Genomic DNA, 144,179 nt, shown 5'->3' with positions numbered 1-144,179 from the left:
TTGGAAGTGCAGCAAATCTTTGTCTAGAGCTAGGTTGCCTTGCTCGTCCCTTTGGTTCTCTAATTCATGCACAATTAAAGGTTCGATGGTATCTTCCAACAAGGGGTCAATTATATCATCGCCTAATATTCCTGCCCAAATATTCAGTTTTTCATGATATTGAGTGTGACCTGTACCGACAGTTTCGTTTATTTACATTACCATTCAGCATAAAAGTACATTCATCAGTGAAACAAATATTTTTTAATATTCTCGGTTCAACGTGAATTAGTCATGAGAGAGAGAGAGAGAGAGAGAGAGAGAGAGAGAGAGAGAGAGAGAGAGAGAAATTTATTGTTTTTAAAATGAGTTTACATTTATAAAACACAACACGGTATATTACAAACAGGGCACAAGATACATTAAAATACTAATTATAAAAAAAAAGAGTTCACATGTGTTCACAAAACTCAATTCGTCAGTCTGGATCATCATCAACTGGTTCTTAAAGAATTTGTGTTTTGTACGGGTGAAACTTATGTAATTTCAACATCTTTCTAACTGACTCATGTGAAAGTCCTGTCATCTATTGTAAAATTTCCAAGGACCTCAATTTGGGATGCTTAATTCAGTAATCTAGGGGCATCTCTTTTTTTATTTTGCACTGATCCCGTCTCTCTAAACTTTTCAATTAAATCGCAGACATACAGGTGACTTACATTTTTGTCCGGATGCCTTTCATGAAATATTTGAACTGTTCGTAAATAACACACTGGTTCGGTTCTGGGAGGCAAATATGAAAATGATCTCCACACGTTTAGGTATACTGTAAACCATCGTGACAACTACAGCTGAATGACAGTACCGATCGTACAAATGATGAAAACTAATGACATTTAAAAAATTCTCAAATAAACCAAAAATGATTGAATCTGACAGAACCAAAACAGATGTTTTCAACTTGTTTTGCAAAAACGGCAAATTAAGTTTTTATTTAACAAAAAAAAATTCCGACGGGCACTTATCATTAAAAATAATAGTCCGGGAGATAGCGTTACAAATACAAAAGTCAAAGTAAGCCGGCTGATATTAACACCCTATATAATTATTAAACAATAATTATACAGGGTCATCAAAAGAATCAACAAAAACTTCATTACATTTTCCATTTAAGCCAAAGTTTCATAATTATTGCTTCATCCTATATAATTATTATTTATACCAATGGATAGCACTTTTTATAGTCTTTTCAATGATGTATCACAAGTAGGGGTTTGCAATTTAAATTTTTTGGTTATGGTGGATGGGGCCTAGGGGGTTGATGGGGGTAAGTTCTCTTTCATTTCATTTTAGTTCCCCCTTACTATCCTAGAAAAGGTTTCAAGCGTTTTTCGATATCAGCATTGTAAGTTTTAAAATTGACACACTGTACATTGGAATCAACAACACTTGAGCTGATTTTTGGCTGAACTAATACAACTAAAAAAATCTAATAAAGATTTATGTCCGAATTCCTGGAACATAGGGAGAAATGTGCTATTCTTAAAATCAGAAACATTTAAAGTACTTCGGATAGTGGAATGGGATATAAATAGACTGCTGCAACACAAGAATGAGTAACAAATAGTCCCAGATATTGAAAAAAGTCACATACATTTCACTAAACCATCTTATATAAAGTTTAATTAGAGAGTCCTTACCAAGAGGAAGATTTAAATATATTTGTCTAAATTTGTTTATGTTTAATAAACAAAGACAAATTCAGCGATTTGACTCAAGATATAGATCCTCAGATTTGAAATTTTTTTTGTATTCAGCCTTTGTCAAATTAAATTGACACTTAAGTCTTCTTTAATCTAGTTTATTAGATTAGTTTATTAATATGGTTTATTAAATATTTGGGTTCAGCCTTTGTCAAATTAAATTTACATTTTAGAGATCTTTTAATATGGTTTAACAGATAAATTTGTTTGGTTATAGCCTTTTTTGTCAATTCAGTTGACGTTTCGGAATCTGCCGATATAGTTCATCAGATTAACAGTATGTTAGTTACATACAATATGTAACAAGTTTTTTTTACAGGAGTTTGGACAATTTTGTTTTCCGAAAAAGAAAATATTTTCGGTATTCATTTTTACAGTCTGTGGTGCTTCTCTTGTTTTATTGGTAGAGGAATCCAATAATAAACATCGTTTCTCTCTGGTTCTAATTACCGAGTTGTTACCTATATAGAGCGGTAGTATTGTTATGATTTTTCTGTGAAGTAAATTCCTATTTTTGTATGGTCAGATGTATTGGAGTAGGTGTATGTTTTTGGTAATGGAACATTTAATGTAGTTTTGTATATTGGGATATATGTTTTTTCATGATTCGATATAAGCCTCTGGTGAGTATTTGATTGTGATGTGTTTTGAGTTGACATTTTAGTAGTCTTTTAATATAGTTTATTTAACCGAGTATTCAGGTTGAGCCTTTTCATGATGCGGTATAAGACTCTGGCAAAGCCAGAGCATTGGATTGTGATGTATTTGTGTCCATGATATGGTGTAAGTCAGAGGTGAAAGAACCTGCTGTCACCTATTGTGAGTTATTTTTATATGTTAGTTTTTAAGATCTCTGAAATTTTGGGAAAATGTTTTGTATGTTGACAACAATGTCCCACCAGAGCTCAATCCTTTTGATACCGTCGGTATCTGGGATGAGTGAATATTCCCCTTAGGGGGAGTGTGAGCAGTATGGCTAAATCTGGATTCACATACAATAATCGACATTACGTCACTACTTTTTAATTTCATTTAAGCTTTAATATACAAAACCAAGGGTTTCTAAAGCTTCTTACAGTCGGTCCGCCGGATCTTTGCACAAGTATGACATTATTCACGAATTATTTTTTATGTTACGTCTCTTTCCTACTCACAGAAACTAAAACTATTAACTTAAACCGCCTGTCCATACACAACACCATGCATTGAACAAAGACAGCCATAGAACAATGATCGCTGATTGATTCGTCTACTGACAATTGACATGACAATTGGAAATTTTGTTTTGACAGAGTGTAATATTTTTATAAATTATTTTCGTTTGATTTAAATAATCAATCCTTTTTCATACTTTAAATATACATATTTTTAACAAACAGTTGTTATACCGACTACCCCTTACCTTCGTGTTCAATTTATTAAGGTAAGAATTCATGTATTAGCTAATAACGAATAATAAATTTTTTTAACCTCTAAATTGACATTAATTATTTAAATATAGCTAAAACTACGTCAACGGACAATATGAAATATTTTTAAAGGTTTTTATTTTTAGAGTATGCCTGGCAAGCCTTTAACTTCTCAAGCTTAGCAACTTGTGTTGAATGTGTTGGAGTATTTCGAATTAGAAAAAGTAAATGGAGGGCCTTTGGAGCCATTTTCGTCTGTTCAACAGGTAACATATTGAAATGTATGTTCGTTTATGAAAATCATTAAACAATTCTTTATTTAAGAGAGTAGCTGCTGCATTAAAAATATAACGACGAACAGTATGTAAAATTATTAAAAGGAAAGAAAATAATCACATTCTTTCAAAGCCAGGCAAAAGTAGACCTCGTCCGAAAAACAAAACAACTGATCTGTCTGAGGGATCAAAAATGGCAGTGCGTAATACAGTATACGACATGTACCAACAAAGTAAGTAGTTAAAAATTTCTTCAATCTGAATTTGATATACCATAAGATAATGGTATCATGTACCATGATAACCAGAAGGTACTTTTTAATCAATACTTTATATAAATGTATGTTGTAAAAAAGATTGTTGAGAGTAGTTTAAGAAAATTTCTGCTGAATACATTAATGGATATTAAGTCAATTTTCTTGTGAGTTTTTTAATTTGAAATAATTTATAGTTTTATAAAATCAAAGTATTACTTCTTTTTCATTGAACTAGTTATAACAGTGTGGTTTATTCTGTACTTATCTGTTCTTTTTTTTTTAGAGAAACATGTTACTCTGCAAAGTATAAGTAATGAATTAAGGGATAAAGAAGTTGCATTTATTGGCAAAACATCTGTTAGCATGAACTACTAAAAGAACACGGCCATGAAGTGTTGAGACTACCTCCTTATCACTGTGAATTCAACGCTATTGAATTAATTTGGGCAAACTGCAAGTCATATTACAATAAGAATCTTGGTAGAGATGGACATTCTGATAATGCTGTTATAAATATGTGGAAAGAGGCACTAAACCAATGTAACACAGAAATTTGGGAAAAATGTGTAAAACATACTCATGAAATTATTACAAAGTGGTATATCCGAGAAAAAAATATGGTTGACACTAACATTAAACCAATCATAATAGACACTGGTAATATGAGTGGCTCAGATTCTGACAGTGAAGAATTCTTAAATTTATGATTGGCTACATGGCTGTATAGTGTATGAGGCTTCAATAAATATTTAAATTATATTATTGTTATAATAAATTCTTTTTTACCCAGCTCAAGTATTCTATTTTTTAATTTATTATGCATAGATTTCTTTATTTGAAGTTCGTTGTGTTAATTTTTGTATGACCATTTTTTAAAACAAAGTGATTACTTAAGTCTGAAAACCATATTTAACACTGAATAAACAACATTATCAAGATGATGGAGCACTGGAGTAGATTTATATTCAGTTTTTTAGATCTTCTTGTAGTGTCTACCCGTTTCGGATATTGGCGACTATCATGACAATTTGTACTTTGCACACTGCTGGTCTGAAAATATTTGTTGTGTTGAACCACATACATACATTCTTCAGCCAGGAAATCCTTCGCCTTCCTGAGCCTCGTTTTCCATCTACTTTTTCCTGTAAAATTAGTTGCAGCAATTCATATATTTCGTTGTTGCTAATGATGTGACCAAGGTATTCTATTTTGGCTGTTTTTATTGTGGTTATCAGCTGTTTTTCTTTTTCCATTCTTAATAAAACGTCCTGATTAGTAACGTGACAGGTATAAGATATCTTCAGGATTCGACGATAAAGCCACATTTCGAAAGCCTCAATGTTCCTGCAGGTAGTGTCTGTGAAAGTCCACGACTCAACTCCGTACAATAGTATACGAAAGATATAACATGGTAGTAACCTGATTTTTATGGGTGTGAATAAATCATGACATTTGAATAGCTTAGCCATTTTTGAAATGTAGATTTGGCTTTCTCTATCCTACATTTAATTTCTAAGGAATGGTCCCAATTTTTACTCTTTCTGTTCATTAACCTGAATGCTTTATGGTAATCAATGAAGCATGCATATGTATTGCAGTTCACATCTCTACATCGTTGAAATAGCCTTTTTATGCTAAAGAGAGCCTCTCTCGTACCCACTGCATTCCGAAAACTAAACTTTGTACTACGGCTGAATTTTTCTTCGCACAGTCTATATATTCTTTGATGTATGATTTTTAGAAATAACTTTAAAAGATGGTTCATTAAGCTGATGGTCGGCAAATCACTGCAGGATACGGATTTTGTTTTCTTTGGTACAGCAATAAACGTCGGCGTGACTTCAGCCATGTTCTTGGTTCATTAAATATTTTTATTAGGAGTTGAGTACCGTTGGGGTTAAATAGTTTTATGATCAGCATGTGCATTGTCAGGTCCAGGAGCTTTGCCATCTTTTGGTTGTAATATTGCCTTTTCCACTTCATTTGATGTGATTTGTAAGTGGTCATTACATATGTGGGATGGAGGTTGTTGGGATCTACTATCATCAGAGTTCTTTGATAAACTTGGTCCATATGCAAATTTCTTGATTTTTATCTGTGATGATGTTTCTCTGTTGATCTCGCAGTTTGTTAGCTGTATTTAATTTCTAAAGACCAGCTGCTTGTTTATGCATTTTAAACGTATCATGTTTTTCTTTCAATAAATATATTTCTTCACACTGTGATTTTAACCAATTTTCTTGGGCCTTTCGTATTTGTGTTCTTATTTGTCTGTGAATATTGTTGTACATTCTTGTGTTGTTCTTTGATTTTTTTCTTTTTTCCATGAGTTGCAGTATCTTGTCATTCATCTGACTGTTCTTTTTCTCTTTTTTCTATTAGATGTTCTTATTTTTTGTATCTAATCTTTAAAAACGTCTCTTTTGTTTACTCACATTTTAGTCTTCTCATATCACATTTTTGTTACTATTCTTTTTTGTAACCTTCTTAAATCTAAACCGATATTTACCAACAACAGGAACATCATCTGACGATATGTCAGTACCATATATTTGCTTATATTCAATAAAAATACTTTAATTTCTTATTACTATGGTTTAAATATTTATTTACTGTAGATGTTATTGGACAACCTATAGGTTTCCAAAAATTGAAAAATCACGTTCATAAATGTATACGTATCCAGTTTTCTAAATGCAATAAATGAAATAAAAGAGAAGTATAAAAACGTCAATTGTAATATTAGCCATTTTCTAATTTTTATAATAATTCTTATAGCCGACATACGTTTGACTCACATGTTTTGATTTATTTCCTATAATAAGAATGATGACGATGTGCAAAGATCCGGCGGATCGACTGTATGTCGACACGCACGAGATATTCAAGTAAGTAATAACCACATATTTTTTATTAGCCATCAAAATCTAACCCATTCACATTAAATAAAGTGGAATTACTCTCTTTTTATTACTCATTGATGTATTTTGAGTCGAGGTTATTCTTTTCAATGATAAATCTTTCAATTAATTTTAGTTAAAATATAATCCTCAATGTTTTTTCTTTCTGGGGTTTACTTCTAAGCCTGTACTTCGATTGTTCTTTATATTTTTGGCGCTCGTTTAGATATTTACATCATTTACATTTCATACGTCATTTAAGAAAAGTAGGTTTAAACCCAAAACAATTGGTATGCCAATAAATCTTTTAGAGAATAAGTGATGGATTCGACCGTTACTGGATGGAAATTCATTTTATCTAACAATAAAGCACTGAAAACTTTTGTTTTCAACACTTCCACAAGATATATTTTAAATTATTAACACTACAGCTGTTTCGAGCAAAGAAACACACACACACACACACACACACACACACACACACACACACACACACACACACACACACACACACACACACACACACACAAAACACAGCCGTTTTGAGAAAGGCACTCTGCCTGAAACAGCTGTAGTGATAATAATTTAAAATAAATTATGTGGAAGTGTTGAAAACAAAAGTTTTCAGTGTTTTACTTTTAGAGAATGTTTAAAAACAATAATTTTTAATATCTTACTTATTCAACAGGAATTTTGTTGGTTACGAAATGTGATCTATTTTTAGTTATGTTATTTCTAATTTCTTACCTTGAGAGGACCAAGATTACTATCAACTTTGTTAACAGAAGGCGGTGGTGAATCCAAATCAGCAGCAAGCGATGCCACTCCTTGCTTGCGGTTGTCCTGTAAAGCACAAGTTAGTTCACAGCAGTTTTTTACCGCTTGGTCTTGATGGCATTTATTTTCATTAACATCTTCTACAGGTCCTGTTTCCGCGACACCTAAATAAAAATATTGTTCATATCACTTAAAAATGAAATTTAAGTCACTATTGGGCAAATTATGTGTATCTTTACAGTCTAAAATACATTCAAAATCTAGTAAGATAAAATTCAACTAAAAACAAGCTTCCTGTAAAATCTTAAGTTTAACACTTTCACTGCCCATAGCGTTTTGTAATGCCATTTGTAAATTAATGTTACGGTGGATATACGTCAGAATGAAGCTAATTGTCTTTAGAACTTCATGAGCATGTGAATGTGGTATTAAATAAGTTGATTAGGAACTTGGTTATATATAGTACTGTATTTCTGAAAGTAACATAACAGGCAGTTATCCAAGGTTCTAGTTAACTGATAAATTTGTAATTATATAATTATTTTTGACCACACGATTTAAAATTATGATTACATATTTACCACTTACTAGGTAGTAAAATTCAAAAAATCTGCTCGATTGGTCACATTTTCGGAAATTTTTTATACGCATATCCACAAAAGTTAATAAGTCAATGAATTTTTGAGATGAATACTTCGTTTATGAAAATCATGATATAATCAAAAACCTTAGTACAAAAGGTAACTTCACTTACTTCGTTTCTACCCTCACCAACGCGCATCCCAAAATCAGAGACAAAAATTAAATTTGCGAAGTAGTAATTTAATTTTTACTTGATAGTTGTGCGGTGTAGATATCTTACAATCGATCAACCAAGCACATCAAAATGTACCTTACATTCTAGTCATGGAAGCTTTTTTTAAGGTAAGTCATATCCCTATAAACATTATAATGATGTAATAAAACTACGTTGAAGTATTATAATGCATAGTTTAAACATGATTTTCCATCAAAGAAACCATCAGTAGATAAATATTTTATTTTTTAATTGCAAAATACTCTATTCATTAACTTTGTAAATAGTTGAATTTTCAGTATTCTAATTAGGTATATTTCAATTGTGTATGTATAAAAATTTTAATATTCACATATATTATCAATACCTTCCACTATCCTATCACTATCCCCATTCAACCCTTCCATCTTAGCGAGTTGCGCCTCAATGTCCAGCATGTTAGGCACTTGGGTCTTTGGAGGTAAAATGTCGGCATGCGGACTTTGACTCGCTTGATTAGGGGATTTTTCGCTGAGGGCGTCCATGCTTTCTATCCCACTATCTTCACCCTGATTGGCTCCTGAATTTGGTGACCGACTACCACCTACAACTCCTACTACGACAGGCTTTTCCCCCAACTCAACTGACTTCCTGTTAGGCGTGTTACATTTGTCCGGTTCTGGAGATTTGTCTTTAATGGGATTGGATTCACGTATCATCTTCACTGCCTGTAAATAGTAAAACGAATTATTTCGCAATTTAAACATGATGTAGAGATAAAAAATGGGCGTAACAATGTAAATTATTTACCTGACAGAGAAATGGATAAAGCTTTTTCTGTATCATTTAGGGAAATGAATCCAAGAATAAGTAAATAATAGACCTTAACCAATAAGAATAACACCTAACACGCAGTTAAAAAATGAAATAGTTTCAGTAAGACTCAGACAGGTTTGAAAATATACAAATTATTTACAAAAACAAAAAGGATAAAGACTTTGATAACAATACTCTCTGGGTTGCGCTACTTGGGTAGGGCGACTCGAACCTAAAGATAGTTTAAATTGGACATTCACATGTGAGTACTAGCCATGTGTGAACATCCAATTTAAACTATATTGATAATTGGTTCGCCAAACCTAGATAGTGCTACTCACGAAGCCTAGTTTGTCATAGTCCTAAAAGCAACGTAAAAAATTACATGCCTATCCTGTTTAATATAATCATCGCGTTAAGAATACAATTGATAGTAACTATATTAAATATCATTTAAGAATCCAAATGAATTAAAAGTACAGTATTGAATTTTGTAATACACGACTAATTTAAACAAATACTATTGTTATGAACAAAGCAAGTGTGAAAAGTTTCATCATAAAGATTGTTCCTGAATGGTATTAAATATCAGATCGAATTCAGTCAAATATTATTGTTATGCAGATTAAAAGGTCTTACGCTAACATCGAATTACTAATATATACTCCATATTTAAAATTACCTACACTTAAAATTTTACAAATAAAAATTCTTACCTCAGCTGCTTCTCTTCTATTTGGTTCAGTACAGAGATGATTCACAATCTCTGTTCGGTGTGGCGGCCTTGAAATACCTTTCTCTCCCGTTCCTTCAAGTAAACCTTGTTTGAACTTCGCTTCCATGTTCATTTCTCCGGCAGTGGGTAAGGTCACCGGTTTTGTCTGTAATTTTTCTCCGAAATTTTTGTGAAAGAGCTTGTTATTTTTGCTAGCGTCTTTTTTAAACACATCTTTGATTTTTACTTTGTCTTTTCTCACTTTCTGCGGCAGGCTCGTGATGGTTCCTACATTAGTGGAACCCAATACAGGCTGGTCTTCCTCAGGCTGCTCAGACTGGCTTAACCTCCTTTTCTTGTCATCAGGTATTACGTGACCATCAAGAAATTTCTTGGATTTTACAAGTTCCGAATCGCTACCTCGTCTTTCTTTCTGTTTATCTTTGTAGTGATTGTGTATCACAAATTTTGACTTCAGATCACTCTCTTGCGTCAGACTAGTAATTATATCCTGCAAGAAAAACAAAAACTAATATAAAAAATACCTTTATATTTAATCAGATAAAGAATCGTCACTAAAAAAGTCTATAAAAACGACTTTCCTATAGATTCTTGGTTACTGTTTATCAAATTACAAGAAACTGACAGATTTGCATTTACCATAAATAAAAGGAGCACGGGGAAAAACAATCTCACTGCAATGAGGTTGGTTATTGGTCAAGGAGAATAACATTTCCTTGACCGATAACCTCATAGCAGTGAGATTTAAAAAAAAAAATACAATTTAATATATTGTACCGAACTTGTTGTATTTCGACGTAGCCCATATAACGGTTGCATCTCGAGACGACGATGATCTGTGTTCGAGAATCTTCCGGTTGTATCGATCGGGATGGAATCGAAGCGCTAATGCAAATGACTAGAGGTGGACTATTAAAGAATATTCTAGTCTAGTACATAATAACTTGTATATATAAGTAGCGCTGATATTAGCTAAGTCAGTTGTTAAGATACTATCGTACTGTAAACTTATAAATAAATATATCTACATAAATTAGAATCACTCGTTTTATTTAAAAACGGTACAATATTTACCTTATGTTCGTGATTTGTTTTTATCTTCTTTTTCTTTTGGTCTAAATTGGCAAGCCTCGCTTTAATCTCATCAGATATAATTGAAGATGGCACATCCATCACTAGAGAATTAATACTACCATTGTCTTCTATGGAGTTCATAAAGGTACCACTATCACTTTTCTTTATCTTTACATGGTCCTGATTTTTTCTGAACTGAAAAATTCAAAACTTATTAATAACCAGAAATATTTCATAAGGTAGTACACATTGATTTATTAATATTCTGCAAAATTTTACTTTGCTTGATTTATCCTTTTTTATTTCAACATTCGACCCGGATCAACTAATGAGTTATTAGAGAGAGATTTATTATTCAACACAATTAAAATTTTCGAAAGAAATTTTTTTTTGTATATTTTATGCTTTAATTTTGACTCAAGTTAAACGTCTGTGTTTTTATAGGCCTCTCTTACTTTTCTTTTAGTGGTATCTTTGGAATTTATAAATTAGAAGTAGAAGTTTTAATTTTTATTTAGTTTTTTCATTTAATTTATACAACGAATATACCAGAAATAATAAGTTTATAATTTTTGTTCCCTGTATCTCCTTTTTATACTTCCTTCCCGAAACTATTTGCTTGTTGCATGTTTAGGAGATATCTTGTATATGGGATTAAATCACAATTAATTGTAATTAAAATTAATTTTCTGAATTTTTCGACACTTTCGAAATTTTTTAAAATCGAAACGTCCATACAAAATAAACAATATTTAATATTTTTAATGGAGATTAAAACGTTCACAAATTAAAACATCGGATCGAAAAACTGAAAAACATGTGTTCAATGTTTCAAAAATCTATCGAATGACACCAAACATATATAGTGTGTTAATACGTTAATAGGTGGCGTTAGGAGCAAATTCTAATTTGGTGTTTATTGAGAGTAAACTAATCATATACTATTTCTTCTGACGGATATTTTCAAGTTGTTGATTGGAAATTAAATTAGAAGAATTTTTTTGTATTACCAAGTAATAAAATACAATCATTTGTTTGATTTAATTTTGGAAATAGTTTATGAGGTGGTGGAAATCGAAACGTCAAAATAAATAATGTATTTTTAACTGAGATTGTGGTTAATTCCCATTAAAGATAGAAAATAATATTAAAATGTCACAAGAAAATAGCTTCGGAATAATATTAAAATCAAAATGTAATTTTAATTTCAATTACTTGTGTTTCAATCCCACAAAAAAATATCTGATTCCTTCTTAATAACTTATTTGCTATTAGGCATTGTAAGATTATTTTACTTAGCTCCACCCAGTCTATCCCTCCTCATTCTTTGAGCCCTTGGTAGGGCGTGGTGATACTAAATATTATTGGCTTGCTGCCTTTATTTGCTGCGATCCTCTGCCATATGAACGGCTTCATGTAGGGATTTTCCCATCAGAGTCTTCATTTGATCTGCCCATAGTGTTGCAGATCTTCCTCTTGGTCTTCGGCCTTTTACCTTTCCTTCTACTACCAATAGATCTATGGTCCCGCTCTTCTAGCTATGTGGCCGAAGTAAATTAGATACGCTCGGTTTACTTTTTTTAATAGCCTGTCTTCTACAAAGAGCTCTTCCAGAATTGACAGGCTGGTTCTATGTTCTTCGGCTTTCTCTGGGGGTAGAAAGTTCTTTAGCCGATCATTATTATATTTAGCAGAACTTTGCTTGCATGAGGAATAAGTGTAATAGTTCTGTAATTGCTGCATATGGTTAGTAATCCTTTTTTATAGAGAGGGATAAAGGTTGATTCGCACCACTCATCCGGCCATTCATTACCAGTCTATAACCTGATCTACATCATAATTGGTTCTGAATATATATACTGAAGAATAATAGCCATAAGAGATACGCAACATATGAAAATTGTTACGGGTTTGGGAAGCTTTTTTGTATTTCTTGCGTATTTGAATAAACTTTGTGACTAATGAGAACAAATGCACTTCCGTAACTGATATACCAAGCATATGCTTTTTTATTGTTCTACATTTTTAAATGTAGTGTTGTAAATGGTAACAAATTTAACTTATCAATCATATTAGTCTAGCTTCCATTTATTCTTTAAAAACTTACCCCCATTTCGCGTGTCTTGCTAAATTACTTTTGTCAAAATAAATTAGTACTTGACTAGTTTGTTAATTAGTGTTTCGATACTATTAATTGAGTTTTTAGTCACGATAAGTTGATGATAACTATATTTTAGAAATTTCTTCTAACTACAAATTGTCTCTATGAATCCATTAGTTACTTTACAGAGTAGGGCAAAATGCATTTAAATTCTTGATGCTCACCAAACAAATTATTGCTAAGTAACCTCAAATAAAGAATAAAATTCTATATTACCTTTACTTTCATAGGAGTACCATCAGGATTCAATTTATTCTTGTTTTTTATCACTGCCGAATTCCTACCCCTAAGTGAAATGTGAAGTGGTGGCACTCGAAGTTCCTCCCCAGCTGTAATTAATGATGAAGATGCCTTCTTTGGTTGTTGGTTAATAAAACTAACATCCACTTTGTATGCCTGATTAATTGGTTCAGACTTCTCCAATTTTAATCTAAAAAAAAAAAAAAAGATATTTATTTAAAATACCCATTTAATTTACATTTTTATTTATATTTTATTTATATTATATATATATATATATATATATATATATATATATATATATATATATATTAGTGATGTAACGAATGCCATTTTTTGAATAATCGCAATGCGAATATTCGTTACATCACTTCATATATATATATATATATATATATATATATATATATATATATATATATATATATATATATATATATATATATATATATATATATATATTTATGATTTTGCCAAAAATTTGGGCCATTTAAGCATTTAAGCCTAAAATAAAATATCCATTGCACCGTGCGGAAACGATAAGAAAATTATGCTTCCCCTCCTCGGTCAGAGCCCGTTTTTTTCTTCATATAAATATACAGAGCTCTAACATTACAATTTAACAATATTGTGAATTATTCAGGCTGCTCCAAAAAATATTGGTATATCAAATTATATTTTTCTTATAGACCACCTTATATTTGATAAGCTATACTTTTATAAGGGTTCCTTATATCTAAATACGTCTTGATTTATTTCGATTTTTATAACATTTTAGGGTTTTAGAAAAAATTAAATACCTACGACCCTAAGACTCAGGAACAAATTTGTTCTTGATAATTAGTTAATTAATAAGTGTAAGAAAAAACGATTTTTAAATCTATTAGCTTATACTAAAGAAGAAAGACTTAATATGATTTTTGTTTTTGGTCAGTACAATGAAAACTGTTTATTTGCATCTAGAGTTTATGGCCAAAAAAACCCAAATCAGAAGAACTACTTTGAAAAATTACTACAACAGTTTAGAGCTAACGGAATTGTAGAATATTGAAAATTGTCCAACCTCAACCTGTTACAGATAATTATATTAACCAATTTAAGGTTATTGGCTCACTAATAAAAAACAATACAAGACATCGGGTCATTAGTAGATAAACTGGAATTAGTAAAAGCAGTACTTGACAAATAATACAAAAACACACATTTCATCCCTATAAAGAACAGATGCATCAAGACCTATATCAAATTGATTGTCAACAACGAAACAATTTTTGATTATGATGCTCAATTTATGTTTACTTCATTTAAAAACTGTTGAGCGATTCTCGCACTGTGAGGCTTGGCATTATGATTGCATCAGGACAAAATCTTGGACAATTTCATCAATCTACCTGGCAGCTGCTACAGAGCCTCTAGGAACGATGTACAATTATGTACGCGCCTCAAGAGAAATTCCAGTCCACACCATAATTGAGCCCCCTTGATAGCCTACCCTAGGACTGAAGGTATATTCTGCAAAACGCTCATGTGGTTTTCGCCATACTCTCTCACGGCCACCTGGAGACCACAAGGGAAACCTGGGCTCATCGGTAAATAAAACGTGCCTCCAATTATTTACAGTAAAATGAGCATTGTTTCTGACAAACTGAAACCGCGCAACTCGATGGCGTCTGAGAAGTTGTAGACCTTTTTTGCAGGTCTGCGACTGCTTAAATTTGCTTCTTCAAGCCTTCGTCTAATTGTTCGTTCACTTACGTTAGTATTCCGGACGTACTGAAGTTGATTTCGGATTTGTACAGCACTGGCACGACGATCTCGTAGACTTTGTAAGAGGATGAAGCGATCATCATGGGCACTAGTTCTTAGTTGGGGACCGGTTCCAGGTCGTCTAGTGTAACCTCCGGTTGCCAAGAAACGTGTACATTTGATACTTTTGAGCAAAATATAGCTCACTTATTCCGACTTAAACCAACGCAACAATAGCAGCCGATGTTTCGGGGTTTACAACCATAATTCTTGAGATTAAATCAACGCAATTCAACTTCAAATTGTGTTTGACATTTGATTCGACTTGAAAGTTTACTCACATCAACAAGAACAAAAGAATAACAATAGAATACCAACAGCTACCTTTGCACTTTTAAAAGTGATAAGAATAGTGTATTCTTTATTTCTGATTTTTATGCATTTTTTTTTCGGATAAACAATTGTCTATCGTACTCTCGATCATCAGCACAAGTGGTCCGTAAACGTATGGGAAGGAATAATAGGATCGCATGTTATAGGTCTTTATTTTTTTATGGTAATCTTATGGCAGAAATTTTTAAATTTTTTTCGCGGGAAATTATCTGACCTTGATGATGTAATTCTAAATATTAGGCAGAAAGTGTGGATGCAGTTGGATGGACTCCAGCACGTTTTCAACTTCGGGTACAATACTTAAACCGGCGTTTTGGTAATAAAATGGATCCGAAGAGGTGATCGATAATATGTCCTCAAAGATCTCCGAGCTTAACGCCGATGGACGTTTTAGGGGACACCTTCAAAGTATGGTGAATAACACACCATCGATTACTCAAGAAGATTTGAAAATTAGAATAAGAGCTGTTTTTCAAACAGTAACAGGAGAAAGAGTTTTAAAGCCGAAACGATGCTTTTAAAAACGAATTCAATTATGTTTAGAACTAGATGTGCGCCACTTTGAACAATTTCTTTAATTTATTTCTTTATTATTCAATTTTATTTGTTTTTTGCTTTTTCATTTTTCCATTTTTTATTGGGTTATTTTCAATTGTGTATTTTGGCCATCTACATACAAGTGTTTTGATATCAGTCATTTTTGTAAATTTCAGCCTGTTTTACCTGAAAAAAAGGCACAACGATTCAAAGAAAAAAAAATTGTTTTAAATTTACTTATTACCCGTTGGGTTTATGTACAGAAAACACCTTCATTGAACGAAAGATAATTATGACTCCAGTACAAGGTATAGCATATGGGGTCTGCCATTTAAAATAAGAATAATATTCAATGTCACATGTAGACCAAATTCAACTAAAATAATAAAACACCCTGTGTGATGAAACGATAAAAATTTAAATTTTATTAAGGCCCAAAAACAAATTTAGTTCCGATTCTTAGATATTTAATTTGTTTCTAAAACATTCAGTAATGTTATCAAATATAGGGTATTCCATTAGAAAAAATATAAGATTGATGTACCACTCTTTTTTGGAGCACTCTGTATAATTCACTGTTGCGTTCTGCACATACGATGACCTCAATATAACAATTTTGGTCATCCTGAAGGGGGAGAGAAGATATTCTGTTCAATCTAGAACTCGCTGGTTTCCCCCTTTCGGATTGGGTATGTATATTCAAATAAAGAAAAGAAATGAAAACCAGTGGACTGTATAAAACTCTATTTTAAACAAGAAGGTGAAATTAAACATAAATACACATAACCCAATATACAACTATAAATAAGGAAGAATATATTACTTAAAAGAAGAAGAATATATGTAGTACAAACTTAAATATTAATCAATACGTAACGACACACAAAAAGAGAACCATAAACAAACCATAGATAGAAATAATATTATACAAAAAAGAAATAAAAATATGAATATATATGTCATATAAAAAAATTGATATTAAACGTGAAAGAGTGAAAAATATACGCACATATTATAATATACTTAATTCGTAATAAAATGAATAAACCTCGTTAATACAGTTACACAAAATGCAATCAAAAATATCATATATGAATTATATCAAACTCAACTCAAATTATATATTCAAATACAAATATTTAAACTCAATTCAAATTATAATCGGGAATGACATATTACAAAAAATAAGAATAGAGTAAATACTACACAAAACAAAAGCAAAATGTCCAATTGACAACGTTTAATGTTCTGAATAAAGTTCAAAAGTTCAAATTCGCGACACAATATGTAATAATTGGGCACCAAATAAACGTACTTAGCCCATGCAGCAACAAAATTATGGTATTGTTCCTTACCCAATGAGAAGATGGCACTCCGGCCACCGCAAAAAATATGTCTTCACCGACGAATAACAGGAACCACAAAATTCCTAATGTAACTTTTCTGCATCAAAACGACTTCCTCGGTCAAAGGACCGATGCTAAGTGTCTTAAGGTACTCTTAACCCAAACGCACACACATGTGTGTGGTTTGAGAGATAAAACTCGACTCTGTTACATGACCGCAATGAAGTGTCTCGACGCGCTGATCTTAACTTCAAAAACACATATCCTTATCTGGCATATGGAACTCGCCCTTGTTATCTCGCAGATGGCTCGTCTTGGAATGTTTAGCCCTTAAAACTGCTGTGCCCTTGTACACGCAAATCTCGTTTAAATATACGGGGAGAATCGAAACTATTAAAAAGTCTGTTAATTTATTACAAATGTTTATATATCGTTGCGAAACTGCAACATTCACATTATTTTTAAATTGTAGTGTTCATGGTACTGTCTTTTTCGATAAAGAAAAAACTTTGGTTTTAACTTTAAAAAAAGATTAAGTGGTTTTCCGTACAGAGACTGACGCGTATACTTTTTATAATTTTGTTTAAGTACATAATTATGTTTAATTTTATTCAATTTTATTTAATTTTATATAATCTTATTTAATTTTTATATGTTTTTATAACTTTATTAAAGTTTATATAATTTCATTTAATTTTTATGTTTTTAAATTTATTATAATTTTTTTAATATTTTATAATTTTATTTAATTTTATATAGTTTTATTTAATTTTATTAAATTTAATTTAATTTTACTTAATTTTATTTAATTATGTTTAATTTTTATATACTAGATACACCTGTCCCGATTTTCGAGTCTCGCTAAATATGACTTCGAGCCTGTGTAAAACATCGTACCGAGCGCTAAGAAGTATTCACTTCAACATAAACTAATTTTTATTAGAAGCCAATAAAAATGAATTCCCATAACTTTTTGTAGCTCATTCATACATACTTGCAATTATGAGAATACTAACTACCAGTGGCCTATTACAGAACGGGCCAAAATTCAAAAATATAAAGATATAAAACAATTTCATGAATATTTCCATATTAAGAATAATCTTAATGATAATAATTATATACAAGTAAAATTTTGAAATTTGGGTGTTAAAATGGGTTAAAAGGTATGACAGAAAGAAAAATATCGTTTTGCATCAAATATATTCACAAAGAGGAAATATGTATCACGATTATTATAATAAGACAATAGCCACATTTAGTAACTTGATAAATATGTTTTTGACATTAATGGTATTAAATGCTCTGAAATATTTAGAAGAGATCAAATTAGTAATACAAATATACGTAAAATCATGATAAATACATATAAGTAATAAATAATAAACACATAACATTAAGACAATTTTGATGGTTGGATGTTTTTATAAAATATTTTCAGAATAATATATTGTCAGATATAAGTACTAAAAAAGACTACATTTTTCATAAATGGGGCTAATAGTTGACAGTTAACATATAGGTTGACTTATAAACCGCCGGACATAGCTAAGGCAAAAATTAATTATAAATGTATTGAGTTACATATTATCTAAGAAATAGATTTTTGTTTAGCATTAATCTTTTGATTTTGCCGGTATACAAATATGGGTGAGTTTTTATTTAGTCTGTAATTATATTTAATACATTATAAAAATAAAAATGTTTATGTATAATAAATCATTTTTTTTATTTCCACTGCTATAAAAACAAAAAAATAGATATTAAAAATGCATGGGAAAAATTACAACAAAAACCTATTTAACTGGGGTATGCCAATACACATTTTAAGAAATTTTACTGCAATATTTAATGCATTTTGTACAAATGTCTATGTACTTTTATATACTATATTATCGGTATATGCGCACAGTGATGGGTATGGTAAACACGACAATGATCTGTAGGACAGTCTAAAGTGAGAACGATCGTCCGCTAAGGGTAAAAAATGATGACAGGAGACTTTTATAATAATGTAATAGCTCTGATGTAGCTATATTTTCCTTAAAAAGTTAGTTTTTAATAAAAAGAAAACTGAAATTTTGACTAACCTTAATTTGATTTTTTCCGGTTTCAAAGCGGGAGAATCTCTTCCTCTCTCGCGAGGTTTGGGGTTTTTTAACCTGACAGTTTTGGCGGTGGTGTCACTGGAACGCGTTTCACTATCACTCTGATCGGTTGTCGTATCGGGTCGAGTTGTTGAACACGTATCTTCGTCAGAAAGATTTGCAGGCGATGGTAAACCCGTAAAAACGTCTTTCAATTCTTCCGTGTCGCTCTCTCCGCTCGACTGAGGTTCCAATTCGCCCGTCAGAGGATTGATGAGAAATTTCCGATTATCATTGAGTTGCAGGTCTTCTGTAGTAGATATAATATTCGAATGTACAGCAAGAAAATCTTCCGGTAAGTCCGGCAGAGGACTGTGAGTCAACTCCCTTTCCAAAGTAGGTAACAATTCATCTAGATCGTCTGGTTTTAAATCTGTTAACGTTGGTGTTAGATCCAAAAGGGAGTTACCGTTATTTACCAGTGAATCCCATGGTCTAGATATGGCTACAGAGTAAGGAGGCGGTGAAGGCATATTTCTTAAACCAATATTGTTGAATGTTTGACTGGAAGTTGGCAATTCTAAAGTACTAGGTATAGGAGTTGTTGCTATAGATGCCGACTGGGGTAATGAACTTGATAAAACATTTCCAATATTATGAGGAAAGTTATTTTTTATTGGCTGAGGTATGTAAACAGGAGTTTTGGGTAATGGTACATTAGGTTGTGCCATTTTTGGGTGAGTATTGTTTATGGGATGATTTAAAATATTAGGTAGAATATTACCTCTTTGAGGGATAGTTTTTGTGATTGGCAAAGTGTTAAGTAAAGGAGACGCCTTCGCAATATTGGATGAGGTAACCAGTTTATGAGATAAAGAGTGTTTAATAGTAGATGCAATATTTGGTTGAACCAAAGGATTAACATTATTATTACTTGGGCTTTTAAGATGTGCAGATGAGGCTGTTATTTGCTGTTGATAAACATTAGTTTGTTGTAGAGGCACAGTTACTGATTGTGTACCCTGAGATACTATAGTGTTTTGTGAAAGTGAGTTGTTTGGTAGTGGCGAAGATATAGTGTTCAAGTTCTGGTGGCCAACAACAGGACTTTGTTTTACCTGAAATAATAAAAAGAAGATTAAATATTAAATCTTGGTTCTTGACTTCAAAATGTTACAATAAATTGTGTTGTTCAATAGCTTATAGAATTTTAGAAACAAAATATATCTTTACACTTCTGTAATCAGCAAGTCTTTATCAGACTTTATTTGTATCGTTTCTGTCTCAAAAACAAAAATAAATTAATCGTCCAATCGTCAAGAGACGAAAATGTCACTAAACCTCTAAAAATCATACGAACAAACTGAATTTAGCTGAGATTGTCAATTTTTGAAACTCCAAAAAGATGCAAAAAAGTTCGGGCTTCCCCTTAAAACCACCCACCTGGGGAGGAAAACAAGAATCTGTACCCTGCAGAAAAAAATGTTTCAAACAAGAAATGTAGCTGAGATAATTTTGAACACAAACGTTTATTAGCAATTATTGTGTAAAATGAACAGTTCTCTCAGAAACAATGCTTGTAGCGACCGGCGATTTTGAATGTCATTCACGATTGAAATCATTTTTTTAAATAAAATTTGTATTAAATTTAGGGTAAAATTTCGATATTTTGATCAGAGTGTCCTATCGACAAAAATCAAAATGGGTTTTAAAGGAGAAGAATACAGCTTTCGTAACGCAATTTTTGCATTTTGCCGGACATGAAGTCAGTTTTTATAAAGCTGTTAAATAAATAAACGTTGCGTGATTTTTGCCATTTTTTTCAATTCTCATGAGGTCAATAAAATGTATCACTTCCATTGAACGGTCACTATGGAATTCCATTGTTAGAACGTAATCTTCAAAATCTATAACATGAAATTTCGATTTTGAGTTTTGGCAACAAATGTAAGGCATTTGAAATATGCCTAAAAAACGCTGAATTTAAACTTTTACATTACAAAACGTTTAAAACTGCTTCATTTCTATTGCACAAATACATCGCTACAGAGAAGAAACATACCACAATGCACTAGGTGCCAAAGACACAGACATACAAAGAAATATTGCAATCACATGCCACGCTGCGTCAAGTGCTCCGGAGACCACGCGACAGACAAATGCCCAAGAAAATAAATGTCAAATAATGTGAAATGCATACTATGCGAAGGCCGACCGAAGAATTACAGCAGAAAAAATATCAGGCACTTCGTCCAAAGCAAGTTAACTCTACCAATATTAAATCTGAGCAATATATACAACCCAACATCATATATCCTCAGGTAACATCTAACAAACAAATGAAACACCCTAGCACAAATGTGCAGCAACACCAAAACCACATAAATCCAAAGGCAATATGTTCGAACTGAAATAAATGATGAATGGACTCATTGAACAAATTAGTATGATGTTAAACCTTTTGACTACAGTAACTACACTGTCCAAATGGTCAAGTTTCTCAAAGTAGCACTCTGGAATGCCAACGGGCTAACCCAACATGACCACGAGCCAGCCACACTTATTTCAACTGTCCAATATACAGCACCAATCATCCAGACGGTACGGCACACGGCGGATCTGCAGTCATAATCAAGAAATCAATTAAGCATAACGAACATAGCAAAACCACTAAAGATTATTTGCAAACCACCATCATATCCATTGAAGATTGGGAAGGGCCATTAACAATAACAACCATTTACTGCCCACCACGACATAATATAAACAAAAAACAATTCACACTAAAAATAAAATCAAACAAAAAATTATTGAGAAACGAATATTAAAAAGTAGATGGCAGCTGAAGAGAGCTACAGCATAGTTAAAACGTTATTAAATAACCACAAAGACAATGGTATACATTATTATCTCAGACATATTTCGCCTACAGAAGCTACCGAGTATTCACTCTGTAAAGAGTGAATCCGGAATCTTCCAGGCAAAATCCCTTCCCAACAATTACCTCCAAATCCTAAGATCCTACCTGCAAGACCGCCATTACCTCGTAAAACATCACGATGAGTATACCAGACTTTACCCAATTATGGATGTAGTCCCTCAAGGCAGTCTTCTCGGACCAGTGCTGTACCTGATATTCACTGCGGACTCAGCAAGCTATATTGGTTAATAGACCGAAAACCGAAAATCGAAACTGTCAATCGACAATAAAATTTTAACATAACATTATTTTAAAACCCAATTGGAGCTATGGAATTCAGTTATTCAAAATGACAACTGTCAATGAAGAAGTCACCAAACTCTGCCAACAATATAATCAGAGGCTAATAGAACACCCCAATAATCTAGCCCAAAATTGAATGACAACCAATAGTTTTATAGAAACTGACTTCTTGCGGCAAAATGCAAAAATTTTAAAACGCATTTTGATTTTTGTCGATAAGACACTCTGATCAAAAGATATTACTATTACAAAAGAATTTTTACTGTTGAGTTGATACAAATTTTATCGACGCGTAACTGACGTTCAAAATCGCCGGTTTCAGCTACATTTTTTTGGTAAATATGTTTTCCGTTTCCTTCTACGAGGGGGATTTTAGGGGGAAGCCCGGGGGTAGGAGAAGCAAACTTTTTTGCATCTTTTTGTAGTCCCAACATTGACATTCTCAGCAAAATTCAGCTTGTTCGATATTTTTTATAGATATGTATGTCAGAATCTCTGACGACTTGACTGTAATAATAATTTTCAAAAAGAATTGAACAACATATTTCAAGTTATCCCAGAAAATTTAAAAGTTGTTATTATTATAAAAAAAATTTACAATTTTTTCAATTCTCTTCATCGAAACACTAATGGCGACCTCGGTGTGAAATAAATACTATAAGTAAACTAATAAATGTGAAATATCAAATATTTGTAAAATTCAGATATTATAATATTACTTTTTGTCTAAATGAGTAAAAAATCAATTATTCAGTTCAAAGTATTTAGTGACTTTTCAGAAACTTCTAGTGTGTCTATATTAGAGCATCTGTTATTCTTATGTTTGTATTATGTAAATAATTGGATTAAATGTTTACATTTTCAGCAACACTCTACACGAACAGATTATGTGTTTGAGAATTATTGTATTGTAATGAGTATTCCCACATTAGTGTAAAATAAAACAGAGGTATTTAACTATGTTCAAAATTTTTATCCTCTATAGTATTGCTCTTATAAAACTTCATGAATCCGACTCGCTTATTTGGTGACGTTAATCTACGAGCGAAACTATGAAATCTGACAGTACTGAAAACATTTAATTATCAGCAGTGCGTTTTCATGGCAACAAGACAGAGTCAAACTCTGCATTTGGTTTTTGCATTAGTAAAATAGTTGGAATATTTATTGTTTTTCTTCAACAGTCGTTTTTAATACTTTATATTGAATGTAGTATGAAATTAAAATAGTTAATGTTTTTAGAATTCATTTTGTTTTTTTGGCCATGTGTATTTCGAAGGTTTAAAACATTCATAATTTTATCTTGTTCTTTTTGAAAAACATTTCTTCACGGTTCTTGTTTATGTGATCTTTCTAGAGCACTGATCATTACCTGCATCACTCTATACAATTAGTTTGCATATCAATCTAGGACACGGCTATGACACTAATTTTAATGGCCAGCATAAGTGTGCTATTTATTTTCTTCATTATTTCCATTTCTAAGTACATGAATCTATTCAAATGTTCTACATCATCTATAGAGGATTGTTGTTGCGATTGTCTATTTGATCTGACAAGTAATTTTTGTCTTATTTATATTTACTCCTAGCCCTAAAAGCTTCTGCCCTGAAATATTATATTCTAGTTTATTCTGAAGTACTGAGAGATATTATTGTACCCTTGGATCTTTCTATGCTTGTAAGACTATTACATGTGTATAGTATTGTTGTTCTCTTCAAATTTTTTCTTGTGAGCATTTCTGGATCTTTTTTGATAAGTCGTTATTTTGATGTGTCCTTTCTTCACCTTGTGGAATTTTTTGTTTATAAATAACAATGGACAATCCTTTTTGGTTAAAAACGTTGTTAGCAGGTTTTTCCTCCCTAAAATGCATTTTTGTTGGATCGGGTGTTTTTTGGGCTCCATCATATAGTGATTTCATGATTTCCTTTTTGATATTTATGTTGTGGTTTGAATGATAATTTAAATATCTGTTGGTGAGGGTTGGTTTTCTATAGACTTTAGTTACATATTATATATCCTACTTTGTGATTAACACATGCAGCAATGATGGTGAGTTGTTTTCCTTTTCCATGGTGAATTTGATTCTTTTTTACAGTTGATGTCCATCAAAAATTTGTTCAATGCTTCTGGTTCATGAGGCCACATGGAGAACACATATTCTCATTACAATCAATTGTGGTTTAATCCAAAATAAAATAATATTTAAGTTAAACATGCTGAACGGTTTCAGAATTTTTTTGGAAGCATAGCTTGCTTATCGCTGCCTACAGATTAAATGCATTAATTGGTGCAGTAGATCGCGCAGAGGTATGAAAAATTAAAAACGACAGAAATGCAATGTAAGACAGAAACGCAATGAAATGACAGATCGCACGGTCACACACTACGTGAAATAGTAAACGCAGTCCCATGCGTGTTTACCAATAAAATAAAATACAATACAATAAAATAACAAAATAAAATCAAATTGAATAAGATACATTAAAATAAAATGCATCGCTCCGTTTATAGACGATAAGAAAGCTATGCTTCCCCTCCTCGGTCACTCCCGGATGACAACACATTTGTGACAATTAAATGTGAAATATTAATAAAATGAGTCTTACCATTGGAGAAGAGAGTGACCTATGGTATTGTGGTGGTGGTGTCTTATTCACCATACCAGTTGTACTTGTCATAATGGTGCTATTCTGCCTAATGGAAGTGTTTGTTGATAAGGCGCTTGGTGATATAGTAGAATTATTAACTAGCACATTGGCCTGAGTAGTATTCATAGTAGAAGTTGAAGATGTAGAAGAAATGTTGCTACTAGGTTTAGATGCAAAATTTGATGGTCCTGAAGAGGAGTTTACTGTAGTAGTTGACACATCAGAGGAAGCAGCTATTGTCCTTGCAGGCAATGGTTTTTGAACACCTGATGTAGATGATGAATCCTTAGCTCCATCATTCTGCAGAAGATTAACCAGAAGTGGACTGGATATTGTTACAGGCGGATGTTTTGCAGGGTAAGGAGGGGGTAGTGAATTGAATGGAGTTTCTCGGTTACTATGAATGGCCTGAAAAATATTTAAATTATATTGTATACACATATAAATTAAGTCTGACTAATTTAATAGGAAACTGAATATATAGGAACAATAGGTCAGCATGGTCTCCATGATATAACAAATGAAAATGGAAGCTTACTATTAGACTTCTCTGCTAGTAAGGGAATGATCACAAGCTTAACCTTTTTCCATAAACGAGACACCCGAAAGGCCACATGGCTTTAACCATACTGTCAAACAACCAACCAGCTAGGTCATATATTAAAATACAGAAGAGCAGCAATAAATGTAATGGATGTTAGACCTAGGCGGGGAACAGTATGCGGTTCGAATCAGTTCCTACTACGAATCAAATTTAGATGTTACATACACAGACAGGGGAAGAAAAAATTAACCTTGAAAATCGTGAAAAATCCAGAAATAGAAAAGCGATTGCGAGAAGAATTAAATGGAGAACTCTTACAACAGAAAGAGGAAATAATAGAAAAATAGAATAAGATTAAGAGGTTAATATGTAAAATATATAGCAAAAAAAGAGTGTTAGGAATTAAAAAACATCAAAGAAAAGAGCTTTGGTTTGTGTAAGAATGTAAGCAAGCAGTAGACAAAAGAAATGAACAGATGATACATGCAGTACATCCAAAGAAGAACACAGAAAAGGCATGAAATATTTAAAGAAGAAAAAAGAAAGGCAGAGTGAGTCAATCTTTGTAGGAATAGTGAATTATCAGTGACAATAAGAGCAGGCTAAAAACATACTTTGAGGATCTGCGAACAGACCAAATACAAACAGACAAATCACATGCAGTATACAAGTACACTACAATTTAATAAACCCATTCACAATACAAGAAATAGTGGATGTCATTAAAGTACTGAAGAATCATAAGGTCACAGGTATTGATAAGACTTCATAAACTAATTATACAGAGATAGAGATAGAGAGAGAGAAAGAGAGATACATTTTTATTAAAAATACTATTCCAACTTTATACACATAAATTAAACAGAATTGTTTATTGTGTCATCAACTAGGTCTAATGTTACTAATCTGAAACCTAGAACTATAGAAACTATAGGTATTTATTAGAAATACTGAAGAATAGGTATATTTTTAAAAAATTAGTCTGCATTTAGTAATACGGATTAATAAAAAATTGCGTTTTATAGAATTTTGCCACAATCAGCGGTTATATTGAGGAAAAATTAATCTGAATATTAGCAAAATATTAATTTTAATGTTAGAAATTATGAAACCAAAGACTATTAAGAAAAAGGAATGATTTTGGGTTGGTGAGTGGTTCAGTAATAAAGTAATAAAAATGTAATTTCAGAAATATGTTTATGTAAATAAGGATATCTTTCGATATAATATTAAATAGTATAATACATTTAAATATAATCTTACCTGGTTCATGCTGGTAAAAGGAAATGGTCCAGCAAAGGCCTTATTACTACCTGAGACATTATTAGGGGGTACTGTGTTGGCACCAACTTTGGGTACCACAGTATCAGGGGGACATACCACATTGGGGGATTTGAATTGCACTTGTACATTGTTGCTACTGACAGCAGTCGATGTAGCATTGGTCTGTAGAAAATTGCCCAATTCTGACTCATGGTTAGCTGAACTATTACTGCTGCCATCTGAAACAATAATTGTTATGAGATAAATTTTATATTGGTTATATATATATATATATATATATATATATATATATATATATATATATATATATATATATATATATATATATATATATATATATATATATATATAAACAATTTTGAAATCATGTAAAGTATACCATTTAACAAATAGATCCTTTTGACCTCAAATCTTTCAAGGCCGCTTATCAATTATTTATTTATACAAAAAAAATAAATGTAAAAAAGTTATGTGAGGTGGTTATAACGGTTCTCATAAATTATGTTTTTCAATTTTTGTTTGAAAGCATTGATGTTCATCGCCTTCACTGTGCCAGGGATAAGGTTTTAGTACATTCTTCCTTCTACCACAATGTCTTATCCTGCAGTTGAGTTCATTGCTATAGCTCTAAGGTGGAATATATTTCTTATGTTATAGTTGTAAAATTTATGAGTGGTAGTTGTTTCCATATTAGAGTTAAATTTCTCCATGTGACACTATTGATGATGACACAAATTCCATTGTTCTACACATGTTTTGAGTTATTCAACTCATCATCAGAAACAGTTGTCACTATCAAAATTTGCTATCAAAAAGAGGTCTCCCGACTTCTTGTTACTGTGTATATATATATATATATATATATATATATATATATATATATATATGTGTGTGTATGAATGTTGATAATCTTATTGGGTAGAATAGTTCTTTTGTCGGTTTGTTCGGAAGAGTCTTGGTAGTCTAAAGACTTTTTTTACAGCTGTATTTTGAAGCACACAAAGAGCATGAAGATCGTTATGTGTGGCTTTTCCCCAAACTAGAGTTAAATGGGCGTCATGGCCATGTATTAAATTGTAATATATATTTCTCCTATATTTAATTCCTACATAATTTCTCTACATAAATCCCAAGTAAGTCTATGATCAATGTACAGTCCCAGATATTTAATACATTCCACTTTTTGCAAAGGTTTGTTATCACCATATAACTTGATTGATCTGCATTAAGGGTAAGTTTATAATGATCTAACCATCCCTTCACCATCTGCAAGTCAAATTCACCATCATTTTTTGCCTCGTTGGGGTTATTGCTAAATATTAGTATTATTTAGATATATATATATATATATATATATATATATATATATATATATATATATATATATATATATATATATATATATTAGATATAGAAAATAGAGAATTAGTATAAATAATAAGAAACAACATTTTACTCATATCGACTCTTGAGGAACTCTACAATCAATATTGGACAATTGACTATTCACCCTGTTAACAAAGGTAAGTTGTGTTCTTCGTGATAAGTAATCATTAAACCACTTCAACACTATGCCTCTTATGAATAAAGTTTCTAATACAGATAACAACATGTGATCAACTGTATCAAAGGCTTTCTTTTAAGTCAAGTGATACAAATATACAAGGTTGGCCTTTATCAACATTATCAATAATATTTGTTATAAGATCAGTTGTTGCTGTTGTTGTGCTGCTACCCTGTCTAAATTCGTATTGGCCTTTATATAAGAAATTTTCATTTTCTAAATGGTGCAAATTCTATTATTTACACATGTTTCCAGAATCTTGGATAAGGCCGGTAAAAGTGACATGAGTCCATAATTGACCCATGTCAAGTACTTAAAATAGTTGATATCGCACTCTTTAACTCTTTAATATTATTAACTGATAACTTGTGTAGTACACATGCAGTTTTATCCTTTGATTTATATAGTATATCTTCAATTTCCTAATTTGTTATAAAGCTCCAAGAAAATATGTTGTTTATTAATGGTGGTCCTGGCGGAACATATCCAGAGGGTTGAATGGCCTGTGCAAGTTATGAACCAACTGTAGCAAAGTAGTAATTGAGCTTGTTAGAAATAAGGTTAGGATCATCAATAGCTAAATTGTGTGTTATGTTTGGAAATAGTTGTTGGATTTTTTGTTAGTTTCTTATTACATATTATGGTGTTTAGTATAATACAATTTTTTTTGCATCATTTTTAGCTGCTGTTATCTCCATTTGATAAAATTCTTTTTTTTTTTCTGTTCAATGTTTTCTGTGTGTCTTTAGGAGATATTTTATAAAGTTAAAGGAAATAGTTACTATTGAGGTACATCTTACGACTGTTTGTAGTGATAGTTTTTATCTTGTACTAATTTTACTATGTCAACATTAAACCAGTGGGCACTATTTTTTAGTTTATCTTGTACAAGGTTTCCTTGGAAGGTTCTAATTATTTCATGGCATAAAACGTTGTGGTCGTATCAGATTTTGTCCAGTAATTGAAGAAACTCACACTTAAATCTGCATTTATTTAGCATATTAAACATACAGTACTGTTACGATTGATTGGACTGTATTTGACTGTACACGATTGGAATTTAGTGATCACTGGCAACTAGTGAGCACAAGCTTCTACAACTGCAAATTCATGATTTGATTTAGTATTGGTGAATGTATAGTATATAAGTGTTTTTGTATTACTTGTGACTCTAGTATGTTTATTTTGATTTACAGAGAAAAAAGCATTAATATTTAGAAGCATTTCAAGGTCATTTCTTGGTTTGCAACTTAATAGATAGTCCACATTAATATCACCCATAATCCAACATTTCTTGTTCAGCTCATTCAACATGTCAAGTTTGTCTTCTAGAATAGAATAAAAGTCATTTGCGCTAAAATCCCATGGTCTATATATTGTACCAACAATTATATTGACGTTTTCAATATAAAAAAATAACATTGACATGTATCATCATATCAAGTAATTTCACAAACTATGTAGAGATCTTTTACTAAAATACCAACACCACCTCCTCGCTTTTCTATGCCCATATAAAATGACTGATAACCAATTATGTTAAAGAACTTTTCTTCTTCCGGATATACAACCATGACTCCGTTATTATCATAATATCAGGTACAATTTGGTTACCTAAGATTTCAATCTTACTAAATTTGTTTCACAGTGAGCGACTATTCATATACAGGATTTTAAATTTAGCAATTAGTGCACCTGTGTTATAAAACTCTTCTAAACAATCAAATAAACAAGCTTGAATATTCTTATTCACAGCTATGTTGTTTCATATTTTATTGTAATCCAACTATTGTTTCCTCACATGTTATTCATATTGGAGGACTTTCATCCTCTTTTCTCATATAGAGTTTCCCATTTCTAACACATACATATTTATTACTTTTTTGTTTTTTATTTTTGTACGCGTCACAATGAGTCTCTTACACAAGATGGCAATTTTTGCCATCTTGTGTAAGAGACTCATTGACATATACTTGAGTTTTTGTTTTATTGTTTTTGTTACAGCTGAGCATATCAAGCCCAACTTTTCCCTTGTCGATATTTCATTATTTTGTTTTTTATTTCTTGGGTTGCAAATCTTCCAACTATAACAGGGTCTCTTTTTGTGTTTTTACCCATACATTATTTAATGTCTGTTTCTTGAATATTACACTGTAGCAGATCGTTAGCAATCTCGCAACCAACAGAATCAGCACTAACCTCTTCCTGTAATTGTGTACACATAAATTCAATATTGCATTTGATTCTGTCACACTCTAAATCATTTATTTTTTCTTTAAGTATTTTCACTTTGGATTTTAGCTGCTTATTTTCATTTTTTAATGCTTTTATTTCAGCGAGGGAACTTCGATTTTCAGAAATTAGTTTATTGAATTTTTCAGACATAACGTCAACAGATTCCTGCAATTTTTCCACAGATCGCGTATATATATATATATATATATATATATATATATATATATATATATATATATATATATATATATATCACGTATACAGTATAGGTAAAAGTTTATGGTCGGTATGGACCTTACGTGAGATGGAGTGAGAAACACCTGTTTAAAAAGAGAGAGGTATATTAGGTCCGCCCTTTATATCGTCGAAAATGCATTAGTGGAAATTAATAAAAGAGAAGAAGTTCAACGTTGCCAAACTTATTGGTTTTATTTGACTTGTTGTCTTTTTAGCATTTGAACAATGTTCTTAGATAATCAAATTTGGGCGAATTGTTTTAAATGGCGGCTTACTGTTTTTTATTGGGAATATGCCACAATTTTACTTTACAATAAGTGTAATTTAACATTTCCACTTCGGAAATAGTTTTATATAAATAAAATTTATTCATGTTTCGTATTTTAAGTACGATTTCCGAATTGGAAATCGAAGCATCAAAATAAGCTTATTTTAAAGTCACATTGTGCCTTATTCCCAATATAAATAATAAACTGCATTATGAGGCCACAATAAAAAAGCTTCATACAAAATTATTTGGCAACGACGTGATGTCAGAGTAAGGACACTTCTGTGGTAACGAGTAGAGGTGGGTCGTTGACGTTTTTATCGTTAACGCAACTGAACCGTTTTTCGTAAACAAGTAACGTTAAATTATTCAACTAGTTTATTGTTTAACAGTAGTTTCAACTAAGAGAGTACATAAACAAACATATTGGCTATTATCGTTTTCGTGTATATGTATTGAAGTGAAAGAAACTAATGAAGGATATATTTATTATAACTTGAAAAGTAAATTAAACAATACAAATAGTAAATCGTACTTACATTTACATTACACAATATTATTAAATCGCGAATCGTCTAAATTGACATATATATTTTTATACAAGTTTTTCCACTTTACTTGTTGTTAACCGTGTTCTTCTTTTATTTAAAATTAAACCAGATTTTGAACATGTGTTCACAAGGAACAGATGGATACAATATTACAATCAGATCTATTCTGTAACTTGTAACAAATCGAATAGAAATGACCAAGTCGAATCGTAATTACCTGAAATCGGAATGTTGGATATCTATCGCGTCGTTTTTGTGTTTGGATTGGCATTCTGTAACTCACATCGTAATCGGTGTAAATCGAAAACGTCAACTTCTACTTGACGCGCTCAGAAGTTGGTGGCAACCCCGCATTAAAAAGAGAAATAAGTGTTCTGTGACGTTATGTTACTGGAAAGGCTAGTGCGCGCGAAAAATTTATCAAAAAAGATTATATTTCAAGCTTGTCGTCAAGTAGTTTTGATTTGTTTTGGTTAAGTTTAAAAAGTTCGTTACAAGAATACAAAATGGCAAGCGGAACACCAAAGAAAAAGACATCGGCTGAACAGTTAAATTATTTAGTAAACTTTATCTAAATAAATAACACCACAGACTAAAAAATATCAGACTAAAAAAGTCAACAAATAAATGTCAAAACAAACGTCAAGACCAATTTCGATGTCGAAATTTGATCTCGACAGAGCTTGTCTAGTCGAAATCAATTTCTACACAACATTCCGATAGTAGAGGTCAAGATGAGTTACAGAATACCGATTCCTACAATTTCGATCCGACTTGCTGACCTCTATTCGATTTGACTCATTTCTATTCGATTTGTAGTTACAGAATAGGGCTGAATATTTTATGAATATAGTGGTTAAGTTAGGATATACATAGCGATGGTTTTTCCACTACTGTAATGGACAGTTCCAATCTCCGTTCGAATTTTTTCTGGGTAATATATCATCAGTCAAATACATGTCGACTTCTTATATAGCTCTCGATACAGGTGTACGTTTAGGTAAGTCATGCTCAATTAATTTATCAAAAATACACCACGTAAGTCATCTTTATCGGTTTCTTTTTCTTGTACTGGTTGATTTTCAATAGTACAATCTTCTTTTTCTTTAATTATAGAAGTAACCGGTTTCTTAACTCTTTCTTTTGTTTTTTTTTAGCTTCATTTTTATCAGAAAATTCCTGCATTTTAAATCGTGAATCCATAAATGTACATAATGCCAATGTACAGGAAGGCAAAGGAGAACCACTGCATTAACGGCTCATAGAGCACCCCCAGGAAAATCACCATAGAATTGACACTGCAATTGCAAACCGTTATTAATCATGGAAAGCGGAGGCCAAGATTCGGCAGGATTGGCCGTTTGGGAACTTTGTTATGTTGTAATTGATACTTTATAAGCCTTCCTGAAGATAAGCTACTTTTTTTGAAATGTATTTTTTGTCGAAATGAACTTTTTTCGAACTTTTCGACTTTTTTAATTTTATCTATTTGTACACGATAGCATTTAAGTGCGTCCTTCACCAATAAATTTAACGTATGAGCAAAACAATTTAAATGTTTTCATCCCAAAACATCTTTAATAGCTTTGACCACATCTGAGGCATTATGAGTTACTGCAAAATTTACTTTTCCTTTTAGACTCCACTGATAATTTCAGTAATTTCAAAAGCGATGTTTTCTGAATTATGGTTTCCAGAAAAATGACAGCAGCCTAATAAAACCGTTTTAAATTTTCGGTTAAATAATGTCCTGTTAATGCGATGTAACTCTCAGCTACTCCAGATGTCCAGAGGTCAGTAGTACAGATATTTTCTACTTCTTTAACAACTTGTGCTCTAAGAATTTGCTCAGTTTTGATATAACATTCCTGAAGTAATGAACCTGACAGTTTTTCTTGTTTTCAGTTTTATCCAGGAATCCACCTTGCAAACTTTTTAAAAATTCTTTTTTCAACTATGGAAAACGGATGAAACGAGTCTTTGCATAGGTTTAGTAAATCCATATCTATTTATATCTTCCAAACTAATCTTTTTATTAATGGAAGTATCCATTACCTTTTGACGCTTGACCAACGGACAGAAATGCATCAGGAGAAGTTTCAATCATTGCAATATTCAGAAAGTGGAGCATAAAAGCTGCATCTTCTACAAATGTGCATTTTTTGAAAATAAAATTATTATTCTTATACTATTTTAGGTAAATAGTTTTGACTAAGAAAAATACTTCTTAATTGAATATTTACAATAAATAAATCCTTTGACAAACTATCAATAAAGATTTGAAATCGAATATGCAGATTAATCGAAAATCGAAAATCATTCATTAATCAGAATACCTAGTTATTTTATTTTCAACGTCAACCGATCGCCCGACTGTCCACCGTCCCGAAAGAGTCGCATGTTATTTATAGTTTTGTGGCAGGCGAGCATTCTACCACTGAACCACCGATGTTTTAGTTTTGTAGTAGTCTCTCAGATCATCTAATCGTCCTCGTCGACGTAAAGTGTTCGTTGCTCCTGTGTTAAGTCCAGTGAGAAAGATTTTCTGAAAAAAATAAAGCTAAAAAACAAAAGAAAGAGTTAAGAAGTTGGTTACTTCTATAATTAAAGAAGAAGATTGTACTATTGAAAATCAACCAGTACAAGAAAAAGAAACCGATAAAGATGACTTAAGTCTATGTTGTATTTTTGATGAATTAATTGGACATGACTCATCTAAACGTACACCTGTATCGAGAGCTATTAGAGAAGTCGACATGTATTTGTCTGATGATATATTACCCAGAAAAAATTCGAACGGAGATTGGAACTGTCCATTACAGTGGTGGAAAAACCATCGCCATGTATATCCTAACCTAACCACTATATTCATAAAATATTGTAATATTGTAGCAACATCTGTTCCTTTTGAAGACATATTCAAAATCTCGTTTAATTTTAAATAAAAGAAGAACACGGTTAACAACAAGTAAAGTGGAAAAACTTATGTTTGTAAATGTCAATTGAGACGATTTGCGATTTAATATTAATGTGTAATGTAAATGTAAGTACTATTTACTATTTGTATTGTTTAATTTATTTTTCAAATTATAATAAATATATCCTTCTTTAGTTACTTTCACTTCAATACATATACACATTAACGATAATAGCCAATATGTTGGTTTATGTACTCGCTTATTTGAAACTACTGTTAAACAATTAACTAGTTACTTGTTCATGAAAAACGGTTCAGTTTCGTTAACGATAAAAACGTACATGACCCACCTCTAAAATACATAGCATAGCCTTCAACGTATCTGCTATCCATCCATCCTAATGAAGAGGATGGATGAATGGCGATGTTGCCAAATTTATCTTGTTTTATTGGAAATTAGGTTACTATTTCGTCAAATAATAATACCAATCTGTAAATTTCTCATAGATGTAAGAAATTTTGTACCAGTATTTGTGTCATTTTGTTTTTAATATCATCATCCAGTTTTGAATGGCAATATAACCGCGCCACTGATCGCCAATTTTTTTAATCAATTCAATGTTTTAATTAAAATATGTAATAAGGCAACCTTGCCGCTATTTCTTAGGTGTAAACTGAATCGGAAATAATCGTCTCACTAATGGGCGTCTATTAGAAATGTGGATGGGAGACCCAGGGGAAATATGATTGTTGTCTTTGTCTATTCGCTGAAAATATGATTTTATATCTGTGTTAGATATCCTGTTAAATTCTACAATACCGACCATAAACTTTTACCTACACTGTATATTAACATAGACCGAGCATACTGGCCGCGCGTGCTGACGACAAGATCTCTTGTGCTTGTTCGTTCTGTCTCTTTCTAGCACATTGTATCGAGAAGCTAAGTGGGGATATAAGCACAGTAGGTGAGGAGAAGTGCCTTAATATGACATTTTGGTAAATGATTAGGTTAGGGTAATGAACCGCAACAGTGTTGCCATATTTTTTTGTATAATGTAAATTTATGTTTATAATTTTACGTAATTATTTTTTTTTAATATGAGAAGCTAGAATTTTTGAATTCATATAAAACAGCATTCATTATCAAATTATTTTTTTATACATTAACTAAACGTTAAACTAAACAATATCGTTAAGAATTGTGGCTTATTCTAATATAAATATTAAACAAAAGTAGTTTTATCTTATTTTTTTTTTAAGTTTATGAGACTTCTGTAAAAAGTATGAGAATGTATCTTCTTTTGCGCTTTTTGTATCCATTATTTATACTGATATTTTACTATTTATTTTACTTTTTAAAACTGTTTACTTTTTTGGTGTTTCTAAACTATTAATTTTTATATAATTTTAATGCTTTCTAATATATATGTATCTTCTTTAAATGCAAATTTATGCAGTTTTTACGGTATTTTTTTTTATTTTTAATTGATATATTATGTGCTCTTGCCCGATTTTGAAAGTTAGATGTGATAGTAAAAAATAATTGACACTATGGCAACACACATATGGAATAATAAAGTTTGGGACTTACTTGATTTATCAAACTGAACTTGTAAGTAAGTAAAACGATTTGTTTTATGTCAAAACAGTTACAAAAAATATACCTATCACGCAGGTTTAATATTACATTTAAGTCTAAATGTGTTGGATGCCTTTTAGAAACATTTCTTCTCTATTTTCTCTGTTAAATGAAAGTTTTCACACACATGATTGAGACCTGAATTCAAAACTCAGCAATGATAAAAAAAAAAGAATCGTTGATTATTACATTTGAAACCCATTTTCATCAAGATAACGCAAACTAATTTTCACGCGTTTGAAAATTAGCAGAATAATACACACTGCAATGCAACCTGCAACTGCAAACCATCACCTAACTTCATATGTCTACTTCTCCCCTCCTAAAAGATGCTTAAAAGATACTGTCACGGCTTTACTATTTGTAAGACTGAGATAGATCAAACAATGAAAAAAAAAAAATGTCGTGTAATCACTTTGCTCTACAGACTGCTCAGTCTATGTATACATACTTATATGGTTTTATAGTGTTTTCAGGTACCATAACCTTGCTTTGTTTACAATTTGAACATCGGACAATATTATTGGTTACTTGACATGCCCTTTCAGAACAGCTTCTATGGAAAGCGCTTTTCTTGCAAATACTGCATAATATAGCTTTTAATACTGATTTATTGCAATATTCACACACTAGAGTTCTTATTAATGGTTTTCTCCATTTCAGAAGTAAAAGCCACCTCAAGAAACAATCGTTTAAAATAACTGTTTCCAATTGCTAATACCTTGGCTTCTATGTAATTCATTATGTGATCGTTTTGGTTAACATGCACCTATCTCGATATTTCTTCGAATCACTCTTGTGGCAGGTAATACAGTCCTTCAATCGCATTGATGAATGGCCAATGTATTGCAAATTAAAATTTGTGTAGACTATGTCTATAGACTATGTTACACATATTGTTTTTTATTGTATTATCTTTGAGTTTAGAGAAGACCAAATTTATCGTTTAAACTGTTTTATTTGCAAGAGTCACCAACAGAGTTGAATATTCATGTCTGTATTGGTGTGACCTTTTGTATTTATGGTAATGTGTAAATTTTTTTTCTTTAATAGGTGTGATATCTGTAGTATCACTTTCCTGATTCACAGCAGCAGTGTTAATAGAGGGACGATTTTGTGTAGTGTTATATGTTTCAGATGGTTGGAACAGTTCTTAATAGTGTATATGAGTCACTGTTATCTAAGAGCTCATTAGATAATCTTGCATAATCGATTTTATTCATGACTATAGTGATGTTCCCTTTATCTGGTTTTGTAACTATTATATCAAGGTGTTCTTTCAGAAACATCTCTGTTTTATAAAATAGGTTCTGGAAGGAATTATTAGAACTTATATCTTTTATAAGATTATACAAGATTAAAAATCTTAAAAGTACATTTCATAAATACTAAGCCTAACTGAATAAAAAATATTAGTAGTGTTGACATCACACATGGCATTAAACAATTTCTGGCATTAGGACTTAAATTTTCTGTAGAACCAAAAGTAAATTATGACATATCAATAAAAAGTCTCTTAGCAGATGTGGATCTTGTGAGTTCCTCAATACTAGATGAAAATATATGAGCCATCACTAGAGCAAGAACTATCAACATTTTAACTAACTATGGTGTAAAAGATATTACAAGTTTTAATAATTACTTCCGGGCCTACATAATAACACAAAAAAGAAAACAAAGAAAGAACACCCTGATATAATAGTTACAAAATCAGATAAAGAAAATATCACTGTAGTCATCAGTCATGATCCAACGAATACAATACAAACACAAAGCAAATAATTAGTAGCCTTCTAATAATATGGGCAATTGATTTACTAAAAAATCTTCATCTCCAAATAGTATATTATCAAAGAAATCTCTCTGTTCATTGATTTTATCTAAGGCCCATTCACAAAATACGATTTTCAAAATCTTCCGGAATTAATTTATGGTACAATTGAATACAGTATGGGCGCATTATATTTTTGCAAGAATTCTTTACAGAGTAGTAAATTAGGTCTGTTCTTTGGAAATACTTTTTGTATGTTGTGTTTTTCATACATAACTGAACCAGTGAGGTTAAACCAATCCTTCAGTATAATACGATTTTCAAAATCTTTTTGGATTTTAAGTGACTGTCCCAGCAAAACATTTATTTTGTTTTCCTCTGTCAATGTACTTTTTGTATGTTGTGTTTTTCATACATAACTGAACCAGTGAGGGTAAACCAATCCTTCAGTATTTCAAAGTTTGTTGTTGCAGGTTGCTGCCTCAGATGAAAACATTCATGATAAATTCTTACTGATAATAACGCATTTTTATGGCATTCTCCCAATATCCAGATCATATCTACCATTTCATCAACAGCAAAATTCATCTTAACTATTTAATAAGTTTATACACAAACAATTATGGTGAGCTGTCAGCTTTAGACAATTTAGTTAAGATTTACTTAAAATTTAAACACCTAATTAATAATTTGCTTTGAAAATTGAAAATATCACAAAATCCAATAAATTTAGACATATGGGAATATTACATAAAAATTGAAGCATGGTAATGGAACATTTCGATAGTGACAACAGAGTGTTCTCTTTAAAATTACCGAGAAAATAATGTACTTGCGTTTTGACTCACCAGGTATTCAATATAAATAAAATTAGCAATATCGATCATTTTTGAAAATTTTGACAATCAATACAAAAATATGGAGTTGAACTTGTTATTACGATTTTCATAGGAAATTTGTTTATAAGCTTTTAACAAATATATAATCAAATAAAGTGTATCTATTAAACAAAACGTAAGTTAGGCCTTCCACTATATGTATAATCAAACAACCTTCTAACACTAACATTCTAACTAATTTTTATTGATATCTATTATAGCGGATCTACTGAGCTTTATCACACTAATCACCCTCTATATATACATATATATATATATATATATATATATATATATATATATATATATATATATATATATATATATTATATATATATATATATATATGTATAAATATGTATATATATAATCAAAAGGACCTCTCAAAACAGCAAATATAAATGAAATAGACATCACAGACAAAAACACATTCAGAGCGGACAGTTGGGGATGAAGGGATTGTCAAATTTTAATTTTACTTGTCAGTTAGGTAGTTAGTGATCAACGTGTTTGAAGAAAACCCACGGTGCAAATTGGTGTCCAAAGTGGGATTTCTTAGTGGCCGAGCTCAGACGATCAATAGTTGAAATTGTCGAGAACTAGAGGTCAAAGCGCTCTGCCGATGGTTATTCAAGATAAGAAAGCCAAACTGCATTGCAACAAAGCCAGACTGCATGTTTGCAAGAAAATCTGAATTCGATGAAAGAAAACCAAGCTACAATCACCGGAACAGCTAGGTGGTCTTAAAGAAGACAGATTCGTCAAATTGGCAGGGCTCTAGACGAAGATACAGGAAACTAATTCAGAATTTCGTGCCGAAGTGCGTGATACCACCACACAAATGTGTACAGAGATACAAGAAGCCGCTATTGAGACAACAACGTAACTTAGCATAGAAATACAAGAGGCTGTGAATGGGAATGAAAACACCTCGCAACTGCACACAGAGATACAACAGACCAACACTCCAATACGAACAGAGATGCAAGAATTGGAACGCAAATTGAGAGATGACGTAGCCGAAATAATGATCCAGACAGTGTTGCAACTATTCCCCAATTCGCACGTCACTTACACCAGCTAAAATTAAATAACCAACATTCGATGGTACAACTAGATGGTCAGTTTATCTGAAACAGTTTCTGGCTACACGAGCCAATTTGTGGTCCAACGAAGACAAGACCACTTCACTTGTAGTTTCCCTCCGATGAGAAGTCCTGAATATTTTGCAGACATCTGAAAAACAGCAAAACCACTTTTCCAGCTTGATGACTCAATTAGAAAGGCCATATGGTGGCAAACATCTACAGCAAGTGTACCAAACTGCAAGGTCCAGACAGCATAATCCGATGAATCTATACAATAATTTAAAGCAGATGACGGTCTGGCACAACTTGCCGAGTTTTGTAGATGGACTACGCGATGTCAAAATCCAGCAGGTTATGTGAATGGCTAAAAATAAAACACTAGGAGACGTCTTGGCTCATGCATTATAGTATGAGACAGCCAAAACCTCATCAAAACTCCACATAAGAATTCGCCACCAACGATAATTAAAAATTCTAGAAAGATTTGAAGGTTTTCTCAAGCGAACAGAAAATAGGGCCCGCAACAGTTGTCCAAGAACACTTAGATGTTGTAAGTGTGGAGAACGAGAGAATCATAGAAAAATCAATGTCAATCTACAGTGCCTCACGAAAAAGAACAGGAAAACAATCAGTTACCAGCCGGAAGGGGCCACAGCTGGTTGATTCCTACAATGCCCCAGTAATTCGAGTTTCGCAACTTCAGCACAACGAGAAAAGTCTTATGATCTTTGGTAAGCTTACTGGAAAAAGTTGTCAAAAAACCATTGAACTGGCGCAACTCACCCAACCAAGTTCATCAAACGATGATATCTGTTTCGAAGAAGTTGTTTTGATGTCAGCAGAATGTAGTGAAACAATATGCCACATCTGTGTTGAAGAAGATGTTCTATTACCAGCCCGCTCCGAGATCATAGTATCTGTTGTTGCAAAACTAGAACCAGACCTACCTACTACTGTTCTGAGAATCTTCTAACCAGCTGTCCAATAACTCCCTAAAGGCATCCTTCCAGCAAAAAATCTAGTAGAATACTCAACAACTTCCCAAATAATGAATCTCAACGACTACGATGTTCGATCAAAGAAAGGAATTTCAATGGATTATCAGGGCGTCACTAGTATCAGAAATAGTATTGGGCAACCACAAAAAACCCTGATGGCTTCAAAATTAGGAGCACTGCTTCAACTCATATACCAGAAATCTAGTGAGCATCTAGACAAACATCAGAAGGACAGACTTTACAAGTTTTTGCAAACTTCTGAAGAAGTGTTCTCCTTGATATCAGTGTGAAAAAGTGTCAGAAAAAGTGTTTACAGAAAGTGCAAGTGTCAACGAAACCTGTAACAAATGGAAAAGTGAATTGCAAGACTTGTTAGATGATTACAAACCTGACAATATCTTCAATGCTGACTAAACAGATTGTTTTTAATGTTTTCCTGATAAGACTTTGAACTTTTAAAAATAAAAATGCCATGGTGGAAAGCATAGCAAGGAACATTTGACTATTCTGCAGCAAACATATAGCGCACAGAAAAACTCTCACCATTAGTCATCAGTAAATCTAAAAAACCTTGAATGACTTCTGCAATTTTCAAAAACTAGTTCATAAATATTGATAGGAAAATGGTCAAAAAAAAAAGAAAAATTTTGTTATTCATTGATAATTGTACAACCCAAATATAATATTTCACAAATGAAAGCAGTTAAAATCCAATATCTATCTGCCAATACCACATCAAAATTAAAGCCTATGGATCAAGGTATCATTAAAAACTTCAATAATTTTTCAGGAACATGTTGAATAATATGGAAGAAAAAAAAAAAAGAATTCTACTATAGATGTATTGCAAGCCATAAGAATGGTTGATACAGCTTGGCAAAATGTAACTAAGATTACTATAAGAAACTATTATGTACACTATGGTTTTCCATTGTCATCAACAGAAAAAGCTGAAACTGAAGGAATTTCTATTTCACCTTTTATAGAATGGAATACAGTGGTGTCTGAATCAGGAATATCTCTTTAAAGACTTTGTTAAGTGCGGTGATGGAGCTACAACTGTTGAAACATTGTCTGATGAAGAAATTATGGATTAGTCATTTTGTAGTTCAGAAAACTGATACTACTCAGCACTGAATACTTTACGGAATTTCATAGAGCAAACCTTAGACAATGCACTAGATAGAGAATAGGTATACTATCTAAAGCACAAAAAAATTACTGACTTTTTAATGCCATATGTTTATATTGTAGTGATTTTATATATGATAAATAAAAATATGTTTGTTACCTGTGTAACTTCAATTTTTATTTATTTAACATCTCTAATTCAAAATTAGTAAGAATGAATCTCAACCTCTTTATGTCGAATCAAAATCAACCTCAAAGTTGAAATCCTGCATAAGTTGAAAACTCTATAACTAAAATTTTTGAAGCAAATTTTATACAGTCTATTCCATGAATATGACTGTTTTGGATTATCGCGATAACGAATATTTTACTGTGCAACATAAGAAGTAAGTAAATAAATCGCTCTAATAATTATTCCAATAAAAAGGATCTACTATCAGTTTGACATAATTTAGTACTGATTCTAATTTCAAAGAGTGTGTTTGTGTATTGAAGAAAAAAATGCTAAGTTTTAATAACTAATTTATATTTGCATACTTATTTTACCGCTGAGAAAATGAATGGGGACCCTTTGCTACCAGTTTTATCTGTTGATAAGCTTGTATGTGTTGCACTCTGTATTAGTGAAACAAAACTAAAGTCAGTTTAACAAAAAGCGGACAAAGAACAAAATTTTGCACAATACAAACCTCACTGACACCCAAAGACTATAGATTTTCCAGAAGGTTGCAAATTTGAAATTCGTGAGACTATACATAAAATGCGTGACAAAAAAGAACATGTCTCTTTAGATTCAGTGTTACAGGAATTAAAAGAAAGAAATGTATTTGAAATTTCCCGAACAAGTCTCTGAAGAATTATGACATAGATTGGGTTTAAGTTCAAAAAGGAAGACAATACAAAGGCTTTGTGTGAAAGCTAGTGTTGTTCACAAAGAATAGAATTTTTAAGAAATTATTTAAAAATAAAAAGAATGTTCTTCCTTTGTTTATTTAGATGAAACATTGATTTTTGTTAAAGACAATATAAAACGAATTTAACAGAGTAGTAAACAGTAGTACATACAGGTGGAAATCATAGTTTTATTGATGGAACAGCTCTTGTGTTTTCATCAAAATCGAAATCGGCTGATTATCATGACAATATGAATATGACATGTTTGTGATACGGTTGAAATATAAACTGTTACCAAGTTTACATGGACCATCTGTTATAGTACTGGATAATCCTCCGTACCATTCGGAAATTTTGAATAAGCAACCAACAAACGCCTGAAGCGTAGAGAAAATAAAAGAATGGCGAAACAAGTGCAAATATTACTGAGATTCCCTGATTTGCAATTAATCAATGTAAATTTCAATACAACGTCGCGATATTTTATAATTAACATGTTTGTTCCACTGGATTGCTGTTCTTTTGCGATTCGTAGCCGTAGCAGCATATTTGGCACGCGAACGCCGACAGTGTTGTTTCGTCTACCGATTTTTCCTGAAGCTCCGTATGGGATATTCGTAATTCTAAATTTTTATGCAGATAATAATAATGTTTTATTAACAACAATTTTGTTTGTGTTCATTAGGTATTATTTGAATTGGTTAATTTATACTTTAATACATTTATTATTCCAAATATTGTTTATAATTTAAAATTTAAAAGGGTGTATATGATATATCAAAATCTACTGATTTTTACCGAAGGTATCTACCAATTTGGAAACAGTCTGAAGGAACATCACTGTCCGAGCAAATAAATGAAGAAAAAGTACAAATTTTAAAATGGTATTTTGGGGACAACTCATACAGTGACATTATAAATTTATTTACTTGTGCCTATGAAGATATGCCAATACCGACACAATCAACTATTAATCATATTATTAAAAAAAATTAATCATTTGGTTGTATACAAAACTGTCGAAAATGTACGGATCTACCACGAGAGAATACATACAACGAATTTTAGCAAAATAGGGAAACTGATGTTTGTAGTGTTGCTGAAACTAGTGATCCTTGTTCAAGCAAAACCATTGTTTTAAAGTTTCAACTACTTGAATTACTACCTAAGTTATTAGCCGAGGACAATTTCAAAAAGCATAGAATTTTGTGACTCATGATTGATAAACAAAATGAAAATTAATATTTTTTAAAGAACATTTTGTTTATTGATGAATGGACATTTTCGTTACATCGGAAACATAATCCATCCGTCGTAAGATATTGGTCTCGGCATAATAAACACTTGAATATTCCAGTACGAACACAATATCCCCAAAAACCTAATGTTTGGAAGGTACTTTGGGGGACTATATCGTCGGTCCATTTTTTATTGATGGAAATTTAACGGGCAATAAATATTTCGAACTGTTGCAAAATCAAATTATTCCGGCAGTTCAATTACTTCTTGTCAACTTTGACGATTTGGTTTCAGCAAGACAGCTGTCCTGATAACAATACACGAGCAGTTCAAAATTATTTAGAAACCATTTTTGGAAATAAATTAATTTCTTCTCAAGGTACGATCAAGTGGCCGTTCAGATCACCAGACTTATCCCCAAATGATTTTTTTCTTTTGATGGGATATTCTAAAGCAAGTGTTTATCGACATGGTTTTAAAAGAGCCCAAAATTTAGCGGAATTGAGGGAGAAAATAATTCATCTTTGTGGGAGCATTAGACCGGAACTGCCTAGGGATATGAGAAGAGTATCTCTGTAAAACAGATTCCATTTTTGCTCTGCAGAAAATATGGTGGAAGGATACGGATAAGGATAAGAACAGAGGTGGAATATTTCAACCTCTATTACGTTAAATTTTTATTATTAATATTGTTACTTGTAGAATTCCTTTTTATTTTTAGAAATCTACTTTTTCAAGCCATTTTGGCAATAAAATAACATTTTTTTTAGTTGAATAATATTTTTAATTACATATCTATGTAAAAATGTACGTTTTGGCGAATGACATGCATTATACCTGTATTCCGTTTTTACACTGGTGGCTAGATTTACAATATGATGATCTTGATAACTTTACCATACGATGATCGCTTCGAAGAAATGAATTAATTATAAAACATCGTGACATTGTATTGAAATTTACACTGGCTAATTGCAAATCAGAGTATTAAAAATTCTATATTCTGTTAAAAAAATTTAAATATTTATATATATATATATATATATATATATATATATATATATATATATATATATATATATATATACAGTAGAAGAAATTATACATAACTTTGGACATCATGTGTTAAGACTACCTTATTATCATTGCCAATTTAATTACATTGAATATATTTGGGGGATATGCAAAACATATTACAATAACCATATAGGTGCAAGGGTTACAGTGACAAGGCAGTCTTGGAAACATTGGCTTGGAAGCTTGGGATATTGTCACTTCTCAAATTGGGGAAAAAGTGTAAAAAAATGTGAAGACTTAATGGCAAAATGGTGGATTTGCGAAGGTTGCATCGAAGCAGTTAATCCTGTTATAATTTACTATCGGAATGAGGATATTATTTTGTTTTTGTACTACTAATTAAATATTCTATTAAATACATGTATACAATTTCATCACTTACAATATTTTAAAAATTGGGAGAATTTACTATTGTATAATTCAGCACATTGGACTATTTAAATCAATACTTTCATACTGAATTCAAAACAATTATATATTCATGGAATAGACTGTATTTTTTTATAATAGTTTCCTTATAATCTTTGCTATTTTAAAATATAATATTAGTTAAAAATTTAAATTTTTTCTATTATTTCTATTGTCCTAGGGTATTATGATAAAATATTTTTGTCTCTGAAAGAGTTAAATAGAATATTATTAAAGAAATAATTATTGAAATATAACAATTTTTTATCTCTAGCACTAAGATGAGCAAATATTCACCCAGATCTAGATTTTTTGTACCAAAGGCCGAATTTATTTCTAGTCTCAAGACATGTGTTTATTTGAGTGGCTGCGGATAAATTAGTCATCATTTTGATATGTAAAACTAAATTACGTGATTAAGTTTGTAATGTTTATATTTTATTTTGTTATATTGTATTTTTAATTAACACACATTGAAGTTTAAGAAACAACCCTAAAGGTCTCCCTAAAACATTTATTACAAACAAAATTAAATCTAATGAAGTGGTAGGTATGTGCAACAAAAAAAGGAATAAAAATTATTAAGTGGCAAGATAAGCAGCCTGTTTTAATGATAACAAGTAAATGGAAGCACAACACTGCTCTTCTTAAGACAGGCCGAAAAAATAGAAAACAAGAAAATATTTTAAAGCCTCTGTGTTAATAATTAATAATAATTAATATATTAATATATAATAATAATTAATTACAAGGCCAAAAATGGGTTGATTATAGTGATCAAATGCAAATCTAAAAAAAGCGAAATTGAACAGAATTGTATAAAAAGCTGAGAGAAACAATGAAACATAAAGATACAGATGCAAAAGTAACTAAAGTCACTACCCATTGTGATACCTGCAAGGAAAAACCTGGCTTATGTTTATCATGTTTTAATGTTAAACACAATACATAGATTTTAATATTTATATTAATATTCCCATAAATTTTTGTATAATCTTTTATATAAACATGTATTTTACAATATTTTTCACAATAAAGTTTCAGTTTTGCTTCATTTGAAAATGAAATATATTGAAAATGAAAAATATTATATGCAGTTCTTAAGAATTTCAATTTGTTTTAACAGACACAGTAGCCTGGTGCTAATATAGTTTTCCACAAGTTTTTGTGTCCCTTCATATATACTGCTACCACTACACATAAACCTTATAATAAAATGTATACATAGAGGGCACTCACATTTCTTAATCATTACCAGCCTATTTCGACTAGGGTGTATAAAATTAAAAATCTATAATACCAATCATTTAAGACTGGTAGGTATTTAATATAATGATCATATTTTTCATTAATACAAACTGGTAGGTATTTAATATAATGATCATATTTTTCATTAATACAAATGGCCAAACTGGAATTTGAAAAATTCAAATATTCTCTGCAACAAAATACAGATGCTGATAATTTCTTTGGTATTTGGTTTCAGTAAAAGCCAAATTTGGTATCTTTGGTGATATAAGCATATATTTGAAGTATTTAAATTAGGTGAAGGCAGAAGTTAAGTTTTCACATTTATCTCAATTGAAACATTATTTTAAAGAGAACCTCACAAAAAAAAAATACAAAACAACATCTGACAATCTGGATGATCTCAAAAATTGAATACTGAAACATGACATAAAACTGAGTAATTATTTAAAGCAATATGTAATCCTAAAAAAGTAATAACCTATACAACAATTTTAATAATGTGTAAATACTTACCTTGAGAAGTTCGCAAGATGATTTCTTGAGGTTCTGAATGTCCGGCAGTAGCCAACCGCAATGATATCACCTGATCTCCTTCAACTTGAACACTGAGTATCCCAAGTGCTCTAAGGTGCTGGGAACCCTCATTAGCTAATTGTCTAAGACGTAACGCTGCTTCCCTAGGAATGGACAGCGTTACACGCACTGAGTTCCAGGGCTCCAGTTTGTGTACTTTCACTGATTCACCCAAAATAGTATTTAAACTGTCCACCAGTATATTCAACTGTGTAGGGAACCTGGGATCTGACAGGTCCCCTTCACAGGTTAAAATAGCAGATAGTTCAATACTGCCGTCACTATTTGCTGCCATTTAAAATCGGCATGTTGAGCCGTAATTGCCCCTATTGGAATTCACATGCTGCATGAGAGCCATTCAAAGTACTTTTAGGCACCTAGAACATAATTTAATTGCAATTAAAATAAAATTTATATATATATATATATATATATATATATATATATATATATATATGTATATATATATATATATATATATATATATATATATATATATATATACAGTATTTAGTATATTGTTTATACAGTTGTGTGTGTGTGTGGGGTTGATATACTGACTGCGAAAATCTGTTTATAAGGTTGGTCTTATTTAAACCTGCGATATTATTATTAATGCTTGAGTATAAAAAATATGAATTTTCTCAATTGGTACGTTAATATTGATAATATAAAAATTAGCAATTGATTGTGGTTCTCATATTATATTTGATAGAAACATACTTTAAGTCAGTAAATGTCACTTTGTTTAGTGGTCAGTTTAGAATATCCTTCATGAAAATTTAGTTGATAAAATCTAGAAACATTACTGTCAACTAAAGTACTTTTAGCATACATAGTTTTTCTGTTACTTGCAATGATTATCAAAGTGGAATAAATTATTTACTGGTGTAAATTGTTCTTTATTATTTTATAAAATTTAATGGTTTGGCTATATTATTGCTATTTTTTTTATAACTTTACTAGATTAAACTATTCTATTGAATTCTACTGTGTACTCAAGAAAATATGAAAATACCTACTAGAGCTTATTACTACAACAAAAATCTTGATTATATATTCATATAAAATTGTTTTAATAATACAGTTATTTTTCGGATGAAAAAATATCATTAAAAAACTAACAAGAGCTAAGTCTGTAAAAACTAAATCTAAAATTTATGGAAAAATAAATTAATTATAATTAAACATTTTACGTTTGATCATATTTTAGAAATTTTGGCGGTCATCTAACACGAACAAGAAAAATCAGATACAGGTAAAATGTGAAGAATATCATGACTTCAGGTCCTAATATGTTTATCAAACTGTTATGGACAGACATATTACACACATTTTAAATACGTAATCTGTATGCAAAGTGTTAAATCGACGTCAATAATTATAAAAACCAAGCAGATAATTAAAATACGAGGTATTTGTAGGGCTTTCATCAATTAATAAGCACCAATATCGCAAAATATGAAGATGGATATGATCGCAGCCATCTTGTTCCTTTGACGGGGGAGTGTTATTCCATGTGTTCAAATAGAGATTTCACGGTTCACAAACTCAATCACTCCTTAAACTTTTTAAAACTACAAAAACAACGTTACACAGATTCATCCCGCAGAATTTCTAATCGTCCTCTCATACATAAGTGCAAATATTTATTACGGAAATTGATTTGCTTACGGGCAAGAAACATTATATACCCCATTTTATGTGACATACTTTTGACACTCAAATGAAGAATCCAGTGGAAAAGTCTTACTTAACACTTGTCTAACTAAACTAGATGGTCACAATATTGTACAATTTTATGTAAAAAGATTGTATAAGCACTCATAATCTTATTACAAATAATTAAACGCTTTCAACAATAACAACTTGACGCCATTCGTCATGCGTAAACTGAATGCGCACGGGATTAACACGAAATCGAACACTCACGGAAATACGGTTATGACACCGATGTGAAGTTTACAACGATACAACGTTCATTTCACTTCACATATCCCAAAAGGTTCATGGACGGAAAGCTTAATTTTTTTTGGGGTTGTGAAATGTGTATAACTTTATTCTGTGGTATGTCTGGATTGAGTAATTTGGGTACTCTAATGTATTTTTATTATTATAGAACGCTAAAATAATATTTGATATACTTGTTTTATTGTTAATAAAGTTTATAACTTATATAAAAGCTCCAACACTTTCCTTATCTAAAAGTGGTTTCAGTTAAATTGGCTGAAATTTTACAGAGAGGTAGCTTTGGTCATGCTGATTAAAAGTTCTTTTTGCCTCAAGACCCGAAAATCATTTGCTCATGTCCTCAAATGCTTCGTTCTCCGAGATACGGGGTGAATTTTTTCTTACAAACGATTTATTTATTGCTCTGAAACCGATTGAGATATCCAAATGAAATTTGGTGCTTTGGTGGGTTTTAAGATAAAGTCACTGTGCACTGTTTGACTTACAATTTTTATATTAGTCATTGGCGTGCATGCGGGTAATGGTCTCGATTTTTTTTTGCAAAAAAATGGTATGCCTGTAAGATACTTAAAACTAGAAATAATTTTTGAATTCCTCGTTCAATTTGTGATAAAAAACTCTCTTGACATTTTTTCACCTGAGACATCGTCTTCTTTAATACCATGCCTATAGTAGGCTAATGTCAACATTTATCAGTTATTTTATCTAACTACTCTCATTATTTACCTATCTAATATATTATTACTATAATATTACCGTTTCTTCATTATTAAGTTTTATTATAATATAACATTATTGTTTAAATTAATTAATTTTTCTTTTATCGAAAATAATGGAAAATTTTACAATGGTCGACAAGTTCGACGATTGTATGCTGAGTTGTATACAAGACGTAGGGTTTTCCATAGACATAATAAAAAGGGTTTCCCTATTACTCGTGTTGTGCCCACAATATTGCTCGTGTTCACCAACATTTGCGCCAAAACGGTACATTTAAAAAACAAATGACTAACTGTAGGCGCCCTCGAGAACAACATACTGTACAACTATTAGATGCAGTTTTGTATCTGGGTTCTTAGTATCTTAGTTCTGGTATCTTAGTAACTGGGTTATTTTTTGTTTCTGCGTGGTTGTCCTCCTCGAGTCTTATTAAATATTGGTATCTTTATTTTTTTTTTCATCGCTAGTTCTACTTTGAACTTGATTGTATCTTTTTTCGGTGACCAGTGAATTCCTAAAGTTTTTCGTAATTCTTCTTGATTTAATGATTTCCGATTTATATTCCGCATTTCTTCCGGTACATTTTCTTTGGATTATCTTTTTGAAGCAATTCTTTAGATTATTTTCTCGACACCATAACGTCCTACACGAGGCATGTCATGGCATCTTTTAAAACATTCGTCCAGGAACATATTCAATTCATAAGTAGTAACTTTACACTTCCCATGACCATCTAGCAAGGCGATCAGTAGGAGATTTTAGTGACATTAACCATTTTAGTAGTTGATGATCTCTTTTAACAATAATAGGCGAACTTTCTATGTAAACCTGGAAGTTATTAATTGCGTATACATATTTAACGCTTCTGCTCTGTCTGTTTTAATTACAAAAGAGTTTATAAAAAGTCGCTTGTTTCAGAATAGGAGCTTGCGTACTTAATCTTTTAAGAATTTCATAACATTTCATACATTTTTCTTAGTTAAGTCTGAAAGAGGTTTGGATATACCTACCTGAGAAGTTTGGCACAAAATGTCGAAACCAACTACTACAAGTTTGTAAAAATGATAAAATGTGTTTAACGTTGCATATAATAGGCATTTCAGTAATTGCTGATATCTTCCCAGGATCAGAAGCGATTCAATTGGGTGTCAAAAGGTGCTCTAAATACTTGACAGAAGAGCGCACAAAAGTACTCTTTGCTCTATTTACACACAACTTAAATACTTGTATCCTTTGAAATACATTGGCTAGATCTTTTATATGATTTTCAAACAAGCTAGACAGAATAATAATATCATTTAAATATGCCAAAATAGTAATACTTGGTAATCCGCTACGAATACGATCAATAAGCCTTTGGAAGGTAGCATCTGTAGCAAATATTGTTAAATTTTCTACATTCTGACTGAATATCACCAAAATGTTTACAAAATGTACACATTGGTTTGAATTTTATTTCACAAGACTCCTTTTCTTAATTTAATTGAGGTTTTTGTCGACGATCAGAGTCGGTAGTAGTAACTAAACCTTCTTTTAAGGATGCTGCAATTTCTCGAGATTCCATTAAAAGCTTTCTTTGTAGTCTTTTTCGTAATTTACGTACCATTAAGCCAAAACCAAATCCAACTGAACCTCTTCAGTTAGGGCATAAATATATGACAGCTATATGCAATAAAAGTTATTTTATTAAGAAAGTATAATATTTATTATACTTTAATTTAAAATCCGAACACAGATAAAATTTTACATTTGGCAACAAAATGTTAAACAAATTTGAAGAACTACGAAATTCTGTTAGATATATTGTTCTGAAGCTATTTTCGTGTTGGATTTTAAAGTAATTATTATTTAAATGGGAATAAGCCATAATTGGGGCTTATTCCCATTTAAATAATAATTATTTTAGATATAGGTCGAATAACGAGTAAGCAGCTGATTCGATTCTAGTTCTAGAATTAGAACCAGCTGTTACATGGTGGTAAGTAGCAAGGTATTAAAAATACAATTTTCACATGGGAATATGTTGTAAAAGCCTTAAAATATGCCCATTCGACAAAACTTCCGCTTCATTTAATATTTCTTGAAGTATTCTCGCATGAACAAAATTCTAGTGAACCTACTCAATTATTTGTTTCTCATATTCGAGCTTTAGTTGCACAATAATTACCTTATGCCCTAACTGAAGAGGTTCACTTGGATATGGTTCATGGCTTAATGGTACATAAAAAGGCTACAAAGAAATAAATTTCAAAATTTTAAGAAACTTTTAATAGAATCACGAGAAATTGAATAATCCTTAAAAGAAGGTTTAGTTACTACCACCGACTCTGGTAGTCCTGTACACTTTGTATATTTTGTCCATGTTCAGTCAGAATATGGAAAATTAAACAATATTAGTCAAAATAAGCAATCAATGAATTCTAATTTTGATGATTCAGTTAGCACGTATGTACCTCCGAGTCGTTTAAATACGAATCCTAGCGCTTCAAGTGTACCTTCTCAACGTTCTTCCAGTGTAGTTTGTTATCGTTGCAATATTCTTGGTATATATATATATATATATATATATATATATATATATATATATATATATATATTATTGTGATATTTCAAGTCTTGGTGCGCCAAGCAATAATTAGCTAATTAATTTTTTTGATTAATTAAAATTATTTAAATGATATGATTATGACTCTATCACAATTTTTAATTCTTTTATCTCAGGGTTAAATTCGTGCTTCAATATCTATGCTATTACATGTGAAAGGTAAGGTCCAAAGAATACCGGAATAATAAAAAACACATATGATCTAACACTATATATTGAAATAAAAATAATGAAATAATTCACACTCAAAAGTTTTCAATAAACAAATCTCATATAATGGTTCTCAAAAATTTTGTTCTACATACGAGAATAATCAAATTAAATGGTACAAACAATATTTATTGAAATCTCAAAATTCCGAGCTATTCTAACTCTCCTAATCAAAATATTTATATCCTTTCTAAATTAAGTGTAAAAATTGTGTTATCAATAAAAGAAAAAACTGCAGAAAACAAAATATCTCTCTCTGATGATGAGTGGTCCAAATCCTTGTTCGTTATAGACTGTATTATCTCCTCTCAAACCACTCCCTATGTAATCAGCAATCGTACAACAGATTGTTGCAAGTATATCGTCCTTAATGATCTCCTTCAAAAGCACAAATCATTCAAATTATGATAGCCTTTCTCCTCTCGATAAACTGAATCTCTCGTTGGCCCGAGTGAAAAATGACTCTTGGAATATCTTCTCTTTACGATAAACTGAATCTCTCGTTGGCCTGAACAGTGACTCTTGGAATATAAGTAGGAAAATATGACTTACAATATTTTGCTGCTCCAGCTTCTGTCAGATACACTAACTCCACAAAAACTCACTAACATTCCACACTACTGCTTGCTACTTCTCAGGAACCGCCAGAGAACAATCCTTGTTCCTCTTACAGATTTGGAAAACCGACTGCCTCTATCTTTTCTCTCTCCTCAATCTCGCTAAACTTTCTCCCACACACTTATCCCACCTTTTTCAATCTCCGCCAATCACAACTCGTCACAATTCCCCCATTTCTTCATTTCGATAACAAACAAATTTTTACCTATAATTATAAATTTCCTAAAACTTATTTACAAATAATATTTTTCTATAAATCTTAAAAACTAACAAAAACCTCTTTCTATAATCCCTTCTATTGTCTTTAATCACTGCATTAATGGATTTTGAAAAACCCCGTTCAATTCTTTGGCTTTCACTTAAACTTATGCGGGTCACTTAAGTATAACAAAGAAATGATTGATGTAAAGCTTACATTTTGTTTGGTACAGGTAATTCAAGGATTTAATAACTTTCCTTCTCCGAAATGTTTGTTGGATATTATCCTACTTATCTGAATTATTTTAATGTTTTTGAACTTTGAAATATTTTTAAACAAACCAATATTTTTCTCGATTTTACATATCATAACAAATCCCCGCCATTTGATCTGCCGAAAACTCTTTGTTAAATTTTAAAAATGAGAAAAGTTTTCTAGGATCAAATTATTTCACTATGTTATTAAAATCTATTTATGATACTGACAAATGTCGTGAATGTTAAAATACCCCGTATATTGCCTGTCTTTATACGGGATTGGATATATTTTCGTTTTAAATTTTTCCAAGTATTTTCCCTTAGAAGAAAGTTCATAATTTTTAACCACTTGATTTACTTTATTAACAAAATCTCCATGGTTTCCTAAAATCTTCTCTATTTCCTTCTCCATGTTTTTTTCACAATTTATTTTTCTTTCATCCACTTTTTGTTCACATGTGTTCACTGTCCATAATACTTCTTCACAAAATTCTGGATTCTCGTCCATCAGTGCCATTTTTTCTTCTGTTTTCTTTTTATCCTCTAATTCCCTTTGGTATTCCGAGCACCATGTTTCTATTCCTTTCATTTCTCTGATGATACCTTCTTTTTCTTCCTGCTTCCATTCTGTTTTATCGTCGGTTGCCAACAATTCTTCTGTACCTTCTATTTTCTGTTTTTCTCTGGTCTCCATCTTATTTTCCTGCTTTCTTTTCGAACTCTTCTTCTTTTTCTTCCTTCTCTTTTTCTTTTCTGTTAGATCTTGTTCTTGTACTTTCGGTTTATCCTCTACAGTCATATCGATTTCTTTGCGTTTTTCCTGTGCATTGATCCTTCCAGAATTTGTTTTCCTATCTGTTTGCTTTTCTTCTCCTGTGTTGTCTGGTTCTGCTCTGATTTCCAGTTTATTTTCCGAAACATTTATGGTGATATCTTTTTTCCTCAATTCATCAATTCCCGCTATCATATCATGATTTAAATCTTCAATCACCACACATTTCATAATATGGAATTTGTTTCCCACTCTTATCTGTACTCCCAAGCCTTCGTTTACTGTCGTTAAATTTTTATTGTTTGCACCCACTAAATCAACCCTAGGAATCTTATACACAAATCTGTCCAAATTTAATTCTTTTACTAGTTTTTTATTGATTAGCGATATCTCCGATCCAGAATCAATCACAATTTTAATCGCTTTATGTTTTATAAATGCATCTAAAAATATTAGATTAGAATTAGAAATTTGTCTGTCGTTTCCTATTGCTACATGATTCATCTCCCTTCTATTTTGTTGTTGGAAGCTCTGGTTATTTCTATCGTCCCTTTGTTCGTTAGTATTCCTATTCGGAGGATTTTGTGCATCTCTATTCCTGTTGTGATTTTCATATGTTCTCTGTTGTGTGTCATTCCTGGTATCGTAATTTTGTTGTCTATTGTAATTATTGTAATTTCTCGGCCTATATTCGTTTGTTGATCTGGGATGTCGGTTTCTCTGGTCATAATTTGATGAATACCTTCTTTCCGGTCCATTATATTGGTCATGTTGTCTTCTATTTCTCATTTCTTTTCTTTTCGCTTCTTTTAATTGAAGGAATTGGCACAAACTATCAATATCTTGATAGTTTCTCAAAATCACGTGATCTTCCAACGTTTCCTCAAAATGTCTGCTGATCATTTCTACCAGCTGTTCGGTAGAATATTTGTATTCTAGATATTTTGAATTGTTATATATCTGCAAAGCATATCTTTCTTCAGATATTCCCAATTTTTCGTGATATTTTCCATTCTGTAGCTCTTGGTTGATTTCTCTCTGTTTATTTTTCCCCCAGAAATAGTTGAGAAATTTATTTTCAAAATCTGTCCAATTTTCAAACTCATCTTCCTTGCTTTCATACCATAACGCTGCTCCTTCTTTCAAATGGTTTCTAATTGTTTCTTTGCAATCGTCAAAATATCTAATATGTTGTAATTTGGTTTTCAAATTTTTAACAAACGGTACTGGGTGTGTTTTCCGAATATCCCCGCCAAATTGTATTTTCGACTCGCTTGTTCCATGGATGATAACTTCTTTTCTCTCTACCCCTCTTAGTTCAATTTCTGCCATTTGTTTTTCATTTTGCTTTAATCTTCTTTCTATTTCCTTCCTGTCTTCTTGTAGCGCCATTTCAAATTTTTCTTCTAACTGTTCTAATTCTTTTTTCTGTACAGTCTTAATATCTTTCATTTTAGTTTCTATTTCTTCTCTCTGCATCTCTAGTTTCCTCTCTGTTTCTTCTCTGACTTTTTCTAAACAGACTTTTACCTCATTTTCATATTTGTCAAAACGCTTTTCCATTTTTCTATCATTTTCTTCTAATTTTTGTTCTATTGCTAGCCTTGTTTCCCGTTGGTTTTCTTCCATTGTCTGTTTTGTTTCTTGCATTTTTTGTGACTGGAGTTGCATTAGTTGTAATATTTTATCTATTCCTGATAGTTCTTTTCTCTCCTCAACTATTGTCACATTTCCTTCATTATCCGATACCTCTTCCAAAATTGTTTCATCTTCTCTGTTATCCTCCTTCCTTTCCTGCATTTTACTTTGTCTCCTTGTGACAGACATGTTGTTACTTTTTGTTATTGTTTTTGTCCCCGCCAAATGTGAAATTTTACAACACTCTATATGTTTCAGAACACGACAATATTTCTCCCCAAATGTATTAAATTTTCACGACAAATATCAAATATGCAATCAGTAAAATTCAAATAATTCAAAATAAATATCAAATGTACGATTGGTAAAGAAAATAAAATCAAATAATTCAATAGCAGTAAATATCCACTAACTACGATCAATCAATAAATCAAATTTATATTCCCTGGAAAAATTGTCAAAATACTTTCAAATTCAAATTCCCTCAATGTTATATGTTTTTATCTCTGGATCACCTGTACTTATTCCAGATCTCTTTCCCTTCCTTCAAATGTAAAGCTGCGATATTTTCAAGCCCCACGTTTTGGAAGCCAGTTATTGTGATATTTCAAGTCTTGGTGCGCCAAGCAATAATTAGCTAATTAATTTTTTTGATTAATTAAAATTATTTAAATGATATGATTATGACTCTATCACAATTTTTAATTCTTTTATCTCAGGGTTAAATTCGTGCTTCAATATCTATGCTATTACATGTGAAAGGTAAGGTCCAAAGAATACCGGAATAATAAAAAACACATATGATCTAACACTATATATTGAAATAAAAATAATGAAATAATTCACACTCAAAAGTTTTCAATAAACAAATCTCATATAATGGTTCTCAAAAATTTTGTTCTACATACGAGAATAATCAAATTAAATGGTACAAACAATATTAATTGAAATCTCAAAATTCCGAGCTATTCTAACTCTCCTAATCAAAATATTTATATCCTTTCTAAATTAAGTGTAAAAATTGTGTTATCAATAAAAGAAAAAACTGCAGAAAACAAAATATCTCTCTCTGATGATGAGTGGTCCAAATCCTTGTTCCTTATAGACTGTATTATCTCCTCTCAAACCACTCCCTATGTAATCAGCAATCGTACAACAGATTGTTGCAAGTATATCGTCCTTAATGATCTCCTTCAAAAGCACAAATCATTCAAATTATGATAGCCTTTCTCCTCTCGATAAACTGAATCTCTCGTTGGCCCGAGTGAAAAATGACTCTTGGAATATCTTCTCTTTACGATAAACTGAATCTCTCGTTGGCCTGAACAGTGACTCTTGGAATATAAGTAGGAAAATATGACTTACAATATTTTGCTGCTCCAGCTTCTGTCAGATACACTAACTCCACAAAAACTCACTAACATTCCACACTACTGCTTGCTACTTCTCAGGAACCGCCAGAGAACAATCCTTGTTCCTCTTACAGATTTGGAAAACCGACTGCCTCTATCTTTTCTCTCTCCTCAATCTCGCTAAACTTTCTCCCACACACTTATACCACCTTTTTCAATCTCCGCCAATCACAACTCGTCACAATTCCCCCATTTCTTCATTTCGATAACAAACAAATTTTTACCTATAATTATAAATTTCCTAAAACTTATTTACAAATAATATTTTTCTATAAATCTTAAAAACTAACAAAAACCTCTTTCTATAATCCCTTCTATTGTCTTTAATCACTGCATTAATGGATTTTGAAAAACCCCGTTCAATTCTTTGGCTTTCACTTAAACTTATGCGGGTCACTTAAGTATAACAAAGAAATGATTGATGTAAAGCTTACATTTTGTTTGGTACAGGTAATTCAAGGATTTAATAACTTTCCTTCTCCGAAATGTTTGTTGGATATTATCCTACTTATCTGAATTATTTTAATGTTTTTGAACTTTGAAATATTTTTAAACAAACCAATATTTTTCTCGATTTTACATATCATAACAATATATATATATATATATATATATATATATATATATATATATATATATATATATATATATATATATATATATATATATAAATATATATATACCTATTATATGTATCTATTATATGTATATAAAATCTTACATCTGCACTGAACGTATCATCGTCATCATTTAGAATTTATATTTAAAAATCCTTAAATTAGTTAAAAACCTCCGGCTATGAGATTCCGAGAAATTCATATAAACAATGTTTCTCTGTGATTTCTCCTTTCACATAATAAGTGGTTTTGACGCTGGAATTTGACAAAGGACGGCCACAACAAGATTATATTATTAAAACTTTGAACTAAATATGTAATACTTAAGTTTTTTCTATATTTAATAGAGTATCTCATGCTCATTGTTTACAAAATGCTCAGCTGTTTATTCATTTGTTGTTTCATTTCGAATCAATTATGGTCTAAACTTGGCAACATTAAATATTTAATTTGTCAGAATACCGGTAGATGGAAATCAGAACAGTTAATTGTAAAATCAGCACAAAAACATTTGGTTAAATCAACGATTTCATTATAAATTATTATAAAAATTATCATATTCAATCATCCTGCTTAGCAATGAACGAATAACTGTAGTTCTATGTATAATTATATTTTAGGTTTTATTGAATCACGCTGACACGTATACTCCAAGCGACATCTATAACATACATGATGAACTAAAAAAATGATTATTTAATTTGATAGATTTGATATTCATACCAAAGAATATAGACGTCTATATTCTATAAATTCCGTGTGCATACATTGAAATTGGCCATGGACGGAATCATCCATGTTTTAAACGGAACCAGTGCTGTTCGGTAATATTTTATCTCGTGTGCATAGAAAAATTAACCCGGTTTAATTTATTTACGGCAACTAGACATAAGATGCACTATTTTATTGGTACTTTTAGTTGAAGAATAGATTAAATTATTTCAATGTACTAAATTATTAATCTTTAAAAATTTAAATTACAGTTCTGTCGTAGCTTGTCACAAATTTCTCAATTCGGGTCTATGTTTCCGTTTATGGCGATCGCGTGCTGACAAACTTTAGAGGCGGCATCTGCGAGTGGGTATTCTGATTGTTATTTATTCTGTGGCTCGACTGTTCTAGTTTTATTGTGACATATCTTAGTAAATATATTCTATAGTGCATCTCTATTTCGTTTTGCTTAAAATTTCTTTATGCTAACTTTTCTCTTTTGTTTACTTTGTTTATAATTCCTTTAATTTTAGTGGAACTAGTCAACTACTAATACCCAGATTAATGTTGGACCATAGATAGGTAAGAAATATCAGCACTAGACTAATTGAGAGCTCTAGATTTAAAAACCGACGTTACCAGTTTGTCATTTTGCCAACTTTACTTTTTAACATTTTGTCTGAATATCTGTACGTGATCGTAGCAGGTATATAGGTAATAAAATAAAAGAAAATATACATACACATTAAGGAGAAAGCTTTAATTTTATAAAAAAAAAGTTTTTTTCAACAAAATAGCAATATTAGAACAAAAAAAAACGGGTATGGCAGTCCAGTGGGACTGCCGGTGGAAGTTACACTTCTATACACGCATTCGCCGTTACAAATTTATTTGGGAGTCAATCTGCACAATTATTACATATGTAATGCTATAGGTAAGAGAGCAGAAAGAGAAACAGAATTAATAACAACTTACTAACAGTTAATAAACAACTTTTGACCTGTAATAAGTAAATGAAGGATTGAATCAATATTTTGATGAAAATGTATATTTTTATTTTCATATATGTATGAAAGGAGTTGAATGCAAAAATTTTTTTACACATACTCTGCAGTAAAATTCATTGTTTATTTTGTTAATAATATAATAATACAATACAAATTAAAATTCAACATTCATAAGTATTTAAAAATGACAATAATATACATAACTTTTCTACTGACGCATATAATATGTTTTACCATTATACATTTACCATGTAATAATATTAATAAAAAAGTCCTCCCCGACTGGGAATCGAACCCCGGTCTCCCGCGTGACAGGCGGGGATACTGACTACTGTACTACCGAGGACATGACACAAATGTATTTAAAAATTGACAGTTCTGAATTTTTTTTTTTTTTTTTTATATTTAAACAAATATACCCGCATCAACCACTAAGGGTTATTAGCGGGGGGACATACACAAACAGTAAGATACATATTGTTGCATAAAAAAAAATATTTTTTACAATCTGGTATATAGTTTAGTCATTTTAAGATAACTTAATAAAGACTGTAAATTTGACGTTAGTATACTTTTTAAATTATCACTAAGGGCACACGCGATTCTTTCGTTCTGGTACACTGGACACTCAACAATTATATGTTTCACTGACAACTGAGTATTGCACTTGGTACACAACGGAGCAGCCTCCTGGTTGAAGATATGCTTGTGTGTAAGGAAAGTATGTCCTATTCGGAGTCGGTTAATGATGACTTGGTCTTTTCTATTATTTGGTAAGATGAGTTTGGTTCCTACTTGACTTAGACATTCTTTGAGTTTATTAGCAGTGTGATCCCAAGTAGTTTGCCACGCTCTGTATACGTGGGCTTTGATATTTACTTTGTGATCAGTCCAAGGCATTTGATTTATGATAGCAATACTTTGGTCGGTGGTTGCATTGCTTGCCAGAGAGTCCACTTCCTCATTACCACTTATTCCCATATGGGAAGGTACCCAGATAAAGGAAATATCTTTTTGTTGAGTCTGTAGATAAGATAACTCTTCTTTGATCTTGAGAAGTATGGCGTGAGTTGTATATAGCTGTTTTATTCCAAGTAATGCGCTCATTGAATCGGTGATGATAACAAATTTGTTTTCATTGATAGAACAACATTTTTTCACGGCCTGATGAATTGCCGTAAGTTCTCCGGTATATATACAACAATTTGTTGGGATTCGTATGGTAGACTTGACGTTTTCGTAGATGTAGGCTGCAGCATGTCCTTCATGACATTTGGAAGCATCAGTGAAGATTTGATGGGTTGTTGGGTATTTGGATATTACATTTTTATAAGCTTGCTGTATAAGGAAAGGATGTGTGGAATGTTTCGGGAGTTCTTTTAAAGACGTGTCTATTTTTGGATGTTTAATCATCCAAGGAGGAACATTTACATGAATAGGCATAGTAAGACTGAACTGTTCTAAATTAAGACCAATACGTTTTATTCGTTCGAGAAATGGTAGTTTTTTTATTGCAATGTTTCTGTAAAGATCGGACGTTATATTTGTTCTGCAAAGTATTGTTGAGTTGGTTACGTTGCTGTTGTTTGCTGAAATTCTGGCAACGTAATTTAGTGATAGGAGTTGCCTTCGTTGGCTTAAGGACAGTTCATTAGCCAAAACTTGTAAGCTACTTACTGGACTAGTTCTTGTGGCACCTAAAACTAATCTCAAGCACATATTTTGAATGTAGTCAAGTTTTTTAAAGATGTTTTGTTAGCAGTTTCGTAGCATAAACAGCCGTAGTCTAGTTTACTTCGTATTAGTGATCTATATAGAGTAAGTAAGGTTGTTGTATCTGCACCCCAAGAGGTATTTGACAGCATCTTTAGTAGATTAATTCTGGATTGGCAAGAACGTTGCAGATTGGTGATGTGGGTTTCCCAGTTTAAGTTACGTTCAAAAGAAAGTCCTAAGAAATTTATTTCTTCTGCTTGTTTCAAAACAACTCCATTTAGTGTTAATTGAACATTAGGATAATTTTTTCTTTTGCTAAAAATTAAATAACGTGTCTTTTCGCTAGAGAATATAAAACCCGTGTTTTGCGACCAGCTTTCAATTGTGTGTAAGGTAGTTTGCAGTATATGTGTTCCCAGAGTTACATTGTTTGTTCTTAGATAAATGACTAAGTCATCTGCATATAGGCTAGTAAATACAGGTAGTTTTATTTGATGTATAATACTATTTATTGCAACTAGAAAAAGAGTAGGACTTAGAGTAGATCCTTGTGGAGTGCCGTTTTGAAGTACTCGTCTGGAGGATGTAAATCCATTGGTTCTGACTCGAAAAGTTCGTGTTTCTAGAAAATTCTTAATAAAGGACAACATGTGCCCTTGAACATCCCATTCTTGAAGTGTTTTTAGTATAAGATGTCTCCATGTTGTGTCAAACGCTTTTCTTATGTCAAAAAACACGGCAATAAGTTTTTGGTTGTGCAGAAAGGATTCATGTATACTTGATTCAAGTGTTATTAGATTGTCTGTTGTGGATCTACCCGTACGAAATCCACTTTGTCTGATACTTATTAGGTTATTGTTTTCGAGGTACCATTTAAGACGATAATTAAGGATTTTTTCTAAAAGTTTGCAGGTACAACACGTAAGTGATATTGGACGATAGGAATTTGGATCGTCTTTTGGTTTATTATATTTAAGGATTGGAATTATAGTTGCTTGCGACCATAGATCAGGAAAGTCATGATGAATAAAAATATTATTAAAAATATCAACTAATATTAGCTTTGCATTCAGATGAAGATTTCGTAAGAAAAGAGGGTGGATATCATCAGGTCCTGGACTCGAATTTTTAGCACTTAAACAAAATTCTAATTCTTGAAGACTTACTGGTTTGTTTATTGGATTGCCACTCTCTGTGATTTGTATATTTGAAGACTCCGTTAGTTTTTTGTGCTCTAGAAAGGATAGGCTGTAATTAGAATCACTAGAATTACGTTCGTATATATCTGCTAGTATTTCTGGAATATCTTCTTTGTTTGAATGCATTTGGTTATTATATGATAGAGTATCTATACCTCGAAAGTATTTTGTACCTTTTATTCTACGGACTTTGTTCCATATGTTGCCTAAGGGAGTGGAAGGATTTATTGAAGAAACGTACTTTTTCCAACTTTCTCGTTTTGCTTTTTTGATTAATTGTCTGCTTTGAGCTCTGAGATTTTTAAACCTTAAAAGGTTTTCGATAGTTTTATGTTTCTTGTAAACGTTAAAAGCGTGTTTAGACAAAGTGAGTGCTTGTGCAATTTCGTTATTCCACCAAGGAACTGGCTGCCTTTGACTCGATTTTGTTTTTCCCACTGCGATTGTTGCTGCAGAAATAATAATGTTATTAAATATTTCCAGGTTTTGGTTTGCGTTATTGGTTAAATTATATTTGTTTGTTTGTTCTTCTATCAGTGTTCGATATAAATTGCAGTCAGCTGACTTTATTTTCCATGTCTGGTGAATTGGAAAAGTTGAGTTATCATTAGTGTTTATGGTTATCGTGATAGGGAAGTGATCACTATCATATAAATACCCCAATGTGTCCCAATATAATAAAGGAGCTAGCGACGGACTGCATAAAGAGAGATCTATGGCAGAAAATGTACCATTGTATGAATTGAACCTAGTAGATTTGCCAGTGTTTAGTAAGACTAAATTTAAATTATCAATGAGATTATTTAGGAGATTGCCACATTTGTCGGTTTTGTTACTTCCCCAAGTACTGTTGTGACAGTTAAAATCGCCTAATATTATTTTTGGGTGTGGAATTTGGTTTAAAACATTGCTTAGTTCAGTTATGTCTAAATCAGTAGGATGAGGTAAGTATACATTGCAAATATTGATTTTCATTTTGTGGGTGACTGACACTGCAACTATTTCGAGATTTGTTTGTTGTTGTATTTCAGTTGACTCTATGTCATCCCTTACAAAAATTGCTGTTCCGCCGCTTGAGTGATCTGCAACTCGGTTTCTTAGAAAAGGAACATAATTTTTTAATGTCACACTTTGGTGCTTGAAATGGGTCTCTTCTAGGCATATGACTAAAGGAAGATATTCGTGTATAAGAAGCTTAATGGATTCTATATGTGTAAAATAACCGTTGGGGTTCCACTGTAATATGAATGTGCTGGCCATTAACTCTTTATGTGTTAACTATTTATTGTTGAGAACTTGATTCTTGGTCAGTTTCGTCAGTAGAAGAAGGACTGTTGAAAAGCAGTTTCTTCTTCAATCTGGTGATATTGTTTTTTAAAGTTTTATTTTGTATTTGGGAATATATAAAGTTTAAAATTTCTTTTATTTCTTGGCTTTCATTTGAATAATTTTTAACAATGACTTCAGGATGTTTTGAGTGAAGGGAATTTGCCAGAAAATCACATATTTCATGAAAAGTAAGTGTAAAGGAAGGGTTTCTATTTTCAATTTTTTCTTTAATTTGTTTTAGAATAATTGAAATATCTTCTTGGGTTTTAGGCTTTTTCTTAGGTTTTTGAGTATCGGGAGGAGGTAGGTCATTTTCAAGAATTTCAGCAGAGGATATTTGTCTTTTAGTTGCAGGAGTAATTTTAGTGCTTTTTCTATCGCTTTCAATTACTAAGGAATTATCTTGGAATATTTTTGGTTGATTCAAGATTTGTAATTCATTGTTTGTTTGTGAGGAAGTGGTTTGGTCTTTTGTAGCTGATGCGTGATTTTGTATGGTATTGGGTTCTGGTTCCATTAATGTTTCGGTATCTTCTTGGTATTGGTTTCGTGGTTGATCTTGTAGCTGATTATATTTTTCATTGGTAGAGTTATGTATATTCACGTGGTGGTCAGTTTCCATTTGATTAATTGAGTTGCTTGATGATGATAAAGAAGGACAGTCAGAATCTTGATGTCCGACAATCTTGCATCTGGAGCAGTTTAAACCATCTATGGAAATGTATAGTCGATATGATGTATTGTCGAATGAGATTAGAACTGAGTCAGGAATTGATGCATTTTCTAAAGGACTTATGAACATTTGCCTCCGAAAGCTGAGTACGTGGCTGTATTCTGAGTCTTGCATGCCTACTCGTAGAAACGTCATATTGGAGGCGGATTTTATACCCATAGTTTTTAAGTGCTCTTCAATTAAGCTATTAGGTATAGTAGGACATACATTAGATATGATGAGTCTCTGGGCGGGGGTTATAAGTCTTCTTACTTCAATCTGGTTACCATCAATATTTATATATTTGTGGGAGCTAAGAAATTGATCAACTACATATTTAGAGGAGAGGTAGATGCAGATGCGGTTGTTTGATATTTTGGATGCCCAAACAACATTTTTGGGCTGTACTATTGATCCAACAGCTTTTATATATTCGAAAACTTTTATTCCTTGTATGGTTGAAAGTATAATACCTTGGTCTTTTGAAGGATATTTGAAACTATTTAATGCATTGGAGTAAGATATATGTGACGTAGTGGGTATATTTCGTGAGGTAGCAGCTGATTCCGGTTCATCCATCTTCCCGCTGAGAATTTACGTACATTGGCACAGAGGATCTAAAGCCGGACTTGGCCACTTAATAAAATTAAACAGCAGCCTAGCCTAATTACTTGTTAGTAGCAAGAACGAGCAAAAAGTTGTTGTCAATAATCGATAAGTTGAATTGAAATCGATAAAATATTTTGCCTTTTAAACTTCTGATTTTAAGGTTATTAATAATGCAGTTTTGTACTCACAGAATTCTACGATTTTCAGTACACTGTCACATTTAACTTTGAACAGGATTTTGATTTTAATATTATTCACTATTTACACGTTCAGAACTAAAGAAATAATAGTTTAAATATATATATATATATATATATATATATATATATATATATATATATATATATATATATAATATTATATGTATTATATCTTTATACAATATATATAATATTAAATTATATATACAAAAGGAACATTTTTATACTCGAGAGAGGAAGAGAGAAAAAATATATCTTCTGTCTCTCTCTTACTCATTATCTTACATATGTAATGATTTCACAGATTCACTCCCATACAAATGTCCAACGTGGAGCGCGCCTATAGAAGTATAACTTCAATATAAGTATTACATACTAGGAATGCACTCAGAATGTTCACAGATTGGATAATTAAATTTCTTGTTTAAAACGCATCTGCTTCCAGTCTGTACCGAAATGTTTGTTTAACAGCTCAATTACATCTTTATGTTTTGCTTCCCTTTGCCTTTACACCTGGAGGTAAAATTGAAGGATTTATACCGATCAATGTTTTATTGATAAGGCAGTTCCAGTGTCAGATTTGTAAACGTTTATACTTGTATCATTGAACAAGAAGTTTGTATCTTCGTAAAGTCTTCTCTCGTACTATTATAATTCTAGATGATTTGCTGATTTGGAAATGGGGACTTGTGAGCTATTTCAATCTCTCCATTTCCAATCCAGTAGTTCAAATTCTGGACATTTAATAATTATTACAGTTGTATATTCACCAAATATATCGAAATAATCTTGGGGTTAAAGTATTATCGTTTTTTTTTTCGTACCTTTTTCTCAATAATGCCAAAAATACGATCAGCAATTTTATTAATAGGAGTCTGGTTGTCGGAAGGACTGAGGTTCGGAGTACACATCCAAAATACGGTAGAGAAGGCGAACCGAAATCTGGAGGCGTTGATACGCTGGTGCCAAACATTGAAGGCCCAGGTAGCACCAAAAGAAGGGTGCTAAGTGATGATTTCCAGTCGGTGATAACCTACGCTGCCCCCGTGTGATGTAGAGCACTGAACACTGCGAAATATGCCAAGCTGATGGAGACTTCTGTATTTAGCGCATACAGGACGGTTTCAAATGAGGCTCTATATATCATTGGAGCGGTGATACCGATCGTTTTGTTGTGCAAAGAGCGAGCGAGGGTGTATGCGAGGAGGATGGATGGAAATATAGATGAGAATGAGAGAGAAGGAACGACAGTGGCGTGACAGAGAGAATAGGCGAATGATAGCGGAAAGGCCAGCTGGACGAAGGAGCTTATTCCCGATCTGAGGCGTGGTGGGAATGTAAGTTTAGGAAACTAGACCACTTCATGACGCAGTTTCTGACCGGACATGGTAGTTTTGGCACCTTCACAAATAGAATAGAGAAATCTGTCTCGACTGTACTGTTTGTGGGGTACCGGACGCTTCAGCCCATATTTTTAACTGCCAGAGATGGGCAAATGAAAGGGGAGATTTCGAGAGGCGAATGGGTTTAGGGTTGGATGAATGAAATGGTAAACATAATGTTGAGAGAGGAGAAATAATAACTATATAATAAATAAGGAGAGTAATAATAGGAGAATAAGTACACTGTCTGATTTCTGGGGTGATAAAGAAGAAGGAGCAGGAGGACAGAGGAGGAAATTGACCAGTGATCTGAAGTTTATGGTTATTATTATTTATTACTTTATGGCCTAACGGAAATATTTTCTGATTTACAGCAATAGGTATGGTTATATGTATATTTTTAGTTTTTTATTTTAGTTGTTCATTGAGTGGCAAGATCAGCTGTCTGGAACGGTGGTTGAGGTTTTAGCCGGAACACGGTTAATCAGGCACTACCCTGGGGTCTTCCGGCCTAGTATCCTGCTCGGCCGAAAGATGCCTCGTGACGTTAGATTTTCCCCCACCGTTGCCTGCCAGAATTCAATGGATACCTTCTTAGGCTGATACAGGAATCTGACAATAGCGGCAATTAAAGAAAAACCGTGGTCTAATATTTTGCACAAATTGTTGTCAATCTCCGATTCCAAATATTTTTTAAGTTAAACACAGTTAATGGCCGCCAAATATTATTAATTATGTTCAAAATACTGTTTTATATTTTATAGTAATAGTAAAAGTAATAATAATTTAAAGTTTTACAGTTTAAAAATCTTTTAAGTTTTGTTTTTTTTTATTTTGTTCTTTTCCAAGAACTAAGATCACGTTGTCTGTTTCTCGAATTGATGATTTAAATTTATGTGTAGTTTGTTTCCATTTTTTAACACAAAAAAAATCTAATAGGGGAGAGCAGGTATGACTCGTATACTTTTATACTACTCGGTTAGTTATTTTAAAATACTTTATTTCTTCTACTCCTAACTCCCAGTTGGAGGTTGGATATCATCATCACTATCTTTACTCTATCTACCTCTGCTCTGAAGAATTCTATTGAACTGCATCTAAATCAGTCCCTTAAATTTTTCAACCATGACACTCTCCTTCTTTCTCTTGTCTTTCCCTGTATTATCAATCTTAGCATTTCATATCGTTGTCCCCTCATTAGGTACGTGTCCTAGATATTGTAACTTTCATTTTGTAAATTGTATCATTATTTTGTATTTTTTGACTCTCAATACTTTCGTGTTCGTTTTCGTCTGTGACCATGCTATTCTAATTCTAAGCATCCTTCTGTTCAACCCATTTCAAATGACTGTAGCTTATTTATGTGTTCTTGCTTTAGTGTCCAGCTTTCAAGTCCATATAGTAGTATCGAAAACACGTAAAATTTTAGAGCTCTTACTCTTAGTTCTAATCTAAGGTCTTTATTAAAAATAATAGTTTTCATTTTTACAAACGCATTTTTTGCTATTTCTATCCTGGTCTGGCCTTTTTTTGTTGTTTAGTCATTATTTTTTAAAATCCAGGTTCCAGGTATTTGTATTTTCCAACCCTTTCGGTACATGTCCCAAATGTAGGTTTGTTTAGTACATTTTTTTTCTTTGTTATTATCATGTATTTAGTCTTTTTTTATTCATTTTTAGTCCGTATTTCAAAATAACTTAAAAGCTTCTATATTATTCTACATATTTGCCTACAGTTATAGTGAAGTTTAGAGCCAATTCAAACAACTATGGAAACCACGTCTGAAAAATGGAAAACGTATGAAACTAACTGGGAAGGCGACATACATAAAGAAGGACGCATTCGCAATAGTTTTTATTTGTGAGTGAAAATCATAGCACACTCCCACATATGTTTAATTTATCTGTGGTGAAAATCTTCTAAAGACCGAATCAGGTCAATCGTACCTAGCGTGGGTTGGATTCTAAGTAGGTGGAGTACATCCGAACGCAATTCCCCTTTTAGATGGTTTTAGAGGGTCTTGTCTCGGATGTATCCATGGTACCTTTCCCTTCTCTTTTTTTTCTCTCATTTACGTATGTTACTTATGTGCTTACCCCTGTTGTCTCTCGATTTCTAAATTTTTTTCCTTTTAATAATTTATGTCAAAGCCTCCAGCACTTATTTCTTCAGAAAACTTTTTTTAAAAATCTTAAAAAACCTTAAAAATTACTACCGACAAAACTGATTTGCATTTCAAACAGGCCTGCGACTCAATTAATAGACAAAAATTATATCAAATATTGCATAGTATTACCATCCCCCAGAAATACATCCGATTAGTAAAAGCAACAATGGACTCGTCAACAACAACTGCCAGAGTACAAAATGAGCTCACTGAGAACTTTTCAATAGTCAAAGAATTAAAACAAGGGCTGGCACCGACACTAGATATTCAAGATTTAACCTGACTCTTGAATATGTGATAATAAAGCTGAATATAGGAAGAAGTAATCTAACAAATAAATCAATACAGATTGCCGCCTATGCATCATGTCTCGCAGAACAGAAGAGGCGGCAGAAATATATTCACAATTAAAATCAGGAGCAGAAGAGACCGGAACAAATCTTCAAAAGACAAAAAAACTAACACGGGCAAGAGCTAAGCGAAACAGACGCACAGTTGAATTAGAGGACGATATTGAAACTGTAGAAAGTTTCACATATCTGGGAGTTACATTAAACACGGATGGAACAGAAGAATCAGAAATTCAAAGAACAATAGCAAAGGGAAACAAAGCTTACTTTTCACTCGCCCATGTGTTCCACTACAAAAACACACACTGGAGATAAAAAATCAGGGTCCACAAAACGATTATCAGACCAATACTATGTTATGGGAGAGAATTGACTGGCGGTCAGACTAGTAGGACGTGTGTAGTGTCGCTCCGAAATTAAATTCTAATTTTGGGTGGTATAGAGTGTAATCTGCATGCAAGTTAGTGTAAAGTGTGTTTGAAAGGGACCTTTATGTAAGTAAATAATCAGTTATCTGATTTTGAACTGTATTAAATTGATAGTTAGTTTTAATTGCCCTACGGATAAAAGTGAAACTTCTGAGTGGTCGAAACGAGTTGAGCTTTTTACGCTGGACGGGTGATTAAGAAAGATAAACAATAATAATTATCAACAAAAACAATAGGTCTGTTATTCAGGTTTCGGTAAAACTATACAAAGGCTGAATTTATTTGCTGTTTTGATATTGATTGTATATTTGTATTTACAAGTGGTAGAAGTCGAAACTGATTAGGATCGAGAATAATTGCTAAGATTTAACTGTAGAGGTAGGCGCGGCGCTTGTCGAGATCCGTAACCGTTATTTATAATATTTATATTTATAAATACTTTAATTACTTGAATAAGAAGAAAAATGGCGGATGGTAAGGTTGATGAAGATGGTAAAAGAAAAAGCAAAGAGGAGATAGATATATTTAGCAGGAGCAGAAAAGTGAGCCGAACGCCAGACAGGTCGAAACCAACAACGAATGAAAACAGCAGCCAGAACGAGATGATGGAACTAATGAGACAAATAGCAAGCGATAATAAAAAGAAAAACAATGACCTGGAAGAGATAAAAAATACAATGGGTAATATGATTGAAGAACTAAAAGAAATTAGGAAGGAAAATAGTGAATACAAATTGCAAATGAAAGAAATAATAAGAGAAAATGAAAATCTAAAGAAAGAAATGACAGCGATGAAACAAAAAATAGATAAAATAGAAATAGCATTGGAAGCATGTCAGAAAGAAAAGAAGAAAAATAACCTAATTATGAGAGGCTTACCAATAGACACAATAGAAGCAGAGCAACTGGAGAACTTCATAGAAACAAAAATGGGAGTAAAATCAGAAATAAATAGGGTACAAAAGATAAATGAAACAATGTGTGTTATCGAATGTAAAAAATTCGAAGATAAAATGAAAATACTGAAAGCCAAGGGTAAACTAATAAACTATAAGCAACATAGAGTATATATAGAATGTGACCTAACATTAAAAGAGATAGTGATACAAAGAAATCTTAGGAAGATAGCAGCAGATGAAAAGACTAATGGAAAAAGGACAAAAATTGTCCTTTAAACAAACAGATAGAAAAAATAACATACAATACAGAACCAACTAGTTCAAAAAACTAGCTGAAGAAAACACAATAACGGACCGAGAAACAAAACAGGCACAGAACAGGGACATGAGCAGATCTAAAGATAATAACACAAACGGGAGTAAAAACAAATTGAAGTACAACTTAAACACAGAAAAGAACAAAACAATTTGGAAAATGGCATCATGGAATGTGAGAGGTATAAATTGGAAGGAAATAGAACTGGGGGAAGAAATTAGAGATAAGAACATAGAAATAGTAGCTATAACAGAGACAAAGAAAAAAGGAAAAGGATCAATAATATTAGAAAACGGAATGTTACTAATATACAGTGGAGTGGAAGAAACGAAGAGAGCTCAGGCAGGAGTAGCGTGCATGATAAAGAAGGAGAGTATCAACAAAATAAAAAATTGGATATATTACAACGAACGTATACTAAGAGTAGACATAGATATGGATACAGAGGAATCCAATATAAACCTAATCATATGTTATGGACCAGATGAAGACGCAACAAAAAACGAAAAGAATGAATTCTGGGACAAATTACAAGAAGTGATAAACGATTGTACAGAGAAAATTGTGATCACACGAGACATGAACAGTAGAGTGGGGAAAGAAACAGAAAAATGGAACAATGTCATCGGACCTTATGGGGAGGACAAACTAAACAAAAATGGAAAATTACTACTCGAATTCTGTCTAGACAATAACCTGGTGATTATGAACACACACTTCCAACATAAAAGGATACACAAGATCACAAGAGAAGTCAAATCAAGAGACGAACAATCAATTATAGACTATACTATAGTGCAAAAAACAGAGAAGAACTGGATAAGAGACGTAAGGGTAAAAAGAAGTTATGAAATTGGTAGTGACCACTATCTACTAGAAACCACATTCAAAAGCAAAAAAAAGAAATAAAAAGAAATGAGAACATAAACAGAAAACACAAAGAAATAATAAAAATTTATAAACTAAGGGAAGAAACAACGAGAATAAGATACTCAGAAGGACTAGAGAAAGAGATGAATAATGAACATGAAATAACAGAAACAATAGAAGAAGAATGGGGAAAATTTAAAAATGCAATGATAAAAACAGCTAAATCAATATGTGGAACCACAAGAAATAACAACAGAGGAAAACGAACATCTTGGTGGAACGATGAAGTGAAAAGAGAAATAAAAGAAAAGAAGAAATTATGGAAAGAATACATCCAAGACAAAACACAACAAAAATATAAAAATTATAAGAGACAAAGAACAAAAGTTAAAGAGATAGTTAAGAAAGAGAGAAAGAAAAGTTGGGAAAAATTCGGGGAAAAAATGGAAGAAAACAGCACAGAAAACGTAAAATTATTTTACAGAACACTGAAAAACCTAAGAAGCAACAAAGAAACGAAACTGAAACAAATAATGAACAAGGAAGGAACAATAATAAACGACGATAAGACAATAATGGAAAGATGGAGGGAACATTTTCAGCTGATACTGAATGGAAATCAAGCGAATACAATGGAGAAGGAAAGCCACAACAGGAGAGTATCCATGAGAAACACGGAAAATACAGAAACTATAGAAAAAGAAGAACTGGAAGAAGCAATAAGAAAGATAAAGATTGGAAAAGCACCAGGAAGCGATGAAGTAGCACCAGAAATGATGAAATATATAGGAGTAAAAGCAAAAGAAAAATTGTTATACATATATAACCTAATATGGAAGAGAAAAGTAATACCCAGAGAATGGACAAATGCAGTAATTATACCTATATACAAGAAAGGAAACACAAGAGACTGTAGGAACTATAGAGGTATATCACTACTATGTGTAGCAGCAAAAGTATACGAAACCATAATAGAAAGGAAAATTAGAAAAGAAATAGAACATAAATTAGAGGATGTACAAAGTGGATTCAGGAAAGGACACAACACACAAGACCATATATTCACCATGCAACAAGTAATAGAAAAAGCCTTAAAGAAAAATAAAGAAATACATCTGAGCTTTATAGACATGGAAAAAGCATTCGACTCAGTCAAAAGAAAAGATATATGGGAAAGCCTAAAGAAGAAACAAGTAAGTGAAGAACTGATAGAAGCAACAAAGAGTATATACATGAAAACAACAAATACAGTAAGAATGTTAAATATACAGTCAGAACCATTTGAAACAACCCAAGGAGTTAGACAAGGGGGAAGTCTCAGCCCAGTACTATTCATAAATGTAATAGATGAGATAGTGAAAGAATGTAAGAAAACATTCAAGAAATACTGCATCGGTTGGAACAGAATGCAAATGATAAATGCTGAGATGTGTATATTTGCAGACGACATAGTATTAATTGCGGAAACTGCAGAAAAACTGAAATACAACTTAGAGAAATGGAACCTAGAAGCAAGCAAATACAACTTAAACGTAAACAAAGAGAAGACTCAAATAATGAAAATATCAAGGAAACAAGGGACAGAAGATCAAATAGAAGTAATGATAGACCAACAAAAAATAATATAGACAAATTCATACAAATACTTAGGAACAGTAATCAACAACAAAGGAGACATCGAGGATGACCTTAACAACAGAATGGAAAACACAGGAAAACTATTCCAAGCACTAAATAGAGGATTCCTTAATAACAAAGAAATATCAACAAAGACCAAGATGACAATATACAAAACAATATATAGACCTACAGTGACATATGGAGCAGAAAATTGGATATTAAACAAAAGACATCAGAGCAGAATTCAGGCAGCAGAGATGAAATACCTCAGAAGAACGATAGGAGTAAAAAGAACTGATAGAATCAGAAATGAAGAAATAAGAGAAAGACTCAAAATCAAACCGATACTCGAGTCAATCAAAGAGAAAAAATTGGCATGGTTCGGACATCTAACCCGGATGGACAATAATAGACAAGTTAAAAGAGTGTGGGACGCCAAACCAATAGGGAAGAACAGAAGAGGAAGACCCATTAAAGAATGGAACAGTGACATCTCGCAGATACTACAGAGTAAGGGTAAGACTTGGCAGGAAGCAACACAGATGGCATCCAATAGGAGGGAATGGAGAAAGTTCGTTAAGAGCTAGGACACCTCAGAAGACCGTCAAATAGTGTAATGTAATGAATTGTATTTTAAACGGCCCAACACCGAAAGGTACAAATGGGTCTACTGATTAAGTAAAGTAAAGTACTATGTTATGGATGACAGAAGACACAAAACGAAAGCTGGAAGCCTTTGAAAGAAAAGTCCTAAGAAAGATATTTGGACCTACTAATGAAAACGGAGTATGGAGATTCAGGTATAACCATGAACTTTACCAACTGTTCAAAGAGGCTCAGAATTCGTAAAACTTCAGAGATTTCGATGGACTGGTCATGTAGTGAGAATGGAGACTGGAAGATTACCAAAAAGAGCCCTAGATAGTAAAATGCAGGGCGCAAGACCAAAAGGAAGACCACGGAATAGGTGGGAGGATGAAGTGACAGCGGACGCGCAAAATTTGCTATATATGAGAACTTGGAGAAGATCGGCGCGGGACCGGCAAGGTTGGAGGCATAGTTTGAAGGAGGCCACGGCTCGATTTGGGCAGTAGCGCCATTGGAGAGAGAGGGAGTAAAAGTTATTTGTATGAAAATTAAGGTAACTTATAACTAAAATAAAGTTCGCTTATATTTTTTGTTGCCCAGAAAGTAACAAACTCACCCCCGCTAAGTTACTTAGGGAATAAAGGATTTATGTACATTTATAATTAAATATTTTTCTTTAGTTGTGAATTATTATTGGTAAATTATCATTATTAAAAAGTGTACTTTAAGGTCTAAGTTTCTTCAAAATTGTATTATTCTAGGCTTATTAATAAAAAAGTTCTAATTAAAAAACTTTGAATTCATTTTACTTGAAAAGTTGTTTATGTTACATAGATCCTTTATGCACTTGTGTCTTCAAATATATACCCGAAGGTTTAATTTTCTACAAACTAAACTTTGATGATTTATGTGTAGAACTACCGCAGCGTAAAAACAGACAAGAAATATGCCGTGTTCGGCCCCAAATAAATTTGGAAAACAGAAAAATAAAGGCTCAGAAATGGAAATATCTTCAATATTTAAAAGCTGTTATCCCTCCTGATTACCATTACTTTTACGATAATATCGAACACAATGAATTATTTCGAAATACCTTTTTAATCGTACTTTTAGTTGAAGAATAAATTATTTCAAATTTACTAAATTATTAATCTCTGATATTTTATACAAGACCCAAAGTGCATGTAATCTAAAGTGTAGGTATTATTAGCTGGTTTTATGTCAATGTCAAACATAAGCAATGGTGCTTCGGTTTTAGTTAGGTTCCATATCGCACATTGAAATCAAAAGTGGCATTATACAAAATTCGGTGGTTTTTAGTTACAGCGACATCTAAAATCTACGAGCAAAACTACGTCTGTTGCAAAGATCTCCGTTGTAATAGATCGCTCGGGTTTCTGTAGCCGTCGCTAATGTCAGTTCTTACTTTGTAGTCGCGAGCATGGGTCGTGAGGTCGTAATCGATAAACCGACAATGTCACTAAACCAGTAAAGGTCCAGCCGCCGCAACGAGTCTTAGCTGAGGTGAGTGAAAAAGTGACATATTTGGTATAATGTCGTTTTTTTAATTACTTGATAGTAAAAATACAACAAATTATGATTTCGTTATTGGCATATTTTGTAAAGTGCCGATATTTTACTCAACTATTCCAGATAACTGTGTTTATATAGAATAAATAAGGGGCATATTGTGCTTAGTGTCATTATTGTGGTTTAAATGTCATATTTTTAACAAAAAGAGAAATCAAACGATTTCTACTTAGCGAAACCGAATTCAAATCTTAACCACTGTGTTTCCTAAAATTTGCGAAACAAACAGCTGGATGAATTACTCGGCAAGGGAATCTAAAATTGCATCCCACAAGCCGTTCATCCTAGTCAAAATTCGTAGTGAATTCAGTTTCTCGTACTTCCAACGAAGTAAATAACAAAACAGAATGACGGTATTACCGTCATTCTGTCATATACCGTCATTCTGTCATATTTTTAATTTCTTGCCATATTAAATAGACGTCATTTTAAGTTAAGTGTCATTGTTTTATTTAAAAATGTATATTTAATTAGAGAATTAGGATAGTAAACACCGACATTTTGTTTTTATCACGTTTATTCCTTATTATTTTATAAAAGCTAAAACTTTGTAAAAGGCTAATTTCATTATTTTATAAGTTTATCACTTTAGATTTCTATGTATTTACTACCAATGACTTTAATTTTTGAATATAACCTAAAAAAGTACTATTTGTTAAAAGTACAAGAACTATCATGAATCCATCAAGAAGTAGAGGAAAAAAGATATTACAACTGGCAATTGGGAATGACAGTAATACCCAAAATACTGTGCCTACTTCCACCAGGAACTTCGAACAGCCTGATGTTCCACTTACAGAAATAATATCTTCTGCTTTAAATATTATGAATAATTTACATGAAATTGGAGATAGCTCTAACCTTTTACCTGCTGAACTCAGCGATGATGGTGACTTTTCTCCCGCCTCAGATGATGATAGGACGTACTTACCCCCAAAAAAGAAACGCCGCCGATCTACTTTGACTTCATCATCCTCCTGTTTATCCTCATCTTCATCCAGCTCTTCTTCTTCCTCTAGTTCCTCGACTTCTTCATCAAGTACGTCGTCTGATTTGCCTACAACCTCTAAAGCTAATCAAGGTACTCAATGATACCGAAACTTCTGCAAGCAATGTTAATCTTTCAAAAATGATGAAGCCAAAGTAATTAATTGCAGGATAAATAACGACCTAAATTACCAGTTACCTGAAGTTACTAAAAATGACGAAAATCTTACAAATGACCAAACTGCTCATAATTATGTCGGCAATGATGTCGAAGAAAATTTTGCAAATGATGTCTCTGGCACGCTGCTGAATGACGATTTTTTGGAACGGGATTTTGACAATAATTATTGAGTTGGTAATGTAGCTTCTACAGCTTCAAATTCTCAGTTAGATGACCAAAGTACTCAAGCTCACGATGAAGATAATGCCGCCCATTCAGCATCTGATGGCAATGATAAACCAAATAAGGAGAAGAAAAAGAAGCCGAGGTATGCCAGTATTGCGAAGAATTTAAGAAATGCCGGTCAAGAATATGTTTCAACTTCCAAAACAAAAAAGATTTTTCCTGCAAAAATTCTAAAACAAACTTGTGGAAATAGCTGTCGGCTGAAATGCTCAGATAAAATATTTGGAGTGTCAAGGCAAAAACTGTTTGATGCTTACTGGGCTATGGCTTCCTTAGACCGACAAAGAGAATACATAGCTCGTAGTATTCAAAATATTATCCCGAAATATCAATACAAGAAAATTAATTCAAATAGGAAGACAAAAAATGTTTTTTATTTTGAAATAAATAGTACCAAAACCAGAGTATGGAAGACATTCTACAAAAATACACTAGATATAACTGACAGGTGTATCAGAACTGTACTGAAAAAAAAAAGATTCTTTTACTGGTATTCTAAAAGGTGAAAAGAGAGGAAGACATGAAAATCACAGAAAGTTGTCTATCGATTTGGTAGAAGGAGTAAAAACACACATAAACAGCATCCCTCGAATCGAGAGCCATTACTTGCGTCAGCAAACCTCGAAGGAATTTATCGATGGTGGAAAAACAGTAATGGATCTTTACTCAGACTACAAAGACAATTGCATAGAGCAAGGACTACCCTATGTTATGGTACATTCGTATCGAAAAATTTTCAAGGAAGAATTTAATATTAGTTTGTTCGTACCTAAAAAGGACCAATGTGAACAATGCACAATATATAAGCTGGCTGAAGATCCCAGAAAGGAAGCTTTGAAGGAAGATTATGACCGCCATTTAGCAGAAAAACAAAAAAGTCGCGAAGAAAAAGCTAGTGACAAAGAGAAAGTGACAGATTGTTTTATCGTTGCATGCTATGACTTACAAGCGGTAATGACGGTTCCTAAAGGAGACGTATCAACATTCTATTATAAGTCCAAAATACATTGTTTGAATTTTACCATATCGGAGTTGAAAACAGACAATGTTGAATGTTACTTTTGGGATGAATCTCAAGGCAATCGTGGAGCCAATGAAATAGGTAGCTGTGTTTTGAAGTTTTTGCAAAAGAAGTCTTCTTTCGCTAATAAAGATCTTGATATAGTGTTCTATTCTGATAACTGCTGTGGCCAACATAAGAACCAATTTATCATTGGAATGTACGTCTATGCAGTATTAAATCTCAAAGTAAAATCAATAACCCATAAGTTCTTAATCCGAGGCCACACACAAAATGAAGGGGACGCAGTAAATTCAACGATTGAGAAGGAAGTAAAAAAAAGTCTTAAATCTGGACCAATTTAAGTAAATTAACAATACGTACCTTCCCAATACGTCTGTGCCATCAGAAGTTCGAAAAAACGTGGGACGCCGTACATTGTAAATGAGATGGGATACGAAGATTTTATGGATTTGAAAGAACTGCCAGTTATTAAGCTGAATAGGAGTGTTGATGGTGCGGTTGTAAAGTTGTCTGATATAAAAGTCATTAAAATTGAAAAGAACGTAATGAATGAGATTAAAATATTCTATAAAACATCTTATTTTGATGACTTCAAGGAACTTGATTTGGCAAAAAGAACATCCAGAAACAGCCGACCTCAAGAACTTAAACCATTGTACCACAAAAAATTGGATATATCCGAAAGGAAGAAAAATGACGTGAGGAGTCTTGTGGATGCGGGGTTGATTCCTGGATATTACCGATCCTACTATGAAAGTATTTTTAATTGAAAATGTAATAGCTCTTAAGTATTATCACATTTTTACAAATGCCTATTTGCATTTTTTGTTACGATTCGTTTATTTTCTTAGTTTATTTTGATAGTCTTAAAATATTTTATTTTAATTAAAACATTGCGTGATATTGTCGTACTGATTCGAGTAAGACTTTCTTTTGTAGTACATACAAATAAATACTTTATTCATCTAAAATTAGTTTTTATTTTATTCCTGACATTCATTTACTCAATTGGAGTAGTAGAATAGTAGAAGAGTTAATGAATTAAATATGCCATTAAACAAAAAATAATTGATTGTATAAAAACAAAAGTGACACTATACTGAATTTTTTTTTCAAATACCTTTTTTTTCAACAAACACTAGTTAATTTATTTAAAAGTTATTTTATACCGAAAAAGAGATAATTGAATTATTATTTAAAACTAATCACATTGCTTGTTTTCAATTTATTTTTAAGTCTGGGCATAAAAATCATGTTAAAAAACTTTAAACAGCTATACTGTAAAATTGAGTTTTTTATATAGTGCCACTTTTGATTTCAATGTGCGATATATTCTCAACTTGGTGACCATGGCATATTTTAATTCACTTGTTTTGACTGAATAGTGAATGTTTTTAAAGACACTTCCAGTTTCGTTCTTGTTTTAATTGGTAGGTATGAAATTCGGTTTTCTTATCCAAGCTTGTGTTATCACTTTGTAATAATTATCTATTATTTTGAGTAAGATCTTAACCTGATCGAGCTTTAATATATTTCATATCATGTTTCACCATCTCATTTAACAAGTCAGTAAGTGGCGATATGTACTTGACACCACTAGTGAAAATTGGAGGTGGTTTATTAGTTTTTTTAATTTTTCTCATTTGTATTAGTATCAGTAATTTCTTCTGTATCCTTTTCTAAGCTATCGAAACGATTTATGTGGATATATGCCAATTAAGCCAATAATTATTTATTTTTGTTTGTTTTACTGCTCGATTATCAGTACTGCCACGGTTTCTTTCTTTTTTTTTTTATTTTCTACAGTTTTCCATTCGTCCTCAGTTTGAAACTGTTGTGGTTGTGGGGTGGTAAATATTGTACTTGTAATTGTGGGTTTGGATAATATAACGGTAACGTTCGTTACCTGTTGGGAAAAATATAAAGGATTTGTATTTGTTGTTCGTCAGACATTTGTGTGTTTGCTGGATACGCCACTGGTTGCGGTACGGGAGTTTCTTACTGCAATACATCGCTGTCGGTACCTGACTTAAAGACCCTAGTGCATTTGTGTCACCGTGACACAATATCAAAAACTGGTTGGGCTTGATTTTTTAAATTTTTATTCGGGAATTAATTGATAACGGAGCTCACAGGTCTTTATCGTTTGGTAAGATTACCACTTTTATCCCTGGGCTTCTCCCTAAAACCTCCCTCGCAGAGGCGTAAAAACAAAACAAAAATGTTTATAAGCATTTTTTTGTAGAATAAACCGTTCTCTTAGAAACAACGCTTGAAGCGACGGTCGTTTTCGATTGTCAGTTATTTGCGCGAAATCAATGTTCAATAAAATTTGTATCACCTTGACGGTAAAAATTCGATATCTTTTGATCCAAATGTCCTATCGCCCCTTTTGTCCTAAAGTCAAGATGCGTTTTAAAGGCAAAGAGTGCAGCTTTTGTATTTTGCCGAGAATAAACTCAGTTTTTATAAAGGTGTTAAATAAATTAACGTGGAGCGATTGTTGTCATTTTTTACAATTCTCGTGAGATCAATAAAATTGATCACTTTCATTGACCAGTTGCAGTAAAATTTCCATTTTTTGAGATCAGTCTTTAAAACCTATGACATGAAATTTCAATTTTGAGTTGTGGTAACAAATATGAGGCATTTGAAATATGAATAAAAAACGCAGAATTTAATATTTTACATTGCAAACAGACGTCACGGGTGTTGCATTTAAGAAGACAGTTTTGGGTGTAGTTTATTGCAGACGTTTTGCTCTTTTGAAAAACGTACTAGTGTAATTGAAAAAAAAAGTTTCTAAATATTTTTGATCGTTTGTTGTGTGAAAGTTTCAATCCAGCGCTTTTTAAGCATATTTCAAATGCCTCACATTTGTTGCAAAAACCCAAAACTAAAATTTCATGCTATAGATTTTAAATGGCAAAAATCGCGCCACGTTTATTTATTTAACCCTTTGTTTCCTAGCGGTTTCATTGTGAAAACACATACAAATAAATTTTTAGCTACGTTCTCAGTGGTATTTGACTGAAACCACTCATGAAATATGACGTATAAGGCTCCTCCTACTTTAAAATGTATCGCGCACCGCCATTTATATTCTCGTTATTCGGTTATTAGTTGGAAATAACACGTGTTTTGAACCGGGCTAGTGGTATAAGCACTTTTGGTGGTTTTTGGATTATTTCGCTATGGCAGGTAACTTTATTTTTTATTTACAATATTAGAAACATTTGTATGTATGATTAATACTTTCTATTACTAAAAGTTTTCACTTTACAATAAGTATATTGCAGATATAAAATGCCGATTTCATCCAGAAACCACATAAAATATTTACTTATTTTTTTTTATTTCAGGAAAAAAAGTATATCCATTCAGAGAGCTAAATATGTCGTCGGGTGGTCTATTCACATTATTTGATAACATTCCTTCAGATGGCGAGTCAGATGAATCGAGTAGCGACGAAGAGGATTTGCTTTACATTGCGAATATGTCAATAATACTTGAAAATGACCAGCTAGACCAACGACAATTCAGAGAATATTCCTGATGAAGCCTTCCCGGACGACGAAGACAATATTCCATCTTCTATTTTGAGGGAGATAGAATTAGCTGAAACTCAGCTAACATGGACTAACTCAGCGGCATCTTGCGTTACTAACATCAAGCAGTTCACTTAGGAAACCAGTCCTAAAATTCCAGTAGATTTTTTTAAACTTGTTCCCCGGAACTCTAATTGACAACATTTTATTCAAAACAAACCTCTACGCTCTTCAGAAACGTGGTGGAGGCTGGAGGATTACTGGTCATCTAGAGAGGAACTACGAGATCACTACATAAGTTCAGCTATGTCTAGAGATCGGTTTGCTTGGCATCTAGGAAACGTGCATTTAGCAGATAATTCGGTGATGCCTCGTCGCGACTCTCCAAATTACGACAAGTTGTATAAAGTTCGCCCTTTATTGGATACTTTATCAGAAACGTTTCGTTCTTCATATGGCCCTTCAAAACATCAATCCGTAGGCTATGATCTATGATTTGTTTCAAGGGTCGTAGTTGTCTAAAGCAATTTATGCCTCTAAAACCCATCAAGAGGGGTTATAAAGTTTAGGTTCGATCTGACGAGAATGGATATGTTGGAAAAACTAACGATCAACCTGAAAAAGATTTGGACCAAAGGGTTATCTTAGATTTGACTCGAGATTTTGTGGCAAAAGGATATCACGTTTTTCTTTGATAACTTTTTCAACTCTGTGCCCTTACAAAAAAACTTCAATCAGAATGTATTTATGCGTGCGGCACTGTCAGGACTGACCGAAAAGATATCCCAAAAGACTTAGCATCTGACAAAGAATTACACATCCGAGAACAATCAGACTGGAGGGTCAGCATAGATTGACTGGTGTTTGTAAAGTGGAGAGACAGGAAAGTAATGCATTTTTTGGGAAATCTTCAAAACCCTTAAGAAGAAGCAACTGTTTCCCTCAAGCAAAAAGACGAAAATTCACAAGTCGTTGCCTGTCCAACGATGGTCAAAGAATATAACCAGCATATGGGCTACGTTGACAAAACAGATATGCTGAAATATGTGTATAAGATTGACCGCAAATCAAAGAAATGGTGGCACCGAATTTTGTGGCATTTCATAGATATATTTGTTGTGAATTATTTTATTCTTTTCCAACAAAAAGCGAAATGCACGGTTCCAAACCTAAATTTTTTTTAGGTTATCTGTAGCTTCAGCGTTAATCGGCACCAGTGGACGAGTAAGTTTGCTTCTCCTACAGTCACAAGGAAAAATTTCAAAAAAATTATGCCTTATGAGAAACGCTTTGACCAACGTTTGCATATGCCACAACACGGGACATCTAGACGATGTGTCTTTTGTAGCACTAGTAAGGATTCTCACAGAACCAGGTATGAGCGTGCAACGTGTAAGGTTGGATTGTGCCTTAGCGAAAAAAAGAACTGTTTTTCGTTGTATCATAAAAAGTAACCTACGTTTTATACTATTATATTATTTAGTTATCAGATTTTTAGTTGCTTAAGAAAAATCTTCAGTTTCCTAGTGGTATCATGTCGAAACCACAGCCTATTACAAAAAAAATATATTATTTTTCACTTTTTTGTCTTTTAGGAACCCAATAGTGTAAGATTATTTAATTTTTACCTCAATTTTTGATTTTAAAAGTTTTCAGGAAACAAAGGGTTAACACCTGTATAAACTCTGAGTTTATTCGTGGCAAAATACAAAAACTGCATACGAAAGCTGAACTCTTTACCTTTAAAATGCATCTTGATTTTTGTTGATAGGCCACTTGAATCAAAAGATAACGAATTTTTACCGTCGAGCTGATACAAATTTTATTGAACATTGATTTCGCGCGCGTAACTGACATGCAAAATCGACGGTCGCTTCAAGCGTTGTTTCTAAGAGAACGGTTCATTCTACACAAAAAGGGGGAGCCCGGGGGTAAAAGTGGTAAAATTTTTTGCATCTTTTTTGGGATCCCAATATTAATATGCTCGGCAAAATTCAACTTGTTCGTACGGTTTTTAGAGGTTCAGTGGCATTTGCGTCTCTGAAGGCTGGAGTATACAAAGGGAATAGAATTTTAATTATTGTTTCATTAAAACGGACAGAGAAAAAAATGCTAAAATATTTTAATAAAGTCCATAAATTCGTCCTCTTTATTAGCGGATTGATACTTCTATGGAAGGTTGTCACTCTATGTTTTGCGCAGTCGTCCGATACTTTTTCTACCGATTGGCGATATGTCTTGCTATTTTGACCACACGGGTATTCCCCATTCTGTTTATGTGGTTATTCCATTCTTTTTTTCTGTTTAATGTCCATTTGTTTATACACTGCATGTTACATTTTCTTCCAATGTCTTCATTCTTCTTTCAATCTCCCAGCATATTTTCTGTAATTCTCAGTTCTCCTTATTTCTTTCGTTTCCATTTCCATTAGTCTTTGTGTTGTGGCTAATCTTCTATTTTACATCTAATTGGTTCTTTGCTCAAAAGAGGCTCAGAGATTGGCAGTGATCATCATCTAGTAATAATGAGAATGAGAACAGCAAAAGAAAATGAAGAAAAGAGGAGAAAGGTAGTAAATGAAAAAGTAAAAAGCTACAAATTAAAAGAAGAAAGATATAAGAAGATATTCCAAGAAAAATTAGACAATATTTTGAAAGGTAGGGCAAAAACTGCAAGTATAGAAGAAAAGTGGGAAAATCTCAAGACCAGCTTAATCATAGCTGCTGAGGAAACTTGCGGGAAGACAAAAATAGCAAATAATAGCATGAGGAGAACTGAATGGTGGACGGACGAAATACGAAGGAAAGTAAAGAACAAAAAAGAAAAATGGAAGAGATATCTAAGTACAAAGCGCCCTGAAGATTATGAGGCATATAAAGAAAAAAGAAAAGAGGTTAAAATAGCTGTGAAAGCAGAAAAAGAAAGGTCATGGGAAAAGTTTGGACTAAAAATGACAAATAATTATCGAGAAAACCAAAAAATCTTCTATGGCGCATTAAAACAGCTCAGACGAAAGAAAGAACACATGATGCCGAATATAAAAGACAAGAATGGAAAGGTAATAACAGAAGAAAACCAAATAATGGAAAGATGGAGAGCACATTTCAAAGAGCTAACTCATACAAACGTAGACAACATAGTGGAGATACAAGAAATTAATGAAGAACAAAAAGTAGAACCCATAACAACAGAGGAACTAGAAAAGGCAATTGAAAGAGTTAAATTAGGCAAAGCACCAGGCAAGGATGATATCACCCCGGAAATGATAAAATTCATGGGAATAGAGGGAGTGGACAGCATGAAAGAACTAATGAATGATATCATAGATCAGTAATACCAAAGGACTGGAAGAAAGACATTATACTACCAATACACAAAAAGGGCGACAAGAGAAACTGTAATAATTACCGAGGTATTACTATATCAAGTATTCCTGGGAAGGTATTCGCAAGAATAATAGAAACAAGAATAAAAACCCAAATAGAACCAACTATGGAAGATACACAATGTGGATTCAGGAAGGACAGAAGCACGCAAGACCACATTCACAATAAGACAAATAAGTGACAAAGTAATTAATAAAAATAGAGAAATACATATATGCTTTATTGATCTGGAAAAGGCGTTTGACAGAATACAAAGAAAGGACGTATGGAGGACATTAAAGGAAAGAGGAGTTGACAGGATAACAATTGATGTAATAAAGGATATGTACAATAATAATACAAATACGGTGAGAACCAACAACGAGGAATCCGAAGAATTTACTACAAGTCAAGGCGTCAAACAGGGATGCGTGTTGAGCCCACTGCTGTTCTCAGTGGTACTGGATGAAGCAATAAAGAAAGCCAAGAGAAGAATGAGAAAACTAATATTAGGATACTGGCAAATGAAACAGACTCAACTATCAGAGCTTCTATTTGCAGACGACATGGTTTTGATAGCAGAAAACAGAGAAGACCTACAGAACAACCTTGAAATCCTAGAAGAAGAACTGTCAAACATAAATATGAAAATAAATACAGAGAAAACAAAAACAATGATAATTTCAAATAAGAGAAAGACACACGCAATACAATTAAACGGAAAACAACTAGAACAAGTGGAACATTTTAAATACCTAGGAGCAATAATTGAATCAAACGGTAAACAAGACATGGAAATAAATGAGAGAATGGGACGAACAGGAAGCTTATTTAACACTATGAAAACAACATTTTTGGGGAAAAGAAAAATACCGGAGAAGGTAAAAACGGCAGTCGTTAAATCAGTAGTTAGACCTACAATCATCTATAATAGCGAGTCATGGACATTGACTGGGAGACAAAAATCTCGAGTTAATGCTATGGAAATGAGGTTCCTGAGGAAAATAGCAAACAGAAAGAGGACAGACAAAATACGAAACGAAACAATCAGACAAAACCTAAAACTAGAACCAATAAACGAAAAAATAGTAGAGGGGCAACTAAGATGGTTCGGGCACGTGTGTAGAATGTCGAATGAAAGATTAACAAAACGAGTGTTTGAAACGAGAATGCAAGGGAAAAACAAACGAGGAAGACCAAGAGTTAGGCGGGTAGACGAAATCAGAAAAGAAGTTGAGAAGAAAGGATTGACATGGGAAAGTGCACGAAATCTAACACAAGACCGGATAGCATGGAGACAACAGTGTAAATCTTAACCCCACTAGCCTTACACCTACCGGTAGAAAGGCTTAGGACTAAGTAAGTAAGTAAGTGGTTCTCTGCTGATTACTATTGTTTTCGTTTTCTGAGTTGAGATTGTCGAGTCCACAAATTATGTCATAAAAATTGCATGGTGTGGAACTACCCTTTACTTCTCACATTGTAGTGCAACTTCCCTTTACTGCCAAGTCCCACTATTACTCTGTTAACAGTAAAATTTATTTGTTATAAATTAAACCCAAGTAAAATAACTTAATATACGTAAAATTTAAAGTGATTTTATCAAAATCGATTAAAACATTCAGACTTCATTTCTCACTGATGGACAATTTCTGAAAACACATTAACAAAAGAAATTGATTGTTGTTTAAATTATATTGACAAAAATTACATACTTATAACTTAAAAAAAATCTAGTAAGTTCTAATAATTTATGACTCCTTAGTTATCTGGTTCACAGGAGTCAAATAAACCTTTGTTTCTGATTTGGTTGAAGGATTTCTCAATATCATATGTCCTGAAACACAAAATGATAAATATAAAACTGATGTCTAATTTGCACTATAATTACAGTAAAAATGTCCTTAACTAAAACGGCCCAGAAAAAAAAAGTAGTCATAGGAATGTGATTTTGGCAATAAAACGATACGGAAACGTGAAAATGAAAAAGATATAATAAAAAAAAAATAAACAGTTCACTTCAATTTTTATAGGGCTATTACTTTAATATAGATACTACATCGATATATCGAGATATAGATACATTTCATTAATTCCTTATTATAATAATATACATATAAGATAGTAGTCAATAATATGTTCCAAAATTGTCCTACAGGCGGTATCTATTCTAAAACACCCTCATTTGAGGGTATATGATCCTATTTTCTGCTTTTATCGCTTCCAAATTTTATTAGAAATGATAATTTGACTACGGACATTTCAGGTAAGTTTTTAATTAAACAATTTGTGAAACAAATTAGAAAAATCCCTTTTTTTTCTCCTTTTCGTCACTATATCTCAGCAGCTATGCATTTTAGAACAATATTGTGAAGACAAAAAGTTTTGCAATTAAATTTGCTACAAGATAAAATTACATACATAATTGCAAATTGAAAAAATAATAATTATTACTGCAAAATTAGCAAAAACGGGTCAAAAGTAAAATTTTTTCAATAATCTTGTTTAAGTATTTAAAAGCCACATAGAACCTTTAAAATTTACAAGGAAATTAAAAATAAATTTTAAATACTTTTACGTTTTAAACAATTTTTAACATGTAAAAGTGCATTCAAGATTTCAAACAAAATTCGAATCATTGAAATTCGTTGAATAGGAGAAGAATTCTTTAAACAACTGTACAATTTTTCTTATTTCATTTCAGTTGAACTTCCACAAGTGTTCCTGATGATGAGTTGAATAACTCGAAACACGTGTAGAGCAATGGTGGAGTTCCGATTGAAATGAAATGCAATCTTTTACTTTCATTTAAACGTCTTTCTCTACGTAAAGAGCGAAAAAGATAGTATTTTTCAAAGGTGAATCGTAGATGCATGTCGAAGTAAAAGGATACTTCTAGCGTCGTTAAAAGTCTCTAGTAAAAGAGGCTTTGAATTTGCGGTTCACCTAATTTACTATCAGAGAGAGGTCTCTGGACTTCTTGTCTTCGTATAGATGTCGCTGCTAGCGTACCTGGCTGTTATTTTGGTTATAATGACCAAATACTAGACTGGATTTCATTTCAGTTGAACTTCCACAAGTGTTCCTGATGATGAGTTGAATAACTCGAAACACGTGTAGAGCAATGGTGGAGTTCCGATTGAAATGAAATGCAATCTTTTACTTTCATTTAAACGTCTTTCTCTACGTAAAGAGCGAAAAAGATAGTATTTTTCAAAGGTGAATCGTAGATGCATGTTGAAGTAAAAGGATACTTCTAGCGTCGTTAAAGTCTCTAGTAAGTGGCTTTGAATTTGCGGTTCACCTAATTTGCTATCAGAGAGAGGTCTTTGGACTTCTTGTTACTTCGTATATATATATATATATATATATATATATATATATATATATATATATATATATATATATATATATATAAGTAAAAAGTAATGGCATGTCTCGCAAAACAGAAAACCAAAAATGGTATATCGATGGAAGGCAACCGTATATACGTATTTCTGACTATTGGTCGTCTTCAGTACGGTGCAGCCAAGTTAGAAAAGAAGCATATTAACTTGAGAAAGGATCAATACAGGAACAATGCAACCAATTTGTGGCATTAGAGTTAGAAGACCCTGATGGTTTCCAGGGCAACAACTAACACCAACCACGGAGGAAGCTACAGCTACCTGAGGAAAGGAATGCCAAACGTTGAAACGTTTAAAACAAATGGAAAAGGATAATGCGAGTGAATAATAAAAGTAAAAAGTAATGGCATGTCTCGCAAAACAGAAAACCAAAAATGGTATATCGATGGAAGGCAACCGTATATACGTATTTCTGACTATTGGTCGTCTTCAGTACGGTGCAGCCAAGTTAGAAAAGAAGCATATTAACTTGGGAAAGGATCAATACAGGAACAATGCAACCAATTTGTGGCATTCACGTTTCAACGTTTGGCATTCCTTTCCTCAGGTAGCTGTAGCTTCCTCCGTGGTTGGTGTTAGTTGTTGCCCTGGAAACCATCAGGGTCTTCTAACTCTAATGCCACAAATTGGTTGCATTGTTCCTGTATTGATCCTTTCCCAAGTTAATATGCTTCTTTTCTAACTTGGCTGCACCGTACTGAAGACGACCAATAGTCAGAAATACGTATATACGGTTGCCTTCCATCGATATACCATTTTTGGTTTTCTGTTTTGCGAGACATGCCATTACTTTTTACTTTTATTATTCACTCGCATTATCCTTTTCCATTTTCTATATATATATATATATATATATATATATATATATATATATATATATATATATATATATATTTATATATATATACGATTGCATAATCCAGATCTCACACTCAAACCTGTTGGTAATAATTAGGGTGTTAGTTTGAGGGCACCTGAAGTGTACGTAGAGTATGAATGCAAGAAATAGACTAAACAATCTATTAGTGGGTGGTTGACTACAATATAAAAAGGTCTACCAAGCTATACAATTAATACTATAGAATAGAAGAAGGCGAACTATGAAATTGAAACACTAAGTATTAAAAATTGAAATTGAAAGCAAAGTGTATAAATAGGGTATAATCCAAATAGTTCAGTTAGACCCACAGTCAACGGGAGAACCATAAAATTAAAATGTCAAAGCATTACTCAAGACCAACTGGCCAACAGTGGGAGATGTTGAAATATACAACTGTGATGGTATATCTAAATTACGAAGAGATTTGGAGAGTGTAATCAACGCCAACTATAGATCAATTGATCCTGAACAAGCTAGTTTTGTTCTAATATAATAGTATAGTTATAGTTAATATAATCTTAATAATATTAATGGTATCATATATGATTAGTACTGTCCTCCGAATTACAACTCATTTCAATCACTCGTCTTTAGCATGCAGCAAATTAGAGGAAATGCAACACGGGTTGAATATAGACCAGAAAAAAATTATTCAAGATATGCAACCACGGAGAACTTCACTTTCTACATATATTAGAAAGGTTGCTTCATTTGAGACGTGTAACTATTTATCTTACTGAAAATAGCGCTATAAATAATTTAAGTAGTAATCAATGGTATCTGTTGCACTCTGTTCTTGAATTATTTACACCTTTTGAAGAGATAAGGAAACTATAAATGAGCAGCAAGGAATCATTTATTTCAGAAGTGATTCTAACAATTGCTGTATTAAGGCGTTATCTGTTGTCCAATAAGATAATAGAACAGTTGTGGCGCTGAAACTATGAAAGAAAATGTCATTACTGGAATCAACAAAAGGTTTTGTGATGAGGAGTCCAAGGATTGTTTTACCATATTTACTACACACACCGGCATATTTAAAGGAACAACCATAAAATCTGAGTATTTTCTCTTTAGTCTATATATTGTTAATATTGTTTATTTTTTTATTTGCAAACATTGTCGAATCAACCTGTGAAGTTATCAGCGTCATATATACATATACCTGAGATAATTTACTTATAAATATTAAATTTTGTTAAGTATATTAATGTCTTTAAGGAATTTTCACTTGTTGATCCGATGATGTGGTTGGTCTGTCTCTGCAACTGGTATCTTAGACACTCTATAAGGGCATGCTTAACCTTAGACAAGGAAAGAGAAAGGACAGGTAACACTCATTTAATAAACTTTTGAAAAGTGAAGCCAGTTTCGATGTGAACGCCACGTTTTGCTGCCTGTACGTTGCCCATTACTACCTCTCGCAGGGTTACCAGGTCTACTGATTTATTCAGTAGATCTACTGATTTCAACTTCAATTTACTGATTTACTGAAATACTATATCGATCTACTAAAAAATATGTAATGATAGAATCATGTTCAAAAAATGATCATTATGTGAGTGTTCAATTATAAATTAAAAAAAAAAAAATTATTTATTGATATATATTCATTATTCTCAATCTACTGAAGAAATAAAATATGACCTGGTAACCTTTCTGGTGCCGGCTTCAGTCAATTCTATACGATTACGCGTCCCCTCTCTTTCCATGACTAAGTGCCTAACACTGAGTGGAACATTACAATTGTCACATAAAGTAGGATTAGTGTGGCCGATTATATGCCCGTGGGTAAGTCGGGTATGTCATAGACGAAATCGAGTAATAACGACTTGATGAACTCTGTTGTAAATTTTATATTTCCACGGTTTTACATATGTTTTCACTTCGCGAAGTTTTGAAGTTTTCTGTCCAAATGGGTTTGCCACAAATTTTCGACCTTCACTATAACAAATGATTTAAAGTCATTTAGCACTACACTATTATTGTTTTGATAATCTCATAATATGAATTTTTGGTGAAGTATTTTGAATTTGTATTACAATGGTAGTACATGGTGAAACCTGTTTAAGAAGAAATAAAACACAAAGATGTCATACTCGAACAAAATACAGATTTTAAACACAATAACTTTATTGTATAATTCGAACTTAAATGATCTTTTTATGCGAACTTAAAAATTTTTTTGGCTTTAATAGAGCGAATTTTCCCCACAAGCCCTTACAACTTCAGTCATTTGTCTTCTGATACTTTTGATAAATTATCGGTCAGTTGTTAAGGCAGTCTCCCCCATTCTTCAATCAAAGCAATTCTTACTTCCTCTCTGTTTTGAATAGACGGAACATGTCCTTGAAGTTTTCTGCCTGGCATGTTCCACACATTCTCTATCGGGTTTAGGTCTGGGGAACACGCTGGCTAATTCATTGTTGTTCTAACACTTTTAATAAAAGTCTCTTACACAACGTGCGACGTGTGGGCGCGCATTATCCTGCATTAAAATAAAATGTTCTCCAATTTATGGTGCAAAAGGTACCACATAGTATTGGATAATATCTCTGACGTACCTACCTGCTGTTAATACTCCACCATCAATCACCACTAACTTTGTGCATGCCCCAAGCATATACCGCCCCACACTTCAATTGAACCTCCACCAAAAGTTACAGTCATAGTAAAATTGAAAAGTGTATTTTGTTCTCCTACAATCTTTCTCTACCGTCGATGTAATTTACACAGAAACGGCTCTAATCCGTAAAGAGAATTTGGCTCCACTAGTTATCATTCCAATTTTGATGTTTTTGACCAAATTGTAGTCATTCGACATGATGGTGTATCTGAAGTCTGGGAGCTTTTATAGGCACATATGACTTGAGACCTGCTTCTTTAAGTCTCCCTCTCACTCTTCACTCATTTATGGTGATTCCACAAACATTTTGCAGCAGGTTTTTGGTTTGAACTGCGGTTTCTATTTTGTATATTTTATTTCGTAATGTTTGAAACATTATAAAACGATCATCTACAGCCGTCGTTAACGTTTTCTCCCTTGCCGCCTTTTTCTTACATACTCCCCAGTTTGTCTCCAAAGACATACACAACAGTGTATGGTTGATGACGATTTACCAAACATTGCAGTAACTTCCCTGTAAGTTTGACCATTTTCTACCATTGTTACCGCCCTAGCAAAATCGCCCATTTTTACTTGCTTTTTGCAATAAGAACACCACTGATTAAAACAAATCAAACCAAAATCACTTTCAATAAACTCAAACGAATTAACTTATCAATTAAATACTTTCTAGAATATAATGGTGTAAGGTTAATTTACTTCGTAACAACTTTCTTCCATTATTTGTCGTTTCGTGTCAACCTTCTTGCGTCTGTACATGTCATTCCTTTTCTCTCCAATATCTTCCCCATTACTTCATCCCATGTCTGTCTTGGTCTTCCCCTTTTTTTATTTTTCAATATTTTTGCTTCCCACACTCTTCTCACTGTTACAGTATCCTTCATCCTACGTAGATGACCCCACCAACTCAGCTGTCTCTCTTCTATAAACTCCAATGTGGATTGTATTTTCAGTTCGTTCCTTATATCTGTGTTCCTTATTCTATCCATTTTGGTAATGTCTTTGTCTCTTCTTAAAAATTCATTCCTATAGCTAGCATCTTGCTCTTTTGCCATTCCGTTAGTACCCAAGATTCGTTCGCAAAAGTCAGGACAGGTCTATAAACTGATTTGAAAGCTTTCGTCTTTGTATTCTGTAATATTTCTTTTCTGCATATAGACTTTTATTCATTGTATGATAAAGTTGTAGCATTTTCTCTACTCTGCTATTGATTTCTGCTTCTAAAGATCCTGTTTCTTCTATATTTATTCCTAAGTATGTAAAAGTTTTAACTTGTTCTATTTTTGTTCCCTCAATTCCTATATTAAGTTCTTCTCTTGCTTCCCCATCTGCATAACTTTTGTTTTGTTAATATTTATCTTCATTCCGTTTGTAGTGAGTACTTCTTTCCACATTTCCAAATTATTCTAAAGTTCTTTTTCAGTTTTTGCAATTAGCACCAAATCGTCAGCAAATACTCCTTCCAAGATTTCTACTCTTTGCAGATTTCTAAACCCTACATTCAGTTTTTTACATCTTGTTGCGCAAGTCTTAATAATTTCGTCCATTAATATTATAAATAGTGTTGGGCTAAGTACTTCCCTGTCTTAAGCCTTGCATTTATTGTAAACATTTCTGATGTTTTATTATTACTAATTACGGCATTGATGTTCTCATTGTATATTTTTTGTATCATCCTTAGTAACTTGTCCATTCGCTTTTCTCTTAATATTTTCCATAGTTTCTGTCTTAGCACTTTATCAAAGGCGTTTTTCTATGTCAAGGAATGACACGTGTTATCTGTTTTAAAGTAAATAAGTATATGATTCTGTATACTCCTACCACTTCTAAATCCACTTTGTGCTTCGTCTAATGTGTGTTCTGACATTGTTCTTAATCTCTCCTATCTCTTTTTATTTATATGGGTACTATTAATGACACTTTCCAATTTTCCAGTAAGTATATCTTCGTTTTTCTATATTTTATTCATTATTTTTAGTAATATTGGATCTCCATTTTTAACAATGTTTTTTATAATTTCTGTTGTTATTATATCTACTCCAGAAACTTTTTTAAAACTTTTTAATCAACAGATAATACAACTTTAAAATGAAAACACAACACAAATAAATAATTTAATTTGACATTTAAAACTTTATTGTGGCGAGGAGCATTCGAAACTATTAAGACATAGTCTATAAAATAGAAATATAAAGAAATACATTGCATTAATAACCTGTTTCTTTAAATTTGCTGGTGTGTATATTTTAGATCCCAGATATAAAAGATATATTTTTTCAATTACTAATACTATAGTGGGAAAAAAACAAATTGGACAAAACAAACAAAATTTATGGAAGCAGTTGGGACTTTTATTGTCCAAAAATGGACGATAAGAGGCTTAGAAGAAGAAGACTATAATTAAAGCTATTAAATTTGTTGGCTTATGTATTAATTTAATCTATTTTAAAATTTTCCACATTCCGACCAGATCAAAACGCAGATTCGACAGAAACAGTAGTTCTGGCCAATTGCCCAGATTAGGGGTATAGCGAGACTTCTGGTACATCCCTAGTTGCATGTATTGTGTACAATTGTAAACGATTTGTCTCTGACCTTCTAATAATCTGTTAATGTTGGTATCTTCCTGTTGCTGACTTCTTCTTTTAGTACTACTGGAAAGCAGTAGACAACCAGAACCTACTGCATTCTATTGATAGGTATGCTACACATGTTTCTTCATTAAGTAGGATAAGATCAGCGTCTTTGATTTTTCTCTTTTTCATGTTTGTTTCTTTCATTATTATTGATGCATCTGTACTCTGTGTTTATTGTCCTTGGCATGTTTGCATATCTGTGATTTGTTGAAATCTCTGTGGCTTACTACAATTAACTGTGGCTTAATCCCATATAAACATAATATTTAACTAAGAAATGCCACAAGAAAACAGTTTCAGAACCCTTTTAATTGACTAAGAATTGTGAAACAGAGAAAATCGATTGGGAGCTAAAATATATAAATCTGACTTATGAATGGATATATGGATATGTGAGAAACATTTGATTTCCCTTAATTTAAATTTTATATGTTAGTATTTGATTTTACTTAGTTTGAATTTTATCTAAACTTTGGTAACACTGCAAAGAGTAACTAAGTTACTTGCTTTTGTAGTCCAGAGAAATAAGCTAAAAATGTACCCTACCCTGAGACTTTGACCCAGCCAGATACTAGACAAGTTTTTTGAGTTTTGTGGATCTCAATAACCAAAAGTTTTATGTTTCATGCAATGGATTTGGTGGACTTTTTATATTATTAACAATTTAAGACCAAAATGCTCCATTTTATGAAATTTTGTCTACAAGTGAAAAGTACCTAAAGCATTTTGAATAAATTTGGAGGTAATTGTTTGATAAAACACATTTAATTACTAATTTGTTACTTAGAAAACTGTAACAAACTTAAGGGTTCTTAACTTTTAATAAATTTTAATACCTATTAAACCGGATTTGTAAACGGACATAAACATAATTTTAGTCTCTAACCATAATCTTATTATATAAGCATAATGGGCCCTGTGATGTATCAAAAACGTTATAAATAACGTGCACGTTAACCTCCATTTACGTTAAATTCTAAAAATTGATGTGATGTATCACAGATAACGTTTGTCAAAAACGTTATCTGGTAACGTTTTACGTTATCTTGCTAACATAACAGGTTCAATTTAACGAGACGATTTAACCTCATGCTATTTGTAGATTGGGATAACGTGTAGTTAATAAAAATATAAAATGAAGAATTTAGTCCAGAATTTTGGCCGGATTCTAAACGATGAGTTGTTAGAAGAATTAGATGATGCTATTAGAAGGTTTGTTAAAGTTATTTTTAATTATAGTATATTATTTATTTAGGTTATGTTATTTGTAAACAAAACTATTTTATTTGTAGGGATGAAGAAAACATTTTATAATATAAAACAATATACAATTTTGGCAAGAAATACAGTTGAGCAATGTTTTGGAGTAATAAAACAGCGCTTTAGATGACTTCTAAAACATAGAGTTCTTCATTATGCACCACAAAAAGCTGCCAAAATTGTATTGGCTTGTGTGGTACTTCACAATTTAGTTATAGATAGACCTACATTTGCCAGAAGACGTAGAAATGGAACATGAAGAGAATCTAAATGACCCTGTATAAGGTATAGACAAAATAATGTGCTTACTTAAAAGAAAAATATTTTTTTTTGTTTTATTACAGGACCTCAAAAATACCTAAATGATGGCAGGAGAATTCAGGGGCAACTAATTGAAAGACATTTTAGATAAATTAAACTTTATTAAAATAATTCATCAAAATTATCTAAATTGCCAAAATGTTTAATGTATTCAAATTTTAATTTGGCCTTTTCCACCACAGCTAGTTCTTTCGTTCTTTCTTTATAGGCAGAAGTGAATTGTTTGATGCATTTTGCCAATTCAATAATGTGTTCCCCCTTTGCTTGTTCACTATTTTGAATTACTTTTTGGGCATCAGCAAATGCAGTACATGCAGACTGCAACATTTTTGTTATGTCCCACCTGGATATTTTTACATCATATTTTCTGTCTTTTGGTTAAAACTGAAAGTTGAATTAATTAATTGTAAATAAGCAGAACATTTCAACTAACTTGTTGAATATTTATATGGTGAATTAAGAATGTATAATTCATAGTTTTTTTATGTTTTTACTGTCACAACAAATTCTGTCTCCAACGTTATCTGAACTGAATTGGCTGATAATGGCAATAAATAAAAGTTAATAATTATCTTTTCCAATGTGAAGAAGGTACTTGTTAACACTAATAACGGCAAACATGCTGTATCTTTTAAGAACATTCATATTTCCATAAAAAATAGTTTTTCTGTTCGAATTAGTTCATGTGTCAAAATATCATAATTGATTGTGCTATAAATATTGTTCATTATAGTACTTATTGTATTTATTTAATTCCAAAATATAATACATTCTAATTATTTTTTATTCATGTGACAAAATTTGCTAACAAAATATACATTTGTCTGAGAAAGACCTACATGCACTTTGTTTTTTTTTTTTAATTAAAAAATAAATACATGTATATACCTTCTTCAGTTCGCCTTTCCTCCTCCTCCCCCTCGCCCTGTATTTGATCTAATAAAGAATCTACAATAAATGTTTGTTTTATTGATACACAACCATAAATATTTGAACATACCATTTGCAGATTCCTCCATTTTTGTAGCATAATTGTGGATTGTTTCTAATTCTACTAAAGGAATATCTAAAATAAAGAATATTTTTAAAAGTTATTTTTTAAATTTTAAGAAATCTTACCTTCAACAAATACCAAATCTTCATTTACCTCATCTACTTTTAATGCTGTAAAAAAAGCTATTAAAACATTTTGTTAATTAATTGATCATTTCTCTTACCACTGGTAGAAGGTTGTGGAAAAGTATCGAAGATCTCAGTATCTCCTAAATGAATTTTTGATATTACATTTAGGAGACGATCTTCAGTGTCACTCAACTGTTTATTACTTCCAGGTCCTCCACCAGTTTTCATTAGATTAGAGTGAATTTCCCTACTTTTCCTCTTTGTGTTTACTTTCTACTCAAGAAATATCTACGGGTATAAAAGTAATTATTTATATTTATTTATTTACTTATTGATTTCAAATATCAGAAATTCAATTTGGATTTATGCAAGGCAGGTCCACAACAGACACAATTTTTATTATTACGCTAATGGAAACAGTGAAAGAGAAAGATTTACACTAAGTATTTCAAGGCGTCAGACATGCATTAAGTTGTTATTGCAAAAAACCCTTAAAAATGGTAATTTTTCAATATTACACTTTTTTAAATCTAGGTCTTTGATTGGACTAATTCAAAATATTATTATTTACCTTTTTCCACTGTTCCGCAGATTTCGGTGGTCCGTTACCACGTGCATTTTCTTGTTCGGAAAATTGCTGTCACAACTTATTTATCTTATTTACTTCACTGGGTTTTGTTTTACCCGTCAGTAACACCCTAGCAAAAGCAAAATGCAATAATTGAAATGCACAAGAAGAACGCCACATGGACCGGGAAGTTTCAAATAAAATCTTGGTGCCAGATGTGCGCTGAATAAGATGCGTACTTCGCTGCCTGTTATTGACGTCTGTCTTCTTCTAACTTATTCAATTTCTGTATAGTGTTGTTCTTGTCGCGTAAGACAATACTTTCTTCTACTTTAACGTTTTGAGAATAACGTGCACGTTAAAAACTTGATACATCACATCTAATTGTTGGCAACACGTTATACAGGCTGTTATGATCAAACGTTATTTTAACATAACGTGTTAACATGTCATATAACGTTTTTGATACATCACAGGGCTCAATGTTGAAAGTTAATAAATAAATGTACCCATTTAAAAGCATCCATAATACATAAAACATAAATTTAGTCCTTAAAACGTGACCTTCAAAGTTGGCAACTTTCAACATTTATGAATTAAGCTTAGAGTAGGGAATTCTACTCGTCAAAGGAGAGATAACCCGCCATCTAGCCTTCAATCGAAAGTGAAGCCGATTTTACCCGTCCCGCCATTCGTTTGGTGCTCATTTTCGGATTGACTCAACTCATTTTGTTAATTATTTTTGTGCGATTTCTGAGTGAAAAGTAGCGCAATTTTTTTAACTCTTTAAAATGGCGATGTGTTCGGCTTACGGTTGTAAAAGCAACAACAGAAAGAATGAAGTGGAAGTTACATTTCACAGAAAAATAAATATTTTTGTTATGAGTGCGTAGATGAAAATACACTAAATACTCCTTTATTCTTACGTATTGCCTTTGAAACTGTTACTTACTTAAAAAACAACACCTTAATGTACCTAATTACATAACTAAAATTACATGTTTTAGTTAGAAATTTCGAAAAATTCACATGTAAACTTAAAAACAGCATAAAGGAGCACCATTTTACCAGTGGTGTATGATTAAATTAATATATAATGGGATTTATAAAATATATTATGGCAACTACGAAAATGTATGATTAAATTAATTTATAATGGGATTTATAAAATATATTATGGCAAATACGAAAATGAAATCAATAACATTTACTTTTTACATAGGTTTCCAACAAACGAACCAAAAAGAAGTCTTTGGATTGAAAATAAGAAAATTAAAAACTTAAAAAATAATTTTACGTTGAGTCCACATTAAAAATTATAGATTAAGTACAACTAGTTTGAAGTCACTGATCTGAACCTTTATGGTAAAAATGATTGTATAGGCCATTTAATAAAATTATTAAATGGCACTGTACAGTGCCCTATTAGTAAAAAATATTTATTTGTCTGGTTTTTCTTATTTTACATGACTTCATAATTATTTATTATCATGGTATATTTATAATACATAGTCATGTTTGGAGTAAATGAACTTAGATCACAGTGAGACTATGCTTATTTAATCAACGTTTTTGTGTTGACGTTTTACTAAAAGTTCCACAAAAAATTTACGCTTTATGTACTTTATTGTTACAGAGAAAGAGACGCAGAGTCAATTGATGTGGGATCGATCAACGAGTGGGATTGCTATCTCTAATGATGAACTCAGTGTTCAAGTGAAGAGATCAAAACTTAGGTTAGAACTGGCAGAACAAAAAAGTGCGGTTAAGTCCCAGAAAATCAGAATTATGTCACAAAATTAAGAAGAATGAAGAAAAAGATATTATCTATAAAACGTCTGATAAAAGAGTTACAATCAAAAAATTTGTTGTTAGAGGAACATTCAATTTTATTTGAAAACATGCCACCTATATGTAAAGAACTGGCAAGACGGAAAATAGGCAAAAAAATGAAATATTCTTCTACATTGAGACAATTTCCGATAACTTTAAATTTTTTTTCTCCAAAGGGGTATATTTATGTAAGGGAAAAATTTCAAACTTGTCTTCTACATCCTGCAACAATATCCAAATGGTTCAGAAATATTAACGGAGAACCTGGGTTCACAAAAGAATCTCTTGAAATTTAAAAAAAATATGACAAGTCACAAAGTCCTCTATTGCTATCTCTTATAATGGACGAAATGTCAATACGTAAAAATTTAGAATGAGACGGGACAAAATTTCACGGGCATGTAGATTTTGGAAACTATTTGCAAAATGATAGCAATGACATAACCAAAGATGTTTTTGTTTTTATGGCGAATTGTTTTAATGGAAGCTGGAAAATTCCAATTGGGTATTTTTTTATAAAAGGGTTAAATGGGACACAAAAAGCTAATCTTGCTAATCAATGTCTGCAGTTGATCGAAACAGAAACAGGGGCTCACGTAACATCATTAACATTTGACGGGGCAACAGCAAATCTTGCAATGACGCATATTCTGGGATGCAGCAGGAAATTAGCTAATATAAAAACCTTTTTTTCAATACATTATAAAAAATATTTCATATTTTGCGACCCTTGTCATATGATTAAATTAATTAGGAACACTTTTGGAGATAAACGTCATACAATAATCGATGAAGATGGAAATTATATAAATTGGAATTATATAAAATATCTTCAAGAGTTACAAGAATAAAGTATGGTCCTAAAGTTTTGGGAAAAATTTCAAAAGCATATAACTCTTACCACAATAATCTTATATGTTTATTAAATTATTCAACAGTTTAACTTAACTATCCTTATTATAAATCAAAATTCAAATGACAGACAAGGGACCATATTTTCGATTTGCCTAATAATTCCCCTGACACGTTGCATCATCCTTTGGACGACTTCGGCGTCAATTTCTCTAATTTTTGTATATATGCGGCGTCTTAACTGTTCCCGATTTTGTGCTTCCCATCCGTTATTATAGACTCTCCGACTTAATATTGCCCAGAACTCTTCAATTGGACGAGCCTGAGGTAGGTTGGGGGGATTGTCTGCTTTCGGTACAAAGGTAATGTTGTTAGTTTCGTACCAGTCCCTTGTGATCCTCGCGTAATGACATGAAGCAAGATCTGGCCAAAAGACTATTTCATCATTTGCATCATGTGTGTTCACAAACTGAAACTATTTAGAGAGACATCTTTGAATATAAATATTTGCGTTTAAGGCTTCGCCTCGAACAGCACCAATGTAGGGTTGTGAGATAAAGCCCGCCTCAAAAATTGCACACAATATCAAAATTTTGTCCTGAAATTTTTTCTTACTTTTGAATTTTATTTCATCATTTTCGTACATTTTCGTAATCGTTCGTGTAAAACCCATCGTTACCCTTCATAACCAGAGTTGGACAAAGTAAAATATTTTTCATCGTCCATCACGATCAACTTGTTGACGAAATGCACTCGCCTTAACGCGCGGCAACATCTCGGAATTTTCTCTATTTGATCTTCTGTGTATTTTGGAGCTTTTCTTTTTTTCCGGTAGATAATACTGTTACTTGATAGGGTCCTGTATACTGTATTTTTTCCAACATGAAATCTTCTGGCCAGTTTTCGCTCTGAGACCCCAATTTTGTTCTAAGCTGCTTCAATCAGTCTTGCCTCTATTATATGGTTCAAAATCCGCGGTCGGCCACTTTTATTCAAGTTAACACATGGTATCCCTTCTTCACATTCTCTGATTGTGAGATAAATTGTCGATTTGCTTATGTTTTGATCTCGATAAATATTAACAATATCTCGTTTCGACATTCGCCCAACCATATTATAAACACCTCGACGAATATCAATTTTATAAGACATTTTGCAGAGCACAAATCAAAATATTCTGCTTTGTTTATTAAATGTCAATAACTGATGACATTTCAATTCCATGGCCTTCTTTGTTAAATGCACTTTGCTTCTCAATCAAACCAGGTGAAATTTTTCCCAAAACTTTAGGACCATACGTTACGAGGGTTTACATTTGGCTAATAAACTTCGCAAAAATCACGTTAAGTTTTTTAATCAAAAAATGAAAATGATTCTAGTGGTTCAGCTTTTAAGTGCGTCTGTTGCCGACTGTCTTTCTTATTGTTTAAATGAATTGAAGATAAAGGAATTTTTCGGTTGTGAAGCTACTATCAAATTTATACAAATTATAAATAATATTTTTGATATTTTAAACAGTCGTTCAGTAAGAACAAAACATTTTAAGAAATCATTATGTGATAGCAATAAAGAACAAACAAAAAAGTTTGTACAAGAGGCTATTACGTACTTCTCAAATCTTAAATTTGATAATGGACAGTTAGTAACCGATTCGGGAAAAAAACTGGATTTTTGGGAGTTATCGTCTCTTTAAAAAGTGCTCTTAGGTTGTACGAGGACATTGTTGTTCAGAAAAAATTATTATAGATATTACCTTTCTTTGTACAAAGTTAGTCAAGATCATGTTGAACTTTTTTTTCTAGTATAAGATCAAAAGGGGGATGGAATAATAATCCGACTGCCAGACAATTCACTGCTGCTTATAAGAGGTTGTTAGTGTGTAGTGAAATTCGATCTGGTGGTTTAGGAAATTGTGTTCCATTGGACGATATTCCTATTTAAGTGGTTCAAGTCGATTTATTTGTTCACCTGGAGCTCGATTATTAGAAACATTTTATGAACAATTTTTAGAAACTATTTGGAGCGAACATGACTACATAATGAATTCGACTGTAATTAGCGAGTGTTCCATTCAAATAATTACTTACATAGCAGGTTTTGTAGCCCGAAAATTGCAAAGTACAATAAAATGTGTAGATTGTGTAGATGCATTGTCTGGAAGCAAATTAAATTATTTAAACTCATTAATTACAAAAAAAAATCAAAGATGATTAACATATCTGTTCAAAGATGTGATTGCAATTTGCAAAACATCGGAACATTTTTTAAGAATAAACGAGCAAAATTTGGAAAAACCCAATTTTATCTCTATTCTAAAAAATAAAATCATGCTCAACTGCGTTCAATTTGAACAATATTTTTGCAATCTATAAGAATATATTTTAGGGTGTGCTTCAAATCATATATATTTTTTAAATGAAGCAATAGTGGATAAATATTTAAACATAAGATTACATTTTATAACAAAAAAACAAAATGAATTTGATAATGTTATTCGAAATAAATATAACAAATGAATACTGTTTAGTGGACAATAAATCAGCTCAGTAGAATTCCCTACTGAGCCTACTCCAGAGATATGTAAGACAGGGGATATGACATACGGTGAAATAGATGGGATCGGTTCGCCATATTGGTGAGTATCTGACAGATTGTTGTTTGTGTCGAGTAGTTCTGTGCATAGAAATTTAATTTTAAAAATATTTTGAGCTTATTTTTGTACGGTTTCTACGTTTATTAAAGTGAAACTATTATGACATCATGTTCTTTTATTTTGTGTCCAAATAACACTCGTAATAATAAGAAAATCTCCACTGGAATATCTTTTCATAGGTTAGTATGAAATTGTAAACAGTGTACACGGCGGTATTACTTCCGTTTTTAGTGATGCCGCATGTAAAAAGAACATATATTCTTTTTAATTTGGTTTGTGTGGTTGTAGATTTTCTAAATATGTTGAAAGGAGAAATGCCTGGATACAGTTCGTAAATAGTGTGGGAACTGGGAACCTTCAAAATTTAGTAAATTAGACATTATAATTACACCTGGACATTACACAGTATACAACTTCAATTGTTCATTTCACTTGCTTTCATTTGCAAATAAATAAGTTTGTATAGGTGTGAACAAAGAGATTTCAACTAGAAGGTTCTTGATATTTTGTATAAAGTACTAGTTAATAATTAATCACATTTTTGTTTTGGCCATTCTTTAAATATGTACTATTTGACATTTTTTTTTGATGTAACAACAGCAGTTTTTTGCGTTTAAAAATATGATTTATGCTTTTTTTATAATAAAGCTACTTTATTTGTGTACAAAATGAAGTTTCAGTTAGCTTATAAAAAAATTTTGGTGCATGTTGAACTGAAAAATAAATTTAGTGGTAACTGCTTTCCTTTAGAAGATTTAAATATTTTAAAATGCAATCCCACCGATCACATTAATATCACTTCCAGAGAATATAGATTGAGTAATAGTTGTGATACTGATGTGTCAGTAGATATAATTGATCATGCTCACAGCTATATCAATCCTTTCTCTCAATACTCTAAAAGCATAACTACATACATTGCTGGTTATGTTGTGTTTTACTTACAAAAAAGATTAGTCTGTAGTGAATGTTTAAGCGCCTTAGTAAGTGTCACTCGGAACAACTTTTTATTTTCATTTATTGATAAAAAAAAAATAAAAAAGGATTGCAATATCCATCTGAAAGTGTAATTGATATATGCTTTATGGCTGAGACAATTTTAAAAGAAATCCCTTCTCCAACTTGTATGAGTACAAACGATTTAGTTACAAAAGTTTTACGGAGGTACATAAACAAAGACATCTTTTTAAATTTACTTAGTCATAGCATTGATCAACAATTCTCAGATAATCACAGAATACTCCTAATAAAGGCTGTAGCAATCCGGTATATTGATATTAGGATGTTCTATATGTGCAAGAGTAAGAGTGACAAATCTCTCAGTATGAGACCTCTTATTAATAAAGTAGTATTATTTAGTGGACACTTTAGTGGAATTCAAATTGTTAAAAAAAAAAAATAAAATAAAATAAAAATATTGTTTAAAAATTCTTGTAAACATTGTTAACATCAATATAATAAAGCTCTTTCATTTTTCTAATTTTTATTCGAGGGCTCGATATACCATCATATTGTGAGCTAGTTTTTGTACCAGCTTTATACATAGGATGAGTGTCTCAAACTTTATACGTTACGGAAAATAATACGTATATGTTACGGAAAATAAACGAAAAGCCGGTGAATATCGACAATCGCCTGTTGAGTTAGTTATTGTTGACAGTTGCAACAGTTAAAAAGTAGTATTTTCAACCGTTTAAAATATCCCGCGACTTTGACACTAACTATAATATCCCTTACCATAGGCTCGCATTACTGGAAAAGGGATCTTTATATGCAGATACATATAACAATTCCATAGAAACCACAATAAGTTAAAAAAGGATAAAGAACACGGCATGTCTTTGATACAATTCTTTAACTACCTACCTATACACAATAACTAATTTTTATATTTTTTACATAAATATATAAAATAATTATATATAAATATATAATTTATATTAATAGTACATGGAACTAACATATCTAAACGTATATAAACTTATGTAAGTGCACTTGCTAATTGTTGTTTTTTACTTGTATGTAAATGTTATAATTTTAAAACCATATCATTGACTGGTTTTGTAGATTTTTTTAAACTTTATGTATGTAATAAATTTTATAATTATTATTAAAGTGTACTTGAAGAGTACTAAAAATGAAAGTAATTTTATTCCAAATAACTATTACTAATCTAAATCTAAATTAACTGAATTAATTTGAATCCGGACCTGCCCGTCGCCATATTGGAGAGTACATCCTGTCAAATTAAGTGGTCCCATTTAGTAGATAAAGAAATATCGTTTGTGTCATATCCCCTCTCTTACATATCTCTGGCCTATTCTAAGGAATTAAGTATTAAACATTATGGAATTGTTGGAATATGCGCATGCGTTGGTAGAATCATCTGCTGTTTCCAAGCCTGCTTCAGAGACATCGAGCTAAAAGACAAAAGAGGGAATCTAATCGTTATGAAAAGGCGACCAAAAAAGTGGCCTCTGATGGCGGACATATCCGGAAATACGAATGCGCCAAATTTAAATTTCATGACACTTATTAACAGTAGCCATACAATAGTTTTCAGAATGTGTCTTAGATAAGAAAATTTTAATTAAATATTAACGATAACAGTCTAAAATGTGAAACAATTGTTAAAAAACTTCAATATAAATAAGATTTCATGTGACAGTTGGGACAAATAATAACATAACCCAACTAAATTTGATTTCTTAAACAAGGAAAGACTCTCTTTCCTTGTTTAATTTGGCCTCTCAAGATTGCACTTCCTGTCTAACAATATTTTTGCCCCCACTACCTTTACATTCCCTCTTTTGTCTTTTTGCTCGATGTTCAGAGATCATACATAACCCTACTATTTTAATGTTTTTGGAGCGAATTCAACGACGTATTGTTTTTATAATTATTATTTCGTTTAAAAATATAAAATATGAGTGCATCTGCGATTCCGTTAGACGAGGAAGGTCTTGTAAATATGGTGGAGCAGGAATATAAAGACAGGATCGCAAAAGAAAATGCATGGCAGTCTATTGCTGTGATATTGGAAACCAGGGGTAAGTTTTTCATCTTTTTTTTGGAGAAACTTTTAATGCAACTAGTATGATTTTTCAGTAAAAGAATGTCAAGAACTTTGGGAATATTTGCGAATAAAATTTATTAGAGAAAGAAATAAAAGAAAAAAAAAATAAAAACAGGTTCTGCTTCTCAAACTAATACATATTACATATAATACTATATGACAGGATGGGATTCCTTGCAAAAGGAATTCAGACCAGAAGGTAATATTTAGGTAAGGGTATTAGAGAACTGTCTCACTATATATAGTTAATTATTTTAGAACCAAGAGCAATATACTACTTCAAAAGACTGACCATGAATCAAGTTCATGGTCAGAAATGCTTGTGGACGATGAAGGTATTCTTTCCTCTGTTCCCACAGAACATGACTCTGAGGTAGACGAGGATATTTCAAATGAGTCAGGGCAAGAAGGGACTTCAAAATCAGACTGTGTGTCATTACCAAAAACAATGACACAGTTAGTATCCACGCCCAACGTTACAAATGAAGCAATTGGTACTCCCAGGGTTGAAAAAAATATAAAAAGAAAAGCAGCAAAAAATGAGGTGTCAATTGATAAACTTGTCAATACTTGCACAAGTCTAGGCCGGAATATAGAACAAATTCTGTCCAATAATGATACCGACCAAGAGGACTACCATTTTGCCATGGCGCTTATGCAGGAAATGAAAAAAATTCCAAACAGCAGCGAAAAATTAAACTGAAGGCATCATTTTTTATGCAAATAGCTCATGTGGTGGATAAATATTCTTAATATGTTTAAAACAAATAATTAAAAACTTTAAATCAGAATTCCATATTTATTTATTTCAATTCCTACAAGAGTTATCCCAGTTTTTAGGTATTTAAATTTTAGTACAATTTAGGTACAATACAAAATATAAAGCTGCACTTAAAAGGAAAAATATTTCATGTAAATGGTTTGTTCTTATATATATTATTATTAAAATATATACTGTCTCTTCTTCTTCTAAGGCAAAAGAAAATAAACATACAAAAGAAACAATACACCAGTAAGTTTATAAAGGTAAGGTCCATAAATCTGTAAAATGGGTATTTGGAAAAAACGTAGACATAGAAAAAAATTTATTTAACTTTTTTCATATTTTGCTTGTGTGTATTAGTCCTTAAATTTTTGGTACTACTTAGCTTTAAAACGATTTCCAAAATATTATATTTTATTCTCTTATAAGTGGTCTGGGATAGCACCACAATTAACATAATTCTCCTGCCATGGAAGCCACCCTTTTCGAGAAATAAAATAATCTGCCAATCTTTCCCTTTGCAGTTTGGCACAATATGTTGCATTGTTTGATCCAACCTTGTTGACTATTCTTAAGGAGTAGGGATCCTCTCTCCAAGTCCCAGCATGTAATAATCCATTATCATCCACATAATCGCCAAATCCAGTAGGGCAGTATCTCTTTTTAGAGTTAGGCATATCCTTTTCACTACATTGAAGAAAATTATGTAATACTACTGTAGCCTGCACAATTAGTTCGCTAACTTCTAATTCTGCCTATATGGTACGACGTAAAATTTGCCACCTCTGACTATTTTCAATAGTTCTTCTCCCTCTACTAACTCTGTAATTAAAAATATTTTTTTTCTCACCAAGTTGTTTCCTGCATATGGTCTTATTATGTTTTGATGTAGAGGGAATGCAGAATTTGCAACAATATAATGGTTTATTAGATCTGTTTTGGGTAAGGTCTTAGGGGGAGGAAGATTTAAATTTCCATTTAGTAGTGCACTCCCTAAACCACTGGCTTGAAAAATGACTGAGTCATGGTTCGATCCAAAACCTCCAATATCCACCATTGTGAAACGATAATTTGCATCACATGTGGCCATTAAAACAATACTAAAAGTTTTCTTGTAGTTGAAGTAAGTACTTCCAGATTTTGCTGGTGCTTTTATTGCAATGTGTTTACCGTCCACTGCCCCAATGCAGTTTGGCAAATTCCACTGCTTGTAATATTCCTCTGCTCTATTTTACCATTCTTCAACTGTTGGGACTGGCAGTTGCGAGGGTGAAAGGACATTCCATAGTATTTCACAAGTATCTTTAATAATCTTATGTGCTGTTGTTTTGCCTATTCTGTAATTCCATGCGATTTCTTGCATTGAACAGCCTTCTGCTAAGTAACTAAAAACCATTAAAAAACTGAGTAAAATGCATTATTATTTTAATGAAGAACTTACTGCAAAACTAATACGAGTCGATGTTCTGGTGTCAAATAGCCTTTCTTTTTGTTTCTCTGTAGGTATGGTCTTGTTATACGTAGTAAATAATAAAACTGATTTTTTGTCATACGTGTGTATTTAAAGAACTGTTCCTCATCCCATTCCAGCTCTTTCATACCTTTAAATAGAGTAACAAATAGACCTTCCTTATCACGCTTTCTATTTATGGGTCTTACACCAAACCTTCTTACTCTTCTTTGCTTGATAAGAACTATGGCAGATATAGTCGCTACAATTGTTAAATAAAGTGGTACTGCTGCCATGGCCCAAGCAACTTTTCTGTTAATCTTCATATTTATTTAAAATTATTTCACTTTTCTATGAATCTAAAGACCAGAAAAATATTCATACTCTATAAAAATTTGGTTAGGTTTGTATTTTCTGAAGTAGTTCTTAAATATTATGGTTAGGTATTATGTCTAGTTATAAACCAATCTTAAGTCTTATGAATTATGATTGTGGTTGAAGTTATGTTTATGACTTATGATTATGTACTATGTCCGTTTATAAACCTGGCTTTATAAAAATAAACCTACAACTGTGATATTGTGTAGAAAGCTGGGTCTGATAGTGTTAAAAATTTCAGAGTGATTCATCTATTAGTTTAAAAGTGATTCAATTTGTTTATCCCAAACAACCTTTTTTACAATAACAAGTTTTTACAAGTCAGAAAAAAATGAGCTTATAGTGATTGTACGGGTAGCATAAGCAAGAGGGAGTTATTCTATATAAAAAAATTAACAAGTTAGAAAAAACTATTTCCACCATTGCAAAACTTATATCTCGGTTCTTGTTGATGAATTTTGATTTTTTTTTTTTAATTTGTATTTAATCTTTTCATACATTACAAATGTGCCTTTCGCACATTTGCCTTAAATTGTTAATAATCTAAAAAGTCCACTGAATCCATTGCAGGAAACACAGAGCTTTTGGTTATTGATGTCATTAAAACTCAAAAAACTACCCAGATACCTAGCTGGTTCAAAGTCACAGGAATACCTTTTTGTCTGGACTAATCGGGTCAACTCTCTAGAATAATGGCAATTTAAATGAGAAACAGATAAAAACACCTTTAACATAAGATAATAGCAAAATCTTTGATCCAGATGAAACCAGAGTAATTAATAATGGTATTAACATGAAATAATTGAATTGTCCATAGAAAACTGACCTTTAGTTACTTCTAATAGTCAGTGTGCTACTTTTTAAAATTATAAAAACGAAAATTTTAGTTGTAAATGTAGCCTATCTATTACCTGTAAAATTCAGCATAATCCTTCTTTCTTTGATCATTGACAAATACTTTCTGGGCTACGGCAGCTGCAACGGCTGTAGTGGCAGCAATAATAATATTCCATTTAATTTGTCCAGCCAGAAGACCTCTTAGTTGGGGTTTTGTTGTTTTACTTACTTCACCACCAGCCATTTTCTTAAAAAATGTTATATAACTCAGTGATACTAAGTATAGGTTAAGTGTGAACAATCAAATCAACCATAAATAAGGAAACACATTTTTATATTAGAACTATACTCTATAGATTAAAAACTAAAATAATACTCACTCTAATTTTCGATCCTTGAAACTAAATTCGAGCGAGACTTCAAAATTAAATACTTTGCACTTGTGACCTAATGAAGTTAGAACCAGTTACCAGACCCAAAAAAGCCAAATGTCAGTTGTACGTTGTACATGTCAAATTGTAGGAATTAGGAAGGAACAATTAGTTTCCTTGGAACCTCTTGTATTTTTTTACGGTATTTGACTCATTTCAAAAGCATTATTAGAATTATAATTATTAAGCTATCGATAGAAATCCAATTTTAAAATAATAAGATCAACGAAATGTACAAAATACAATAAACATTGTTTTAACAATGTATAAATTTATATTATTTGTCTGGTTTTTATTTTAGACTTAAGAATGTGTCAAATCTATATGCTTTTCTAGATGTTGGTAAATGATATTACAGGATTCATATAAAAACTGAGATTTTTTAAATATAAATTATATTAAATCACTTTTACTTATTTTTCAACAATGACTAATATACAAACATACAAAATTGTGTATAATGTATCTTTAAGATTTATTCATTATCATCGGGATCACATGAGTCAAATAATCCCTTTTTCCTCATTCTAGTGAATTCTTTTTCAGCGTCATAGTTTCTGAAACAAATATAAATGTTAATAAACATAGATAAATAATATAATGTTAATAATAATAGAGAGTTAAAGTGCAGGTAACACGTAAACGTTAACACTAACGTAAACGTAAAGAAATTACGTTTACGGCCAGTATACGTTTTAACTGTGAAATGTAAAACGGTAAAACGTTAACGTCTAACGTGTGTTTCTAACCTTATTTTTATTCAGATTTGTTGTGGATTGTTTAAAAATTTGAATGATTAGACAGTGTCCTTTTATATTTTTTTCCTGGTTTAGGTAGATTTTTTATGAAATATTTTGATTGCTTTTACAGCAGAATGGAAGATATCCTTAATATTGAAATGTTTAGGAATCTGATTTCGAGGATAACGACATGGACGATGCTGTACTTCTACATGGGTTTGGTAATAATTTATTGGGAAATTGGTTTCCGTAATTTTTTTCCATTTTTTACACTATTTTTAGGTTACAATACTACAAACAAAAGATAAATCTTTCGTTAAAATCACAAAAAACAACAAAAAGTTTTTAATTTTCGGAGATTTGACAGACATTCGGTAATACTCGGAACAATTTGGATAACGTTAAGGGAATTCGTAAACGCACGCAAGGTTACGGAGACGTGTGTATTCCTCTATTGCGCACGAGTAGCTGTCAAATTATACGTTAACGTTAACGTTTTGCCCTGCACTTTAAAGGCACGTTCTCCTACAAAAATTCGCCAGTCGCTGGTAGCCGCGAATGGCAGTGCTGCCAGGTCTACCGTTTTTACGGTAGATCGTTCGGTGGTAGATCTACCGTTTTCCACCTCGATCTACCGCTCTACCGTTTTAACACCTTATTCTACCGCATTTTTTTAATTTAAAGCATTTGACAAAACATAATATACATATACATATACATAATATACAGGAGATGTATTTTGGTTCTGACATTTCTACGTCTAGTGTAGATAAAAATGATTTAGAGTTTGTAAAGTTAAAGTGTTTAGAATTTTATATAGAGGGTCTGGACCAATTATTAAAAAGTTTTCCCATAAAAAATAACATCTTGAAAGATTTGCAGTGCATATATCCTGATTTGGTGCGAAGTAGAAAAATTAATTTAATTGCACATAGTTCACCAAAATTGGGCAATATTGGGATAAATCAGGGCGATCTTCAATCATTAGATAATGAGTGGAGACTTTTACGAAACACTGAGTTGCCTGAATATAATGATATACTAGCATTTTGGAGTCAAGTAAGTGAAATAAATTATGGTAGTGGACTAAATATGTTCCCCAATTTATCCCTACTTGTTTTTAATGTATTGAACTTACCGCATTCGAGTGCAAATGTAGAAATAATTTTTTCCCTCGAATTTTTTCCCATTCGAGTGCAAATGTAGAAAGAAGATACATTAAAAAATATGCAGAGAAATACATTAATCACAAAGCCTCTTTAGGCACTACTACATGGTAAGAGAATAGTTGGCTCAGACGGAAGTTGCTATAATTTTAAGGTAGAAAATGATATAGGAAAACTTCTTAATAAAAACATTTACGAGCAGAACTCGGATATTGACGAGATCTAATGGTTGATTTTTTTATAATTGTGTTGTGTTTTGTTTTACCATATTTTTCAGGTTTAGTTTGGATTTCAATTAATGTTTTTAAATTTTATTTTGGTTAATTTTTTAATAAAAATTATGTTTTTAAACATTTTGTATGTATTTTCTGGTGAAAATTATTTACAAATGAACGTACTGTTATAAAAAGGCATTTAAATAGACCATTGGCATTAGATAATGTAAAAACCAACAAATTTGACATTTTTATGGTATTTCTACCGTTTTCTACCGTATTTTTCAAGTTCGCCCTAACGCAAAATGGTTCATGTCACCTGGCAACACTGCGAATGGGTAGCCGCTACCGAGTCGCCCCGACTAAAGGCGGGGTCCCACCAGTCGCGCTGCGCTGCGCCGCGCTGTTTGTTTTGGTACATTTGTGCGCGGAGCGAGCTTGAGCGACTAGTGGGAACGACAAGTAGCGCTGCGCCGTGCAAGTTCAAACAAGAACGAACATTATCCGTTGGTTGTCGGTAAAGTAGTGTAGATCAAAGAAAAGTGCGCGTTTAGTTGGAACGCTGTTTGTGATTGAAGACCATTTTTACAGATTATTCTGTTTCTTTACTATCTTCGCGATGAGTTTTGAGTGGAATCATGAAGAAGTTGAAAAACTTATTTAGTCATACAGATACAAACTGGAATTGTGGAATCCGAAAAGCAATAATTATCATATAAAAAGTAAGAAATATGATGTATAGGTATTTATTGCAGACAATATCGGTTGTTCCGACGCTGAAGCTAAAACAAAGATGACGTCTTTGTTGTCTTCATATAGAAGAGAAAAGGTGAAAATGAAAAAGTCAATGGGCACAGGCAAAGCAAATTTTACATTTTAATTTCAGTAGACATTGATAAATGCTTTGTTTCATCTCTTTCTTATTACTGGTTCAATAATTGTTAACAGGTACTCGAAATCGTGTAACGACATACGACAAAAATTTTGAAACTGTCCTGCAACTAAATCACTTAAAAGATTATTTCCATTATAAACTTGTCTACTTTTAAATACTGGTGTAACCCAATAACGACGTTTCCTCCGGGTCTTTCGTTTTTCTTGTAAAAAATGGTTAATTACTATAACAGCAGCACTTGCTATTGCTAATTTTGTTTTCATCGTGCGCGCGTAAATAAAAACTGGAACTTATTTGCTCCTCTAGAATCACATGCGCAAAGTTGCGCCGCTCTGTGTAGTTCTGCTCCGCTCTGCTCGAAGCAGAGCAACGCAGCGCAGAATAGCGCGACTGGTGGGACCCCGCCTTAAGAGTGTTCTCCTCCAATACGCCGCGCCGACTACTTTTCAGTCGTTGGCGAAGACTTTAGAACGATGAATATTAGTAAAAAATCTCTACTTTTAATGTTATTGCATTACCAGGCTGAAGAAGAAAATATATTATTATCATTGCTGACGCTGCAAAGTGGAAAGTGCAGGGCAAAAGAATCAAATATTTTTAAATCCAGACAAGCAGAAGGATATCAATCAATTTTGATAAAAAGACATCTTAACGACTGTGAAACAAAATTCATGGAGTTCTTCCGAATTTCACGACATCAATTTAATTTTTTATTAAATTTAATAAAAAGTGATATTGCAATTAATGCTTGCAACCGTGTAAAATATCCTATAACGCCATCTGAGAAATTGGCAGTAACACTGAGGTAAGTAGTTACATGTATTCCACCTCTAGTATGTATTTACTGATATTATTGAAGGTGTTGTAAACCGAACTTGCAATTTTTAAATGAAACACAAGGAGAAATAGTTACACAAAATTTATTAGTTACTCTACTAAATAAGGTAACAAACATTTTCACGGTTGCCTACCTGCTTTGTTAATGCAAGTAAATATATATTTTTTAAATTAAGGTAAAACAAAAGTGTAATACGCTACCCTTGAAAATTTCCAAAATACTGTGCTGTATTAGATATTGTCGTGACATCCTGTTTATCCCAGGTAGATGGAGAAGGCTGCGGTGTGCTAGTGATACTAGTATCATACGAGTGAGTTGATAATCCAGAGGAAGCATTCTGGGAACGCAGTAACTGTAGTTCTGCATCCGAAATTATCTGGAAAATCTTACTCTTTGTTTCGGCTTTTAAAAGTGGTGGAAAGGTTTTTACAGTCTTTGCAAAACTCTTGAAGAGTAAATCGACTTCATCTTCAGGAGCTACAGGTTGCATAGGAGAAGACGCTCTAATCTGTTTAATTAAATTGTCTCTCTCTTCACTACTTTTTTGAATTTGTTTGAGGACATCCGAGGTAATATTTTCTTCCTTTTTGAAGCTTGACGTTCGGTACCGTAGTCCACGGACTTTGACTTGGAAGTACAAATTTCTGTAACATTTTCTCTAGACTTGGAATCAATTGTCTCGTGCGTAGCTTCATCATTAGGGTTGCACTAAAAATCTCCTGAGTCTTATCAACTTTTGCATTTGTATTGCTGCTCAGAACACTATAATAATACATATTAGACATTAGATATTAATCAAAAACATTGCACTTACCGTCGTTCATGTTCCACAGCCTCTAAAAAACTTAACTGCTCTAATAAAGGATTTCTTCTTCTATTTCCTAAGCTAGCACTTCCCGTTGTTTGAATCTCTTCTTTTTTTGTTTGTAATAATTGTCACGTAGATTTTTCCATCGTCTTTTGCATGATCCAACTAAAAATACATTTATTTAGAGATTTCCAAATAACACAAATTTTGTGAAAAAATCAAAAAATAATTTAATTTAAATCGTTCAACCTTGACCTTTATTAATCAATTTATAGAAAAATTTATTTGTTACAGGTTCCTTGCCACTGGAGAGTCATATAGATCTTTGGCGTTCGCGTTCCGTCAAGTCACAACTACATTAGCGTATTTGTGCCAATAGTATTGAAAAGTATATGTGACAAGGTGAAACCAATTTTCCTTCCTCCTCTACCAGAACTGAATTTGAAGCAAAAGGCTGAAGAATTTTGGGCTATTTGGCATTTTCCCAACGCTGTAGGCGCCATTGATGGCAAACATGTGCACATAATGTGTCCAGATAAAAGCGGATCCCTTTTTTTTAATTATAAACAGTATTTTTCCATTGTGCTGTTGGCCATTGTGGATGCTAATTATCAGTTTATGGTTGTGGATATTGGATCCTACGGGAAAGAAGGAGACGCTGGCATTTTTGGGAAATCTGAACTTGGCAAAGCAATTTATGAAGACAATTTTAATTTTCCTGCACCATCCGTACTTCCATATTCGAAAAATATTATGCTTCCTCACGTAATCTAGGTGATGATGCTTTTAAACTTCATACAAATGTTATGAAACCCTATCCGAAAAAACAAGCATTAGACGATCATAATAAAGCAGTTTTTAATTATAGGCTTTGCCGTGCTAGACGGGTTACCGAAAATGCATTTGGTTTGCTTTGTCATGTGTTTCGTATTTTTTTTACCCCGATTAACGTAAAACCATCAACAGTGGATCTAATTGTTTTTGCTTCTTGTTGTTTACATAATATGTTACGCGATGAATATATCCGCAACGGAAATATGAAACACCATAAGTTAGAAGATATGTCTTTTCACACTCCTATTCAGAATATGATTCCTTTAAGAGGCACAGTAGGCTTTGCTTGTACTGAAAGTTTTCAGGTGCGGAGCCGTTTTACAGATTATTTTGCTAACGAAGGCTCTCTCAAGTGGCAAAATAAACAAATTTAGTTTATTAATACATACCTAGCTTTTTATGTACTGAATGACAATTCATTAAAATGTATCACAAAAACTTACCATCTTTATTCATTATTTCCGCAATACTTCTCCATTTAACGTCTTTCTTTACCGTCAACTTATATGATTCATTTTTCGGATCGTACAATTCAGGATAATTGCTAACCACATGAATAAGTTGCTCGTCATCTTCTGCGGTAAATGCCTCCATTACTAGAAGAAAAAAACAATAAAAATTAATATGTATCTATCCATTATTTCTTATTATAGTATGTACCGTTTCAAATAATGTAGTATAAATTATATAAAATGTATTTTTTTTGTATGTACAACAAATAAAAATAATAAACACAAATACTACCTGTTAAACCTATTTCGATGGTCTTTAAATGATTTATGCACAAAACACAACACTATTGTTCGCGGTGACTGTGGACGCTAGTCTGCTCCCAAACGAGACCTACGACTGGCGGTCGGCGACTAACGACCAAGTCGCTGGTAGCAGCGACTCGGTAGCTTCTAGGAGAACAGTCCTATTTAAAACGCATTAGCGATGACTAAATCAATTGGTAGCGGCTACCCATTCGCGGCTACCAGCGACTGGCGAATTTGTGGGAGAACGTGCCTTTACTCCCTTAAATGTGTTTAACCCAATGACGTATAATAAATATAAATTATACGTCATTGGTTTAACCCATTTAATGCGCAGGGCGCCATTAGGCGATACGATGCAAGATTTCTAAATAGCCTAGGTTGTCGTCAACTATGGGGGCGCAAGTGAGGGGGGCGGAATCCCTACGTCATTCATACAATAGAAATCAATATTCACAGTTGTTTGTGGTCGCACATAGGTAAATATATTTTTGTAGAATTTTCTTGTAATATTGTTTATTTGGTTGGAGTTTGTTGAGTTTTGAAGTGTATAAGGACAATATTAACTATAGATACTTATTTGAGTACTATACAAAGACAATAACAGGACAATAAAGTCTTGTAAAATGTGTTTTCGCAGCCATGATATAAAGGTTAGTGTAAAGGTCGCCGCATATTATCGTGCACGTATAGTTTCCGGCACGTAGCGTTTCTAGTCCAGCAATCGGACTGCGCGTTCGGACTGCGTATGTGGAATTGCTCTTCTACTTAACGATGAAGAAAGAAAAACTGTAGTACAAAGAAGGTTTGAAGTACATTCAATGCTAAGAGAAAGGAAGAAGAAAGGTGAATACTGGACTTTATAGAAATAATTAATTGATGACGATGAAAAATATTATGGATATTTTAGAATGAATAGGTTTCATTTTGAATATGTTTTAAATTTAATTACACAGTTAAAAAACAAAATACTACATTTAACGAAGCCATAAAATATAGCAAACCAAAAAGTATTTTTAAAACGAAGAGGTATCCCTTCCGTACAAAAGTCCTAATTGTTTATCACTTCCGTGATTAATTGTCACAAAGCAATAAAAACACATGCATAAATGACAAAATAGCCTCGAAAATTATTTTTTTTAAATACTCTGTATCAAAATCAAATAAATACCTAAATAAACAACGAGGGGAAAATGACGGACATTTAATTTACATTATCCGTATCAACCAGTTACGACTCGTTACGTAGCCTTCGGCATCAGTAAAATATTGTTTTCGAATATACTGAACATAAACGTTAGGTGTCTGATACGATACGTTCCGGACAGTGTTCATATTTAAAACCATTTAAATTATATTTTTCGGAAACTAAACGCTACGTGCTGGAAACGCAACGTGCAATATAATATGCCACGACCTTAACAATTATATGTAGTTTTGTATGTTACAATAATGAAATATTTTTTAGATGAGTAGCGGTAAGATGTAAAAGCAACTCAAAAATTCCTGATCTAGCTGGAAAGAAAATAAGGTTTTTTAGGTTTTCCAAATACCCCAACATTATTAAAAAATAGGTAAAAAAATGTTGTAGTAAAGGTAAATGAGAACCTAAACATAAGAAAATATGTAGCAAACACTTCCCTGGTGTCTGATTATGAAGATGAAAACTCAATTATATTTTTAATGGATTAGTGCTTGTAGGACAAATAATTTTTTGTATTTTAATCTAATAATAAATTATTTATAATATTAAATTTTTTTGGTTGTTGCATATCACTAGAAATGATAAAAATGCTGCACATTCCAGGAAAACATAATAAGTACTACATAATAGTATATAGAATAAAAGTACCTACATATTAGTATTTTTTCTTGTATATTTTTGGTTTTTTTTGTGCGAATTGAAATGTTTTCTACATTTAAAACACATAATAAGTGTTAACTATTCCTCAAATGAATTATATTCTTTTGTCAGCACAATATTGATTTTTAAGGGAAAAAATTGATAAAATTACCAATATAAGAACCACTTAATATATATACCTAAGAAAATCCCAAAACGTACTGTAAAACCTAAGTTTTTGAACCTTTTGACCATTTGAATTTATTTATTCAGTATTCAAAACGCGGTAAATCTAGTATTCAAAAAGTGGTCTGCAGTCAAACATATCGAAGCAAAGATCATGATAGTAGATAGACTACATAACAATAATCCACACATAAGCACGATTGACCAGTTTGAGGTTGTGAGCTCATATTTATATCTGGGATCATTGATTACAAACACAGGGCCACTACAGGAAGAAATAAAACGTAAATGTGATCTGGCAAAAGTAGCCGTACTAAAGATGGCCAAAATATTGAAGGACTCTCAAATTTCACGAACTCTAAAAATGAAGTTGATCAACTGCTTAATATTCCCAATACTGATATACGGATGTAATTCTTGGACCATACAACAAGCGGAAAAAAGAAAGGTAGGCGCTACCGAAATGTTCTGTTGTAGAAGAATGTTACGAATTCCATAGACCGACCACAGGACAAATATTTCAATTTTAAATAAGCTAAAGTCATCAAACGGCTATCCAGCAAAGTGCATCTCCAACAATTAAAATACTTTGGACATGTTATGAGAGCAGATACATAAATCATGGAAAGACTTGTTATCCAAGGAAAGGTAGAAAACCGAAGATCATGAGGAAGATCTCCAATAAGATGGATCGATTAAATAACAGGAATATGCATGAGTTAAAAAAAGTGACCAGAAACAGAGAATTTTGGATATGGACAATACACGACATCACGATGACCACTACGTACGTAAAACACACTAAGGTGTGTTTTACGTTATAATACCATCAGTTTTTAATTCGAACACATTTTTTGCGGTATTTGTAAAATTAGAAGATGAGTTACATGGACGATAATCAACCAGATCCATCTGGCCTAAAAAGGTTTAAAATAACTGAAAAATCCCAAATGTTTGACGGTAGAAGCAATGATGCAATCTTTCTACGAATCACATAATGATGAAGATTTAACTTACGATCCTGACGAAGATGATGAGTCTTCAGAGAGCGACCAGAAAAATGATGATGGTAAGTGGTTTAATGGTTTGGTGATAAACGGTATGTTTCATTTGGTTTTGTTTTTATTGTAGTGGATATAATAAATGAAAATATTGATGACACGGAAGAAATCCAAACTGAGGATTACATTGCTGAATGGCAAGAATGGCGTAAAAAACATGAAACACTTTCAATTTATGAAAAACAATAAAATGCTAATTAATCTCCCCATAAGTGCCGAACTAGAGTAGGGAAGTGAATGGCTAACGATAGACCTCTGGGATCACATGTCTTACCGGAAGGTATGTGGTAATAAAACCTGGATGAGTAGTTAAACATTACGTCTGTTAGCAAGTCCGATTCCCACCTCCACGTGGTACTTCCTGGGTAACGCTAACGGGAAAGGGCGAAAGGCGAGCTTCCGGCGCCTTAAAACTGGAACACTCCAGATAAGGGAGAAAACCCCGACAGAAAACATGAGGAAGGCAATGGGAAACCACCTCATTAATTTTCCCAAGAAAGTTATGATGGTAAATGGAACTAAATCGATGGCCCCCAGTGCCCGGCAGAACTTAAATGTTCAGGGGGTGCTAAGAATCCCCGGGAGGAACAAAAACAAATACAAAACTAAAACAACCAATGACGTCAAAGTAGCGACCTGGAACATCAGAAGCCTTTATGAGGCTGGAAAGCTAGCAAACGTGTGCCAAGAAATGAACAGATTGAATATAGATATTTTAGGTCTGAGTGAAGTTAGATGGCCTAACTCAGGAACAACAAAAATTATGAACAAAACACTCTATTATTCAGGCAACAATGATCCAAAACATTTCAATGGAGTAGGTGTAATAATAAACGATGAATTGAGTAACGCAGTTTCAAACTTTATACCACTCTCTGACAGAGCAATGCTGTTGCAAATAAGGAGTTCTCCTTTTAATGTGAATATTATTCAGGTCTATGCACCAACCGCAGATAAGCCAGATGACATACTAGAAGAATGGTATGAAGATCTACAAAAGCTCATAAAATTGACAAAGAAAGAAGATATTAACATCGTCCTAGGAGATTTTAATGCTAAAATAGGAAGAGGGAAATTCCAAAATATCGTAGGAGAATACGGACTAGGAGAACGAAATGAAAGAGGAGAGAGACTATTAGAGTTTTGCCAGCAACACAATATGATAGCAACAAACACTTGGTTTAAGTTACCTCAACGCAGGTTATACACCTGGACTTCCCCGCTACACACAAAAGAAAGAATAATAAGAAATCAAATAGATTATGTTTTAATCAACCAACGATTTCGTAACTCCATTACAAGTACAAAAACATATCCTAGTGCTGATGCAAATTCCGACCACAACCCTGTAGTAGCAAATATTCGCACAAGAATTAAAGTAATAAAAAATGCAAAGCCGAAGAACAAACCTAATATGGAACTACTAAAAGATGTACAGATTAAAGATAAAACCACTGTAAAACTAAATGAAAAACTCTCAGAAATAGACCGAACCCAAATAAATATCCAAAATATAAATACAACTTGGCAACAAATAAAATCCATCCTCGTCAATTCTGCAAGGGAAGAAATTCCAAATACACGATTAATGGCAAAAAAAGACTGGATGACACCAGCTATTCTAAAGATGATAGACGAAAGGAGGAAATACAAAAATAAGAACACAAGCGATTACAAACGATTAAATACAGAAATAAGAAGGAAAATAAAAGAATCAAAAGAGAAATGGCTCGAAGAAAAATGTAAAGAAATAGAAGAATTAGAACATAGACATGATTACTTTAATATGTACAAGAAGGTGAAAGAATTTTCATTCATCCACAAAAAACAACATTGCCCACTGGTAAATAACAACGGAGAGTTAATTCATAACACCAAAGATAAAATAGAAGCATGGGAAAAATTTATACAACAGCTGTTCCGAGATGAAAGAATAGACATTACAATAAATAATGTCACTGAAAGCCCACCAATTCTAAAAGTCGAAGTGGAATATGCCATTAAACAATTAAAGACCAATAAAAGCCCTGGACCTGATGAAGTTTATCCTGAAATACTTAAATTGATCGAAAGTAATAACATTGATTTGTTAGTAATTTTGTTTAACACAATCTACGATACTGGGGAAATACCAGAGGAATGGTTAGAATCTATTTTTATTCCCATTCCAAAACAAGCTAACTCCAGGAGATGCGCAGATTTTAGATTAATAAGTCTTATGAGCCAAATGCTTAAAATTCTATTAAAAATACTTCACAATAGGGTATACAAAAGGTGTGAAAAAGAAGTTGGATACGATCAATTTGGATTCAGAGCCGGAATGGGGACCAGAGAGGCCTTGTTTTCATTACAAGTACTGCTGCAGAAGTGTTACGACCAACAAAAGGATGTCTTTCTATGTTTTGTAGACTTTGAAAAGGCATTTGATCGCGTAAACCATAATAAAATGTTAAATTCCTTGCAGAGCATCAACTTGGATAGCAAAGATCTCCGATTAATTAAGAACTTATATTGGAGGCAGAGTGCCAAGATTAGGATCGACGATCATACATCTAGAAATATTAGTATAAATAAAGGAGTAAGGCAAGGATGCATACTATCCCCTATGCTGTTCAATCTTTACTCGGAACTACTATTCAAGCAAGCCTTGGAAAACCTTTCTACAGGAATAAAAATTAATGGAGAACCAATATCTAGCATAAGATATGCAGATGACACTGTCCTACTGGCTGATACAGACACAAACTTACAGAGGGTTATAGACCACCTTAAGGATGCTTGTCGAGAGTTTGGAATGAAGATCAACGAAAAAAAAACAAAAGTAATGGTGATCCAAAGAAAACAGAATATCCCCTTACCTATAAAAATAAATGGGAATATTTTAGAACAGGTAAACCAATACAAATACCTTGGCTGTTGGATTAATTGCAAGCTGGACCCAGAACAAGAAATTAAAGCGAGAATTGCTCAAGCTAGGGATAGTTTCTTTAAGATGCGCGTTCTATTCTGCGATACACATATAAATATTAAATTGAGATTAAAACTTGTAAAATGTTTTATCTGGTCTGTTCTTCTCTACGGAGTCGAAACATGGACTTTAAAAATAAAGAGCCTGAATAGAATCGAGGCATTTGAAATGTGGGTGTACCGTAGAATTTTAAAAATTCCTTGGACAGCACGAAAAACAAATGAAGAAGTACTAGCTAGACTCAATTTAGAAAAAGAACTATTGAGAACAGTCAAAAGAAGAAAAACCAGTTATTTAGGGCATTTGTTGCGCAACGAGAAATACTACATCCCTCAGTTGATAATAAAAGGCAAAATAGAAGGAAAGCGAGGAATTGGAAGAAAAAAAATTGTCCTGGTTACGTAATATCAGAAACTGGACAGGACTTGGATTTGAGGAACTCTTAAGAACAGCTGAAGATAGACAAACGTTTACCACCATAACCGCTAACCTCCATTGATGGAGACGGCACTTGAAGAAGAAGAAGAGTTGCCGAAGCTAGAATTTCTTCGTGGAAAAATTTAACAAAGAATTACTTAAATTCATAGCACTTTTGTACCATTTTTTATGGGGACAATTAAATTAATCAGAATTCAAGACTATTGGAAGACATCGGTTATTCAGTTTGAAGTGTTTTTCTGAGCAAATCGGTCGAGATCGATTTTTGGGTATTTTAAGATGTTTTCACTTTGCCAAACATCCTAAACCAAACCGATCCGTTTGATGATCGTCTGCACAGAATTACTGCAAGTTTTCTTCCTTGTTTTTTCCAGGCAGTTTTCATGATAACCCGCAATAATAATTCGCTTACAAGATTCTTTAAACAACAATCCTTTAGGCCTCGAGAACTATTTGGCCCTGAGTTTTTTTTACTTCATTTGTTCATATTGGTCCCATGAGTAGTTAGGAAAAGACAGACCAAAGGAACCGATGCTGTCACCCTGGTGCCTTACAGCCTTCACTACGATGTCTCACGGCTTGGCTTGGGGAGTGTTTATTGACTATCTCCAATCTAGATCTGCTGGATTTAGGTTTAACAGGGCCACCTTGTGAAGGGTGCAATCAAAAATTACACACCCTTAATCATTGTTGGGGCTTTTTAACATATCAAAAGGACATTTAATAATATTGCCACCAACTCTAGTTAAAGCATTGATTAGACGAGGCACACCTTCGGGAATATGTAAATGGATCAGGACATCCCTGGAGAATAGGATAGTAATATACTCTGGGTAAAGCAACCATCAAAGCAAGAGCAGGTGGAGGGTGTCCACAGTCAATAAGGAATTCTGTGACCTCTACTTCGGGAAACATTGGTAGACGATCTTCTCAAAAATATGTCCACAAAAGACTATTACTATCTAGGATACGCTAACGATATCGCAATCATCGTTAGAGGCAAATTCGCCTAGTTAGTATCTGGTATAATGCAAGTAGCCCTAACTATAGTTGATAAATGGTGCAAATAAGAGAAACTGACATTCATACTAGATGAAATAAATAGTGAATGCATTCAAATGGGACTTGACATCAACACAGATAAGACCAAATTTATGATAGTATCAAGGAGTCCAATAAATAATGAACAACTAACTCTTGGTGGACAGCAAATAGAGAGAGTGACAAAATATAAATATCTGGGAGCTTACATCAACACAGAATTAGATCCAGACCAAGAGATCCGGGTACGAAAAGAAATGGCAAGGGCAGCGTTCTTAAAATTCAAACAATTGTTCTGTGACAAAAATCTGAATACTGCGCTGAGACTGAGGTTTGTTGAATGTTACGTCTGGTCGCAACTATTGTACGGGGTAGAAACATGGACAATAAAAGCGCAAATAGTTAAAAAGATTGAAGCCTTTGAACTTTGGATATACCGGAGAATGTTGAGAATTCCATGGACTGCCAGGGTCACCAATGAGGAAGTGCTGAGAAGGATGGGTCGAGACAAAAAATTGTTGAGAACGATAAAAGTACACAAGACTGCATACCTTGGACACATACTAAGAAATAATAAATATAGTCTTCTGCAGGTCATCATGCAGGGTAGAGTCGATGGCAAAAAGGGAATAGGTAGAAAGAGGAAGTCATGGCTGCGAAATATTCGAGACTGGACAAACATGACTGTAGACGAATTATTCCACGTTGCAAAAGACAGAGAAGCTTTTAAAAATGTGGTCGCCAACCTTCGTTAATGGGGACGGCATAGGAAGAAGAAGAAAACATTCATTGCTCAAAAAATACAAATGATCAACTTTACAAAAAAGACACCATTACAAGTATTAAAATCACCGGTGGTGGGAGGAAGAGAGATTCAATATGTCAAAGAAACAAAATACCTAGGGGTATATTTTGATCATAGGTTTACAAGAAATAATCACACACTGAAAACCAGACAGAAAGATATTATGTCCTTAAGCAGATTTAGAAGGATGTATGGTAAGAATTGGAGGCTTAATCCCAAAATGGCCCTATGGTTATACACAAGGGTTATTAGAACAGTGATAACCTATGGGTCTGTAACATGGTGGACAAAGAAGTAGCAAGAGGGGGCAATATTGCTGCTAATATACAAGGGTTAGAAGTCCTGTTAATCTTCCACCACTTCATATTTTTATTCAGGGCGAAGTCAGATCTGTAATGCACAAGTTAGTACACAGCCAGCATCACGTAATCCAGGTGCATAGTGCTAACAATATAAAGCTAATCGAGGATTTAAAAGCAGATGTCGTAATGGGACAACCCATCGATGTAACAGTTACGAGATATAGCTTTGACAATAAATTCAAAATTAATATACTAGGCAGTCAACACTGAAAGTAAGGTGTGCCCATACAAGCAGAACCTACCTGGTACACTGATGGCTGAAAAATATCATATAATGTAGGAGCCGGTGTAGTAGAAACAAAGCAAGAGATACATTTCGTGGTAAGTATATCTAAGGATGTCACAATTTTCCAGGCAGAAATAATGGTAATCCATTACTTTCGCACCATTCAATTGCCATCTTTATAGATAACCACACAGCGTTTAAGGCACTCAATTCTGTAGAAGTAAGTTGTATAGTATGGAATTGTGTGGTTGCCTTAAATAAACTAGGAGACCGTAGCAAAGTTACGGTGTCTGTGTACAAGGGCACGAGAATCAGTAGGGCAATGAGAAAGCAGTTGAAATGGCCAAACAAGGCTCATTAATGCCAGCCATTAATTGGAAAAGAACCCTTCTGCGGCGTTGTAAAGGCAGTAACAAGAACGGCTAAAGAAAGTGGGTAGCACACAAATCTCTCAAATGGTGGAGGAATTCACCAGGACAAAGACAGGCGAAATAGTTCATTATAGAACATTCGCCCAAAATTTATAGCAGATTTAATAAGCAAAGAGAAGAAAACAGACAAAAGTCATAGTAGATCTGTTAACAGGACACTCTAAGCTGAATAGGCAGTTACAGTTAATGGGATTGGAAGATGATGATCTATGGAGATTCTATCACTAAGAGGAAAAAACAGCATAGCACATTTTGTGACAGTGCGACAGCCTAGTAAATGTACGGTTCTTTACATTAGGCAAAGAAAAACCACCGGCAAAAAGCTACATGGATGGTTCAGTCTAGAAGCTATTAGATCTTTTAAAAAAGGTCAGGCTAGAGAATATAATCTAGGATTAGAGGACAAAAATAGATCTGAAAAGGTCACAGTGGAATAGGCCAAAGGCAGCGTAATTAAATTTATCTATATATATATATATATATATATATATATATATATATATATATATATATATATATAGAAGGGATTATCAAAAATCAAATTTGGAACTTTTCAAATAAATCGTCTACTATGAGTTGGTCAACTTCACATTAATTAACCAAGTTGACGTTTCTATATATTACACACCAATTTCACTTTTAAGCACTATAGACAAAATCTACGGAAGAATGCTTAAGGAAAGACTAGTAAAACACCTTAACAAAAATCACATCATTTACAACTTCCAATTTGGATTTAGAACTGACCACTCGACATATAATGCATTTATATAAACTTTCGTTTCTTAGTCATTATTAAACAACCCAGGCTCAAGCAACTGGTATCATTTTAGATGAACAGAAAGAATTCGATCAGGTCTGACACGTTGGCCTTGGTGCCAATTCCTTTTCTGAAAATAATCCACTCATATCTTTTTACTTGAACAGTCCATGTCAAAGTCACTGACAAACTTTACATTCTCCATTTCTCAAGCAAGAGTTCCACGAGGCTCAGTTCTAGCGCCAATAGTCTATATAGTCTACAATAGTGAGCTCCGTATCCCCAACAACAAATCAAAAAATAACCTCCTCTAGGCTGACGACACTACCCTACTCTCCGCAGGACCTCCTAACCGTAACGGAAGAGAGCGTTCTGTGTTCGATAAGGCCCAAGAACATATCGACATCATCATCAGGTGGTGCGACAAGTGGAGAGTAACATTAAATCCAACAAAAACATAAATGATACTATTCATCCTAAATGTTCTCGACAATTTCCCTCAGAAAACAACCAACAACCAAATAATGCCCAACGGAGAAAGATTTGTATTCAGATTATCAATGTCCTATTTGAATCTCGAATTTACAAAGATACTCAACTGGAACACCGTATTAAAACGACCCTAAATAGTGTGAGACATAGAGCTAACCCCCTGAAAGCATTGTATGATAAATTTAGGAATACTAATAGTGTATACTGAGTTCTCGGGAAGAACCGCGTTGAGAATTTAAAGCTCGACGTTTCGGCTCCCATTTTGGAACCATTTTCAAGAGTGATGATACGGTTCCGTTCGAGTTCGGGGTCTCAATCTGCCTACTCCCCACACTTGAGACGTACCAGCATCGTGTTCTGTATAAATAAAAGAACTGTCTCTCGGCACTGAGGTCTCAACTTGCCTACTCCTCAGTGTCGAGTGACAACCGGTCCTACCCTGTGTGGCTGCTTTTATACCATCCGTATGCGCGGGAACGGTATGCGCTGACGTGGCCTGAGTGGTGTGGGTTGGGGTGGGGGGTCGCTGCAGCAACGGTCGCCATGTTGCCGGTAGTCGTTTAGCATCATCGCGCGTGTTTAAACTGTTTAGCCGTTTTTCGATCTCGATGGCTTCACGAATGATTCTCGCTTTTAAGGAGCGGATGGGAGCGATGGTTTTTGCGTTTTCAAAATCTATTTTGTGGCCTGTCTGAATATGATGTTGGGCTAAGGCTGAAGTGGTATCGGAATGTTTGACTGATAGAAACATTATTTTGATGGTTCTTACGATATCTGCATCACCAAAAAGTTTCCACCTTCTCTTTTTTTTTTTAATACTCGTAGTAACTCTTCATCTCGGGTTGTCATTGACCATGTTCCGATCCGTAAGTGAGCACTGAGCGTATCATTGTTTTATAAAATTTGCACCCCTTCACTGACTTCAAATGTTTCAGTTTCTTATCATTTATCTTGACTTTGTGCATTATTTTCTGAGTATTAGTTTTGTTATTTTTTTATACAACCTTTTCACTCTGGTAAACACCTGTATAGAGTTAATGAGTAGGGCTACGTGATGTGAAAATTAGGTCCATTTCAGTTTATTTTTTCATCATCAGATTTCATCAGTGCAACAATCTTGTAATTTTGACAAATACTTGATCATGAAACTCATGTTTTGTTTCTATGCTTGTCTTTTAAAATATGCGTGTAAGTATATTCTGTTTTCTCCTCCACCAATTAACTATAAATAAGTAGTAGTTTCAATTTAAAGTGATTCCAAAGTGTTTTGTTTCTTGTAAAGTTACCATGTCAATTCGTAATTAAGTGTTTTAGTGTGTCATGTTTGAAAGATCATCTTATATTCCATGATCATGTTAATGTATGTCCGATTTTCATATTACTTTTGTTTGTTTTTTTATAGTGTATCCTTTCCTATAGGAAGGAGGAAAAATGGAAGGCTCAGGACGAGATGGTTGGATGACGTGGAAGACGATCTGATGTAAACCATGAATATAAGACAATGGAGGAGAAGGGCCCAATAGAGATCTGAATGGAAGGACATAGCCAGACAGGCAAAGACCCATCCAAGGATTATGATGCCAAAAGAAGAAGAAAAAGTATCTTTTCCTTTCCGTGTTGTCACCATTGTTGTCTGTTTTGGATCTAGGGTTTTTTTTTTAATTCTTCTAATTCTAATTTTTCTAATTCTGATACGTTTTTTCCACTTCTATATTTAATTGATTATAAATTTGATACCGTATTTTGACCGTTTTTCATTATCCCTCTTATCCATTCCTTTATTTCTTTTTTGTTTGTTCTTGGCCATGTAATTATTTCTGTAGATTTGTTCACTTATTCCATTCTGGTTTTTCTCCATCCTGGTCTGTTCTTTGCTTTATTTTTCAAATTAATAATTTTTAAGATTTTGTCTGTGTCTGTTTATATATAGTCCCTACATAAACGTGTAAATAAGGTATAAGAAACACGATATTGTCATGATGGTTTATGTAGTGCTATCGGAAAATGACAAGCATATAAATTAAATTAATTAATTAAAAAAAAAAAAAAAACAAGTCAGAGCAATATACAATTCGATTTGTGTAAAATCAAGATAAACGTAATCGTATACATATTATAAATTAAAGCTCACATAAGTCAAAAATGTTTATATACCGAAACAATAAAATATACTTACAAATAGAAGTTAGCATATGCCCTTTTGTTTCCATCTCCATATATAAATCTCATATAACATCCTGATAAAACAACAGTTATTCCAGTTAAAATCAAATTTCTTTTAATAGTGCTATGAAGAAGTCCCCGCATTTGCGGTTTCGGAAGGTGTCCAGTTAATTCTGCAGACATTGTCTAAAAATAATACAATATATATATATATATATATATATATATATATATATATATATATATATATATATATATTTTAAGTTTAAATATTTAAAAACACATCCAATCAAACAAATCTAAAAATAATAATTAGAAAAATAAATTATTGAAAATTGGAATGCGATTCTCGTTCGAACCTCCGAACAGTAAACATATCAGTAATTAGCGATAATTAATAGGTATTTAATATTAGCTTGTTAGTTTGGACAAAATAAGGAATTTTTTGTTTTAAATGTAGAATTTTGTTTATATCTAAAATTTAAACAAAGGTAAAACGTAAAAGTGTTACTTTGGCGTGAGGTAATTATCAGTTCTTCCGGCAATGATCCATTATAAGCACCAGGGCCATATTCAGGTTACTTAGCCCAAGTATGGAAATATATTCAGCAGCGGGATCTTCCACCATGGAAAGTTGTGGCAATCTACTTGTAAACCAACTATTAAAATTATATTCTACAGCTCTTAATCAACCTACAAATAAATTTCCAAACAAAAAACAAGCAATTCTACTTCACTCACGCCTAAACTCTAATATTGAAGTTTACACTAATGCAGTACTTCTTCAACAAACACCCAAAATACTTTCATCCAAAATTTCTACAGGAAGTAGACCAATCAGCTCCCCTTTCGACAATTTCTTCTACACAATTGATTGTGAAGGATTGATAGACTTTCTAAAGAAAATACATCCTATGTTAAGTCCAAGATATCTTAAATCCCGTTGTTCTAGAATTAAAAACAAAATTACAATACAAATTTGAAGTAATATTTCTACCGATGATCCTAGCGATTCCTCTACGGAGACTTATTAATTAAACTATTTTCAATTCTATTATTCATGGGTACCATGGGTATTATTCATTCAATGGATACCATATCCATTTAGATCTTTCTTAAAATTCTTACAAATAAATTTCATCCATCCATCCTATGTTTGCAAGAAACACATTTCAAAGGAAATTCGTGTCACAATCTTAAAAACTATAAACCATATTTTAATAATAGAATGACTGGATGCCATGCTAGTGGAGGTGTAGCTATCTATAGATCCATAAAACAAACTGTGCTACCATGGAGGCTACCTATGAAAAGAAGAAGATCAAATTATCATCTCCAGACAGGACACACTAAGATCACACACGATTTCCTACCCAAACTTTTGTGTTACGCGTGTGATACTGATCTAACAGTACATTACTTATTAGTGGAGTGTCCGTTGTATGCATTTGAAAAACAACATCAACAGTTACCTACAACAATAAAAGACATTCTAAGTGAACATAGTGACCACAATCGTACCATACTTTTTTTGATTTACTCAGGACTAATCAACAAAATCTAATTGTATTCTTTGTTTATATATATATATATATATATATATATATATATATATATATATTATATATATATATTATATATATATATATATATATATATATATATATATATATATATATATATATATATATATATATTAAAAGTGATTATTTCGACCAAAAAATATCAGGTATAGTGGTCTATAATAAAAATCTTTGTTTTTTCCAAGACTTAATATTTCGCTATTTATTTTATAGGTTCATCAGGAGGAAACTGTAAAACAATTAGAGTATTACAAACAAATGATGTACAAATAGATTTAAAAAACACTCCAGAAATTAAAAGATTTCACAAATCGTCATATCCCGGCGAAAAGTCACTAACTGACATTTTGTGAAAAAACTCATTAACTTCGCCGATCACATAAAATTCATCATATCTTTCTATTATAAAAGTCACTACTTGCTAAATGTGGTTCTAAATGGCTATTTTTGTGTGTTAAAAAATCACTAACCCGTTAATACAGAAAATATTAAGCAGCCAAAAATACCTAAGTGACTTAGTAACTTTTTACATACGAACAAATTGTAGAGATATGCGTTAAAACTCATTAATGGCACTTAGTGACTTCTTCCAGAATAATAAATCACTGCTGTGTTTGATTTTACACTTCTATTTCTCAGTTATTGATATGCAGTTAGTGAGTGAACACGTATTATTTCACTTAGTTTCAAAAACAATAAGTAATAAATACTTATTTGTAGGATGAATCAGAAGACGACTCCGTTAAAGATAAGGACTGGGTTCAAACTGATATCTCAGAAAGTAGTAATGAGTCTATGCAGTATGAAGAATTAACTAATATAAAAGAAACAAGCGACATAAATAATTCTGTTGGGAATAATGATAAGAATACACCTCTAAAGAAAGTGTCTTCTCGATGTATAAAATCTGATCCCTCTAAATGTTTAAAAAATATTGAGAAGAAAAATAAGTTTGTTTGCCCTATAAAACAAAAAAAGGTATAAAGCCAGCAAAGATTCCACAACTAGCAAACTGTTAATCTTGTAAATTTAAATGTGGTCAAAATTTTTCGGAAGTGGATAGGATCAGCATTTGTAAAAAGTACTGGTCTCTTTCTAATTATAAAAGACAGAAAGATTTCATTTTAAAAATGGTTCAAACAAAAGAACCGGCGACACCTTTGGCAAATGTTTCAATTAATAAAAAGAGAAAGTGCAGCATAGCATACTTTCTTATAAGCAATGACAAGAAATATCAAGTCTGTCAGAATTTCTTTCAAAAAACTCTTAATATTAGTAACGGTCCTATTAATAAAGCCTTTAAGGGTTCTAACGATGGTGTTTTTACGGCAGAAGATAGACGAGGTAAAAAATCTCCTCATAATAAAATTAAACCAGAAGATGTGGCTTTTGTGAAACAACACATCGAGATGTTTCCTACAATAGAGTCTCATTATTGTAGGAAAACTACTCACAGATGTTACTTAGATAAAAAATTGTCTATTAGAAAAATGTTTTCCTTGTATACCGTCCATTGTAACGAGAATAATGATGAGTCATTCAAAGTACAGAAAAATTTTTTGCGAGTGTTACAATTTATCATTTTTCGTGCCAAAAAAGGATCAATGCACCCTCTGTAATAAATTTAGGGATGCAAAACGAATAGATTCTGTAACACCTGAATTAGGACAAAAATACAACGCCCACTTAGAAAGAAAAAAGCAAGCCACAATTGCTAAATAAGAAGATAAGATCAGATCTGAAAATGACCCCACATTTATGTCTGCAACGCTTGACTTACAGAGTGTTCTTCAAATAAGGACCCTTAAGCTAGCGGGGGCACATGACCGGAATCCAATTTAACCTACGTAATATTTTTTCACCCATTTTTCACTAATTTATTACCACCCTAATAATTTTTCACCACCAAACCAACCTTAAGGGGAGCGATTCTGCTGGCTTAAGATTCAAGCTAGCAGAATTCAAAAAAGAAACTTTTTGTTGATGGCATATTTTTTCACCCATTTTTCACTAATTTATTACCACCTTAATAATTTTTCACCACCAAACCACCCTTAATGGGAGAGATTCTGCTGGCTTAAGGTTCAAGCTAGCAGAATAATAAAATAAAAAATCTCTTTGTTGATGGCATATTTTTTCACCAATTTTTCACTAATTTATTACCACCCTAATAATTTTTCACCACCAAACCAACCTTAAGGGGAGCGATTCTGCTGGCTTAAGGTTCAAGCTAGCAGAATTCAAAAAAAAACTTTTTGTTAATGGCATATTTTTTCACCCATTTTTCACTAATTTATTACCACCCTAATAATTTTTCACCACCAAACCCCCCTTAATGGGAGCGATTCTGCTGGCTTAAAGTTCAAGCTAGCAGAATTCAAAAAAAAAACTTTTGTTGATGGCATATTTTTTCACCCATTTTTCACTAATTTATTACCACCCTAATAATTTTTCACCACCAAACCCCCCTTAATGGGAGCGATTCTGCTGGCTTAAGGTTCAAGCTAGCAGAATTCAAAAAAAAAACTTTTTGTTGATGACATATTTTTTCACCCACTTTTCACTAATTTATTACCACCCTAATAATTTTTCACCACCAAACCCCCCTTAATAGGAGCGATTCTGCTGGCTTAAGGTTCAAGCTAGCAGAATTAAAAAAAAAAAACTTTTTGTTGATGACATATTTTTTCACCCATTTTTCACTAATTTATTACCACCCTAATAATTTTTCACCACCAAACCCCCCTTAATGGGAGCGATTCTGCTGGCTTAAGGTTCAAGCTAGCAGAATTTAAAAAAAAAACTTTTTGTTGATGACATATTTTTTCACCCATTTTTCACTAATTTATTACCACCCTAATAATTTTTCACCACCAAACCCCCCTTAATGGGAGCGATTCTGCTGGCTTAAGGTTCAAGCTAGCAGAATTCAAAAAAAAACTTTTTGTTGATGACATATTTTTTCACCCATTTTTCACTAATTTATTACCACCCTAATAATTTTTCACCACCAAACCACCCTTAATGGGAGCGGTTCTTCTGGCTTAAGGTTCAAGATGGCAGAATTCAAAAAAAAACTTTTTGTTGATGGCCTATTTTTTCACCCATTTTTCACTAATTTATTACCACCCTAATATTGTTTCACCATTAAACCACCTTTAAGGGGAGCGATTCTGCTGGCTTGCGGTTCAAGCTACCAGAATTAAAAAACATATTTATAATATACCACAGTGTTTTGCTAGGTTTTTACGAATTTATTGCCATCCTTGTAATTTTTCACCCCTTAACTACCCCTTGTGAAAAGTCAATAATTGTGTTAGATTAAAATTTAAGAAGAAATTTTTTTTCAAATCTACTGTCCACTACTTATAACTGAAATAAAAAAGTGTTTTGTTAAGTTTATACTAAACTTTGACCATCCTGATAATTTTGCTCCCATAAACCTATTCGAAAACTTTCCTACTAGCTGAATATTTGAACCAGCAAAATAAGAAAAAAACGTATTTTTGAAATACCTCAGTATTCTGCTAAGTTTTTACTAATTTATTACCACCCTAGTAATTTTTCACACCTAAACTACCCCTTGTGATAAGTCAATAATTCTGTTAGGTTAAAATTTAACGTGAAAAAAATCTTTTTTTACAATTTCACTATCCTCTAGTTATAACTGACATAAAAAAGTATTTTTTCCCTGATAAGTTTCCATCTCTAAACCAATCTTATTTGTAAACGTTCCTGCTAGCTTAATATTCGAGCCAGCGTAATAAAAAAAAAATATTTATGATATACCACAGTGTTTTGCAAGTTTTTACGAATTTATTACCAACTTAGTAATTTTTTATCCCTCGACTAACCCTTAGTGGAAGTCAATAGTTCTGCTACGTTTAAATTAAAGGTGAAAAAGTTTTGTTTTATAATTTTACTAAATATTATTTATAAATAAAATAAGAAACTCTCTGGTTAGTTTTTACTAAATGTTAACCAACTTCACCATCTACACATTTACGCTGGTTGAATGTAAAGCAAATGTTTTCGGAAATATGAGATACTACAGTATCATGCTAGATTTGTACTAATACATTACCATCCTAGTAATTTTTCACCCATTAAACTACCCTCTATGAGGAGTCAATAATTCTACAACGTTAAAATTTAAGGTGATAAAAAATCTATTTTTATAATTTTACTGTATTATACTTGTAACTGAAAATATAAATTGCTTGCCTGGTTTTTACTAAATTTGATCCACCCTTATAATTTTTGACCCCCTAAGCCTCAGTTAATGGGAAACATTCAACAAGATACACATTGACGCTAGGTGAATAAAAAATCTTTTTGAAAACACAAGAGTGCTCTGCTAGAATTTTAATATATTTTTACCAGCCTAGTCATGTTTTTCTCAACTACCCTAATTGAAAAACATTTTCAAATGTTATTCTATACTAACTAATATTTATTTTTTCAATGTTTAAATATTAAAAATATGAAAACACTTTATTCCAAAAACTATAAATTTTACCTGTTTTAAAAAATTGACTCTGATTCGAGTCGTATTACATGGCTAAGCGAAATCGAATCGTTAGTCCCTTTTATGAATATAAAATAACTGAAATCCAGTTGAGTTTTAGTAAATACAATGGAATTTTTATATTTCACAGAATAAATTACCAGGTAAGAAATATTCAAATTGAAATAATGTTATTACGTCTATTGCATTGTTTATCTGATTGTAAAGGAGGGTAGTCGGGACCGTGCGCACCTATTGTTAAAAGATTTGTATTCATTAGGTAGATGAAAATTTGAAAAATAATTTAGGTATTTAATATTTTAATATTATTTACATAAGAAGAGTATTAACGATTGGTCAAAACATAATTTTAAAATTAGGTGTATAACATAAAGAATTTATATTGGAAAACATTTTAGGATATAAATATTTTAAGTAGGTATATTGAAATGAGACCGAAATTACCGGTTGGTCAGAACAGCTGATATAGATTATTTGCGTAGTAAAATAAATTTATATTAGCAGCATTTTAAAAATTTAAAGATATTTGTATTTTAATTCTTTGTCGATTTTTCATTCATTGTCAGTTGAATATAGGTAAAAATTAAAGGTTATTACAAAAAAATATTAACTTATTTATTTTGTTTATGGAAATGTTTGAAAGAATCGCCCACGGAGAGATCTGGTTTCTCGGCACAATCCACACACTCATAAATTGGGTTTTTTCTTATTTTTAGGATAGGACATACTCTGCATCTTTTCGCAGAGCAGTCATTATTAAAAAGTCTATAACTGTTCTTATTCTATAAAACCGATCTTCAGGAATAACATTCGGTCCCATTGGATTATGGATGAAGATTAGGCACCTTAAAATTATAAGAAAAAGATCTCTTCCGATGTTCTGCAAAAAAGATTTTAAGTTGAATAGTGGATCTGTTTTCCAATAACCCTCCAATCTTAAAATCCGTATGTGTCAGTGTGGACGATAATTCCCATAAATACTAGAAATTCAAATAAGGAAAGTAGTTTACATCTTTAAATGCTAGAATTTACACAAACACCAACTTCACCAACTTTTTTATATGCTAAACATTGCAATATTGTTGTTTTGTACATTGCCTATTTTTTTAAAAAATTTTACAACTTAAAAAGGGATCATTCCCGTGAGTTGGCTGTATATCATATAGTTAAAAAACTCGAACATTGAAGTAAAACTGTTGTGATTGGTATATTTAATTAAAAATTTAAAAATCCTAAGGGATTAAGTTCAAAACGTGTTCGGACTTATCAGTCCATCTTCAGTGAAATTTGTAGTACTTTTAGAAAGTAATTAATAAGTAATAGGTAAGTAGAAATTTTTAATTAAATATACCAATTATTACAACAGAAGTGTTTTTCACGCACACACACTCGCACACACACACCGTGTAAATGTATTGAAGTATTTTTAAAAAAACAAATTTATTTAATTTTTGTTAAAGGGGTAGTAAGGGGTGAAAAATTACTAAAGTTGTAATAAATTCGTAAAAACCTAGCAGAACACTGTGGTATATCATAAATATTTTTTTTAATTCTGCTAGCTTGAACCGTAAGCCAGCAGAATCGCTCCCCTTAAGGGTGGTTTGATGGTGAAAAAATATTAGGGTGTTAATAAATTAGTGAAAAATGGGTGAAAAAATACGCCATCAACCAAAAGTTTTTTTTTTAATTCTGCTAACTTAAACCTTAAGCCAGCAGAATCGCTCCCATTAAGGGTGGTTTGGTGGTGAAAAATTATTAGGGTGGTAATAAATTAGTGAAAAATTAGTAAAGAAATATGCCATCAACAAAAAGTTTTTTTTCTGAATTCTGCTAGCTTGAACCTTAAGCCAGCAGAATCGTTCCCATTAAGGGTGGTTTGGTGGTGAAAAAATATTAGGGTGGTAATAAATTAGTGAAAAATGGGTGAAAAAATATGGCATCAACAAAAAGTTTTTTTTTTGAATTCTGCTAGCTTAAACCTTAAGCCAGCAGAATCGCTCCCCTTAAGGGTGGTTTGGTGGTGAAAAATTATTAGGGTGGTAATAAATTAGTGAAAAATTGATGAAAAAATATGCCATCAATAAAAAGTTTTTTTTTGAATTCTGCTAGCTTGAACCTTAAGCCAGCAGAATCGCTCCCCTTAAGGTTGGTTTGGTGGTGAAAAATTATTAGAGTGGTAATAAATTAGTGAAAAATTGGTGAAAAAATATTACGTAGGTTAAATTGGATTCCGCTCATGTGTCCCCGCTAGCTTAAGGGACCTCTTCAAATACCGTCTGGTGAAGAGTCTCTGTTATATTACTGTCGTAAACTTTGCCTTTATAATTTCACTGTTTACGAGTCACGGTTTTCAAATGAAGCATATTGCATGCTGTGGTCTGAGGTGGATGGTAGAAGAGGCAGCAATGAAATTGGTACAGCTTTAATGCAGTGGATTAATGGACTTCCAAAGAATATTAAAGAGATTTCATTGTTTTCAGACACTTGTGGGGTCAAAATCGCAATCAGCACATCTCTGCGCTTCTGCTCTATTTGACCCAAACTACTCCTATTGAAATCCTAGAGCAGAAATACCTAGAATCCGGACATTCTTTCATGGAAGTTGACAGCATGCATAGTGCCATTGAAAGGGAAAAAAGGCATGTGTCTGTTAATTCTGTTATAGAGGGAATGAACATAATGAAAAGAGCCAGATCAAACAGAAACAGAAGCTCCGCTAATCCCTACCATGTTAAACAGCTGCATTTTTCCGATATGTTGGATCTTAAAGATCTCTCAATACGCACAATTAAAAATCGTCTGAAAGATGAGAATGGTAACACAGTCAGATGGCTTGAAATCAAATCTTTACGATATGAAAAATCAAATCAAGACATAATAAAATTTCGGTACAGTTACACAGAGCCCTATATTGAACTGAACGTACGCGGAAGAGGTCGGAAAAATTGTGCGAATGAAATAAAAAGAGCTTATAATCAACTACTGCCTATTAGTAACAAAAAAAGGTGGATTTAATGAAGTTATGTAAAAAAGAAATTATACCAGAGGAACTGCATGGATGGTATGCATCTCTACCAACAGCCAATAATATACCAGATACAATAACCGAGCCAGCCGTTGAGGAAGACGAAGAAGAGCAACTTTTTTAATATTCTTTTTTATTATAACTTATTACGATGTATTATGTAATAAATATAATAATATGTAATAATTATATTATACGTAATAAATAATTATTACTAAAACTCATTATTGTTGTTTATGCAAAAAATCACTAACTGATACTTTTGCACAAAATACATAGTAAAGTATCTTCAAAGTATTAGTAACTTCAGATTAATAAATCTGAGAGCAGTAAATACACATTAAAAAAGTTTGTTATAGAAAATTTTAAAAACCTGATTTATAGTGAAGATTTTATCTTTAACTTCAAATATCTCCATAACATCAAAATGTTAGTTAGTGACTTCTCGCTGGGATATGACGAAATAAAACTAACATTGAAGTATGTAAACTTCTGAATGTCAAGATTAAACTGTCCTAAGCACGTTCCCCACAGCACTACGATAAAAAAAATTAAAATTACTTCAAATGTACAAATAAAAACAACCACAAAATAAAAGAGACGTTAGAAGAATGATATTTCTTTGATGAATTATTAGGGCTAGTTGTTATTATGACGTTATTAGACGTGTTCAAAGACATTAACTGGGCAGATAAGGGAGTAAATGTTAATGGAAGAAAACTGAGTCATTTAAGATACGCTGATGACATTGTAATATTCGCTACAAGTTTCGAAGAACTACAGACCATGATGACGCAACTATTTCAAGCTTCAGAAAAAGTAGGTCTTAAGATGAACTTGGAAAAAAACAAAAATAATGACAAATACACCGAACATTCCAGAAATAACATTGAACGACATAAATTTAGAAACAATAAGCGAATACATCTACCTGGGACAGATAATGAAAATTAACAAAGAAAATCAAACTGCCGAAATTACCAAAAGAATAAGGTTAGCGTGGGCAGGATTTGGAAAACTGAGTTGGATCTTGAAAAGCACTAAAATAGAACAGTATTTGAAAACCCTAATTTACGATCAGTGTATCCTCCCTATACTCACGTATGGTTCACAGACGTGGACACTCACCAAGTCCAATATGGATAAAATAGTAAAAGCACAAAAAGCGATGGAAAGATCAATGCTCGGGGTGAGACTTACAGACAAGAAAACAAACAAATGGATTAGAAGCAAAACCAAAATAAAAGACGTAGGAGAACATGCTGCCAAATTAAAATGGAGCTTCGCAGGACACAATTCCCGACTGAAGGATAAGAGATGGAACCAAGAAATACAACAGTGGAGGTCATGGTTAGGAAAGAGAAGCAGAGAAAGACCACAAATGAGATGGGCTGATGATATTAAGAAGATCGGAGGACACAACTGGAAGCAAGTGGCGCAAAATAGAAGACACTGGATTAATTTGGGGAGGCCTATGTCCAAAGTTAGATTACTTAAGGCTGAAGAAGAAGAAGAAGTTGTTATTAACGTGTTTGTTAGCTATTTTGAATGTTTATAAATTTTGTTCAATACATTACAATATATGTTACTTAACTGTCCAGTGTCTTTTATATAATTTAAAGTGTTTTTATTTTTGGTTATGTGATATATCTCAAGAAATAATCTACTTTTGTACTTATCTGTCTGTGCCAAAATTTGATCTTTTCATAACAGTGATTGACGCTGGGGAAAAATACTTGTGCAGTAGTTGAGCACTATGAAAATACCGGTCATATGCTTGACTATAACAAAGCTCACATTTTGGCTAACATTCACCTTAATAACAACTAACCTTAATGAACAACTGTAAATTCTATAAGAGAAACACTCACTCATAATTGTTAATTTAGGTGCTGGTATTATTTTTATACGAAAATAAGTTATATGTAAAATTTATCAATTAATATAAATATTGTGTGTGTATGCAATCAAATTACGGTACCTGTGATGTTGGTTTAACACTTCTTCTTCTTCCACAGTGCACTGGTGGAACTCAGATGGGGCAGAATCTTCTTAAAGCCGCGTGGTCAGGTTTACACAAGAAATACTGGAGTGTTTAGCGCGCTGATTTATACAAGACTTAGATTGATGTGCGTGTCGTCTTGTAGCTTCGCTCCCTTGAGACTATTAGGGGCGGACTGTACAGGGCCGTATTAATTCACGATTATAAGACATACACACACACCTTAATTAAAGAATTAAATATAAAAATAAAATAATAAAAATTATTAATAAAAACTAAGAATATGTGTGGAGAGACGCAACACTCAATAATTCATCAAAGAAATATCATTCTTCTAACGTTTCTTTTATTTCATTAATGTTTTTATTTGTTTATTTGAAGTAATTTTAATTTTTTATCGTATTGCTGTGGGGAACGTGCTTTGGACAGTTTAATCTTGATATTAATTTATATTTAAATGGGAATAAGCCACAATTAAAGGTTAAAATACGTTTATTGACGTTTCAATTTCCACTTCGGAAATCGTTCTCAAAATACAAACATTAGTTCTCAAAATCACTAATGTTAAAAAACTTTGCTAGTAACATAGTGGTGTTTTTTGTTACTATGTGCAAAAAAAAAGTTTTTTTAAGGTTTGAAATGTATGGTAGCTTTGAACTTAACACGCAAAGGTATACCCAAGGTTAATCGAAAAACTCAATGTAACTACATTTAAAAGGAGGTAATTCTTTGAATTGTCGGCAATAACTAAATTTTTGATTTTTAGAAAGTTTAAAAGTGAGGTTCTGTTTTAGCCAGAACGCAAGCGCTGACAAATTCAGTAGTTCTTATGAATCTTTATGTCGTTAAGGTTCATTGGTAAAAAACGAATGAAATTAAATCCCAGTATAGGGAAATATTATTTTGATTTTCTGTATTTAATTATATTCTGTTGTTCATGCATTATTATATCTTATTGAGATGTATCTAAGAAAAGCAAGGGAAAGTTATCTTTTTTAGTTAATGAAAATTAATTATAAAGGTAGGTTAGTTGTTAATGGATATATCAGTCAAATTAGTTATCTGTGATATTGTATTGTTCTTGGTATCTGATTTAAGTAAGAAGTCGTATATATCGCTTAGATTCTTAATGTCACTCTTAACAGTAATGGAGAAATCGTTAAGGAAAATATAAGACATTTCGATGAACTCTCTTTTAGATTTATTGTTCTCACGGTGGAGAATTGTAGTGTTCGTATAGTCCATGAGATGACCAGTGGAATGGACATGTTTGGCTAATGCACAGCGGTCAGGGTGAAGTCGAGAATCACTTTTGTGTAGTGTAATACGTGATTTCAATATACGCGACTAACAATGCTGATCCTGATGTCTTAAGTGGGAGCCCAGTCTCGGATACTCCTATCAACAAATATTTTTCATTACCATATTTCAGAGATATCACTCCGGGGTTAACAAGGATTCTGAAAAGTGTTGAAAATAGCTTTGGTAATAATAATAACAACATTAAACTTAATGTGGCTTGCAGATCAGCCCTAACAATTAATAATCTTTATTCTAAGATAAAAGATAAGACTCCCATAGATAGGCTTAGTAACATTGTCTACAACATTCCATGTCTCTATTTCAACAATTCCTACATCGGTCAAACATCTCAATTGTTGAAATCACGTATTACACTACACAAAAGTGATTCTCGACTTCACCCTGACCGCTGTGCATTAGCCAAACATGTCCATTCCACTGGTCATCTCATGGACTATACGAACACTACAATTCTCCACCGTGAGAACAATAAATCTAAAAGAGAGTTCATCGAAATGTCTTATATTTTCCTTAACGATTTCTCCATTAATGTTAAGAGTGACATTAAGAATCTAAGCGATATATACCACTTCTTACTTAAATCAGATACCAAGACTTACTTAAATCAGATACTCATTAGAGTCTTTCTTGCAGATTTCCCCAATATTTAAGAGTTTACTATTTAACTTATCTGCAAAGATTAAATTTCTTTTATATATATATATATATATATATATATATATATATATATATATATATATATATATATATATATATATATATATATATATATATATAAAGTTGGAATGTGAATAACGTGAGATATTTTATTTAAATCAACAAAAGTATCAATAATATTAGTTAAATGTTAAGATGTGCTACCAGTAGCTAAAATGACACAATCAAAAGAGTATTTTAAATTCTGTGAAAGCTATTAGGAGATAGTGAAGATACAGCTTACAGAAAATCTAAGACAGCCTTTAATAGTTTAAATGGTGAAATATAAATTTTATTAGAAACAATAGGCGAAACGAATATAACAGAGACTCACGGTGACATCTTTCACAGGTAAAATATTAAATATCGCATGCAGAACAAGAAGCTGATTTCTGGATTGATTTATTTAAAGCTGACGACCCTATACGCCCAAAACAACGGTACTTCGAGACTTTAAGTAAACAAAACTTTTTATAGAATATTAACAACTAAACTATTCCGAAGTAATTTATATCTAGCTTCTCTAGTCTCCGATGTACATTGGCTTACGCTCTTTAATAGTTGGCATATGTTCTTTGTTTTCCTGAATTATATTTAGAACTTTTGTGCTTGTTGCTCTTTCGGTTCAGGAAATGCATAGTATTTTCCTATAAAGGTACATTTTGAAAGCTTCGATGCGTTTTCTTGGGAGGGATCGGGGGTATAGCTCTCACAGCTGTAGAATGTGACTGGAAACACATAGGATTATAACTCTTAGGTCTAGATATCGCCTGATAAAGAAGTTCTTGATGCATGACAAAGAAATTCTCTATTCATATATAGACCTTACCGGTCGGTGTATTCTACAATGTCGTTTATAAGTTGTTAAAGTTCAGGCAGGTTGTTGGCAATAACGACTGTATCGTCGACATATCTTATATTATTGATTGTTTTGCCGATGATTTTGATTTTAGCGCTAGTATATTAAGTATATTTAAGAGCTTCTGCGAAGATGTTTTCAGAAGACAGATTAAAGAAGCGTCGGAGTCATATGCATTATTGTCGCACCCCCTTTCTTTTTGCTATCTCGTCTGGTATGTTACTCTCCATCCTTACTTGAGCTAGTTGATGCTAGTAGAGTTCCGTAATAATTTATGAGATATCCTCCTCTACACCAGTTAC

General features: G+C 32.3%; 4 protein-coding genes and 2 long non-coding RNA genes across 12 annotated transcripts in view; 2 read left to right on the top strand and 4 right to left on the bottom strand.

Moving 5' to 3' along the window:
* The window catches only part of LOC140439692 (uncharacterized), a 62,609-nt gene extending 13,000 nt beyond the window's left edge, over positions 1-49,609 (bottom strand). Inside the window, exons 1-10 of one of the 3 annotated variants that reach the window (XM_072529776.1) lie at positions 49,373-49,609; positions 47,639-48,075; positions 26,956-27,194; positions 25,107-25,556; positions 19,275-20,389; positions 13,139-13,352; positions 10,762-10,956; positions 9,668-10,177; positions 8,524-8,863; positions 7,331-7,524 (exon numbers count right to left, since the gene is read on the bottom strand). In XM_072529776.1, the coding sequence (XP_072385877.1) occupies positions 7,331-7,524; positions 8,524-8,863; positions 9,668-10,177; positions 10,762-10,956; positions 13,139-13,352; positions 19,275-20,389; positions 25,107-25,556; positions 26,956-27,194; positions 47,639-47,993 (3,612 nt within the window). In that variant the 5' untranslated portion in view covers positions 47,994-48,075; positions 49,373-49,609. The remainder of the gene's footprint in view (positions 1-7,330; positions 7,525-8,523; positions 8,864-9,667; positions 10,178-10,761; positions 10,957-13,138; positions 13,353-19,274; positions 20,390-25,106; positions 25,557-26,955; positions 27,195-47,638; positions 48,076-49,372) is intronic. The other 2 variants (XM_072529778.1, XM_072529777.1) reach the window with 2 other exon arrangements.
* LOC140439693 (uncharacterized) lies at positions 3,145-4,442 on the top strand. Of its 2 annotated transcripts, XR_011950683.1 has the most exons (3): positions 3,145-3,417; positions 3,476-3,659; positions 3,967-4,442. It is a non-coding gene; the product is annotated as an uncharacterized lncRNA (long non-coding RNA). The 2 variants fall into 2 exon arrangements; XR_011950682.1 differs by having other exon boundaries at positions 3,145-3,659.
* A 37,812-nt stretch (positions 49,610-87,421) lies between the features above and the next one.
* Positions 87,422-110,927, bottom strand: LOC140439690 (cytochrome c oxidase subunit 6C-like). The gene is made up of 3 exons (XM_072529775.1): positions 110,784-110,927; positions 110,478-110,650; positions 87,422-87,578 (listed from the first exon to the last, which is right to left on the bottom strand). The coding sequence occupies exons 2-3, from the start codon at positions 110,645-110,647 to the stop codon at positions 87,503-87,505; spliced, it is 246 nt and encodes an 81-aa protein (XP_072385876.1). The 5' UTR covers positions 110,648-110,650; positions 110,784-110,927; the 3' UTR covers positions 87,422-87,502.
* LOC140439691 (uncharacterized) lies at positions 96,211-97,812 on the top strand. The gene is made up of 3 exons (XR_011950681.1): positions 96,211-96,502; positions 96,583-96,835; positions 96,895-97,812. It is a non-coding gene; the product is annotated as an uncharacterized lncRNA (long non-coding RNA).
* Positions 96,953-99,762, bottom strand: LOC140439688 (uncharacterized). 4 transcript variants are annotated; one of them, XM_072529772.1, is made up of 6 exons: positions 98,565-99,758; positions 98,089-98,281; positions 97,991-98,035; positions 97,872-97,937; positions 97,760-97,819; positions 96,953-97,255 (listed from the first exon to the last, which is right to left on the bottom strand). In XM_072529772.1, the coding sequence occupies exons 2-6, from the start codon at positions 98,219-98,221 to the stop codon at positions 97,230-97,232; spliced, it is 330 nt and encodes a 109-aa protein (XP_072385873.1). In that variant the 5' UTR covers positions 98,222-98,281; positions 98,565-99,758; the 3' UTR covers positions 96,953-97,229. The 4 variants fall into 4 exon arrangements, with proteins under 4 accessions (XP_072385873.1, XP_072385871.1, XP_072385872.1 ...); XM_072529770.1 differs by having other exon boundaries at positions 97,760-97,937; positions 98,565-99,762; XM_072529771.1 differs by having other exon boundaries at positions 96,953-97,819; positions 98,565-99,757.
* A 285-nt stretch (positions 110,928-111,212) lies between the features above and the next one.
* LOC140439689 (cytochrome c oxidase subunit 6C-like) lies at positions 111,213-139,511 on the bottom strand. The gene is made up of 3 exons (XM_072529773.1): positions 139,371-139,511; positions 129,875-130,047; positions 111,213-111,391 (listed from the first exon to the last, which is right to left on the bottom strand). The coding sequence occupies exons 1-3, from the start codon at positions 139,413-139,415 to the stop codon at positions 111,310-111,312; spliced, it is 300 nt and encodes a 99-aa protein (XP_072385874.1). The 5' UTR covers positions 139,416-139,511; the 3' UTR covers positions 111,213-111,309.
* Positions 139,512-144,179: the final 4,668 nt, after the last annotated feature.

The sequence above is a fragment of the Diabrotica undecimpunctata genome, chromosome 4 (assembly GCF_040954645.1).
Source record: "Diabrotica undecimpunctata isolate CICGRU chromosome 4, icDiaUnde3, whole genome shotgun sequence".
NCBI lineage: Eukaryota > Metazoa > Arthropoda > Insecta > Coleoptera > Chrysomelidae > Diabrotica > Diabrotica undecimpunctata.
Note: the sequence above shows the minus strand (reverse complement) of the source record. Positions and strands in the feature narration are given on the sequence as shown.

Bases quoted from the DNA above. Each gene is read 5' to 3' on its own strand.
- LOC140439688 (XM_072529770.1), bottom strand. From the start codon at position 98,221: ATGAAAACTGGTGGAGGACCTGGAAGTAATAAACAGTTGAGTGACACT. The intron at 98,036-98,088 runs GTAAGAGAAATG...CTTTTTTTACAG, and splicing joins TCCACAACCTTCTACCAGTG to CATTAAAAGTAGATGAGGTA. The intron at 97,938-97,990 runs GTAAGATTTCTT...TCTTTATTTTAG, and splicing joins AGATTTGGTATTTGTTGAAG to ATATTCCTTTAGTAGAATTA.
- LOC140439690 (XM_072529775.1), bottom strand. From the start codon at position 110,647: ATGGCTGGTGGTGAAGTAAGTAAAACAACAAAACCCCAACTAAGAGGT. The intron at 87,579-110,477 runs GTAATAGATAGG...TTTGTGTTTCAG, and splicing joins GATTATGCTGAATTTTACAG to GACATATGATATTGAGAAAT.
- LOC140439689 (XM_072529773.1), bottom strand. From the start codon at position 139,415: ATGGAGATATTTGAAGTTAAAGATAAAATCTTCACTATAAATCAG. The intron at 130,048-139,370 runs GTTTTTAAAATT...TATTATTTTTAG, and splicing joins AAATCTTCACTATAAATCAG to ACAATGTCTGCAGAATTAAC. The intron at 111,392-129,874 runs GTAAGTATATTT...TATTTGTTTCAG, and splicing joins GCATATGCTAACTTCTATTT to AAACTATGACGCTGAAAAAG.